We start from the raw sequence: 144,179 nt of genomic DNA, 5'->3' as shown, positions 1-144,179 counted from the left end.
TAAAGCGCAATACCCGATCTCACAAATATATAAGAATAAAATAGTTATAATTGTAGTAGAGCTATGTATGATACGTCATTTTAAAGAGGAAACATGGCAGAATATAATACGCCAATAAAAAAAAATTCGATTTTTTAACCCAAAATCCGATTCCGTATCCCCTTAAGTACAAGAAGACTGACTCTTCCTACTGTCTACGTTTTGAACTATTCCTGTGACCCTAGTTATAGATTCCGATGCATCACTTCAGGTTTACTGTATACCTTGGACCTTCTTATTGACGATGAAACACAGAAATTGCATCGGAAGTAAATACAAAAGGCACAATGCCGACTTAAGTACAAGAAGACTCACACTTCATGCTGTGTATGTTTTTAACCAATCCTGTGACACTAGTTATGGATTCCGATGCTTCACTTCAGGTTTACTGTATCCCTCTGACCTTCTTATTGATGACGAAACACAGAAATTGCATTGGAAGTAAATAGAAAAGGCACAATGCCGACTTAATTACATGAAGTCTCACTCTTCCTACTGTCTATGTTTTGAACCATCCCTGTGACACTAGTTAGAGATTCCGATGCTTCACCTCAGGTTTACTGTACCCCTCTGACCTTCATATTGACGATGAAACACAGAAATTGCATCGGACTTAAATAGAATAGGCACACTGCCGACTTAAGTACAAGAAGACTGACTCTTCTTACTAACTATGCTTTGAACCGCTCCTGTGACACTAGTTATAGATTCAGATGCTTCACTTCAGGTTTACTGTATCCCTCTGACATTCTTATTGATGATGAAACACAAAAATTGCATCTGCATTAAATACAAAATACACAATGCCGACTTAAGTACAAGAAGACTGACTCTTCTTACTGACTATGTTGTGAACATTTCCTGTGAGACCAGTTTTAGATTCCGATGCTTCACTATATGATTACAGTATCCCTTGGACCTTCTTATTGACGATGAAACACAGAAATTGCATCGGAATTAAATAGAAAAGGCACAATGCCGACTTAAGTACAAGAAGACAGACTCCTCCCACTAACTATGTTTTAACCATTCCGGTTACACTAGTTATAGATTCCGATGCTTCACTTCAGGTTTACTGATTCCCTCTGTCCTTCTTATTGACGATGAAACACAGAAACTGCATCGGAATTAAATACAAAAGGCACAATGCCGACTCAAATACAAGATGACTGGCCCTTCTTACTCTCTATATTTTGAACCATTCCTGAGAGACCGGTTTTAGATTCCGGTGCTTCACTTCAGGTTTTTCTGTAACACTTGGACCGTCTTATTGCAGACGAAACACTGAAATTGCATCGGAATTAAATAGAAAAGGCACAATGGCGACTAAAGTACAGGAAGACTGACTCTTCTTACTGACTATGATTTGAACACTTCCTGTGAGACCAGTTTTAGATTGCGATGCTTTACTATGTGTTTACTGTATCCCTTAGACCTTCTTATTGACGATGAAACACAGAAATTGCTTCGAAATTAAATACGAAAGACACAATGCCGACTTAAGTACAGGAAGAGTGACTCTTCTCACTGTCTATGTTTTGCACCATTCCTGTGACACTAGTTTTAGATTCCGATGCCTCACTTCAGGTTTACTGTATCCCTTGGACCTTCTTATTGACGATGAAACACAGAAATTGCATCGGAATTAAATACATAAGGCACAATGCCGACTTAAGTACAAGAAGACTGACTCTTCCTACGGTCTATGTTTTGAACCATTCCTGTGGCACTAGTTATAGATTCCGATGCGTCACTTCAGGTTCACTGAATCCCTTGGACCTTCTTATTGACGATGAAGCACACAAATTGCATCGGAAATAAATACAAAAGGCACAATGCCGACATAAGTACAGGAAGACTGACTCTTCTTGCTGTGTATGTTTCGAACCATTCCTGTGACACTAGTTATAGATTCTGATGCTTCACTTAAGGTTTACTGTATCCCTCTGACCTTCGTATTGACGACGAAACAAAGAAACTGCATCGGTATTAAATAGAAAAGGCACAATGCCGACTGAAGTACAAGAAGACTGACTCTTCCTACTGTCTATGCATTGCACCATTCCTGTGACACTAGTTATAGATTCCGATGCTTCACTTCAGGTTTACTGTATCCCTCAGAACTTCTTATTGACGATGAAACACAGAAATTGCATCGGAATTAAATACAAAAGGCACAATGTCGACTTAAGTACAAAACGACAGACTCTTCTTACTGTCTATGTTTTGAACCTTTTCTGTGACACTAGTTATAGATTCCGATGCTTCACTTCAGGTTTACTGCATCCCTCTGACCTTCTTCTTGATGATGAATCACAGAAATAGCATCGGAATTAAATAGAAAAGGCACAATGCCGACTTAAGTAAAAGACCACTGACTCTTCTTACTGTCTATCATTTGAACCATTCCTGTGACACTAGTTATAGATTCCGATGCCTCACTTCAGGTGTACTGTATTCCGTGGACCTTCTTATTGACGATGAAACACAGAAATTGCATCGGGATTATTTACAAAAGGCACAATGCCGACATAAGTACAAGTAGACTGACTCTTCTTACTGTCTATGTTTTGAACCATTCATGTGACACTAGTTATAGATTCTGATGCTTGACTTCAGTTTTAATGTATCCCTCTGACCTTCTTATTGACGATGAAACACAGAAATTGCATCGGAATTAAATACAAAAGGCACAATGCCGACTGAAGTACAAGAAGACTGACTCTTCCTACTGTCTATGTTTTGAACCATCCCTGTGACACTAGTTAGAGATTCCGATGTTTCACTTAAGGTTTACTGTATCCCTCTGACCTTCGTATTGACGATGAAACACAGAAATTGTATCGGAATTAAATAGAATAGGCACAATGCCGACTTAAGTACAAGAAGACTGACTCATCTTACTGACTATGTTGTGAACATTTCCTGCGAGACCAGTTTTAGATTCCGATGCTTCACTATATGATTACTGTATCCCTTGGACCTTCTTGTTGACGATGAAACACAGAAATTGCATCGTAATTAAATAGAAAAGGCACAATGCCGACTTAAGTACAAGAAGACAGACTCCTCCCACTGTCTATGTTTTAACCATTCTGGTGACACTAGTTATAGATTCCGATGCTTCACTTTAGGTTTACTGATTCCCTCTGACCTTCTTATTGACGATGAAAAACAGAAACTGCATCGGAATTAATTACAAAAGGCACAATGCCAACTCAAATACAAGATGACTGGCCCTTGTTACTCTCTATATTTTGAACCATTCCTGAGAGTCCGGTTTTAGAATCCGGTGCTTCACTTCAGGTTTTTCTGTATCACTTGGACCGTCTTATTGACGACGAAACACTGAAACTGCATCGGAATTAAATAGAAAAGGCACAATGCCGACTTAAGTACAGGAAGACTCACTCTTCTTACTGTCTATGTTTTGAACCATTCCTGTGACACTAGTTATAGATTCCGATGCCTCACTTCAGGTTTACTATATCCCTTGGACATTCTTATTGACGATGAAACGCAGAAATTGCATCGGAATTAAATACAAAAGGCACAATGTCGACTGAAGTACAAGAAGACTGATTCTTCCTACTGTCTATGTTTTGAACCATTCCTGTGACCCTAGTTATAGATTCCGATGCATCACTTCAGGTTACCTGTAGCCCTTGGACCTTCTTATTGACGTAAAACACAGAAATTGCATCGGAATTAAATACAAAAGGCACAATGCCGACTTAAGTACAAGAAGACTGACTCTTCTTGCTGTGTATGTTTTGAACCATTCCTGTGACACTAGTTATAGATTCCGATGCTTCACTTCAGGTTTACTGTATCCCTCTGACATTCTCATTGATGATGAAACACAGAAATTGCATCTGAATTAAATACAAAATGCACAATGCCGACTTAAGTACAAGAAGACTGACTCATCTTACTGACTATGTTGTGAACATTTCCTGTGAGCCCGGTTTTAGATTCCGGTGCTTCACTTCAGGTTTTTCTGTATCACTTGGACCGTCTTATTGACGACGAAACACTGAAATTGCATGGGATTTAAATACATAAGGCACAATGCCGACTTAAGTACAAGAAGACTGATCTTCCTACTGTCTATGTTTTGAACCATTCCTGTGACCCTAGTTATAGATTCCGATGCATCACTTCAGGTTTACTGTATACCTTGGACTTTCTTATTGACGATGAAACACACAAATTGCATCGGAAGTAAATACAAAAGGCACAATGCCGACTTAAGTACAAGAAGACTGACACTTCATGCTGCGTGTGTTTTGAACCATTCCTGTGACACTAGTTATGGATTCCGGTGCTTCACTTCAGGTTTACTGTATCCCTCTGACCTTCTTATTGATGACGAAACACAGAAATTGCATTGGATGTAAATAGAAAAGGCACAATGCCGACGTAAGTACAAGAAGACTGACTCTTCCTACTGTCTATGCTTTGAACCATTCCTGTGACCCTAGTTATAGATTCCGATGCTTCACTTCAGGTTTAGTGTATCCCTCTGACCTTCTTATTGACGATGAAACACAGAAATTGCATCGGAATTAATTACAAAAGACACAATGCCGACATAAGTCCAACAAGACTGACTCTTCCTACTGTCTATGTTTTGAACCATCCCTGTGACACTAGTTAGAGATTCCGATGCTTCACTTCAGGTTTACTGTATCCCTCTGACCTTCTTATTGACGATGAAACACAGAAATTGCATCGGAATTAAATAGAATAGGCACAATGCCGACTTAAGTACAAGAAGACTGACTCTTCTTACTAACTATGTTTTGAACCATTCCTGTGACACTAGTTATAGATTCCGATGCTTCACTTCAGGTTTACTGTATCCCTCTGACATTCCTGTTGATGATGAAACACAGAAAGTGCGTCTGAATTAAATACAAAATGCACAATGCCGACTTAAGTGCAAGAAGACTGACTCATCTTACTGACTATGTTGTGAACATTTCCTGTGAGACAAGTTTTAGATTCCGATACTTCACTATATGATTACTGTATCCCTTGGACCTTCTTATTGACGATGAAACACAGAAATTGCATCGTAATTAAATAGAAAAGGCACAATGCCGACTTAAGTACAAGAAGACAGACTCCTCCCACTGTCTATGTTTTAACCATTCCTGTGACACTAGTTATGGATTCCGATGCTTCACTTCAGGTTTATTGATTCCCTCTGACCTTCGTATTGACGATGAAAAACAGAAACTGCATCGGAATTAATTACAAAAGGCACAGTGCCAACACAAATACAAGATGATTGGTCCTTCTTACGCTCTATACTTTGAACCATTCCTGAGAGACCGGTTTTAGATTCCGGTGCTTCACTTCAGGTTTTTCTGTATCACTTGGACCGTCTTATTGACGACAAAACACTGAAACTGCATCAGAATTAAATAGAAAAGGCACAATGGCGACTTAAGTACAAGAAGACTGACTCTTCTTACTGACTATGATTTGAACACTTCCTGTGAGACCAGTTTAAGATTGCGATGCTTCACTATGTGTTTACTGTATCCCTTGGACCTTCTTATTGACGATGAATTACAGAAATTGCATCGAAATTAAATGCTAAAGAAACAATGCCGACTTAAGTACAGGAAGACTGACTCTTCTTACTGTCTATGTTTTGAACCACTCCTGTGACACTAGTTATAGATTCCGATGCCTCACTTCAGGTTTTCTATATCCCTTGGACCTTCTTATTGACGACGAAACACAGAAATTGCATCGGAATTAAATACAAAAGGCACAATGTCGACTGAAGTACAAGAAGACTGATTCTTCCTACTGTCTATGTTTTGAACCATTCCTGTGACCCTAGTTATAGATTTCGATGCATCACTTCAGGTTACTTGTATCCCTTGGACCTTCTCATTGACGTGAAACACAGAAATTGCATCGGAATTAAATACAAAAGGCACAATGCCGACTTAAGTACAAGAAGACTGACTCTTCTTGCTGTGTATGTTTTGAACCATTCCTGTGACACTAGTTATGGATTCCGATGCTTCACTTCAGGCTTACTGTATCCCTCTGACCTTCTTATTGATGACGAAACACAGAAATTGCATCGGAATTAAATTGAAAATGCACAATGCCGAGAAAAGTACAAGAAGACTGACTCTTCCTACTGTCTATGCTTTGAACCATTCCTGTGACACTAGTTATAGATTCCGATGCTTCACTTCAGGTTTACTGTATCCCTCTGACCTTCTTATTGACGATGAAACACAGAAATAGCATCGGAATTAATTACAAAAGGCACAATGCCGACTTAAGTCCAACAAGACTGACTCTTCCTACTGTCTATGTTTTGAACCATCCCTGTGACACTAGTTAGAGATTCCGATGCTTCACTTCAGGTTTACTGTATCCCTCTGACCTTCTTATTGACGATGAAACACAGAAATTGCATCGGAATTAAATAGAATAGGCACAATGCCGACTTAAGTACAAGAAGACTTACTCTTCTTACTAACTATGTTTTGAACCATTCCTGCGACACTAGTTATAGATTCCGATGCTTTACTTCAGGTTTACTGTTTCCCTGGGACCTTCTTATTGACGATGAAACACAGAAATTGCTTTGAAATTAAATACATAAGGCACAATGCCGACTTAAGTACAAGAAGACTGACTCTTCCTACTGTCTATGTTTTGAACCATTCCTGTGACACTAGTTATACATTCTGATGCTTCACTTCAGGTTTACTGTATCTCTCTGACCTTCTTGTTGACGATGAAACACAGAAATTGCATCGGAATTAAATAGAATAGGCACAATGGCGACTTAAGTACAAGAAGACTGACTCTTCTTACTAACTATGTTTTGAACCGCTCCTGTGACACTAGTTATAGATTCCGATGCTTCACTTCAGGTTTACTGTATCCCTCTGACATTCTTATTGATGATGAAACACAGAAATTGCTACTGAATTAAATACAAAATGCACAATGCCGACTTAAGTACAAGAAGACTGACTCATCTTACTGACTATGTTGTGAACATTTCCTGTGAGACCACTTTTAGATTCCGATGCTTCACTATATGATTACTGTATCCCTTGGACCTCCTTATTGACGATGAAACACTGAAACTGCATCGGAATTAAATAGAAAAGGCACAATGGCGACTTAAGTACAAGAAGACTGACTCTTCTTACTGACTATGATTTGAACACTTCTTGTGATACCAGTTTAAGATTGCGATGCTTCACTATGTGTTTACTGTATCCCTTGGACCTTCTTATTGACGATGAATTACAGAAATTGCATCGTAATTAAATACTAAAGACACAATGCCGACTTAAGTACAGGAAGACTGACTCCTCCTACTGTCTATGCTTTGAACCATTCCTGTGACACTAGTTATAGATTCCGATGCTTCACTTCAGGTTTACTGTATCCCTCTGACCTTCTTATTGACGATGAAACACAGAAATAGCATCGGAATTAATTACAAAAGGCACAATGCCGACTTAAGTCCAACAAGACTGACTCTTCCTACTGTCTATGATTTGAACCATCCCTGTGACACTAGTTAGAAATTCCGATGCTTCACTTCAGGTTTACTGTATCCCTCTGACTTTCTTATTGACGATGAAACACAGAAATTGCATCGGAATTAAATAGAATAGGCACAATGCCGACTTAAGTACAAGAAGACTGACTCTTCTTACTAACTAGGTTTTGAACCATTCCTGTGACACTAGTTATAGATTCCGATGCTTTACTTCAGGTTTACTGATTGCCTTGGACCTTCTTATTGACGATGAAACACAGAAATTGCTTTCAAATTAAATACATCAGGCACAATGCCGACTTAAGTACAAGAAGACTGACTCTTCCTACTGTCTATGTTTTGAACCATTCCTGTGACACTAGTTATACATTCTGATGCTTCAATTCAGGTTTAATTTATCTCTCTGACCTTCTTATTGACGATGAAACACAGAAATTGCATCGGAATTAAATAGAATAGGCACAATGCCGACTTAAGTACAAGTAGACTGACTCTTCTTACTAACTATGTTTTGAACCGCTCCTGTGACACTAGTTATAGATTCCGATGCTTCACTTCAGGTTTACTGTAGCCCTCTGACATTCTTATTGATGATGAAACACAGAAATTGCATCTGAATTAAATACAAAATGCACAATGCCGACTTAAGTACAAGAAGACTGACTCATCTTACTGACTATGTTGTGAACATTTCCTGTGAGATTACTTTTAGATTCCGATGCTTCACTATATGATTACTGTATCCCTTGGACCTTCTTATTGACGATGAAACACTGAAACTGCATCGGAATTAAATAGAAAAGGCACAATGGCGACTTAAGTACAAGAAGACTGACTCTTCTTACTGACTATGATTTGGACACTTCCTGTGATACCAGTTTAAGATTGCGATGCTTCACTACGTGTTTACTGTATCCCTTGGACCTTCTTATTGACGATGAATTACAGAAATTGCATCGAAATTAAATACTAAAGACACAATGCTGTCTTAAGTACAGGAAGACTGACTCTTCTTACTGCCTACGTTTTGAACCATTCCTGTGACCCTAGTTATAGATTCCGATGCATCACTTCAGGTTTACTGTATCCCTTGGACCTTCTTATTGACGATGAAACACAGAAATTGCATCGGAATTAAATAGAATAGGCACAATGTCGACTTAAGTACAAGACGACAGACTCTTCTTACTGCCTATGTTTTAACCTTTTCTGGGACACTAGTTACAGATTCCGATGTTTCACTTCAGGTTTACTGCATCCCTCTGACCTTCTTCTTGATGATGAAACACAGAAATTGCATCGGAACTAAATAGGAAAGGCACAATGCCGACTTAAGTACAAGAAGACTGACACTTCTTACTGTCTATGATTTGAACCATTCCTGTGACACTTGTTGCAGATTCCAATGCTTCACTTCAGGTGTACTGTATCCCTTTGACCTTCTTATTGACGATGAAACACAGAAATTGCATCGGGATTAAATACAAAAGGCACAATGACGACTTAAGTACAAGAAGACTGACTCTTCCTACTGTCTATGTTTTGAACCATCCCTGTGACACTAGTTAGAGATTCCGATGCTTCACTTCAGGTTTACTGTATCCCTCAGACCTTCTTATTGACGAAGAAACATAGAAATTGCATCGGAATTAAATAGAATAGGCACAATGCCTACTTAAGTACAAGAATACTGACTCTTCTTACTAACTATGTTTTGAACCATTCCTGTGACACTAGTTATAGATTCCGATGCTTTACTTCAGGTTTACTGTTTCCCTTGGACCTTCTTATTGACGATGAAAAACAGAAATTGCTTTGGAATTAAATACATAAGGCACAATGCCGACTTAAGTACAAAAAGAGTGACTCTTCCTACTGTCTATGTTTTGAACCATTCCTGTGCCACTAGTTATACATTCTGATGCTTCACTTCAGGTTTACTGTATCCCTCTGACCTTCTTATTGAGGATGAAACACTGAAATTGCATCGGAATTAAATAGAAAAGGCACAATGACGACTTAAGTACTAGAAGAATGACTCTTCCTACTGTCTATGTTTTGAACCATTATTCTGACACTAGTTATAGATTCCGATGCTTCACTTCAGGTTTACTGTATCCTTCTGACCTTCTTATTGACGATGAAACACAGAAATTGCATCTGAAATAAATACAAAAGGCACAATGCCGACTCAAATACAAGAAGTCTGACTCTTCCAACTGTCTATGTTTCGAACCTTTCCTGTGACCCTAGTTATACATTCCGATGCCTCACCTCAGGTTTACTGTATCCCTCTGACCTTCTTATTGACGATGAAACACAGATATTGCATCGGAATTAAATACAAAAGGCACAATGCCGACTTAAGTACAAGAGGACTGACTCTTCTTACTGTCTATGTTTTGAACCATTCCTGTGACACTAGTTATAGATTCCGATGCTTCATTTCAGGTTTACTGTTTCCCTTGGACTTTCGTATTGACGATGAAACACAGAAATTGCTTTGTAATTAAATACATAAGGCACAATGCCGACTTAAGTACAAGAAGACTGACTCTTCCTACTGTCTATGTTTTGAACCATTCCGGTGACACTAGTTAGAGTTTCCGATGCTTCACTTAGGTTTACTGTATCTGTTGGACCTTCTTATTGACGATGAAACACTAAAATTGCATCGGAATTAAATACAAAAGGCACAATGCCGACTTAAGTACAAGAATACTGACTCTTCCTATTGTCAATGTTTTGAACCATTCTTGTGACACTAGTTATAATTTCCGATGCTTCACTTCAGGTTTACTGTATCCCTCTTACCTTCTTATTGACGATGAAACACTAAAATTGCATCGGAATTAAATACAAAAGGCACAAGGCCGACTTAAGTACAAGAAGATTGACTCTTCTTGCTGTGTGTGTTTTGAACCACTCCTGTGACACTAGTTATAGATTCCGATGCTTCACTTCAGGTTTACTGTATCCCTTGGACCGTCTTATTGACGACGAAACACAGAAATTGCATCGGAATTAAATACAAAAAGCACAATGCCGACTTAAGTACAAGAAGACTGACTCTTCCGTGTCTATGTTTTCAACCATTCCTGTGACACTAGATATAAATTCCGATGCTTCACTTCTGGTTTACTGTATCCCTTGGACGTTCGTATGGACGACGAAACACAGAAATTGCATCGGAATTAAATAGAAAAGGCACAATGCCGACATAAGTACAAGAAGACTGACTCTTCCAACTGTCTATGTTTTGAACCATTCCTGTGATACTACTTATAGATTCCGATGCTTCACTTCAGGTTTACTGTATCCCTCTGAACTTCTTATTGACGATGGAACACAGAAATTGCATCTCAATTAAATACAATACGCACAATGCCGACTCAAATACAAGATGACTGGCTCTACTTACACTCTATGCTTTGAACAATTCCTATGAGACCGGTTTTAGATTCCGATGATTCACTTCAGGTTTACTGTATCCCGTGGTCCTTGTTATTGACGACGAAACACAGAAATTGCAGCGGAATTAAGTAGAAAAGGCACAATGTCGACTTAAGTATAAGAAGACTGACTCTTCTTACTGACTATGTTATGAACATTTCCTGTGAGACCAGTTTTAGATTCCGATGCTTCACTATATGTTTACTGTATCCCTTGGACCTTCTTATTGACGGTGAAACACAGAACTAGCATCGGAATTAAATACAAAAGGCACAATGCAGACTTAAGTACAAGAAGACTGACTCTTCTTACAGTCTATGTTTTGAACCATTCCTGTGACACTAGTTATAGATTCCGATGCTTCACTTCAGGTTTACTGTATCCCTTGGATCATCTTATCGACGACGAAACACAGAACTAGCACCGGAATTAAATACAAAAGGCACAATGCCGACTTAAGTACAAGAAGACTGACTCTTCTTACTGTCTATGTATGGAACCATTCCTGTGACACTAGTTATAGGTTCCGATGCTTCACTCCAGGTTTACTGTATCCCTCTGACCATCTTATTGACGATGAAACACAGAAATTGCATCGGAATTAAATCCAAATGCACAATGCCGAGTCTATTACAAGATGGCTCTCTCTTCTTACTCTCTATGTTTTGAACCTTTCCTGTGAGACCGGTTTTAGATTCCGATGCTTCACTTCAGGTTTACTGCATCCCTTTTACCCTCTTATTGACGACGAAACACAGAAATAGCATAGGAATTAAATACAAAAGGCCCAATGCCGACTTAAGTACAAGAAGACTGACTCTTCTTACTGACTATGTTATGAACATTTCCTGTGAGACCAGTTTTAGATTCCGATGCTTCACTTCAGGTTTACTGTATACCTCTGACCTTATTGTTGACGATGAAACACAGAATTTGATCGAAATTAAATACAAAAGGCACAATGCCGACTCAAATACAAGATGGCTGGCTCTTCTTACTCTCTATGTTTTGAACCCTTCCTGTGAGATCGGTTTTAGATTCCGATGCTTCACTTCAGGTTTACTGTATCCCGTGGACCTTCTTATTAACGACGAAACACAGAAATTGCGTCGGAATTAAGTGGAAAAGGCACAATGCCGACTTAAGTACAAGAAGACTGACTCTTCCTACTGTCTGTGTTTTAACCATTCCTGTGACACTAGTTATAGGTTCCGATGCTTCACTTCAGTTTTACTATATCCCTCTGAACTTCTTATTGACGATGAAACACAGAAATTGCATCGGAATTAAATACAAAAGGCACAATGCCGACTCAAATACAAGATGACAGACTCTTCTTACTCTCTATGTTTTGAACCTTTACTGTGAGACCGGTTTTAGATTCCGATGCTTCACTTCAGGTTTACGGTATCCCTTGGACCTTCTTAATGACGACGAAACTCAGAAATTGCATCGGAATTAAATAGAAAAGGCACAATGCCGACTTAAGTACAAGAAGACTGACTCATCCAACTGTCTATGTTTTGAAAAATTCCTGTGACCCTAGTTATAGATTCCGATGCATCACTTCAGGTTTACTGTATCCCTTGGACCTTCTTATTGACGATGAAACACAGAAATTGCATCGGAATTAAATAGAATAGGCACAATGTCGACTTAAGTACAAGACGACAGACTCTTCTTACTGCCTATGTTTTAACCTTTTCTGGGACACTAGTTACAGATTCCGATGTTTCACTTCAGGTTTACTGCATCCCTCCGACCTTCTTCTTGATGATGAAACACAGAAATTGCATCGGAACTAAATAGAAAAGGCACAATGCCGACTTAAGTACAAGAAGACTGACACTTCTTACTGTCTATGATTTGAAACATTCCTGTGACACTTGTTGCAGATTCCGATGCTTCACTTCAGGTTTACTGTACCCCCCTGACCTTCTTATTGAGGATGAAACACTGAAATTGCTTCGGAATTAAATAGAAAAGGCACAATGCCGACTTAAGTACTAGAAGAATGACTCTTCCTACTGTCTATGTTTTGAACCATTCTTCTGACACTAGTTATAGATTCCGATGCTTCACTTCAGGTTTACTGTATCCTTCTGACCTTCTTATTGACGATGAAACACAGAAATTGCATCTGAAATAAATACAAAAGGCTTAATGCCGACTCAAATACAAGAAGTCTGACTCTTCCAACTGTCTATGTTTCGAACCTTTCCTGTGACCCTAGTTATACATTCCGATGCCTCACCTCAGGTTTACTGTATCCCTCTGACCTTCTTATTGACGATGAAACACAGATATTGCATCGGAATTAAATACAAAAGGCACAATGCCGACTTAAGTACAAGAGGACTGACTCTTCTTACTGTCTATGTTTTGAACCATTCCTGTGACACTAGTTATGGATTCCGATGCTTCACTTCAGCTTTACTGCATCCCATGACCCTTCTTATTGACGACGAAACACAGAAATTGCATCGGAATTAAATAGGAAAGGCACAATGCCGACTTAAGTACAAGAAGACTGACTCTTCCAATTGTCTAACTTTTGAACCATTCCTGTGACACTAGTTATAGTTTCCGATGCTTCACTTCAGTTTTACTGTATCCCTCTGACCTTCTTATTGACGATGAAACACAGAAATTGCATCGGAATTAAAGAGAAAAGGCACAATGCCGACTTAAGTACAAGAAGACTGACTCTTCTTACTGACTATGTTTTGAACCATTCCTGTGACACTAGTTATAGATTCCGATGCTTCATTTCAGGTTTACTGTTTCCCTTGGACTTTCGTATTGACGATGAAACACAGAAATTGCTTTGGAATTAAATACGTAAGGCACAATGCCGACTTAAGTACAAGAAGACTGACTCTTCCTACTGTCTATGTTTTGAACCATTCCGGTGACACTAGTTATAGTTTCCGATGCTTCACTTAGGTTTACTGTATCTGTTGGACCTTCTTATTGACGATGAAACACTAAAATTGCATCGGAATTAAATACAAAAGGCACAATGCCGACTTAAGTACAAGAAGACTGACTCTTCCTATTGTCTATGTTTTGAACCATTCTTGTGACACTAGTTATAAATTCCGATGCTTCACTTCAGGTTTACTGTATCCTTCTTACCTTCTTATTGACGATGGAACACAGAAATTGCATCGGAATTAAATACAAATGGCACCATGCCGACTCAAATATAAGGTGACTGGCCCTTCTTACTCCCTATGTTTTGAACCTATCCTGTGAGACCGGTTTTAGATTCCGATGCTTCACTTCAGGATTACTGTATCCCGTGGACCTTCTTATTGACGACGAAACACAGATATTGCATCGGAATTAAGTAGAAAAGGCACAATGCCGACTTAAGTATAAGAAGACTGACTCTTCTTACTGACTATGATTTGAACATTTCCTGTGAGACCAGTTTTAGATTCCGATGCTTCACTATATGTTTACTGTATCCCTTGGACTCTCTTATTGACGATGAAACACAGAAATTGCATCGGAATTAAATACAAAAGGCACAAGGCCGACTTAAGTACAAGAAGATTGACTCTTCTTGCTGAGTGTGTTTTGAACCACTCCTGTGACACTAGTTATAGATTCCGATGCTTCACTTCAGGTTTATTGTATCCCTTGGACCGTCTTATTGACGACGAAACACAGAAATTGCATCATAATTAAATACAAAAAGCACAATGCCGACTTAAGTACAAGAAGACTGACTCTTCCGTGTCTATGTTTTCAACCATTCCTGTGACACTAGATATAAATTCCGATGCTTCACTTCTGGTTTACTGTATCCCTTGGACCTTCTTATGGACGACGAAACACAGAAATTGCATCGGAATTAAATAGAAAAATTCACAATGCCGACATAAGTACAAGAAGACTGACTCTTCCAACTGTCTATGTTTTGAACCATTCCTGTGATACTACTTATAGATTCCGATGCTTCACTTCAGGTTTACTGTATCCCTCTGAACTTCTTGTTGACGATGAAACACAGAAATTGCATCGGAATTAAATACAATACGCACAATGCCGACTCAAATACAAGATGACTGGCTCTACTTACACTCTATGCTTTGAACCTTTCCTATGAGACCGGTTTTAGATTCCGATGATTCACTTCAGGTTTACTGTATCCCGTGGTCCTTGTTATTGACGACGAAACACAGAAATTGCAGCGGAATTAAGTAGAAAAGGCACAATGTCGACTTAAGTATAAGAAGACTGACTCTTCTTACTGACTATGATTTGAACATTTCCTGTGAGACCAGTTTTAGAATCCGATGCTTCACTATATGTTTACTGTATCCCTTGGACCTTCTTATTGACGGTGAAACACAGAAATTGCATCGGAATTAAATACAAAAGGCACAAGGCCGACATAAGTACAAGAAGACTGACTCTTCTTACTGACTATGTTTTGAGCAATTCCTGTGACACTAGTTATAGATTCCGATGCTTCACTTCAGGTTTACTGTATCCCTTGGACCATCTTATCGACGACGAAACACAGAATTAGCATCGGAATTAAATACAAAAGGCACAATGCAGACTTAAGTACAAGAAGACTGACTCTTCTTACTGTCTATGTCTTGAACCGTTCCTGTGACACTAGTTATAGATTCCGATGCTTCACTTCAGGTTTACTGTATCCCTTGGATCATCTTATCGACGACGAAACACAGAACTAGCATCGGAATTAAATACAAAAGGCACAATGCCGACTTAAGTACAAGAAGACTGACTCTTCTCACTGTCTATGTATGGAACCATTCCTGTGACACTAGTTATAGGTTCCGATGCTTCACTCCAGGTTTACTGTATCCCTCTGACCATCTTATTGACGATGAAACACAGAATTTGCATCGGAATTAAATACAAAATGCACAATGCCGAGTCTATTACAAGATGGCTCTCTCTTCTTACTCTCTATGTTTTGAACCTTTCCTGTGAGACCGGTTTTAGATTCCGATGCTTCACTTCAGGTTTACTGCATCCCTTTTACCCTCTTATTGACGACGAAACACAGAAATTGCATCGGAATTAAATACAAAAGGCCCAATGCCGACTTAAGTACAAGAAGACTGACTCTTCTTACTGACTATGTTATGAACATTTCCTGTGAGACCAGTTTTAGATTCCGATGCTTCACTATATGTTTACTGTATCCCTTGGACCTTCTTATTAACGATGAAACACAGAAATTGCATCGGAATTAAATACAAAAGGCACAATGCCGATTTAAGTACAAGAAGACTTACTCTTCCTACTGTCTATGTTTTAACCATTCCTGTGACACTAGTTATAGATTCCGATGCTTCACTTCAGGTTTACTGTATACCTCTGACCTTATTGTTGACGATGAAACACAGAATTTGATCGAAATTAAATACAAAAGGCACAATGCCGACTCAAATACAAGATGGCTGGCTCTTCTTACTCTCTATGTTTTGAACCCTTCCTGTGAGATCGGTTTTAGATTCCGATGCTTCACTTCAGGTTTACTGTATCCCGTGGACCTTCTTATTAACGACGAAACACAGAAATTGCGTCGGAATTAAGTGGAAAAGGCACAATGCCGACTTAAGTACAAGAAGACTGACTCTTCCTACTGTCTGTGTTTTAACCATTCCTGTGACACTAGTTATAGGTTCCGATGCTTCACTTCAGTTTTACTATATCCCTCTGAACTTCTTATTGACGATGAAACACAGAAATTGCATCGGAATTAAATACAAAAGGCACAATGCCGACTCAAATACAAGATGACACACTCTTCTTACTCTCTATGTTTTGAACCTTTACTGTGAGACCGGTTTTAGATTCCGATGCTTCACTTCAGGTTTGCGGTATCCCTTGGACCTTCTTAATGACGACGAAACTCAGAAATTGCATCGGAATTAAATAGAAAAGGCACAATGCCGACTTAAGTACAAGAAGACTGACTCATCCTACTGTCTATGTTTTGAAAAAGTCCTGTGACCCTAGTTATAGACTCCGATGCATCACGTCAGGTTTACTGTATCCCTTGGACATTCTTATTGACGATGAAACACAGAAATTGCATCGGAATTAAATAGAATAGGCACAATGTCGACTTAAGTACAAGACGACAGACTCTTCTTACTGCCTATGTTTTAACCTTTTCTGGGACACTAGTTACAGATTCCGATGTTTCACTTCAGGTTTACTGCATCCCTCCGACCTTCTTCTTGATGATGAAACACAGAAATTGCATCGGAACTAAATAGAAAAGGCACAATGCCGACTTAAGTACAAGAAGACTGACACTTCTTACTGTCTATGATTTGAACCATTCCTGTGACACTTGTTGCAGATTCCGATGCTTCACTTCAGGTGTACTGTATCCCTTGGACCTTCTTATTGACGATGAAACACAGAAATTGCATCGGGATTAAATACAAAAGGCACAATGACGACTTAAGTACAAGAAGACTGACTCTTCCTACTGTCTATGTTTTGAACCATCCCTGTGACACTAGTTAGAGATTCCGATGCTTCACTTCAGGTTTACTGTATCCCTCAGACCTTCTTATTGACGATGAAACATAGAAATTGCATCGGAATTAAATAGAATAGGCACAATGCCGACTTAAGTACAAGAATACTGACTCTTCTTACTAACTAGGTTTTGAACCATTCCGGTGACACTAGTTATAGATTCCGATGCTTTACTTCAGGTTTACTGTTTCCCTTGGTCCTTCTTATTGACGATGAAAAACAGAAATTGCTTTGGAATTAAATACATAAGGTAGAATGCCGACTTAAGTACAAAAAGAGTGACTCTTCCTACTGTCTATGTTTTGAACCATTCCTGTGACACTAGTTATACATTCTGATGCTTCACTTCAGGTTTACTGTATCCCTCTGACCTTCTTATTGAGGATGAAACACTGAAATTGCATCGGAATTAAATAGAAAAGGCACAATGCCGACTTAAGTACTAGAAGAATGACTCTTCCTACTGTCTATGTTTTGAACCATTCTTCTGACACTAGTTATAGATTCCGATGCTTCACTTCAGGTTTACTGTATCCTTCTGACCTTCTTATTGACGATGAAACACAGAAATTGCATCTGAAATAAATACAAAAGGCACAATGCCGACTCAAATACAAGAAGTCTGACTCTTCCAACTGTCTATGTTTCGAACCATTCCTGTGACACTAGTTATACATTCTGATGCTTCACTTCAGTTTTACTGTATCCCTCTGACCTTCTTATTGACGATGAAACACAGAAATTGCATCGGAATTAAAGAGAAAAGGCACAATGCCGACTTAAGTACAAGAAGACTGACTCTTCTTACTGACTATGTTTTGAACCATTCCTGTGACACTAGTTATAGATTCCGATGCTTCATTTCAGGTTTACTGTTTCCCTTGGACTTTCGTATTGACGATGAAACACAGAAATTGCTTTGGAATTAAATACATAAGGCACAATGCCGACTTAAGTACAAGAAGACTGACTCTTCCTACTGTCTATGTTTTGAACCATTCCGGTGACACTAGTTATTGTTTCCGATGCTTCACTTAGGTTTACTGTATCTGTTGGACCTTCTTATTGACGATGAAACACTAAAATTGCATCGGAATTAAATACAAAAGGCACAATGCCGACTTAAGTACAAGAAGACTGACTCTTCCTATTGTCTATGTTTTGAACCATTCTTGTGACACTAGTTATAAATTCCGATGCTTCACTTCAGGTTTACTGTATCCCTCTTACCTTCTTATTGACGATGAAACACAGAAATTGCATCGGAATTAAATACAAATGGCACCATGCCGACTCAAATATAAGGTGACTGGCCCTTCTTACTCCCTATGTTTTGAACCTATCCTGTGAGACCGGTTTTAGATTCCGATGCTTCACTTCAGGATTACTGTATCCCGTGGACGTTCGTATTGACGACGAAACACAGATATTGCATCGGAATTAAGTAGAAAAGGCACAATGCCGACTTAAGTATAAGAAGACTGACTCTTCTTACTGACTATGATTTGAACATTTCCTGTGAGACCAGTTTTAGATTCCGATGCTTCACTATATGTTTACTGTATCACTTGGACTCTCTTATTGACGATGAAACACAGAAATTGCATCGGAATTAAATACAAAAGGCACAAGGCCGACTTAAGTACAAGAAGATTGACTCTTCTTGCTGTGTGTGTTTTGAACCACTCCTGTGACACTAGTTATAGATTCCGATGCTTCACTTCAGGTTTACTGTATCCCTTGGACCGTCTTATTGACGACGAAACACAGAAATTGCATCGGAATTAAATACAAAAAGCACAATGCAGACTTAAGTACAAGAAGACTGACTCTTCCGTGTCTATGTTTTCAACCATTCCTGTGACACTAGATATAAATTCCGATGCTTCACTTCTGGTTTACTGTATCCCTTGGACCTTCTTATGGACGACGAAACACAGAAATTGCATCGGAATTAAATACAAAACGCACAATGCCGACTCAAATACAAGATGACTGGCTCTACTTACTCTCTATGCTTTGAACCTTTCCTATGAGACCGGTTTTAGATTCCGATGATTCACTTCAGGTTTACTGTATCCCGTGGTCCTTGTTATTGACGACGAAACACAGAAATTGCAGCGGAATTAAGTAGAAAAGGCACAATGTCGACTTAAGTATAAGAAGACTGACTCTTCTTACTGACTATGATTTGAACACTTCCTGTGAGACCAGTTTTAGAATCCGATGCTTCACTATATGTTTACTGTATCCCTTGGACCTTCTTATTGACGGTGAAACACAGAAATTGTATCGGAATTAAATACAAAAGGCAAATGCCGACTTAAGTACAAGAAGAATGACTCTTCTTGCTGTGTATGTTTTGAACCATTCCTGTGACACTAGTTATAGATTCCGATGCTTCACTTCAGGTTTACTGTATCCCTCTGACCCTCTTACTTTCGACGAAACACAGAAACTGCATCGGTATTAAATAGAAAAGGCACAATGCCGACTTAAGTACAAGAAGGGTGACTCTTCCTACTGTCTATGTTTTGAACCATTCCTGAGACTCTAGTTATAGATTCCGATGCTTCACTTCACGTTTACTGTATCCCTCTGACCTTCTTGCTGTGTATGGTTTGAACCATTCCTGTGACACTAGTTATAGATTCCGATGCTTCACATCATGTTTACTGTATCCCTCTGACCTTCTTACTTTCGACGAAACACAGAAACTGCATCGGAATTAAATAGAAAAGGCACAATGCCGACTTAAGTACAAGAAGAGTGACTCTTCCTACTGTCTATGTTTTGAACCATTCCTGAGACTCTAGTTATAGATTCCGATGCTTCACTTCACGTTTACTGTATCCCTCTGACCTTCTTATTGACGATGAAACACAGAAATTGCATCGGAATTAAATACAAAGGGCACAATGCCGACTTAAGTACAAGAAGAGTGACTCTACTTACTGTCTATGTTTTGAACCTTTTCTGTGACACTAGTTATAGATTCCGATGCTTCACTTCAGGTTTAGTGTATCTCTTGGACCTTCATATTGACGCCGAAACACAGAAATTGCATCGGAATTAAATACAAATGCACAATGCCGACTTAAGCACAAGAAGACTAACTCTTCCGTGTCTATGTTTTCAACCATTCCTGTGACACTAGTTATAAATTCCGATGCATCACTTCAGGTATTTCTGTATCCCTTGGACCATCGTATTGACGACGAAACACAGAAATTGCATCGGAATTAAATAGAAAAGGCACAATGCCGACTTAAGTACAAGAAGACTGACTCTTCCAACTGTCTATGTTTTGAACCATTCCTGTGATACTAGTTATAGATTCCGATGCTTCACTTCAGGTTTAGGGTATCCCTCTGACACTCTTTTTGACGATGAAACACAGAAATTGCATCGGAATTAAATACAAAATGCACAATGCCGACTTAAGTACAAGGAGACTGACTCTTCTTACTGTCTATGTTTTGAACCATTTCTGTGACACTAGTTATAGATTCCGAAGCTTCACTTCAGGTTTACTGTATCCATTGCACCTTCTTATTGACGATGAAGCACAGAATTTGCATCGGAATTCAAAACAAAAGGAACAATGCCGACTTAAAAACAAGAAGTCTGACTCTTCTTACTCTCTATGGTTTGAACGATTCCTGTGACACTAGTTATAGATTCCGCTGCTTCACATCAGGTTTACTGTATCCCTTGGATCTTCTTATCGACGATGAAAAACAGAAATAGCATCGGAATTAAATACAAAAGGCACAATGCCGACTTAAGTACAAGAAGACTGACTCATCTTACTCTCTATGTTTTGATCCATTCCTGTGACACTAGTTAAAGATTCCGATGCTTCACTTCAGGTTTACTGTATCCCTTGGACCTTCTTATCGACGATGAAAAACAGAAATAACATCGGAATTAAATACAAAAGGCACAATGCCGACATAAGTACGAGAAGACTGACACTTCCTAGTTTCTATGTTTTGAGCCGTTCCTGTGACACTAGTTGTAGATTCCGATGCTTCACTTCAGGTTTACTGTATCCCTCTGACATTCTTATTGTCGATGAAATACAGAAATTGCATCGGAATTAGATAGAAAAGGCACAATGCCGTATTAAGTACAAGAAGACTGACTCGTCTTACAGTGTATGCTTTGAAAAATTCCTGTAACAATAGTTATAGATTCCGATGCTTCACCTCAATTTTACTGTATCCCTCTGACCATCATATTGACGATGAAACACAGTAATTGCATCGGAATTAAATACAAAAGTCACAATGCCGACATAAGTACAAGAAGACTGACTCTTCTTATTGTCTATGTTTTGATCCATTCCTGTGGCACTAGTTATAGATTCCGGTGCTTCAGTTCAGGTTTACTGTATCCCTCTGACCTTCTTATTGACGACGAAACACAGAAATTGCATCGGAATCCAATAGAAAAGGCACAATGCCGACTTAAGTACAAGAAGACTGACTCTTCCTACTGTCTATGTTTTGAACCACTCCTATGACTCTAGTTATAGATTCCGATGCTTCACTTCACGTTTACTGCATCCCTCTGACACACATATTGACGATGAAACACAGAAATTACATCGGAATTAAAAACAAAAGGCACAATGCCGACTTAAGTACAAGAAGAAAGACTCTTCTTACTGTCTATGTTTTGAGCAATTCCTGTGACACTAGTTATAGATTACGTTGCTTCACTTCAGGTTTACTGTATCCCTTGGACCTTCTAATCGACGATGAAACAGAAATAGCATCGGAATTAAATAGAAAAGGCAAAATGCCGACTTAAGTACAGGAAGACTGACTCTTCCAACTGTCTATGTTTTGAAATATTCCTGTGACACTAGTTATAGATTCCGATGCTCCACTTCAGGTTTACTGTATCCCTTGGACCTTCTTATCGACGATGAAACACAGAAATAGCATCGGAACTAAATACAAAAGGCACAATGCCGACTTAAGTACAAGAAGACTGACTCTTCTTACTGTCTATGTTTTAAACCATTCCTATGACACTAGTTATAGATACCGATGCTTCACTTCTGGTTTACTGTAACCCTCTGACATTCTTACTGACGATGAAACACAGAAATTGCATCGGAATTAAATGCAAACGGCACAGTGAAGACTTAAGAACAAGAAGACTGACTCTTCTTACTGACTATGTTTTGAACATTTCCTGTGAGACCAGTTTTAGATTCCGATGCTTCACTATACGTTTACTGTATCCCTTGGACCTTCTTATTGACGATGAAACTCAGAAATTGCATCGGAATTAAATACAAAAGGTACCATGCCGACTCACAAACTAGATGACTGGCTCTTCTTACTCTCTATGTTTTGAACGTTTCCTGTGAGACCGCTCTAAGTTTCCGATGCTTCACTTCAGGTTTACTGTATCCCTTGGACCTTCTTATTGACGACGAAACACAGAAATTGTATCGGCATTAAATAGAAAAGGCACAATGCCGACTTAAGTACAGGAAGAATGACTCATCCAACTGTCTATGCTTTGAAAAATTCCTGTGACACTAGTTATAGATTCCGATGCTTCACTTCAGGTTTACTGTATTCCTCTGACACTCTTACTGACGATGAAACACAGAAATTGCATCGGAATTAGATAGAAAAGGCACAATGCCCTTTTAAGTACAAGAAGACTGACTCTTCTTAAGGTCTATGTTTTGAAAAATTCCTGTAGCAATAGTTATAGTTTCCGATGCTTCACTTCAAATTTACTGTATCCCTCTGACCTTCATATTGACGATGAAACACAGTAATTGCGTCGGAATTAAATACAAAAGGCACAATGCCGACTTAAGTACAAGAAGACTGACTCTTCCGTCAGTCTATGTTTTGAACCATTCCTGTGACACTAGTTATAGATTCCGATGCATCACTTCAGGTTTACTGTATCCCCTGGACCTTCGTACTGACGATGAAACACAGATATTGCATCGGAATTAAATACAAAAGGCACAATGCCGACTTAAGTACAAGACGACTGACTCTTCTTGCTGTGTATGCTTTGAACCATTCCTGTGACACTAGTTTTAGATTCCGATGCTTCACTTCGGGTTTACTGTATCCCTCTGACCTTCTTATTGACGACGAAACACAGAAATTGCATCGGAATTAAATAGGAAAGGCACAATGCCGACTTAAGTACAAGAAGACTGACTCTTCCAATTGTCTAACTTTTGAACCATTCCTGTGACACTAGTTATAGATTCCGATGCTTCACTTCAGTTTTACTGTATCCCTCTGACCTTCTTATTGACGATGAAACACAGAAATTGCATCGGAATTAAAGAGAAAAGGCACAATGCCGACTTAAGTACAAGAAGACTGACTCTTCTTACTGACTATGTTTTGAACCATTCCTGTGACACTAGTTATAGATTCCGATGCTTCACTTAGGTTTACTGTATCTGTTGGACCTTCTTATTGACGATGAAACACTAAAATTGCATCGGAATTAAATACAAATGGCACCATGCCGACTCAAATATATGGTGACTGGCCCTTCTTACTCCCTATGTTTTGAACCTATCCTGTGAGACCGGTTTTAGATTCCGATGCTTCACTTCAGGATTACCGTATCCCGTGGACCTTCTTATTGACGACGAAACACAGATATTGCATCGGAATTAAGTAGAAAAGGCACAATGCCGACTTAAGTATAAGAAGACTGACTCTTCTTACTGACTATGATTTGAACATTTCCTGTGAGACCAGTTTTAGATTCCGATGCTTCACTATATGTTTACTGTATCCCTTGGACTCTCTTATTGACGATGAAACACAGAAATTGCATCGGAATTAAATACAAAAGGCACAAGGCCGACTTAAGTACAAGAAGATTGACTCTTCTTGCTGTGTGTGTTTTGAACCACTCCTGTGACACTAGTTATAGATTCCGATGCTTCACTTCAGGTTTACTGTATCCCTTGGACCGTCTTATTGACGACGAAACACAGAAATTGCATCGGAATTAAATACAAAAAGCACAATGCCGACTTAAGTACAAGAAGACTGACTCTTCCGTGTCTATGTTTTCAACCATTCCTGTGACACTAGATATAAATTCCGATGCTTCACTTCTGATTTACTGTATCCCTTGGACCTTCTTATGGACGACGAAACACAGAAATTGCATCGGAATTAAATAGAAAAGGCACAATGCCGACATAAGTACAAGAAGACTGACCCTTCCAACTGTCTATGTTTTGAACCATTCCTGTGATACTACTTATAGATTCCGATGCTTCACTTCAGGTTTACTGTATCCCTCTGAACTTCTTATTGACGATGAAACACAGAAATTGCATCGGAATTAAATACAATACGCACAATGCCGACTCAAATACAAGATGACTGGCTCTACTTACTCTCTATGCTTTGAACATTTCCTATGAGACCGGTTTTAGATTCCGATGATTCACTTCAGGTTTACTGTATCCCGTGGTCCTTGTTATTGACGACGAAACACAGAAATTGCAGCGGAATTAAGTAGAAAAGGCACAATGTCGACTTAAGTATAAGAAGACTGACTCTTCTTACTGACTATGATTTGAACATTTCCTGTGAGACCAGTTTTAGAATCCGATGCTTCACTATATGTTTACTGTATCCCTTGGACCTTCATATTGACGGTGAAACACAGACATTGCATCGGAATTAAATACAAAAGGCAAAATGCCGACTTAAGTACAAGAAGAATGACAATTCTTGCTGTGTATGGTTTGAACCATTCCTGTGACACTAGTTATAGATTCCGATGCTTCACTTCTCGTTTACTGTATCCCTCTGACCTTCTTGCTGTGTATGGTTTGAACCTTTCCTGTGACACTAGTTATAGATTCCGATGCTTCACATCATGTTTACTGTATCCCTCTGACCTTCTTACTTTCGACGAAACACAGAAACTGCATCGGAATTAAATAGAAAAGGCACAATGCCGACTTAAGTACAAGAAGACTGTTTCTTCTTACTGTCTATGTTTTGAACCATTCCTGTGATACTACTTATAGATTCCGATGCTTCACTTCAGGTTTACTGTATCCCTTGGACCTTCTTATCGACGATGAAAAACAGAAATAGCATCGGAATTAAATACAAAAGGCACAATGCCGACATTAGTACGAGAAGACTGGCACTTCCTAGTTTCTATGTTTTGAGCCGTTCCTGTGACACTAGTTGTAGATTCCGATGCTTCACTTCAGGTTTACTGTATCCCTCTGACATTCTTATTGTCGATGAAATACAGAAATTGCATCGGAATTAGATAGAAAAGGCACAATGCCGTGTTAAGTACAAGAAGACTGACTCGTCTTACAGTCTATGCTTTGAAAAATTCCTGTAACAATAGTTATAGATTCCGATGCTTCACCTCAATTTTACTGTATCACTCTGACCATCATATTGACGATGAAACACAGTAATTGCATCGGAATTAAATTCAAAAGTCACAATGCCGACATAAGTACAAGAAGACTGACTCTTCTTATTGTCTATGTTTTGATCCATTCCTGTGGCACTAGTTATAGATTCCGGTGCTTCAGTTCAGGTTTACTGTATCCCTCTGACCTTCTTATTGACGACGAAACACAGAAATTGCATCGGAATCCAATAGAAAAGGCACAATGCCGACTTAAGTACAAGAAGACTGACTCTTCCTACTGTCTATGTTTTGAACCATTCCTGTGACTCTAGTTATAGATTCCGATGCTTCACTTCACGTTTACTGTATCCCTCTGACACACATATTGACGATGAAACACAGAAATTACATCGGAATTAAAAACAAAAGGCACAATGCCGACTTAAGTACAAGAAGAAAGACTCTTCTTACTGTCTATGTTTTGAGCAATTCCTGTGACACTAGTTATAGATTACGTTGCTTCACTTCAGGTTTACTGTATCCCTTGGACCTTCTAATCGACGATGAAACAGAAATAGCATCGGAATTAAATAGAAAAGGCAAAATGCCGACTTAAGTACAGGAAGACTGACTCTTCCAACTGTCTATGTTTTGAATATTCCTGTGACACTAGATATAGATTCCGATGCTCCACTTCAGGTTTACTGTATCCCTTGGACCTTCTTATCGACGATGAAACACAGAAATAGCATCGGAACTAAATACAAAAGGCACAATGCCGACTTAAGTACAAGAAGACTGACTCTTCTTACTGTCTATGATTTAAACCATTCCTATGACACTAGTTATAGATACCGGTGCTTCACTTCTGGTTTACTGTAACCCTCTGATATTCTTACTGACGATGAAACACAGAAATTGCATCGGAATTAAATGCAAACGACACAGTGAAGACTTAAGTACAAGAAGACTGACTCTTCTTACTGACTATGTTTTGAACATTTCCTGTGAGACCAGTTTTAGATTCCGATGCTTCACTATACGTTTACTGTATCCCTTGGACCTTCTCATTGACGATGAAACTCAGAAATTGCATCGGAATTAAATACAAAAGGCACCATGCCGACTCACATACAAGATGACTGGCTCTTCTTACTCTCTATGTTTTGAACCTTTCCTGTGAGACCGCTTTAAGATTCCAATGCTTCACTTCAGGTTTACTGTATCCCTTGGACCTTCTTATTGACGACGAAACACAGAAATTGTATCGGCATTAAATAGAAAAGGCACAATGCCGACTTAAGTACAGGAAGAATGACTCATCCAACTGTCTATGCTTTGAAAAATTCCTGTGACACTAGTTATAGATTCCGATGCTTCACTTCAGGTTTACTGTATTCCTCTGACACTCTTACTGACGATGAAACACAGAAATTGCATCGGAATTAGATAGAAAAGGCACAATGCCCTATTAAGTACAAGAAGACTGACTCTTCTTAAGGTCTATGTTTTGAAAAATTCCTGTAACAATAGTTACAGATTCCGATGCTTCACTTCAAATTTACTGTATCCCTCTGACCTTCATATTGACGATGAAACACAGTAATTGCATCGGAATTAAATACAAAAGGCACAATGCCGACTTAAGTACAAGAAGACTGACTCTTCTTATTGTCTATGTTTTGAACCATTCCTGTGGCACTAGTTATAGATTCCGATGCTTCAGTTCAGGTTTCCTGTATCCTTGGACCTTCTTATCGACGATGAAACACAGAAATTGCATCGGAATTAAATGCAAAAGGCACAATGCCGACTTATGTACAAGAAGACAGACTCTTCTTACTGTCAATGTTTTGAACCATTCCTATGACACTAGTTATAGATTCCGATGCTTCACTTCAGGTTTACTGTATGCCTCGTGCCTTGTTATTGACGATGAAACACAGAAATTGCATCGGACTTAAATACAAAATGCACAATGCCGACTTAAGTATAAGAAGTCTGACTCTTCTTACTGACTATGATTTGAACATTTCCTGTGAGACCAGTTTTAGATTCCGATGCTTCACTATAAGTGTACCGTATACCTTCTACCTTCCTATTGACGATGAAACACACAAATTTCATCGGAATTAAATACAAAAGGCACAAGCCCGACTAAAGTACAAGAAGACTGACTCTTCTTACTGTCTAGGATTTGAAACATTCCTGTGACACTAGTTATAGATTACGATGCTTCACTTCAGATTTACTGTATCCCTTGGACCTTGTTATTGACCATGAAACACAGAAATTGCATCGGAATTAAATACAAAAGGCACAATGCCGACTTAAGTACAAGAAGACTGACTCTTCCGTCAGTCTATGTTTTGAACCATTCCTGTGACACTAGTTATAGATTCCGATGCATCACTTCAGGTTTACTGTATCCCTTGGACCTTCAAACTGACGATGAAACACAGAAATTGCATCGGAATTAAATACAAAAGGCACAATGCCGACTTAAGTACAAGACGACTGACTCTTCTTGCTGTGTATGTTTTGAACCATTCCTGTGACACTAGTTATAGATTCCGATGCTTCACTTCAGGTTTACTGTATCCCTCTGACCTTCTTATTGACGACGAAACACTGAAATTGCATCGGAATTAAATAGAAAAGGTACAATGCCGACTTAAGTACAAGATGGCTGACTCTTCCTACTGTCTATGTTTTGAACCATTCCTGTGACTCTAGTTATAGATTCCGATGCTTCACTTCACGTTTACTGTATCCCTCTGACCTTCTTATTGAGGATGAAACACAGAAATTGCATCGGAATTAAATACAAAAGGCACAATGCCGACTTAAGTACAAGAAGACTGACTCTTCTTACTGTCTATGTTTTGAACCATTCCTGTGACACTAGTTATAGATTCCGAGGCATCACTTCAGGTTTGCCGTATCCTTTGGACCTTCTTATTGACGATGAAACACAGAATTTGCATCTGAATTATACAAAAAAGGCACAATGCCGACTTAAGTACAAGAAGAATGACTCTTCTTACTGTCTATGTTTTGAGCAATTCCTGTGACACTACTTATAGATTCCGATGCTCCACTTCAGGTTTACTGTATCCCTTGGACCTTCTTATCGACGATGAAACACAGAAATAGCATCGGAATTAAATACAAAAGGCACAATGCCGATTTAAGTACAAGACGACTGACTCTTCTTACTGACTATGATTTGAACCATTCCTGTGACACTAGTTATAGATTCCGATGCTTCACTTAAGGTTTACTGTATCCCTTGGACCTTGTTATTGACGATGAAACACAGAAATTGCATCGGAATTAAATACAAAAGGCACAATGCCGACTTATGTACAAGAAGACTTACTCTTCCGACTGTCTATGTTTTGAACCATTCCTGAGACTCTAGTTATAGATTCCGATGCTTCACTTCACGTTTACTGTATCCCTCTGACCTTCTTATTGACGATGAAACACAGAAATTGCATCGGAATTAAATACGAAGGGCTCAATGCCGACTTAAGTACAAGAAGACTGACTCTTCTTACTGTCTATGTTTTGAACCTTCTCTGTGACACTAGTTATAGATTCCGATGCTTCACTTTAGGTTTACTGTATCCCTTGGACCTTCGTATCGACGATGAAACACAGAAATAGCATCGGAATTAAATACAAAAGGCACAATGCCGACATAAGTACAAGAAGACTGACTCTTCTTACTCTCTATGTTTTGAACCATTCCAGTGACACTAGTTATAGATTCCGATGCTTCAGTTCAGGTTTCTGTATCCCTTGGACCTTCTTATTGACGACGAAACACTGAAATTGCATCGGGATTAAATACAAAAGGCACAATGCGGACTTAAGTACAAGAAGACTGACTCTTCCTACTGTCTATATTTTAACCATTCCTGTGACACTAGTTATACATTCCGATTCTTCACTTTAGGTTTACTGTATCCCTCTGACCTTCTTATTGACGATCAAACACAGAAATTGCATCGGAAACAAAAAGAAAAGGCACAATGCCGACATAAGTACAAGAAGACTGACTCTTCCTAGTGTCTATGTTTTGAACCGTTCCTGTGACACTAGTTATAGATTCCGATGCTTCACTTCGGGTTTACTGTATCCCTCTGACATTCTTAATGTTGTTGAAACACAGAAATTGCATCGGAATTAGATAGAAAAGGCACAAAGCCGTATTAAGTGCAAGAAGACTGACTCTTCTTACAGTGTATGTTTTGAAAAATTCCTGTATCAATAGTTATAGATTCCGATGCTTCACTTCAAATTTACTGTATCCCTCTGACCTTCATATTGACGATGAAACACAGTAATTGCATCGGAATTAAATACAAAAGGCACAATGCCGACTTAAGTACAAGAATACTGACTCTTCTTATTGTCTATGATTTGAACCATTCCTGTGACACTAGTTATAGATTCCGATGCTTCACTTCATGTTTACTGTATCGCTGTGACCTTCTTATTTACGACGAAACACAGAAATTGCATTGGAATTTAATAGAAAAGGCAAAATGCCGACTTAAGTACAAGAAGAATGACTCTTCCAACTGTCTATGTTTTGAAAAATTCCTGTGACACTAGTTATAGATTCCGATGCTCCACTTCAGGTTTACTGTATCCCTTGGACCTTCTTATCGACGATGAAACACAGAAATAGCATCGGAATTAAATACAAAAGGCACAATGCCGACTTAAGCACAAGAAGACTGAGTCTTCTTACTGTCTATGTTTTGAACCATTCCTGTGACACTAGTTACAGATTCCGAAGCTTTACTTCAGGTTTACTGTATCCTTTGGACCTTCTTATCGACGATGAAACAGAAATAGCATCGGAATTTAATACAAAAGGCACAATGCCGACTTAAGTACAAGAAGAATGAATCACTGTCTATGTTTTGAGCAATTCCTGTGACACTAGTTATAGATTACGTTGCTTCACTTCAGGTTTACTGTATCCCTTGGACCTTCTTATCGACGATGAAACAGAAATAGCATCGGGATTTAATACAAAAGGAAAAATGCCGACTTAAGTACAAGAAGACTGACTCTTCCAACTGTCTATATTTTGAAAAATTCCTGAGACACTAGTTATAGATTCCGATGCTCCACTTCAGGTTTACTGTATCCCTCTGACATTCTTATTGACGATGAAACACAGAAATTGCATCGGAATTAAATGCAAACGGCACAGTGCCGACTTAAGTACAAGAAGACTGACTCATCTTACTGACTATGTTGTGAACATTTCCAGTGAGGCCAGTTTTAGATTCCAATGCTTCACTATACGTTTACTGTATCCCTTGGACCTTCTTATTGACGATGAAACACAGAAATTGCTTCGGAATTGAATACAAAAGGCACAATGCCGACTTAAGTACAAGAAGACTGACTCTTATAGCTGTGTATGTTTTGAACCATTCCTGTGAAACTAGTTATAGAGTCCGATGCTTCACTTCAGGATTACTGTATCCCTCTGACCTTCTTATTGACGAAGAAACACAGAAATTGCATCGGAATTAAATACAAAGGGCACAATGCCGACTTAAGTACAAGAAGACTGACTCTTATTACTGTCTATGTTTTGAACCTTTTCTGTGACACTAGTTATTGATTCCGATGCTCCACTTCAAGTTTACTTTATCCCTCTGTCACTCTTATTGACGATGAAACACAGAAATTGCATCGGAATTAAACACAAAAGGCACAAAGCCGACTTAAGTACAAGAAGACTGACTCTTCTTACTGTCTAAGTTTTGAACCATTCCTGTGACACTAGTTATAGATTCCGAAGCTTCACTTCAGGTTTACTGTATCCCTTGGACCTTCATATCGACGATGAAACACAGAAATAGCATCGGAATTAAATACAAAAGGCACAATCCCCATTAAGTACAAGAAGTCTGACTCTTCTTACTCTCTATGTTTTGAACCATTCCTGTGACACTAGCTATAGATTCCGATGCTTCAGTTCAGGTTTTCTGTATCCCTTGGACCTTCTTATTGTTGACGAAACACAGAAATTACATCGGGATCAAATACAGAAGGCACAATTCGGACTTAAGTACAAGAGGACTGACTCTTCCTACTGTCTATGTTTTAACCATTCCTGTGACAATAGTTACAGATTCCGATTCTTCACTTCAGGTTTACTGTATCCCTCTGACCTTCTTATTGACGATGAAACACAGAAATTGCATCGAAATTAAATGCAAAAGGCACAATGCCGACTCACATGCAAGAAGACTGGCTATTCTAACTCTCTATGTTTTGAACCTTTCCTGTGAGACGGGTTTTAGATTCCGATGCTTCTCTTCAGGTTTAATGTATACCTCTGACATTCTTATTGTCGATGAAACCCAGAAATTGCATCGGAATTAGATAGAAAAGGCACAATGCCGACTTACGTACAAGAAGAGTGAGTCTTCCAACTGTCTATGTTTTGATCCATTCCTGTGATACTAGTTATAGATTATGATGCTTCACTTCAGGTTTACTGTATCCCTCTGACCCTCTTATTGACGACGAAACACAGAAATTGCATCGGAATTAAATAGAAAAGGCACAATGCCGACTTAAGTACAAGAAGACTGACTCTTCCTATTGTCTATGTTTGAACCATTCCTGTGACTCTAGTTATAGATTCCGATGCTTCACTTTACGTTTACTGTCTCCCTCTGACCTTCTTATTGAGGATGAAACACAGAAATAGCATCGGAGTTAAATACAAAAGGCACAATGCCGACTTATGTACAAGAAGACTGACTCTTCTTACTCTCTATGTTTTGAACCATTCCTGTGACACTAGTTATAGATTCCGATGCTTCGCTTGAGGTTTACTGTATCCTTTGGACCTTCTTATTGACGATGAAACACAGAAATTGCTTCAGAATTAAATACCAAAGGCACAAAGCCGACTTAAGTATAACAAGACTGACTCTTCTTACTGACTATGATTTGAACATTTCCTGTGAGACCAGTTTTAGATGCCGATGCTTCACTATATGTTTACTGTATCCCCTGGACCTTCTTATTGTCGATGAAACACAGAAATTGCATCGGAATTAAATACAAAAGGCACAAGGCCGACTTAGGTACAAGAAGACTGACTCTTCCTACTGTCTATGTTTTGAACCATTCCTGTGACACTAGTTATAGATTCCGATGCTCCACTTCGGGTTTACTGTATCCCTGGGACCTTGTTATTGACGATGAAACACAGAAATTGCATCGGAATTAATTACAAAAGGCACAATGCCGACATAAGTACAAGAAGACTGACTCTTCCGACTGTCTATGTTTTGAATCATTCCTGTGACACTAGTTACAGATTCCGATGCATCACTTCAGGTTTACTGTATCCCTTGGACCTTCTTATTGACGATGAAACACAGAAATTGCATCGGAATTAAATACAAAATGCACAATGCCGACTTCAGTACAAGAAGACTGACTCTTCTAGCCGTGTATGTTTTGAACCATTCCTGTGAAACTAGTTATAGATTCCGATGCTTCACTTCAGGTTTACTGTATGCCTCTGACCTTCTTACTGACGACGAAATACAGAAACTGCATCTGAATTAAATAGAAAGGGCACAATGCCAACGTAAGTACAAGAAGACTGACTCTTCCTACTGTCTATGTTTTGAACCATTCCTGTGACACTAGTTATAGATTCCAATGCTTCACATCTGGTTTACTGTATCCCTTGGACCATCTTACTGACGACTAAACTCAGAAATTGAATCTGGATTAGATACAAAAGGCACAATGCCGACTTAAGTACAAGAAGACTGACCCTTCCTACTGTCTATGTTTTAACCATTCCTGTGACAGTAGTTATAGATTCCGATGCTTCACTACAGGTTTACTGTATCCCTCTGACCTTCTTATTGACGATGAAACACAGAAATTGCATCGGAATTAAATACAAAATGCACAATGCCGACTTAAGTACTAGAAGACTGACTCATCTTGCTCTGTATGCTTTGAACCATTCCTGTTAAACTAGTTATAGATTCCGATGGTTCACTTCAGGTTTACTGTATCCCTCTGACCTTCTTATTGACGACGAAACACGGAAATTGCATCGAAATTAAATAGAAAAATCACAATACCGTCTTAAGTACAAGAAGACTGACTCTTTCTACTGTCTATGTTTTGAACCATTCCTGTGACACTAGTTATAGATTCCGATGCTACACTTCACGTTTACTGTATCCCTCTGACCTTTTTATTGTCGATGAAACACAGAAATTGCATCGGAATTAAATACAAAAGGCACTATGCCGACTTAAGTACAAGAAGACTGACTCTTCCTACTGTCTATGTTTTAACCATTCCTGTGACACTAGTTATAGATTCCGATGCTTTACTTCAGGTTTACTGTATCCCTTGGACCTTCTTATTGACGACGAAACACAGAAATTGCATCTGAATTAAATACAAAATATACAATGCCGACATAAGTACAAGAAGACTGACTCTTCCGTGTTTATGTTTTCAACCATTCCTGTGACACTAGATATTGATTACGATGCTCCACTTCAGGTTTACTGTATCCCTTGGACCTTCTTATTGACGACGAAACACAGAAATTGCATCGGAATTAAATAGAAAAGGCACAATGCCGACTCAAATACAAGATGACTGGCTCTTCTTACTCTCTATGCTTTGAACTTTTCCTGTGAGACGGGTTTTAGATTCCGATGCTTCACTTCAGGTTTACTGTATCCCTCTGACCTTCTTATTGACGACGAAACACAGAAATTGCATCGGAATTAAATACAAAAGTCACAATGCCGATTCAAATACAAGATGACTGGCTCTTCTTACACTCTATGTTTTGAAACTTTCCTGTGAGACCGGTTTGAGATTCCGATGCTTCACTTCAGGTTCACTGTATCCCTTGGACCTTCGTATTGACGACGAAACACAGAAATTGCATCGGAATTAAATAGAAATGGCACAATGCTGACTCAAGTACAAGAAGACTGACTCTTCCAACTGTCTATGTTTTGAACCATTCCTGTGACACTAGTTATAGATTCCGATGCTTCACTTCAGGTTTACTGTATCCCTCTGACCTTCTTATTGACGATGAAACACAGAAATTGCATCGGAATTAAATACAAAAAGCGCAATGCCGACTCAAATACAAGATGACTGGCTCTTCTTACTCTCTATGCTTTGAACTTTTCCTGTGAGACGGGTTTTAGATTCCGATGCTTCACTTCAGGTTTACTGTATCCCTCTGACCTTCTTATTGACGATGAAACACAGAAATTGCATCGGAATTAAATACAAAAGGCACAATGCCGACTCAAATATAAGATGACTGGCTCTTCTTACTCTCTATGCTTTGAACTTTTCCTGTGAGACGGGTTTTAGATTACGATGCTTCACTTCAGGTTTACTGTATCCCTTGGACCTTCCTATTGACGACGAAACACAGAAATTGCCTTGGAATAAAATAGAAAAGGCACAATGCAGACATAATTACAAGATGACTGACTCTTCTTACTGACTATGATTTGAACATTTCCTGTGAGACCAGTTTTAGATTCCGATGCTTCACTATATGTTTACTGTATCCCTTGGACCTTCTTATTGACGATGAAAAACAGAAATTGCATCGGAATTTAATACCAAACGCACAATGCCGTCTTAAGTACAAGAAGACTGACTCTTCTTACCGTCTATGTTATGAACCATTCCTGTGACATTAGATATAGATTCCGATGCTTCACTTCAGGTTTACTGTATCCCTTGGACCTTGATATTGACGATGAAAACAGAAATTGCATCGGATTTAAATACAAAAGGCACAATGCCGACTCAAATACATGATGACTGACCCTCCCTACTCTCTATGTTTTAACCATTCCTGTGACACTAGTTATGGATTCCGATGCTTCACTTCACGTTTACTGTATCCCTCTGTCCATCTTATTGACGATGAAGTACAGAAATTGCATCGGAATTAAATAGAAAAGGCACAATGCCGACTCAAATACAAGATGACTGGCTCTTCTTACTCTCTATGTTTTGAAACTTTCCTGTGAGACCGGTTTTAGATTCCGATGCTTTACTTCAGGTTTACTGTATCCCTTGGACCTTCTTATTGACGACGAAACACAGAAATTGCATCGGAATTAAATAGAAAAGGCACAACGCTGACTTAAGTACAAGAACACTGACTCTTCCAACTGTCTATGTTTTGAACAATTCCTGTGACACTAGTTATAGATTCCGATGCTTCACTTCACGTTTACTGTATCCCTCTGACACTCTTATTGACGATGAAACACAGAAATTGCATCGGATTTAAATACAAAAGGCACAATGTCGACTTAAGTACAAGAAGACTGACTCTTCTTACTGTCTATGTTTTGAACCATTTCTGTGACACTAGTTATAGATTCCGAAGCTTCACTTCAGGTTTACTGTATCCTTTGGACCTTCTTATTGACAATGAAACAAAGAATTTGCATCGGAATTAAATACAAAAGGCACAATGTCGTCTTAAGTACAAGAAGACTGACTCTTCTTCCTGTCTATGTTTTGAGCAATTCCTGTGACACTAGTTGTAGATTCCGATGCTTCACTTCACGTTTACTGTATCCCTTGGACCATCTTATTGACGACGAAACACAGAAATTGAATCAGGATTAAATACAAAAGGCACAATTCCGACTTAGGTACAAGAAGACTGACCCTTCCTTCTGTCTATGCTTTAACCCTTCCTGTGACACTAGTTATAGATTCCGATGCTTCACTACAGGTTTACTGTATCCCTCTGACCTTCTTGTTGACGATGAAACACAGAAATTGCATCGGAATTAAATACAAAAGGAACAATGCCGACTCAAATACAAGATGACTGTCCCTTCTTACTCTCTATGTTTTGAACTTTTCCTGTGAGACGGGTATTAGATTCCGATGCTTCACATCAGGTTTACTGTATCCCATGGACCTGCTTATTGACAACGAAAGACAGAAATTGCATCGGAATTAAATAGAAAAGGCACAATGCCGACATAAGTACAAGAAGACTGACTCTTCTTACTGACTATGATTTGAACATCTCCTGTGAGACCAGTTTTAGATTCCGATGATTCACTATATGTTTACTGTATCCCTTGGACCTTCTTATTGACGATGAAACACAGAAATTGCATCGGAATTAAATACAAAAGGCACAATGCCGACTTAAGTACAAGAAAACTGACTCTTTTTACTGTCTATGTTTTGAACCATTCCTGTGACACTTGTTATAGATTCCGGTGCTTCACTTCAGGTTTACTGTACCCCTTGGACCTTGTTATTGACGATGAAACACAGAAATAGCATCGGAATGAAATACAAAAAGCACAATGCCGACTCATATACATGATGACTGGCTCTTCTTACTCTCTATGTTTTGAACCTTTCCTGTGAGACCGGTTTTAGATTCCGATGCTTCACTTCAGGTTTACTGCATCCCGTGGACCTTCTTATTGTCGACGAAACACAGAAATTGCATCGGAATTAAGTAGAAAAGGCACATTGCCGACTTAAGTATAAGAAGACTGACTCTTCTTACTGAGTATGATTTGAACATTTCCTGTGAGACCAGTTTTAGATTCCGATGCTTCACTATATGTTTACTGTATCCCTTGGACCTTCTTATTGACGATGAGACACAGAATTTGCATCGGAATTAAATACAAAAGGCACAATGCCGACGTAAGTACAAGAAGAATGACTCTTCCGACTGTCTATGTTTTGAACCATTCCTGTGACACTAGTTATAGATTCCGATGCTTCACTTAAGGTTTACTGTATCCCTTGGACCTTCTTATTGACGATGAAACACAGAGATTGCATCGGAATTAAATACAAAATGCACAATGCCGACTTAAGTACAGGAAGACTGACTCTTCTTGCTGTGTATGTTTTGAACCATTCCTGTGAAACTAGTTATTGATTCCGATGCTTCACTTCAGGTTTACTGTATCCCTCTGACCTTCTTATTGACGACGTAACACAGAAAATGCATCGGAATTAAATAGAAAAAGCACAATGCCGACTTAAGTACAAGAAGACTGACTCTTCCTACTGTCTATGTTTTGAACCATTCCTGTGACTCTAGTTATAGATTCCGATGCTTCACTTCACGTTTACTGTATCCCTCTGACCTTCTTATCGACGATGAAACACAGAGATTGCATCGGAATTAAATACAAAATGCACAATGCCGACTGAAGTACAAGAAGACTCACTCTTCTTACTGTCTATGTTTTGAACCCTTTCTGTGACACTAGTTATAGATTCCGATGCTTCACTTCAGGTTTACTGTATCCCTTGGACCTTCTTACTGACGACGAAACACAGAAATTGCATCGGAATTAAATACAAAAGTCACAATGCCGACATAAGTACAAGAAGACTGACTCTTCCGTGTTTATGTTTTCAACCATTCTTGTGACACTAGATATAGATTCCGATGCTCCACTTCAGGTTTACTGTATCCCTTGGACCTTTTTATTGTCGACGAAACTCAGAAATTGCATCGGAATTAAATAGAAAAGGCACAATTCCGACTTAAGTACAAGAAGACTGACTCTTCCAACTGTCTATGTTTTGAACCGTTCCTGTGATACTAGTTATAGTTTCCGATGCTTCACTTCAGGTTTACTGTATCCCTCTGACACTCTTATTGACGATGAAACACAGAAATTGCATCGGAATTAAATACAAAAGCCACAATGCCGACTTAAGTACAAGAAGACTGACTCTTCTTACTGTCTAATTTTTCAACCATTAATGTGACACTAGTTATAGATTCCGAAGATTCACTTCAGGTTTACTGTATCCTTTATACCTTCTCATTGACGATGAAACACAGAATTTGCAACGGAATGAAATACAAAACTTACAATGCCGTCTTAAGTACAAGAAGACTGACTCTTCTTACTGTCTAATTTTTGAACCATTCCTGTGACTCTAGTTATAGATTCCGATGCTTCACTTCAGGTTTACTGTATACCTTGGACCTTCTTATCGACGATGAAAAACAGAAATAGCATCAGAGTTAAATACAAAAGGCACAATGCCGACTTAAGTACAAGTAGACTGACTCTTCTTACTGTCTATGTTATGAACCATTCCTGTGACACTAGTTATAGATTCCGATGCTTCACTTCTGGTTTACTGTATTCCTTGGACCTTCATATTGACGACGAAACACAGAAATTGAATTAGGATTAAATACAAAAGGCACAATACCGACTAAAGTACAAGAAGACTGACCCTTCCTACTGTGTATGTTTTAACCATTCCTGTGACACTAGTTATAGATTCCGATGCTTCACTTCCGGTTTACTGTATCCCTCTGACCTTCTTATTGACGATGAAACACAGAAATTGCATCGGAATTAAATACAAAAGGCACAATGCCGACTCAAATACAAAATGACAGGCTCTTCTTACTCTCTATGTTTAGAACCTTTCCTGTGAGACCGGTTTTTGATTCCGATGCTTCACTACAGGTTAACTGTATCCCTTGGTCATTATTATTGACGACGAAACACAGAAATTGCATCGGAATTAAATAGAAAAGGCACAATGCCGACATAAGTACAAGAAGACTGACTCTTCCTACCGACTATGATTTGAACATTTCCTGTGAGACCAGTTTTAGATTCCGATGCTTCACTATATGTTTACTGTATCCCTTGGACCTTCTTGTTTACGATGAAACACAGAAATTGCATCGGAATTAAATACAAAAGGCACAATGCCGACTTAAGTAGAAGAAGACTGACTCTTCCTACTGTCTCTGTTTTGAACCATTTCTGTGACACTAGTTACAGATTCCGATGCTTTACTTCAGGTTTAGTGTATCTCTCTGACATTCTTATTGACGATGAAACACAGAAATTGCATCGGAATTAAATACAAACGGCACAGTGCCGACTTAAGAACAAGAAGACTGACTCTTCTTACTGACTATGTTGTGAACATTTCCTGTGAGACCAGTTTTATTTTCCGATGCTTCACTATATGTTTACAGTATCCCTCTGACCTTCTTGTTGACGATGAAACACAGAAATTGCATCGGAATTAAATACAAAAGGCACAAAGCCAACTTAAGTATAAGAAGACTGTCTCTTCTTACTGACTATGATTTTAACATTTCCTGTGAGACCAGTTTTAGATTCCGATGCTTCACTATATGTTTACTGTATCTCTTGGACCTTCCTAATGACGATGAAACACAGAAATTGTACCGGAATTAAATACAAAAGGCACAATGCCGACTTGAGTACAAGAAGACTGACTGTTCCTGCTGTGTATGTTTTGAACCATTCCTGTGACACTAGTTATAGATTCCGATACTTCACTGCAGGTTTACTGTATCCCTCTGACCTTCGTATTGACGACGAAACACAGATATTACATCGGAATTAAATAGAAAAGGCACAATGCCGACTTAAGTACAAGAAGACTGACTCTTCCTACTGTCTATGTTTTGAACCATTCCTGTGACTCTAGTTATAGATTCCGATGCTTCACTTCAGGTTTACTGTATCCCTTGGACCATCTTATTGACGACGAAACACAGAAATTGCATCGGAATTAAGTAGAAGAGGCACAATGCCGACTTAAGTACAAGAAGACTGACTCGTCCGTGTCTATGTTTTGTACCATTAACGTGACACTAGTTATAGATTCCGATGCTTCACTTCAGGTTTGCTGCATCCCTCTGACACTCTTATTAACGATGAAACACAAAATTGCATCGGAATTAAATACAACAGGCACAATGCCGACTTAAGTACAAGAAGACTGACTCTTCCAAATGTCTATGTATTGAACCATTCCTGTGACACTAGTTATAGATTCCGATGCTTGATTTCAGGCTTACTGTATCCCTCTGACAGTCTTATTGACGATGAAACACAGAAATTGCATCGCAATTAAATAGAAAAGGCACAATGCCGACTTAAGTACAAGAAGACTGACTCTTCCTACTGTCTATATTTTGAACCATTCCTGTGACACTAGTTATAGATTCCGAGGCTTCACTTCAGGTTTACTGTATCCCTCTGACACTCTTATTGACGATGAAACACAGAAATTGCATCGGAATTAAATACAAAAGGCACAATGCCAACTTAAGTACAAGAAGACTGACTCTTCCAAACGTCTATGTTTTGAACCATTCCTGTGACACTAGTCATAGATTCCGATGCTTCACTTCAGGTTTACTGTATCCCTTTGACACTCTTATTGACGATGAAACACAGAAATTGCATCGGAAATAAATACAAAAGGCACAATGCCGACATAAGTACAAGAAGACTGACACTTATTACCGTCTATGCCTTGAACCATTCCTGTGACACTAGTTATAGATTCCGATGCTTCACTTCAGGTTTACTGTATCCCTCTGACACTCTTATTGACGATGAAACACAGAAATTGCATCGGAATTAAATACAAAAGGCACAATGCCGACTTAAGTACAAGAAGTCTGACTCTTCCTACTGTATATGTTTTGAACCATTCCTGTCACTCTAGTTATAGATTCCGATGCTTCACTTCAGGTTTACTGTATCCCTTGGACCATCTTATTGACGACGAAACACAGAAATTGCATCGGAATTAAATAGAAGAGTTACAATGCCGACTTAAGTACAAGAAGACTGACTCGTCCGTGTCTATGTTTTGAACCATTCCCGTGACACTAGTTATAGATTCCGATGCTTCACTTCAGGTTTACTGTATCCCTCTGACACTCTTATTGACGATGAAACACAGAAATTGCATCGGAATTAAATACAAAAGGCACAATGCCGACTTAAGTACAAGTAGACTGACTCTTATTACTGTCTATGCTTTGAACCATTCCTGTGACACTAGTTATAGATTCCGAAGCTTCACTTCAGGTTTACTGTATCCTTTGGACCTTCTTATTGACGATGAAACACAGAATTTGCATCGGAATTAAATACAAAAGGTACAATGCCGGCTTATGTACAAGAAGACTGACTCTTCTTACTGTCTATGTTTTGAGCAATTCCATTGACACTAGTGATAGATTCCGATGCTTCACTTCAGGTATACTGTATCCCTTGGACCTTCTTATCGACGATGAAAAACAGAAATAGCATCGGAATTAAATACAAAAGGCACAATGCCGACTTAAGTACAAGAAGACTGACTCTTCCAAATGTCTATGCATTGAACCATTCCTGTGACACTAGTTATAGATTCCGATGCTTCACTTCATGTTTACTGTATCCCTCTTACACTCTTATTGACGATGAAGCACAGAAATTGCATCGGAATTAAATACAAAAGGCACAATGCCAACTTAAGTACAAGAAGACTGACTCTTCCTACTGTCTATGTTTTGAACCATTCCTGTGACACTAGTTATAGATTCCGATGCTTCACTTCAGGTTTACTGTATCCCTCTGACACTCTTATTGTCGATGAAACACAGAAATTGCATCGGAATTAAATACAAATGGCACAATGCCGACTTAAGTACAAGAAGACTGACTCTTCCAAATGTCTATGTTTTGTACCATTCCTGTGACACTAGTTATAGATTCCGATGCTTCACTTCAGGTTTACTGTATCCCTCTGACACACTTATTGACGATGAAACACAGAAATTGCATCGGAATTAAATACAAAAGGCACAATGCCGACTTAAGTACAAGTAGACTGACTCTTATTACTGTCTATGCTTTGAACCATTCCTGTGACACTAGTTATAGATTCCGAAGCTTCACTTCAGGTTTACTGTATCCTTTGGACCTTCTTATTGACGATGAAACACAGAATTTGCATCGGAATTAAATACAAAAGGTACAATGCCGGCTTATGTACAAGAAGACTGACTCTTCTTACTGTCTATGTTTTGAGCAATTCCATTGACACTAGTTATAGATTCCGATGCTTCACTTCAGGTATACTGTATCCCTTGGACCTTCTTATCGACGATGAAAAACAGAAATAGCATCGGAATTAAATACAAAAGGCACAATGCCGACTTAAGTACAAGAAGACTGACTCTTCTTACTGTCTATGTTTTGAACCATTCCTGTGTCACTAGTTATAGATTCCGATGCTTCACTTCAGGTTTACTGTATCCCTTGGACCTGCTTATTGACGACGAAACACAGAAATTGCATCGGAATTAGATAGAATAGGCACAATGCCGACATAAGTACAAGAAGACTGACTCTTCTTACTGACTATGATTTGAACATTTCCTGTGAGACCAGTTTTAGATTCCGATGTTTCACTATATGTTTACTGTATCCCTTGGACCTTCTTACTGACGACGAAACAAAGAAATAGCATCGGAATGAAATAGAAAAGGCACAATGCCGACTTAAGTACAAGAAGACTGACTCTTCTTACTGTCTATGCTTTGAACCTTTTCGCTGATACTAGTTACAGATTCCGATGCTTCACTTCAGGTTTACTGAGTCCCTTGGACCTTCTTACTGACGACGAAACAAAGAAATAGCATCGGAATTAAATAGAAAAGGCACAATGCCGTCTTCAGTACCATAAGACTGACTCTTCCGTGTCTATCTTTAGAACCATCCCTGTGACACTTGATACAGATTCCGATGCTTCACTTCAGGTTTACTATATCTCTTGGACCTTCTTATTGACGAAGATACACAGAAATTGCATCGGACTTAAATACAAAAGGCACAATGCAGACTTAAGTACAAGAAGACTGACTCTTCCTACTGTCATGTTTTGAACCATTCCTGTGACTCTAGTTATAGATTCCGATGCTTCACTTCAGGTTTACTGTATCCCTTGGACCGTCTTATTGACGACGAAAAAAAGAAATAGCATCGGAATTAAATAGAAAAGGCACAATGGTGACCTAAGTACACGAAGACTGACTCTTCCATGTTTATGTTTAGAACCTTTCCTGTGACACTTGATATAGATTCCGATGCTTCACTTCACGTTTACTGTATCCCTTGGACCTTCGTATTGACGACGAAACACAGAAATTGCATCGGAATTAAATTGAAAAGGCACAATGCCGATATGTACAAGAAGACTGACTCTTCTTACTGACTATTATTTGAACTTATCCTGTGAGACCAGTTTTAGATTCCGATGCTTCACTATATGTTTACTGTATCCCTTGGACCATCTTTTTGACGATGAAACACAGAAATTACATCGGAATTAAATACAAAAGGCACAATGCCGACTTAAGTACAAGAAGACTGACTCTTCCAACTGTCTATGTTTTGAAACTTTCCTGTGGCACTAGTTAGAGATTCCGATGCTTCACTTCAGGTTTACTGTATCCCTCTGACCTTCTTGTTGACGATGAAACACAGAAATTGCAACTGAATTAAATACAAACGGCACAGTGCCGTTTTAAGTACAAGAAGACTGACTCTTCTTACTGACTATGTTGTAAACATTTCCTGTGAGACCAGTTTTAGATTCTGATGCTTCACTAAACGTTTATTGTATCCCTTGCACCTTCTTATCGATGATGAAACACAGAAAGTGAATCGGAATATAATACAAAAGGCACAATGCCGACTTAAGTATAAGAAGACTGACACTTCTTACTGACTATGATTTGAACATTTCCTGTGAGACCAGTTTTAGATTCCGATGTTTCACTATATGTTTACTGTATCCCTTGGACCCTCTTATTGACGTTGAAACACAGAAATTGCATCGGAATTAGATACAAAAGGCACAATGCCGACTTAAGTACAACAAGACTGACTCTTCTTGCTGTGTATGATTTGAATCATTCCTGGGACACTAGTTATAGATTCCGATGCTTCACTTCTGGTTTACTGTATCCCTTCGACCTTCTTATTGACGACGAAACACAGAAATTGCATCGGAATAAAATAGAAAACGCACAATGCCGACTTAAATACAGGAAGACTGACTCTTCCTACTGTCATGTTTTGAACCATTCCTGTGACTCTATTTACAGATTCCGATGCTTCACTTCAGGTTTACTGTATTCCTTGGACCTTCTTATTGACGATGAAACACAGAAATTGCATCGGAATTAAATACAAAAGGCACAATGCCGATTTAAGTACAAGAATACTGACTCTTCCAACTGTCTATGTTTTGAACCATTCCTATGACACTAGTTATAGATTCCGATGCTTCACTTCAGGTTTACTGTATCCCTGTGACACTCTTATAGACGATGAAACACAGAAATTGCATCGGAATTAAATACAAAAGGCACAATGCCGACTTAAGTACAAGAAGACTCACTCTTCTTACTCTCTATGTTTTGAACCATTCCTGTGACACTAGTTATAGATTCCGAAGCTTCACTTTAGGTTTACTGTATCCTTTGGACCTTCTTATTGACGATGAAACACAGAATTTTCATCGGAATTAAATACAAAAGGTACAAAGCCGCCTTAAGTACAAGAAGACTGACTCTTCCTACTGTCTATGTTTTGAGCAATTCCAATGACACTAGTTATAGATTCCGATGCTTCACTTCAAGTTTACTGTATCCTTTGGACCTTCTTATTGACGATGAAACACAGAAATAGCATCGCAATTAAATACAAAAGGCACAATGCCGACTTAAGTACGAGAAGACTGACTCTTCTCACTGTCTATGATTTGAACCATTCCTGTGACACTAGTTATAGATTCCGATGCTTCACTTTAGGTTTACTGTATCGCTTGGACCTACTTATTGACGACGAAACACAGAAATTGATTCGGGATTAAATACAAAAGGCACAATGCCGACTTAAGTACAAGAACGCTGACTCTTACTACTGTCTATGATTTAACCATTCCTGTGACACTAGTTATAGATTCCGATGCTTCACTTCAGGTTTACTGTATCCCTCTGACCTTCTTATTGACGATGAAACACAGAAATTGCATCGGAATTAAATACAAAAACCACAATGCCGACTCATATACAAGATGATTGGCTCTTCTTACTCTCTATGTTTTGAACCTTTCCTGTGAGACCGGTTTTAGATTCCGATTTTTCACTTCAGGATTACTGTATCCCTTGGACCACCTTATTGGCGACGAAACACAGAAACTGCATCGGAATTAAATAGAAAAGGCACAATGCCGACATAAGTACAAGAAGACTGACTCTTCTTACTGACTGTGATTTGAACATTTCCAGTGAGACCAGTTTTAGATTCCGATGCTTCACTATATGTTTACTGTATCCCTTCGACCTTCTTGTTGACGATGAAACACAGAAATTGCATCGGAATTACATAAAAAGGCACAATGAAACCTTAAGTACAAGAAGACTGACTCTTCTTGCTGTGTATGTTTTGAACTATTCCTGTGACACTAGTTATAGATTCCGATGCTTCACTTCAGGTTTACTGTATGCCTCTGACCTTCTTATTGACGATGAAACACAGTAATGGCATCGGAATTAAATACAAAATGCACAATGCGGACTCATGTACAAGAAGACTGACTCTTCTTACTGTCTATGTTTTGAACCTTTCCTGTGACACTAGATACAGATTCCGATGCTTCACTTCAGGTTTACTGTATCCCTTGGACCTTCTTTTTGACGATGAAACACAGAAATTGCATCGGAATTAAATACAAAAGGCACAATGCCGACTTAAGTACAAGAAGACTGACTCTTCTTGCTGTGTATGTTGTGAACCATTCCTGTGACACTATTTATAGATTCCGATGCTTCATATCAGGTTTACTGTATCCCTCTGACCTTCTTATTGACGATGAAACACAGTAATTACATCGGAATTAAATACAAATGGCACAATGCCGACTCATGTACAAGAAGACTGACTCTTCTTACTGTCTATGTTTTGAACCTTTCCTGAGACACTAGATATAGATTCCGTTGCTTCATTTCAGGTTTATTGTATCCCTCTTACCTTCTTATTGACGTCGAAACACTGAAATAGCATCGGAATTAAATAGAAAAGGCACAATGCCGACTTAAGTACAAGAAGACTGACTCTTCCAACTGTCTATCTTTAGAACAATTCCTGTGGCACTAGTTAGAGATTCCGATGCTTCACTTCAGGTTTACTGTATCCCTCTGACACTCTTATTGTCGATGAAACACAGAAATTGCATCGGAATTAAATAGAAAAGGCACAATGCCGACTTAAGTACAAGAAGACTCACTCTTCTTACTGTCTATGTTTTGAACCATTCCTGTGACACTAGTTATAGATTCCGAAGCTTCACTTCAGGTTAACTGTATCATTTGGACCTTCATATTGGAGATAAAACAGAGAATTTGCATCGGAATTAAATTCAAAAGGTACAAAGCCGACTAAAGTACAAGAAGACTGACTCTTCCTACTGTCTATGTTATGAGCAATTCCATTGACACTAGTTATAGATTCCGGTGCTTCACTTTAGGTTTACTGTATACTTTGGACCTTCTTATCGACGATGAAACACGGATATAGCATCGCAATTAAATACAAAAGGCACAATGCCGAGTTAAGTACAAGAAGACTGACTCGTCCTACTGGCTATGATTTAACCATTCCTGTGACACTAGTTATAAATTCCGATGCTTCACTTCAGGTTTACTGTATCCCTCTGACCTTCTTATTGACGATGAAACACAGAAATTACATCGGAATTAAATACAAAAGGCACAATGCCGACTCAAATACAAGATGACTGGCTCTTCTTACTCTCTATGATTTGAACCTTTCCTGTGAGACCGGTTTTAGATTCCGATGCTTATCTTCAGGATTACTGTATCCCTTGGCCTCCTTATTGGCGACGAAACACAGAAAATGTATCGGAATTAAATAGAAAAGGCACAATGCCGACATAAGTACAAGAAGACTGACTCTTCTTACTGACTATGATTTGAACATTTCCTGTGAGACCAGTTTTAGATTCCGATGCTTCACTATATGTTTACTGTATCCCTTCGACCTTCTTGTTGACGATGAACCACGGAAATTGCATCGGAATTACATAAAAAGGCACAATGAAACCTTAAGTACTAGAAGACTGACTCTTCCAACTGTCTATCTTTAGAACAATTCCTGCGGCAATAGTTAGAGATTCCGATGCTTTACTTCAGGTTTACTGTATCCCTCTGACACTCTTATTGACGATGAAACACAGAAATTGCATCGGAATTAAATACAAAAGGTACAAAGCCGACTAAAGTACAAGAAGACTGACTCTTCCTACTGTCTATGTTTTGAGCAATTCCATTGAGTCTAGTTATAGATTCCGATGCTTCACTTCAGGTTTACTGTATACTTTGGACGTTTTATTGACGATGAAACACAGATATAGCATCGCAATTAAATACAAAAGGCACAATGCCGACTTAAGTACCAGAAGACTGACTCTTCCTACTGGCTATGATTTAACCATTCCTGTGACACTAGTGATAGATTCCGAAGCTTCACTTCAGGTTTACTGTATCCCTCTGACCTTCTTACTGACGATGAAACACAGTAATGGCATCGGAATTAAATACAAAATGCACAATGCGGACTCATGTACAAGAAGACTGACTCTTCTTACTGTCTATGTTTTGAACCTTTCCTGTGACACTAGATACAGATTCCGATGCTTCACTTCAGGTTTACTGTATCCCTTGGACCTTCTTATTGACGATGAAACACAAAAATTGCATCGGAATTAAATACAAACGCCACAGTGCCGACTTCAGTACAAGAAGACTGACTCTTCTTACTGACTATGTTGTGAACATTTCCTATGAGACCAGTTTTAGAATCCGATTCTTCACTATATGTTTACTATATCCCTTGGACCTTCTTATTGATGATGAAACACAGAAAGTGCATCGGAATAAAATACAAAAGGCACAATGCCGACTTAAGTATAAGAAGACTGACTCTTCTTACAGACTATGATTTGAACATTTCCTGTGAGACCAGTTTTAGATTCCGATGCTTCACCATATGTTTACTGTATCCCTTGGACCTTCTTTTTGACGATGAAACACAGAAATTGCATCGGAATTAAATACTAAAGGCACAATGCCGACTTAAGTACAAGAAGACTGACTCTTCTTGCTGTGTATGTTTTGAACCATTCCTGTGACACTATTTATAGTTTCCGATGCTTCATATCAGGTTTAGTGTATCCCTCTGACCTTCTTATTGACGATGAAACACAGTAATTGCATCGGAATTAAATACAAACGGCACAATGCTGACTCAAATACAAGATGACTGGCTCTTCTTACTTGCTAAGTTTTGAACCTTTCCTGTGAGACCGGTTTTAGATTCCGATGCTTCACTTCAGGTTTACTGCATCCCTTGGACCTTCGTATTGACGACGAAACACAGAAATTGCATCGGAATTAAATTGAAAAGGCACAATGCCGATATTTACAAGAAGACTGACTCTTCTTACTGACTATGATTTGAACTTATCCTGTGAGACCAGTTTTAGATTCCGATGCTTCACCATATGTTTACTGTATCCCTTGGACCTTCTTTTTGACGATGAAACACAGAAATTGCATCGGAATTAAATACAAAAGGCACAATGCCGACTTAAGTACAAGAAGACTGGCTCTTCTTACTGTCTATGTTTTTGAACCTTTCCTGTGACACTAGTTATTGATTCCGATGCTTCACTTCAGGTTGACTGTATCCCTCTGACCTTCTTATTGCCGATGAAACACAGAAATAGCATCTTAATTAAATACAAAAGGCACAATGCCGACTTAAGTGCAACAAGACTGACTCTTCTTGCTGTGTATGTTTTGAACCATTCCTGTGACACTAGTTTTAGATTCCGATGCTTCACTTCAGGTTTACTGTATCCCTTGGACCTTCTTTTTGACAATGAGACACAGAAATTGCATCGGAATTAAATACAAAAGGCACAATGCCGACATAAGTACAAGAAGACTGACTCTTTTTGCTGTGTATGTTTTGAACCATTCCTGTGACACTATTTATAGTTTCCGATGCTTCATATCAGGTTTACTGTATCCCTCTGACCTTCTTATTGACGATGAAACACAGTAATTGCATCGGAATTAAATACAAAATTCACAATGCCGACTCATGTACAAGAAGACTGACTCTTCTAACTGTCTATGTTTTGAACCTTTCCTGAGACACTAGATATAGATTCCGTTGCTTCATTTCAGGTTTATTGTATCCCTCTTACCTTCTTATTGACGACGAAACACTGAAATAGCATCGGATTAAATAGAAAAGGCACAATGCCGACTTAAGTACAAGAAGACTGAGACTTCCAACTGTCTATGTTTTGAACCATTCCTGTGGCACGTGTTAGAGATTCCGATGCTTCACTTCTGGTTTACTGTATCCCTCTGACACTCTTATTGACGATGAATCACAGAAATTGCATCGGAAGTAAATACAAAAGGCACAATGCCGACTTAAGTACAAGAAGACTCACTCTTCTTACTGTCTATGTTTTGAACCATGCCTGTGACACTAGTTATAGATTCCGAAGCTTCACTTCAGGTTTACTGTATCCTTTGGACCTTCTTATTGGTGGTAAAACACAGAATTTGCATCGGAATTAAATGCAAAAGGTACAAAGCCGACTTAAGTACAAGAAGACTGACTCTTCCTACTGGCTATGATTTAACCATTCCTGTGACACTAGATATAGATTCCGATGCTTCACTTCAGGTTTATTGTATCCTTCGTACCTTCTTATTGACGTCGAAACACTGAAATAGCATCGGATATAAATAGAAAAGGCACAATGCCGACTTATGTACAAGAAGACTTACTCTTCAAACTGTCTATGTTTTGAACCATTCCTGTGACACTAGTCATAGATTCCGATGCTTCACTTCAGGTTTACTGTATCCCTCTGACACTCTTATTGACGATGAAACACAGAAATTGCATCGGAATTAAATACAAAAGGCACAATGCCGACTTAAGAACAAGAAGACTCACTCTTCTTACTGTCTATGTTTTGAACCATTCCTGTGACACTAGTTATAGATTACGAAGCTTCACTTCTGGTTTACTGTATCCTCTGGACCTTATTATTGACGATGAAACACAGAATTTGCAACGGAATTAAATACAAAAAAGTACAATGCCGACTTAAGTACAAGAAGACTGACTCTTCTACTGTCTATGTTTTGAGCAATTCCATTGGCACTAGTTATAGAATCCAATGCTTCACTTCAGGTTTACTGTATCCTTCGGACCTTCTTATCGACGATGAAACACAGAAATAGCATCGCAATTAAATACAAAATGCACAATGCGGACTTAAGTACAAGAAGACTAACTCTTCTTACTGTCTATGTTTTGAACCTGTCCTGTGAGACCGGTTTTAGATTCCGATGCTTCACTTCAGTATTATTGTATCCCTTGGACCTCCTTATTGACGACGAAACACAGAAATTGCATCGGAAGTAAATAGAATAGGCACAATGCCGACATTAGTACAAGAAGACTGACTCTTCTTACTGACTATGCTTTGAACATTTCCTGTGAGACCAGTTATAGATTCCGATGCTTCACTATATGTTTACTGTATCCCTTGGACCTTCTTGTTGACGATGAAACACAGAAATTGCATCTTAATTAAATAGAAATGGCACAATGCCGACTGAAGTACAAGAAGACTGACTCTTCTTGCTGTCTATATCTTGAACCATTCCTGTGACACTAGTTATAGATTCCGATGCTTCACTTCAAGTTTACTGTAAACCTCTGACCCTCTTATTGACGATAAAACACAGAAATTGCACCGGAATTAAATACAAACGGCACAGTGCCGACTTAAGTACTAGAAGACTGACTCTTCTTACTGACTATGTTGTAAACACTTCCTGTGAGACCAGTTTTAGACTCCGATGCTTCACTAAATGTTTACTGTATCCCTTGGACCTTCTTATTGATGATGAAACACAGAAAGTGCATCGGAATTAAATACAAAAGGCACAATGCCGACTTAAGTACAAGTAGACTGACTCTTCCTACTGTCTATGTTTTGAACCATTCCTGTGACACTAGTTATGGATTCCGATGCATCACCTCAGGTTTACTGTATCCCTTGGACCTTCTTATTGACGATGAAACACAGAAAATGCATCGGAATTAAATACAAAAGGCACAATGCCGACTTAAGTACAACAAGACTGACTCTTCTTGCTGTGAATGTTTTGAACCATTCCTGTGACACTAGTTATAGATTCCGATGCTTCACTTCAGGTTTACTGTATCCCTCTGACCTTCTTATTGACGACGAATTAAAGAAATAGCATCGGAATTAAATAGAGAAGGCACAATGCCGACTTAAGTACAGGAAGACTGACTCTTCCTACTGTCATGTTTTGAACAATTCCTGTGAATGTAGTTATAGATTCCGATGCCTCACTTCAGGTTTACTGTATCCCTTGGACCTTCTTATTGACGATGAAACACAGAAATTGCATCGGAATTAAATACAAAAGGCACAATGCCGACTTAAGTACAAGGAGACTGACTCTTCTACTGTCTATGTTTTGAACCTTTTCTCTGATACTAGTTACAGATTCCGGATCTTCACTTCAGGTTTACTGTATCCCTCGGACCTTCTTATTGACGACGAAACAAAGAAATAGCATCGGAATTAAATAGAAAAGGCACAATGCCAACTTAAGTACAAGAAGACTGACTCTTCCGTGTCTATGTTTACAACCATTCCTGTGACACTTGATATAGATTCCGATGCTTCACTTCAGGTTTACTGTATCCCTTGGACCTTCTTATTGACGACGAAACACAGAAATTGCATCGGGATTAAATACAAAAGGCACAATGCCGACTTAAGTAGAAGAAGACTGACTCTTCCTACTTTCTATGTTATAACCATTCCTGTGATACAAGTTATAGATTCCGATGCTTCACTTCAGATTTACTATATCCCTCTGACCTTCTTATTGACGATGAAACACAGAAATTGCATCGGAATTAAATATAAAAGGCACAATACTGACTCAAATACAAGATGACAGGCTCTTCTTACTCGCTATGTTTTGAACCTTTCCTGTGAGACCGGTCTTAGATTCCGATGCTTCACTTCAGGTTTACTGTATCCCGTGGACCTTCGTATTGACGACGAAACACAGAAATTGCATCGGAATTAAATAGAAAAGGCACAATGCCGACATAAGTACAAGAATACTGACTCTTCTTACTGACTATGATTTGAACATTTCCTGTGAGACCAGTTTTAAATTCCGATGCTTCACTATATGTTTACTGTATCCCTTGGACCTTCTTTTTGACGATGAAACACAGAAATTGCATCGGAATTAAATACAAAAGGCACAACGCCGACTTAAGTACAAGAAGACTGACTCTTCTTGCTGTGTATGTTTTGAACAATTCCTGTGACACTAATTATAGATTCCGATGCTTCACTTCAGGTTTACTGTATCTCTCTGACCTTCTTATTGACGATGAAACGCAGTAATTGCATCGGAATTAAATACAAAAGGCACAATGCCGACTCATGTACAAGAAGACTGACTCTTCTTACTGTCTATGTTTTGAACCTTTCCTGTGCCACTAGATATAGTTTCCGATGCTTCACTTCAGGTTTATTGTATCCCTCTTACCTTCTTATTGACGACGAAACACTGAAATAGCATCCGAATTAAATAGAAAAGGCACAATGCCGACTTAAGTACAAGAAGACTGACTCTTCCAACTGTCTATGTTTTGAACCATTCCTGTGACACTAGTTATAAATTCCGATGCTTCACTTCAGATTTACTGTATCCCTCTGACGTTCTTATAGACGATGAAACACAGAAATTGCATCGGAATTAAATACAAAAGGCACAATGCCGACTTAAGTACAAGAAGACTCACTCTTGTTACTGCCTATGTTTTGAATAATTCCTGTGACACTAGTTATAGATTCCGAAGCTTCACTTCAGGTTTACTGTATCCTTTATACCTTCTCATTGACGATGAAACACAGAATTTGCAACGGAATGAAATACAAAACTTACAATGCCGTCTTAAGTACAAGAAGACTGACTCCTCCTACTGTTTATGTTTTGAGCAATTCCATTGACACTAGTTATAGATTCCGATGCTTCACTTCAGGTTTACTGTATCCTTTGGACCTTCTTTTCAGAGATGAAACACAGAAATAGCATCGCAATTACATACAAAAGGCACAATGCCGACTTAAGTACAAGAAGACTGACTCTTCTCACTGTCTGTGTTTTGAACCATTCCTGTGACACTAGTTATAGATTCCGATGCTTCACTTCAGGTTTACTGTATCGCTTGGACCTTCTTATTGACGACGGAACACAGAAATTGAATCGGGATTAAATACAAAAGGCACAATGCCGACTTAAGTACAAGAAGACTGACTCTTCCTACTGTCTACGTTTAAACCATTCCTGTGACACTAGTTATAGATTCCGATGCTTCATTTCAGGTTTACTGTATCCCTCTGAACTTCTTATTGACGATGAAACACAGAAATTGCATCGGAATTAAATACAAAAGGAACAATGCCGACTCAAATACAAGATGACTGGCTCTTCTAACACTCTATGTTTTGAACCTTTCCTGTGAGACCGGTTTTAGATTCCGATGCTTCACTTCAGGATTACTGTATCCCTTGGACCTCCTTGTTGACGACGAAACACAGAAATTGCATCGAAATTAAATAGAAAAGGGACAATGCCGACATAAGTACAAGAAGACTGACTCTTCTTACTGACTATGATTTGAACATTTCCTGTGAGACCAGTTTTAGATTCCGATGCTTCACTATATGTTTACTGTATCCCTTGGACCTTTTTGTTGACGATGAAACACAGAAATTGCATCGGAATTACATACAAAAGCACAATGAGGCCTTAAGTACAAGAAGACTGACTCTTCTTGCTGTGTATGTTTTGAACCATTCCTGTGACACTAGTTATAGATTCCGATGCTTCACTTCAGGTTTACTGCATTCCTCTGACCTTCTTATTGACGATGATACACAGTAATGGCATCGGAATTAAATACAAATTGCACAATGCGGACTCATGTACAAGATGATTGACTCTTCTTACTGTCTATGTTTTGAACCTTTCCTGTGACACTAGATACAGATTCCGATGCTTCACTTCAGGTTTACTGTATCCCTTGGACCTTCTTATTGACGACGAAACACAGAAATTGCATCGGAAATAAATAGAAAAGGCACAATGCCGACTTAAGTACAAGAAGACTAACTCTTCCTACTGTCTATGTTTTGAACCATTCCTGTGACACTAGTTATAGATTCCGATGCTTCCCTTCAGGTTTACTGCATCCCTCTGACATTCTTATTGACGATGAAACACAGAAATTGCATCGGAATGAAATACAAACGGCACAGTGCCGACTTCAGTACACGAAGACTGACTCTTCTTACTGACTATGTTGTGAACATTTCCTATGAGACCAGTTTTAGATTACGATGCTTCACTATATGTTTACTATATCCCTTGGACCTTCTTATTGATGATGAAACACAGAAAGTGCATCGGAATCAAATACAAAGGGCACAATGCCGACTTAAGTATAAGAAGACTGACTCTTCTTACTGACTATAATTTGAACATTTCCTGTGAGACCAGTTTTAGATTCCGATGCTTCACTATATGTTTACTGTATCCCTTGGACCTTCTTATTGACGAAGAAACACAGAAATTGCATCGGAATTAAATACAAAAGGCACAATGCCGACTTAAGTTCAAGATGACTGACTCTTCTTACTGTCTATGTTTTGAACCATTACTGTGACACTAGTTATAGATTCCGATGCTTCACATCAAGTTTACTGTATCCCTTGGACCTTGTTATTGACGATGAAACACAGAAATTGCATCGGAATTAAATATAAAAGGCACAATGCCGACTTAAGTACAGCAAGACTGACTCTTCTTGCTGTGTATGTATTGATCCATTCCTGTGACACTAGTTTTAGATTCCGATGCTTAACTTCAGGTTTACTGTATCCCTCTGAGCTTCTTATTGACGACGAAACACAGAAATTGCATCGTAATTAAATAGAAAAGGCACAATGCCGACTTAAGTACAGGAAAACTGACTCTTCCTACTGTCTATGTTTTGAGCCTTTTCTCTGATACTAGTTACAGATTTCAATGCTTCACCTCAGGTTTACTGTATCCCTTGGACCTTCTTACTGACGACGAAACAAAGAAATAGCATCGGAATTAAATAGAAAAGGCACAATGGTGACTTAAGTACAAGAAGACTGACTCTTCCGTGTTTATGTTTAGAACCATTCCTGTGACACTTGATATAGATTCCGATGCTTCACTTCAGGTTTACTGTATCCCTTGGACCTTCTTATTGACGACGAAACACAGAAATTGCATCGGGATTAAATACAAAAGGCACAATACCGACATAAGTACAAGAAGACTGACTCTTCCTACTGTCTATGTGTTAACCATTCCTGTGATACAAGTTATAGATTCCGATGCTTCACTTCAGGTTTAATATATCCCTCTGACCTTCTTATTGACGAAGAAACAAAGACATTGCATCGGAATTAAATACAAAAGGCACAATGCTGACTCAAATACAAGATGACTGGCTCTTCTTACTTGCTATGTTTTGAACCTTTCCTGTGTGACCGGTTTTAGATTCCGATGCTTCACTTCAGGTTTACTGTATCCCTTGGACCTTCTTTTTGACGATGAAACACAGAAATTGCATCGGAATTAAATACAAAAGGCACAATGCTGACTTAAGTACAAGAAGACTGACTCTTCTTGCTGTGTATGTTTTGAACCATTCCTGTGACACTATTTATAGATTCCGATGCTTCACATCAGGTTTACTGTATCCCTCTGACCTTCTTATTGACGATGAAACACAGTAATTGCATCGGAATTAAATACAAAAGGCACAATGCCGACTCATGTACAAGAAGACTGACTCTTCTTACTGTCTATGTTTTGAACCTTTCCTGTGACACTATATATAGATTCCGTTGCTTCACTTCAGGTTTATTGTATAACTCTTACCTTCTTATTGACGACGAAACACTGAAATTGCATCGGAATTAAATAGAAAAGGCACAATGCCGACTTAAGTACAAGAAGACTGACTCTTCCAACTGTCTATGTTTTGAACCATTCCTGTGGCACTAGTTAAAGATTCCGATGCTTCACTTCAGGTTTACTGTATTCCTCTGACACTCTTATTGACTATGAAACACAGAAATTGCATCGGAATTAAATACAAAAGGCACAATGCCGACTTAAGTACAAGATGACTCACTCTTCTTACTGTCTATGTTTTGAACCAATTCTGTGACACTAGTTATAGATTCCGAAGCTTCACTTCAGGTTTACTGTATCCTTTGGACCTTCTTCTTGACGCTGTAACACAGAATTTGCATCGGAATTAAATACAAAAGGTACAATGCCGACTAAAGTGAAAGAAGACTGATTCTTCGTAGTGTCTATGCTTTGAGCAATTCCATTGACACTAGTTATAGATTCCGATGCTTCACTTCATGTTTACTGTATCCTTTGGACGTTCTTATGGACGATGAAACACAGATATAGCATCGCAATTAAATACAAAAGGCACAATGCCGACTAAAGTACAAGAAGACTGACTCTCCCTACTGTCTATGTTTTAACCATTCCTGTGACACTAGTTATAGATTCCGATGCTTCACTTAAGGGTTTATTGTATCCCTCTGACCTTCTTGTTAACGATGAAACACTGAAATTGCATCGGAATTAAATACAAAAGGCACAATGCCGACTCAAATACAAGATGACTGGCTCTTCTTACTCTCTATGTTTTGAACCTTTCCTGTGAGACCGGTTTTAGATTCCGATGCTTCACTTCAGGATTACTGTATCCCTTGGACCTCCTTATTGACGACGAAACACAGAAATTGCATCGGAATTAAATATAAAAGGCACAATGCCGACATAAGTACAAGAAGACTGACTCTTCTTACTGACTATGATTTGAACATTTCCTGTTAGACCAGTTTTAGATTCCGATGCTACACTATATGTTTACTGTATCCCTTGGACCTTCTTGTTGAAGATGAAACACAGAAATTGCATCGGAATTACATACAAAAGGCACAATGCCGACTTAAGTACAAGAAGACTGACTCTTCTTGCTGTGTATGATTTGAACCATTCCTGTGACACTAGTAATAGATTCCGATGCTTCTCTTCAGGTTTACTGTATTTCTCTGACCTTCTTCTTGACGATGAAACACAGTAATTGCATCGGAATTAAATACAAAATGCACAATGCCGACTCACGTACAAGAAGACTGACTCTTCTTACTGTCTATGTTTTGAACCTTTCCTGTGACACTAGATACAGATTCCAATGCTTCACTTCAGGTTTACTGTATCCCTTGGACCTTCTTATTGACGATGAAACACAGAAATTGCATCGGAATTAAATAGAAAAGGCACAATGCCGACTTATGTACAAGAAGACTGACTCTTCCTACTGTCTATGCTTTGAACCATTCCTGTGACACTAGGTATAGATTCCAATGCTTCCCTTCAGGTGTACTGTATCCCTCTGACATTCTTATTGACGATAAAACACAGAAATTGCATCGGAACTAAAAACAAACGGCACAGTGCCGACTTAGGTACAAGAAGACTGACTCTTCTTACTGACTATTATGTGAACATTTCCTATGAGACCAGTTTTAGATTCCGATGTTTCACTATACGTTTACTATATCCCTTGGACCTTCTAATTGATGATGAAACTCAAAAAGTGCATCGGAATTGAATACAAAACTCACAATGCCAACTTAAGTCAAGAACACTTACTCTTCTTATTGTCTATGTTTTGAACCATAACTGTGACACTAGTTATAGATTCCGATGCTTCACTGCAGGTTTACTGTATCCCTTGGACCTTGTTATTGACGATGAAACACAGATATTGCATCGGAATTAAATACAAAAGGCACAATGCCGACTTAAGTACAACAAGACTGACTCTTCTTGCTGTGTATGCTTTGAAATCTTCCTGTGACACTAGTTTTAGATTCCGATGCTTCACTTCAGGTTTACTGTATCCCTCTGACCTTCTTATTGACGACGAAACACAGAAATTGCATCGTAATTAAATAGAAAAAGCACAATGCCGACTTAAGTACAGGAAGACTGACTCTTCCTACTGTCTATGTTTTGAACCATTCGTGTGACTCTAGTTATAGATTCCGATGCTACACTTCAGGTTTACTGTATCCCTTGGACCTTCTTATTGACGATGAAACACAGAAATTGAATCGGAATTAAATATGAAAGGCACAATGCCGACTTAAGTACAAGAAGACTGACAGTTCTTACTGTCTATGTTTTGAACCTTTTCTCTGACACTAGTTGCAGATTCCAATGCTTCACTTCAGGTTTACTGTATCCCTTGGACCTTCTTAAAGACGTCGAAACACAGAAATTGCATCGAAATTATATGGAAAAGGCACAATGCCGACTTAAGTACAAGAAGACTGACTCTTCCGTGTCTATGTTGAGAACCATTCCTGTGACACTTGATATAGATTCCGATGCTTCACATCAGGTTTGCTGTATCGCTTGGACCTTCTTATTGACGACGAAACACAGAAATTGAATCGGGATTAAATACAAAAGGCACAATGCCGACTTAAGTACAAGCAGACTCACTCTTCTCACTGTTTATGATTTAAACCATTCCTGTGACACTAGTTATAGATTCCGAAGCTTCATTTCAGGTTTACTGTATCCCTCTGACCTTCTTATTGACGATGAAACACAGAAATTGCATCGGAATTAAATACAAAAAGCACAACGCCGACTTAAGTACAAGAAGACTGACTCTTCTTACTGTCTATGTTTTGAACCGTTTCTGTGACACTTGTTATAGATTCCGATGCTTCACTTCAGGTTTACTGTATCCCTTGGACCATTTTATTGACGACGAAACACAGAAATTACATCGGAATTAAATAGAAGAGGCACAATGCCGACTTAAGTACAAGAAGACTGACTCGTCCGTGTCTATGTTTTGAACCATTCCTGTGAGACTAGTTATAGATTCCGATGCTTCTATGAAGGTTTACTGTATCCCTCTGACACTCTTATTGACGATGAAACTCAGAAATTGCATCGGAATTAAATACAAAAGGCACAATGCCGACTTAAGTACAAGAAGACTGACTTTTCCAAATGTCTATATTTTGAACCATTCCTGTGACACTAGTTATAGATTCCGATGCTTCACTTCAGGTATACTGTATCCCTCTGACACTCGTATTGACGATAAAACACAGAAATTGCATCGGAATTAAATACAAAAGGCTTAATGCCGACTTAAGTACAAAAAGACTGACTCTTCCTACTGTCTATGTTTTGAACCATTCCTGTGACACTAGTTATAAATTCCGATGCTTCGCTTCAGGTTTACTGTATCCCTCTGACACTCTTATTGACGTCGAAACACAGAGAGTGCATCGGAATTAAATACAAAAGGCACAATGCGGACTTAAGTACAAGAAGACTGACTCTTCCAAATGTCTATGTTTTGATCCATTCTTGTGACACTAGTTATAGATTCCGATGCTTCACTTCAGGTTTACTGTATCCCTCTGATACTCTTATTAACGATGAAACACAGAAATTGCATCGGAATTAAATACAAAAGGCACAATGCCGACTTAAGTACAAGAAAACTGACTCCTCTTAGTGCCTACGTTTTGAATCTTTCCTGTGACACTAGTTATAGATTCCGATGCTTCACTTCAGGTTTACTGTATACCTCTGACCTTATTGTTGACGATGAAACACAGAATTTGATCGAAATTAAATACAAAAGGCACAATGCCGACTCAAATACAAGATGGCTGGCTCTTCTTACTCTCTATGTTTTGAACCCTTCCTGTGAGATCGGTTTTAGATTCCGATGCTTCACTTCAGGTTTACTGTATCCCGTGGACCTTCTTATTAACGACGAAACACAGAAATTGCGTCGGAATTAAGTGGAAAAGGCACAATGCCGACTTAAGTACAAGAAGACTGACTCTTCCTACTGTCTGTGTTTTAACCATTCCTGTGACACTAGTTATAGGTTCCGATGCTTCACTTCAGTTTTACTATATCCCTCTGAACTTCTTATTCACGATGAAACACAGAAATTGCATCGGAATTAAATACAAAAGGCACAATGCCGACTCAAATACAAGATGACACACTCTTCTTACTCTCTATGTTTTGAACCTTTACTGTGAGACCGGTTTTAGATTCCGATGCTTCAATTCAGGTTTGCGGTATCCCTTGGACCTTCTTAATGACGACGAAACTCAGAAATTGCATCGGAATTAAATAGAAAAGGCACAATGCCGACTTAAGTACAAGAAGACTGACTCATCCTACTGTCTATGTTTTGAAAAATTCCTGTGACCCTAGTTATAGATTCCGATGCATCACGTCAGGTTTACTGTTTCCCTTGGACATTCTTATTGACGATGAAACACAGAAATTGCATCGGAATTAAATAGAATAGGCACAATGTCGACTTAAGTACAAGACGACAGACTCTTCTTACTGCCTATGTTTTAACCTTTTCTGGGACACTAGTTACAGATTCCGATGTTTCACTTCAGGTTTACTGCATCCCTCCGACCTTCTTCTTGATGATGAAACACAGAAATTGCATCGGAACTAAATAGAAAAGGCACAATGCCGACTTAAGTACAAGAAGACTGACACTTCTTACTGTCTATGATTTGAACCATTCCTGTGACACTTGTTGCAGATTCCGATGCTTCACTTCAGGTGTACTGTATCCCTTGGACCTTCTTATTGACGATGAAACACAGAAATTGCATCGGGATTAAATACAAAAGGCACAATGACGACTTAAGTACAAGAAGACTGACTCTTCCTACTGTCTATGTTTTGAACCATCCCTGTGACACTAGTTAGAGATTCCGATGCTTCACTTCAGGTTTACTGTATCCCTCAGACCTTCTTATTGACGATGAAACATAGAAATTGCATCGGAATTAAATAGAATAGGCACAATGCCGACTTAAGTACAAGAATACTGACTCTTCTTACTAACTAGGTTTTGAACCATTCCGGTGACACTAGTTATAGATTCCGATGCTTTACTTCAGGTTTACTGTTTCCCTTGGTCCTTCTTATTGACGATGAAAAACAGAAATTGCTTTGGAATTAAATACATAAGGCAGAATGCCGACTTAAGTACAAAAAGAGTGACTCTTCCTACTGTCTATGTTTTGAACCATTCCTGTGACACTAGTTATACATTCTGATGCTTCACTTCAGGTTTACTGTATCCCTCTGACCTTCTTATTGAGGATGAAACACTGAAATTGCATCGGAATTAAATAGAAAAGGCACAATGCCGACTTAAGTACTAGAAAAATGACTCTTCCTACTGTCTATGTTTTGAACCATTCTTCTGACACTAGTTATAGATTCCGATGCTTCACTTCAGGTTTACTGTATCCTTCTGACCTTCTTATTGACGATGAAACACAGAAATTGCATCTGAAATAAATACAAAAGGCACAATGCCGACTCAAATACAAGAAGTCTGACTCTTCCAACTGTCTATGTTTCGAACCATTCCTGTGACACTAGTTATACATTCTGATGCTTCACTTCAGTTTTACTGTATCCCTCTGACCTTCTTATTGACGATGAAACACAGAAATTGCATCGGAATTAAAGAGAAAAGGCACAATGCCGACTTAAGTACAAGAAGACTGACTCTTCTTACTGACTATGTTTTGAACCATTCCTGTGACACTAGTTATAGATTCCGATGCTTCATTTCAGGTTTACTGTTTCCCTTGGACTTTCGTATTGACGATGAAACACAGAAATTGCTTTGGAATTAAATACATAAGGCACAATGCCGACTTAAGTACAAGAAGACTGACTCTTCTTACTCTCTATGGTTGGTTGGTTGGTTTGGGGGATTAAAGGGACCAGACTACTCTCTATGTTTTGAACCATTCCAGTGACACTAGTTAAAGATTCCGATGCTTCACTTCAGGTTTACTGTATCCCTTGGACCTTCTTATCGACGATGAAAAACAGAAATAACGTCGGAATTAAATACAAAAGGCACAATGCCGACATAAGTACGAGGAGACTGACACTTCCTAGTTTCTATGTTTTGAGCCGTTCCTGTGACACTAGTTGTAGATTCCGATGCTTCACTTCAGGTTTACTGTATCCCTCTGACATTCTTATTGTCGATGAAATACAGAAATTGCATCGGAATTAGATAGAAAAGGCACAATGCCGTATTAAGTACAAGAAGACTGACTCGTCTTACAGTGTATGCTTTGAAAAATTCCTGTAACAATAGTTATAGATTCCGATGCTTCACCTCAATTTTACTGTATCCCTCTGACCATCATATTGACGATGAAACACAGTAATTGCATCGGAATTAAATACAAAAGTCACAATGCCGACATAAGTACAAGAAGACTGACTCTTCTTATTGTCTATGTTTTGATACATTCCTGTGGCACTAGTTATAGATTCCGGTGCTTCAGTTCAGGTTTACTGTATCCCTCTGTTCTTCTTATTGACGACGAAACACAGAAATTGCATCGGAATCCAATAGAAAAGGCACAATGCCGACTTAAGTACAAGAAGACTGACTCTTCCTAGTGTCTATGTTTTGAACCATTCCTATGTGTCTAGTTATAGATTCCGATGCTTCACTTCACGTTTACTGCATCCCTCTGACACACATATTGACGATGAAACACAGAAATTACATCGGAATTAAAAACAAAAGGCACAATGCCGACTTAAGTACAAGAAGAAAGACTCTTCTTACTGTCTATGTTTTGAGCAATTCCTGTGACACTAGTTATAGATTACGTTGCTTCACTTCAGGTTTACTGTATCCCTTGGACCTTCTAATCGACGATGAAACAGAAATAGCATCGGAATTAAATAGAAAAGGCAAAATGCCGACTTAAGTACAGGAAGACTGACTCTTCCAACTGTCTATGTTTTGAAATATTCCTGTGACACTAGTTATAGATTCCGATGCTCCACTTAAGGTTTACTGTATCCCTTGGACCTTCTTATCGACGATGAAACACAGAAATAGCATCGGAACTAAATACAAAAGGCACAATGCCGACTTAAGTACAAGAAGACTGACTCTTCTTACTGTCTATGTTTTAAACCATTCCTATGACACTAGTTATAGATACCGATGCTTCACTTCTGGTTTACTGTAACCCTCTGACATTCTTACTGACGATGAAACACAGAAATTGCATCGGAATTAAATGCAAACGGCACAGTGAAGACTTAAGTACAAGAAGACTGACTCTTCTTACTGACTATGTTTTGAACATTTCCTGTGAGACCAGTTTTAGATTCCGATGCTTCACTATACGTTTACTGTATCCCTTGGACCTTCTTATTGACGATGAAACTCAGAAATTGCATCGGAATTAAATACAAAAGGCACCATGCCGACTCACATACTAGATGACTGGCTCTTCTTACTCTCTATGTTTTGAACGTTTCCTGTGAGACCGCTCTAAGTTTCCGATGCTTCACTTCAGGTTTACTGTATCCCTTGGACCTTCTTATTGACGACGAAACACAGAAATTGTATCGGCATTAAATAGAAAAGGCACAATGCCGACTTAAGTACAGGAAGAATGACTCATCCAACTGTCTATGATTTGAAAAATTCCTGTGACACTAGTTATAGATTCCGATGCTTCACTTCAGGTTTACTGTATTCCTCTGACACTCTTACTGACGATGAAACACAGAAATTGCATCGGAATTAGATAGAAAAGGCACAATGCCCTATTAAGTACAAGAAGACTGACTCTTCTTAAGGTCTATGTTTTGAAAAATTCCTGTAGCAATAGTTATAGTTTCCGATGCTTCACTTCAAATTTACTGTATCCCTCTGACCTTCATATTGACGATGAAACACAGTAATTGCGTCGGAATTAAATACAAAAGGCACAATGCCGACTTAAGTACAAGAAGACTGACTCTTCCGTCAGTCTATGTTTTGAACCATTCCTGTGACACTAGTTATAGATTCCGATGCATCACTTCAGGTTTACTGTATCCCCTGGACCTTCGTACTGACGATGAAACACAGATATTGCATCGGAATTAAATACAAAAGGCACAATGCCGACTTAAGTACAAGACGACTGACTCTTCTTGCTGTGTATGCTTTGAACCATTCCTGTGACACTAGTTTTAGATTCCGATGCTTCACTTCAGGTTTACTGTATCCCTCTGACCTTCTTATTGACGACGAAACACAGAAATTGCATCGGAATTAAATAGGAAAGGCACAATGCCGACTTAAGTACAAGAAGACTGACTCTTCCAATTGTCTAACTTTTGAACCATTCCTGTGACACTAGTTATAGATTCCGATGCTTCACTTCAGTTTTACTGTATCCCTCTGACCTTCTTATTGACGATGAAACACAGAAATTGCATCGGAATTAAAGAGAAAAGGCACAATGCCGACTTAAGTACAAGAAGACTGACTCATCTTACTCTCTATGTTTTGATCCATTCCTGTGCACAAGTTAAAGATTCCGATGCTTCACTTCAGGTTTACTGTATCCCTTGGACCGTCTTATTGACGATGAAACACTAAAATTGCATCGGAATTAAATACAAATGGCACCATGCCGACTCAAATATATGGTGACTGGCCCTTCTTACTCCCTATGTTTTGAACCTATCTTGTGAGACCGGTTTTAGATTCCGATGCTTCACTTCAGGATTACCGTATCCCGTGGACCTTCTTATTGACGACGAAACACAGATATTGCATCGGAATTAAGTAGAAAAGGCACAATGCCGACTTAAGTATAAGAAGACTGACTCTTCTTACTGACTATGATTTGAACATTTCCTGTGAGACCAGTTTTAGATTCCGATGCTTCACTATATGTTTACTGTATCCCTTGGACTCTCTTATTGACGATGAAACACAGAAATTGCATCGGAATTAAATACAAAAGGCACAAGGCCGACTTAAGTACAAGAAGATTGACTCTTCTTGCTGTGTGTGTTTTGAACCACTCCTGTGACACTAGTTATAGATTCCGATGCTTCACTTCAGGTTTACTGTATCCCTTGGACCGTCTTATTGACGATGAAACACAGAAATTGCATCGGAATTAAATACAAAAAGCACAATGCCGACTTAAGTACAAGAAGACTGACTCTTCCGTGTCTATGTTTTCAACCATTCCTGTGACACTAGATATAAATTCCGATGCTTCACTTCTGATTTACTGTATCCCTTGGACCTTCTTATGGACGACGAAACACAGAAATTGCATCGGAATTAAATAGAAAAGGCACAATGCCGACATAAGTACAAGAAGACTGACCCTTCCAACTGTCTATGTTTTGAACCATTCCTGTGATACTACTTATAGATTCCGATGCTTCACTTCAGGTTTACTGTATCCCTCAGAACTTCTTATTGACGATGAAACACAGAAATTGCATCGGAATTAAATACAATACGCACAATGCCGACTCAAATACAAGATGACTGGCTCTACTTACTCTCTATGCTTTGAACATTTCCTATGAGACCGGTTTTAGATTCCGATGATTCACTTCAGGTTTACTGTATCCCGTGGTCCTTGTTATTGACGACGAAACACAGAAATTGCAGCGGAATTAAGTAGAAAAGGCACAATGTCGACTTAAGTATAAGAAGACTGACTCTTCTTACTGACTATGATTTGAACATTTCCTGTGAGACCAGTTTTAGAATCCGATGCTTCACTATATGTTTACTGTATCCCTTGGACCTTCATATTGACGGTGAAACACAGACATTGCATCGGAATTAAATACAAAAGGCAAAATGCCGACTTAAGTACAAGAAGAATGACCCTTCTTGCTGTGTATGGTTTGAACCATTCCTGTGACACTAGTTATAGATTCCGATGCTTCACTTCTCGTTTACTGTATCCCTCTGACCTTCTTGCTGTGTATGGTTTGAACCATTCCTGTGACACTAGTTATAGATTCCGATGCTTCACATCATGTTTACTGTATCCCTCTGACCTTCTTACTTTCGACGAAACACAGAAACTGCATCGGAATTAAATAGAAAAGGCACAATGCCGACTTAAGTACAAGAAGACTGTTTCTTCTTACTGTCTATGTTTTGAACCATTCCTGTGACACTAGTTATAGGTTCCGAAGCTTCACTTCAGGTTTACTGTATCCATTGCACCTTCTTATTGACGATGAAGCACAGAATTTGCATCGGAATTAAAAACAAACGGAACAATGCCGACTTAAAAACAAGAAGTCTGACTCTTCTTACTCTCTATGGTTTGAACAATTCCTGTGACACTAGTTATAGATTCCGATGCTTCACATCAGGTTTACTGTATCCCTTGGATCTCCTTATCGACGATGAAAAACAGAAATAGCATCGGAATTAAATACAAAAGGCACAATGCCGACTTAAGTACAAGAAGACTGACTCATCTTACTCTCTATGTTTTGATCCATTCCTGTGCACAAGTTAAAGATTCCGATGCTTCACTTCAGGTTTACTGTATCCCTTGGACCTTCTTATTGACGACGAAACACAGAAATTGCATCGGGATTAAATACAAAAGGCACAATGCCGACTTAAGTAGAAGAAGACTGACTCTTCCTACTTTCTATGTTATAACCATTCCTGTGATACAAGTTATAGATTCCGATGCTTCACTTCAGATTTACTATATCCCTCTGACCTTCTTATTGACGATGAAACACAGAAATTGCATCGGAATTAAATATAAAAGGCACAATACTGACTCAAATACAAGATGACAGGCTCTTCTTACTCGCTATGTTTTGAACCTTTCCTGTGAGACCGGTCTTAGATTCCGATGCTTCACTTCAGGTTTACTGTATCCCGTGGACCTTCGTATTGACGACGAAACACAGAAATTGCATCGGAATTAAATAGAAAAGGCACAATGCCGACATAAGTACAAGAATACTGACTCTTCTTACTGACTATGATTTGAACATTTCCTGTGAGACCAGTTTTAAATTCCGATGCTTCACTATATGTTTACTGTATCCCTTGGACCTTCTTTTTGACGATGAAACACAGAAATTGCATCGGAATTAAATACAAAAGGCACAACGCCGACTTAAGTACAAGAAGACTGACTCTTCTTGCTGTGTATGTTTTGAACAATTCCTGTGACACTAATTATAGATTCCGATGCTTCACTTCAGGTTTACTGTATCTCTCTGACCTTCTTATTGACGATGAAACGCAGTAATTGCATCGGAATTAAATACAAAAGGCACAATGCCGACTCATGTACAAGAAGACTGACTCTTCTTACTGTCTATGTTTTGAACCTTTCCTGTGACACTAGATATAGTTTCCGATGCTTCACTTCAGGTTTATTGTATCCCTCTTACCTTCTTATTGACGACGAAACACTGAAATAGCATCCGAATTAAATAGAAAAGGCACAATGCCGACTTAAGTACAAGAAGACTGACTCTTCTTGCTGTGTATGTTTTGAACAATTCCTGTGACACTAATTATAGATTCCGATGCTTCACTTCAGGTTTAGGGTATCCCTCTGACACTCTTTTTGACGATGAAACACAGAAATTGCATCGGAATTAAATACAAAATGCACAATGCCGACTTAAGTACAAAGAGACTGACTCTTCTTACTGTCTATGTTTTGAACCATTTCTGTGACACTAGTTATAGATTCCGAAGCTTCACTTCAGGTTTACTGTATCCATTGCACCTTCTTATTGACGATGAAGCACAGAATTTGCATCGGAATTCAAAACAAAAGGAACAATGCCGACTTAAAAACAAGAAGTCTGACTCTTCTTACTCTCTATGGTTTGAACGATTCCTGTGACACTAGTTATAGATTCCGCTGCTTCACATCAGGTTTACTGTATCCCTTGGATCTTCTTATCGACGATGAAAAACAGAAATAGCATCGGAATTAAATACAAAAGGCACAATGCCGACTTAAGTACAAGAAGACTGACTCATCTTACTCTCTATGTTTTGATCCATTCCTGTGACACTAGTTAAAGATTCCGATGCTTCACTTCAGGTTTACTGTATCCCTTGGACCTTCTTATCGACGATGAAAAACAGAAATAACATCGGAATTAAATACAAAAGGCACAATGCCGACATAAGTACGAGGAGACTGACACTTCCTAGTTTCTATGTTTTGAGCCGTTCCTGTGACACTAGTTGTAGATTCCGATGCTTCACTTCAGGTTTACTGTATCCCTCTGACATTCTTATTGTCGATGAAATACAGAAATTGCATCGGAATTAGATAGAAAAGGCACAATGCCGTATTAAGTACAAGAAGACTGACTCGTCTTACAGTGTATGCTTTGAAAAATTCCTGTAACAATAGTTATAGATTCCGATGCTTCACCTCAATTTTACTGTATCCCTCTGACCATCATATTGACGATGAAACACAGTAATTGCATCGGAATTAAATACAAAAGTCACAATGCCGACATAAGTACAAGAAGACTGACTCTTCTTATTGTCTATGTTTTGATCCATTCCTGTGGCACTAGTTATAGATTCCGGTGCTTCAGTTCAGGTTTACTGTATCCCTCTGTTCTTCTTATTGACGACGAAACACAGAAATTGCATCGGAATCCAATAGAAAAGGCACAATGCCGACTTAAGTACAAGAAGACTGACTCTTCCTAGTGTCTATGTTTTGAACCATTCCTATGACTCTAGTTATAGATTCCGATGCTTCACTTCACGTTTACTGCATCCCTCTGACACACATATTGACGATGAAACACAGAAATTACATCGGAATTAAAAACAAAAGGCACAATGCCGACTTAAGTACAAGAAGAAAGACTCTTCTTACTGTCTATGTTTTGAGCAATTCCTGTGACACTAGTTATAGATTACGTTGCTTCACTTCAGGTTTACTGTATCCCTTGGACCTTCTAATCGACGATGAAACAGAAATAGCATCGGAATTAAATAGAAAAGGCAAAATGCCGACTTAAGTACAGGAAGACTGACTCTTCCAACTGTCTATGTTTTGAAATATTCCTGTGACACTAGTTATAGATTCCGATGCTCCACTTAAGGTTTACTGTATCCCTTGGACCTTCTTATCGACGATGAAACACAGAAATAGCATCGGAACTAAATACAAAAGGCACAATGCCGACTTAAGTACAAGAAGACTGACTCTTCTTACTGTCTATGTTTTAAACCATTCCTATGACACTAGTTATAGATACCGATGCTTCACTTCTGGTTTACTGTAACCCTCTGACATTCTTACTGACGATGAAACACAGAAATTGCATCGGAATTAAATGCAAACGGCACAGTGAAGACTTAAGTACAAGAAGACTGACTCTTCTTACTGACTATGTTTTGAACATTTCCTGTGAGACCAGTTTTAGATTCCGATGCTTCACTATACGTTTACTGTATCCCTTGGACCTTCTTATTGACGATGAAACTCAGAAATTGCATCGGAATTAAATACAAAAGGCACCATGCCGACTCACATACTAGATGACTGGCTCTTCTTACTCTCTATGTTTTGAACGTTTCCTGTGAGACCGCTCTAAGTTTCCGATGCTTCACTTCAGGTTTACTGTATCCCTTGGACCTTCTTATTGACGACGAAACACAGAAATTGTATCGGCATTAAATAGAAAAGGCACAATGCCGACTTAAGTACAGGAAGAATGACTCATCCAACTGTCTATGATTTGAAAAATTCCTGTGACACTAGTTATAGATTCCGATGCTTCACTTCAGGTTTACTGTATTCCTCTGACACTCTTACTGACGATGAAACACAGAAATTGCATCGGAATTAGATAGAAAAGGCACAATGCCCTATTAAGTACAAGAAGACTGACTCTTCTTAAGGTCTATGTTTTGAAAAATTCCTGTAGCAATAGTTATAGTTTCCGATGCTTCACTTCAAATTTACTGTATCCCTCTGACCTTCATATTGACGATGAAACACAGTAATTGCGTCGGAATTAAATACAAAAGGCACAATGCCGACTTAAGTACAAGAAGACTGACTCTTCCGTCAGTCTATGTTTTGAACCATTCCTGTGACACTAGTTATAGATTCCGATGCATCACTTCAGGTTTACTGTATCCCCTGGACCTTCGTACTGACGATGAAACACAGATATTGCATCGGAATTAAATACAAAAGGCACAATGCCGACTTAAGTACAAGACGACTGACTCTTCTTGCTGTGTATGCTTTGAACCATTCCTGTGACACTAGTTTTAGATTCCGATGCTTCACTTCAGGTTTACTGTATCCCTCTGACCTTCTTATTGACGACGAAACACAGAAATTGCATCGGAATTAAATAGGAAAGGCACAATGCCGACTTAAGTACAAGAAGACTGACTCTTCCAATTGTCTAACTTTTGAACCATTCCTGTGACACTAGTTATAGATTCCGATGCTTCACTTCAGTTTTACTGTATCCCTCTGACCTTCTTATTGACGATGAAACACAGAAATTGCATCGGAATTAAAGAGAAAAGGCACAATGCCGACTTAAGTACAAGAAGACTGACTCTTCTTACTGACTATGTTTTGAACCATTCCTGTGACACTAGTTATAGATTCCGATGCTTCACTTAGGTTTACTGTATCCCTTGGACTCTCTTATTGACGATGAAACACAGAAATTGCATCGGAATTAAGTAGAAAAGGCACAATGCCGACTTAAGTACAAGAAGACTGACTCATCTTACTCTCTATGTTTTGATCCATTCCTGTGCACAAGTTAAAGATTCCGATGCTTCACTTCAGGTTTACTGTATCCCTTGGACCGTCTTATTGACGATGAAACACTAAAATTGCATCGGAATTAAATACAAATGGCACCATGCCGACTCAAATATATGGTGACTGGCCCTTCTTACTCCCTATGTTTTGAACCTATCTTGTGAGACCGGTTTTAGATTCCGATGCTTCACTTCAGGATTACCGTATCCCGTGGACCTTCTTATTGACGACGAAACACAGATATTGCATCGGAATTAAGTAGAAAAGGCACAATGCCGACTTAAGTATAAGAAGACTGACTCTTCTTACTGACTATGATTTGAACATTTCCTGTGAGACCAGTTTTAGATTCCGATGCTTCACTATATGTTTACTGTATCCCTTGGACTCTCTTATTGACGATGAAACACAGAAATTGCATCGGAATTAAATACAAAAGGCACAAGGCCGACTTAAGTACAAGAAGATTGACTCTTCTTGCTGTGTGTGTTTTGAACCACTCCTGTGACACTAGTTATAGATTCCGATGCTTCACTTCAGGTTTACTGTATCCCTTGGACCGTCTTATTGACGATGAAACACAGAAATTGCATCGGAATTAAATACAAAAAGCACAATGCCGACTTAAGTACAAGAAGACTGACTCTTCCGTGTCTATGTTTTCAACCATTCCTGTGACACTAGATATAAATTCCGATGCTTCACTTCTGATTTACTGTATCCCTTGGACCTTCTTATGGACGACGAAACACAGAAATTGCATCGGAATTAAATAGAAAAGGCACAATGCCGACATAAGTACAAGAAGACTGACCCTTCCAACTGTCTATGTTTTGAACCATTCCTGTGATACTACTTATAGATTCCGATGCTTCACTTCAGGTTTACTGTATCCCTCTGAACTTCTTATTGACGATGAAACACAGAAATTGCATCGGAATTAAATACAATACGCACAATGCCGACTCAAATACAAGATGACTGGCTCTACTTACTCTCTATGCTTTGAACATTTCCTATGAGACCGGTTTTAGATTCCGATGATTCACTTCAGGTTTACTGTATCCCGTGGTCCTTGTTATTGACGACGAAACACAGAAATTGCAGCGGAATTAAGTAGAAAAGGCACAATGTCGACTTAAGTATAAGAAGACTGACTCTTCTTACTGACTATGATTTGAACATTTCCTGTGAGACCAGTTTTAGAATCCGATGCTTCACTATATGTTTACTGTATCCCTTGGACCTTCATATTGACGGTGAAACACAGACATTGCATCGGAATTAAATACAAAAGGCAAAATGCCGACTTAAGTACAAGAAGAATGACCCTTCTTGCTGTGTATGGTTTGAACCATTCCTGTGACACTAGTTATAGATTCCGATGCTTCACTTCTCGTTTACTGTATCCCTCTGACCTTCTTGCTGTGTATGGTTTGAACCATTCCTGTGACACTAGTTATAGATTCCGATGCTTCACATCATGTTTACTGTATCCCTCTGACCTTCTTACTTTCGACGAAACACAGAAACTGCATCGGAATTAAATAGAAAAGGCACAATGCCGACTTAAGTACAAGAAGACTGTTTCTTCTTACTGTCTATGTTTTGAACCATTCCTGTGACACTAGTTATAGGTTCCGAAGCTTCACTTCAGGTTTACTGTATCCATTGCACCTTCTTATTGACGATGAAGCACAGAATTTGCATCGGAATTAAAAACAAACGGAACAATGCCGACTTAAAAACAAGAAGTCTGACTCTTCTTACTCTCTATGGTTTCAACAATTCCTGTGACACTAGTTACAGATTCCGATGCTTCACATCAGGTTTACTGTATCCCTTGGATCTCCTTATCGACGATGAAAAACAGAAATAGCATCGGAATTAAATAGAAAAGGCAAAATGCCGACTTAAGTACAGGAAGACTGACTCTTCCAACTGTCTATGTTTTGAATATTCCTGTGACACTAGTTATAGATTCCGATGCTCCACTTCAGGTTTACTGTATCCCTTGGACCTTCTTATCGACGATGAAACACAGAAATAGCATCGGAACTAAATACAAAAGGCACAATGCCGACTTAAGTACAAGAAGACTGACTCTTCTTACTGTCTATGATTTAAACCATTCCTATGACACTAGTTATAGATACCGGTGCTTCACTTCTGGTTTACTGTAACCCTCTGACATTCTTACTGACGATGAAACACAGAAATTGCATCGGAATTAAATGCAAACGACACAGTGAAGACTTAAGTACAAGAAGACTGACTCTTCTTACTGACTATGTTTTGAACATTTCCTGTGAGACCAGTTTTAGATTCCGATGCTTCACTATACGTTTACTGTATCCCTTGGACCTTCTCATTGACGATGAAACTCAGAAATTGCATCGGAATTAAATACAAAAGGCACCATGCCGACTCACATACAAGATGACTGGCACTTCTTACTCTCTATGTTTTGAACCTTTCCTGTGAGACCGCTTTAAGATTCCAATGCTTCACTTCAGGTTTACTGTATCCCTTGGACCTTCTTATTGACGACGAAACACAGAAATTGTATCGGCATTAAATAGAAAAGGCACAATGCCGACTTAAGTACAGGAAGAATGACTCATCCAACTGTCTATGCTTTGAAAAATTCCTGTGACACTAGTTATAGATTCCGATGCTTCACTTCAGGTTTACTGTATTCCTCTGACACTCTTACTGACGATGAAACACAGAAATTGCATCGGAATTAGATAGAAAAGGCACAATGCCCTATTAAGTACAAGAAGACTGACTCTTCTTAAGGTCTATGTTTTGAAAAATTCCTGTAACAATAGTTATAGATTCCGATGCTTCACTTCAAATTTACTGTATCCCTCTGACCTTCATATTGACGATGAAACACAGTAATTGCATCGGAATTAAATACAAAAGGCACAATGCCGACTTAAGTACAAGAAGACTTACTCTTCCGACTGTCTATGTTTTGAACCATTCCTGAGACTCTAGTTATAGATTCCGATGCTTCACTTCAGGTTTACTGTATGCCTCGTGCCTTGTTATTGACGATGAAACACAGAAATTGCATCGGACTTAAATACAAAATGCACAATGCCGACTTAAGTATAAGAAGTCTGACTCTTCTTACTGACTATGATTTGAACATTTCCTGTGAGACCAGTTTTAGATTCCGATGCTTCACTATAAGTGTACCGTATACCTTCTACCTTCCTATTGACGATGAAACACACAAATTTCATCGGAATTAAATACAAAAGGCACAAGCCCGACTAAAGTACAAGAAGACTGACTCTTCTTACTGTCTAGGATTTGAAACATTCCTGTGACACTAGTTATAGATTACGATGCTTCACTTCAGATTTACTGTATCCCTTGGACCTTGTTATTGACCATGAAACACAGAAATTGCATCGGAATTAAATACAAAAGGCACAATGCCGACTTAAGTACAAGAAGACTGACTCTTCCGTCAGTCTATGTTTTGAACCGTTCCTGTGACACTAGTTATAGATTCCGATGCATCACTTCAGGTTTACTGTATCCCTTGGACCTTCAAACTGACGATGAAACACAGAAATTGCATCGGAATTAAATACAAAAGGCACAATGCCGACTTAAGTACAAGACGACTGACTCTTCTTGCTGTGTATGTTTTGAACCATTCCTGTGACACTAGTTATAGATTCCGATGCTTCACTTCAGGTTTACTGTATCCCTCTGTCCTTCTTATTGACGACGAAACACTGAAATTGCATCGGAATTAAATAGAAAAGGTACAATGCCGACTTAAGTACAAGATGGCTGACTCTTCCTACTGTCTATGTTTTGAACCATTCCTGTGACTCTAGTTATAGATTCCGATGCTTCACTTCACGTTTACTGTATCCCTCTGACCTTCTTATTGAGGATGAAACACAGAAATTGCATCGGAATTAAATACAAAAGGCACAATGCCGACTTAAGTACAAGAAGACTGACTCTTCTTACTGTCTATGTTTTGAACCATTCCTGTGACACTAGTTATAGATTCCGAGGCATCACTTCAGGTTTGCCGTATCCTTTGGACCTTCTTATTGACGATGAAACACAGAATTTGCATCTGAATTATACAAAAAAGGCACAATGCCGACTTAAGTACAAGAAGAATGACTCTTCTTACTGTCTATGTTTTGAGCAATTCCTGTGACACTACTTATAGATTCCGATGCTCCACTTCAGGTTTACTGTATCCCTTGGACCTTCTTATCGACGATGAAACACAGAAATAGCATCGGAATTAAATACAAAAGGCACAATGCCGATTTAAGTACAAGACGACTGACTCTTCTTACTGACTATGATTTGAACCATTCCTGTGACACTAGTTATAGATTCCGATGCTTCACTTAAGGTTTACTGTATCCCTTGGACCTTGTTATTGACGATGAAACACAGAAATTGCATCGGAATTAAATACAAAAGGCACAATGCCGACTTAAGTACAAGAAGACTTACTCTTCCGACTGTCTATGTTTTGAACCATTCCTGAGACTCTAGTTATAGATTCCGATGCTTCACTTCACGTTTACTGTATCCCTCTGACCTTCTTATTGACGATGAAACACAGAAATTGCATCGGAATTAAATACGAAGGGCTCAATGCCGACTTAAGTACAAGAAGACTGACTCTTCTTACTGTCTATGTTTTGAACCTTCTCTGTGACACTAGTTATAGATTCCGATGCTTCAGTTTAGGTTTACTGTATCCCTTGGACCTTCGTATCGACGATGAAACACAGAAATAGCATCGGAATTAAATACAAAAGGCACAATGCCGACATAAGTACAAGAAGACTGACTCTTCTTACTCTCTATGGTTGGTTGGTTGGTTTGGGGGATTAAAGGGACCAGACTACTCTCTATGTTTTGAACCATTCCAGTGACACTAGTTATAGATTCCGATGCTTCAGTTCAGGTTTCTGTATCCCTTGGACCTTCTTATTGACGACGAAACACTGAAATTGCATCGGGATTAAATACAAAAGGCACAATGCGGACTTAAGTACAAGAAGACTGACTCTTCCTACTGTCTATATTTTAACCATTCCTGTGACACTAGTTATACATTCCGATTCTTCACTTTAGGTTTACTGTATCCCTCTGACCTTCTTATAGACGATCAAACACAGAAATTGCATCGGAAACAAAAAGAAAAGGCACAATGCCGACATAAGTACAAGAAGACTGACTCTTCCTAGTGTCTATGTTTTGAACCGTTCCTGTGACACTAGTTATAGATTCCGATGCTTCACTTCGGGTTTACTGTATCCCTCTGACATTCTTAATGTTGTTGAAACACAGAAATTGCATCGGAATTAGATAGAAAAGGCACAAAGCCGTATTAAGTACAAGAAGACTGACTCTTCTTACAGTGTATGTTTTGAAAAATTCCTGTATCAATAGTTATAGATTCCGATGCTTCACTTCAAATTTACTGTATCCCTCTGACCTTCATATTGACGATGAAACACAGTAATTGCATCGGAATTAAATACAAAAGGCACAATGCCGACTTAAGTACAAGAATACTGACTCTTCTTATTGTCTATGATTTGAACCATTCCTGTGACACTAGTTATAGATTCCGATGCTTCACTTCATGTTTACTGTATCGCTGTGACCTTCTTATTTACGACGAAACACAGAAATTGCATTGGAATTTAATAGAAAAGGCAAAATGCCGACTTAAGTACAAGAAGACTGACTCTTCCAACTGTCTATGTTTTGAAAAATTCCTGTGACACTAGTTATAGATTCCGATGCTCCACTTCAGGTTTACTGTATCCCTCTGACATTCTTATTGACGATGAAACACAGAAATTGCATCGGAATTAAATGCAAACGGCACAGTGCCGACTTAAGTACAAGAAGACTGACTCATCTTACTGACTATGTTGTGAACATTTCCAGTGAGGCCAGTTTTAGATTCCAATGCTTCACTATACGTTTACTGTATCCCTTGGACCTTCTTATTGACGATGAAACACAGAAATTGCTTCGGAATTGAATACAAAAGGCACAATGCCGACTTAAGTACAAGAAGACTGACTCTTATAGCTGTGTATGTTTTGAACCATTCCTGTGAAACTAGTTATAGAGTCCGATGCTTCACTTCAGGATTACTGTATCCCTCTGACCTTCTTATTGCCGAAGAAACACAGAAATTGCATCGGAATTAAATACAAAGGGCACAATGCCGACTTAAGTACAAGAAGACTGACTCTTATTACTGTCTATGTTTTGAACCTTTTCTGTGACACTAGTTATTGATTCCGATGCTTCACTTCAGGTTTACTGTATCCCTTGGACCTTCATATTGACGACGAAACACAGAAATTGCATCGGAATTAAATACAAATGCACAATGCCGACTTAAGCACAAAAAGACTGACTCTTCCGTCTCTATGTTTTCTCCCATTCCTGTGACACTAGATATAGCTTCCAATGCTTAACTTGAGGTTTACTGTATCCCTTGGACCTTCGTATTGACGACGAAACACAGATATTGCATCGGAATTACATAGAAAAGGCACAATGCCAACTTAAGTACAAGAAGACTGACTCTTCCAACTGTCTATGTTTTGAACCATTCCTGTGATACTAGTTATAGATTCCGATGCTCCACTTCAAGTTTACTTTATCCCTCTGTCACTCTTATTGACGATGAAACACAGAAATTGCATCGGAATTAAACACAAAAGGCACAAAGCCGACTTAAGTACAAGAAGACTGACTCTTCTTACTGTCTAAGTTTTGAACCATTCCTGTGACACTAGTTATAGATTCCGAAGCTTCACTTCAGGTTTACTGTATCCCTTGGACCTTCTTATCGACGATGAAACACAGAAATAGCATCGGAATTAAATACAAAAGGCACAATGCCCCATTAAGTACAAGAAGTCTGACTCTTCTTACTCTCTATGTTTTGAACCATTCCTGTGACACTAGCTATAGATTCCGATGCTTCAGTTCAGGTTTTCTGTATCCCTTGGACCTTCTTATTGTTGACGAAACACAGAAATTACATCGGGATCAAATACAGAAGGCACAATTCGGACTTAAGTACAAGAGGACTGACTCTTCCTACTGTCTATGTTTTAACCATTCCTGTGACAATAGTTACAGATTCCGATTCTTCACTTCAGGTTTACTGTATCCCTCTGACCTTCTTATTGACGATGAAACACAGAAATTGCATCGAAATTAAATGCAAAAGGCACAATGCCGACTCACATGCAAGATGACTGGCTATTCTAACTCTCTATGTTTTGAACCTTTCCTGTGAGACGGGTTTTAGATTCCGATGCTTCTCTTCAGGTTTAATGTATACCTCTGACATTCTTATTGTCGATGAAACCCAGAAATTGCATCGGAATTAGATAGAAAAGGCACAATGCCGACTTACGTACAAGAAGAGTGAGTCTTCCAACTGTCTATGTTTTGATCCATTCCTGTGATACTAGTTATAGATTACGATGCTTCACTTCAGGTTTACTGTATCCCTCTGACCCTCTTATTAACGACGAAACACAGAAATTGCATCGGAATTAAATAGAAAAGGCACAATGCCGACTTAAGTACAAGAAGACTGACTCTTCCTATTGTCTATGTTTGAACCATTCCTGTGACTCTAGTTATAGATTCCGATGCTTCACTTTACGTTTACTGTCTCCCTCTGACCTTCTTATTGAGGATGAAACACAGAAATAGCATCGGAGTTAAATACAAAAGGCACAATGCCGACTTATGTACAAGAAGACTGACTCTTCTTACTCTCTATGTTTTGAACCATTCCTGTGACACTAGTTATAGATTCCGATGCTTCGCTTGAGGTTTACTGTATCCTTTGGACCTTCTTATTGACGATGAAACACAGAAATTGCTTCAGAATTAAATACCAAAGGCACAAAGCCGACTTAAGTATAACAAGACTGACTCTTCTTACTGACTATGATTTGAACATTTCCTGTGAGACCAGTTTTAGATGCCGATGCTTCACTATATGTTTACTGTATCCCCTGGACCTTCTTATTGTCGATGAAACACAGAAATTGCATCGGAATTAAATACAAAAGGCACAAGGCCGACTTAGGTACAAGAAGACTGACTCTTCCTACTGTCTATGTTTTGAACCATTCCTGTGACACTAGTTATAGATTCCGATGCTCCACTTCGGGTTTACTGTATCCCTGGGACCTTGTTATTGACGATGAAACACAGAAATTGCATCGGAATTAATTACAAAAGGCACAATGCCGACATAAGTACAAGAAGACTGACTCTTCCGACTGTCTATGTTTTGAATCATTCCTGTGACACTAGTTACAGATTCCGATGCATCACTTCAGGTTTACTGTATCCCATGGACCTTCTTATTGACGATGAAACACAGAAATTGCATCGGAATTAAATACAAAATGCACAATGCCGACTTCAGTACAAGAAGACTGACTCTTCTAGCCGTGTATGTTTTGAACCATTCCTGTGAAACTAGTTATAGATTCCGATGCTTCACTTCAGGTTTACTGTATGCCTCTGACCTTCTTACTGACGACGAAATACAGAAACTGCATCTGAATTAAATAGAAAGGGCACAATGCCAACGTAAGTACAAGAAGACTGACTCTTCCTACTGTCTATGTTTTGAACCATTCCTGTGACACTAGTTATAGATTCCAATGCTTCACATCTGGTTTACTGTATCCCTTGGACCATCTTACTGACGACTAAACTCAGAAATTGAATCTGGATTAGATACAAAAGGCACAATGCCGACTTAAGTACAAGAAGACTGACCCTTCCTACTGTCTATGTTTTAACCATTCCTGTGACAGTAGTTATAGATTCCGATGCTTCACTACAGGTTTACTGTATCCCTCTGACCTTCTTATTGACGATGAAACACAGAAATTGCATCGGAATTAAATACAAAATGCACAATGCCGACTTAAGTACTAGAAGACTGACTCATCTTGCTCTGTATGCTTTGAACCATTCCTGTTAAACTAGTTATAGATTCCGATGGTTCACTTCAGGTTTACTGTATCCCTCTGACCTTCTTATTGACGACGAAACACGGAAATTGCATCGAAATTAAATAGAAAAATCACAATACCGTCTTAAGTACAAGAAGACTGACTCTTTCTACTGTCTATGTTTTGAACCATTCCTGTGACACTAGTTATAGATTCCGATGCTACACTTCACGTTTACTGTATCCCTCTGACCTTTTTATTGTCGATGAAACACAGAAATTGCATCGGAATTAAATACAAAAGGCACTATGCCGACTTAAGTACAAGAAGACTGACTCTTCCTACTGTCTATGTTTTAACCATTCCTGTGACACTAGTTATAGATTCCGATGCTTTACTTCAGGTTTACTGTATCCCTTGGACCTTCTTATTGACGACGAAACACAGAAATTGCATCTGAATTAAATACAAAATATACAATGCCGACATAAGTACAAGAAGACTGACTCTTCCGTGTTTATGTTTTCAACCATTCCTGTGACACTAGATATTGATTACGATGCTCCACTTCAGGTTTACTGTATCCCTTGGACCTTCTTATTGACGACGAAACACAGAAATTGCATCGGAATTAAATAGAAAAGGCACAATGCCGACTTAAGTACAAGAAGACTGACTCTTCCTCTTCTCTATGTTTTAACCACTCCTGTGACACTAGTTATAGATTCCGATGCTTCACTTCACGTTTACTGTATCCCTCTGACCTTCTTATTGACGACGAAACACAGAAATTGCATCGGAATTAAATACAAAAGTCACAATGCCGATTCAAATACAAGATGACTGGCTCTTCTTACACTCTATGTTTTGAAACTTTCCTGTGAGACCGGTTTGAGATTCCGATGCTTCACTTCAGGTTCACTGTATCCCTTGGACCTTCGTATTGACGACGAAACACAGAAATTGCATCGGAATTAAATAGAAATGGCACAATGCTGACTCAAGTACAAGAAGACTGACTCTTCCAACTGTCTATGTTTTGAACCATTCCTGTGACACTAGTTATAGATTCCGATGCTTCACTTCAGGTTTACTGTATCCCTCTGACCTTCTTATTGACGATGAAACACAGAAATTGCATCGGAATTAAATACAAAAGGCGCAATGCCGACTCAAATACAAGATGACTGGCTCTTCTTACTCTCTATGCTTTGAACTTTTCCTGTGAGACGGGTTTTAGATTCCGATGCTTCACTTCAGGTTTACTGTATCCCTCTGACCTTCTTATTGACGATGAAACACAGAAATTGCATCGGAATTAAATACAAAAGGCACAATGCCGACTCAAATATAAGATGACTGGCTCTTCTTACTCTCTATGCTTTGAACTTTTCCTGTGAGACGGGTTTTAGATTACGATGCTTCACTTCAGGTTTACTGTATCCCTTGGACCTTCCTATTGACGACGAAACACAGAAATTGCCTTGGAATAAAATAGAAAAGGCACAATGCAGACATAATTACAAGATGACTGACTCTTCTTACTGACTATGATTTGAACATTTCCTGTGAGACCAGTTTTAGATTCCGATGCTTCACTATATGTTTACTGTATCCCTTGGACCTTCTTATTGACGATGAAAAACAGAAATTGCATCGGAATTAAATACCAAACGCACAATGCCGTCTTAAGTACAAGAAGACTGACTCTTCTTACCGTCTATGTTATGAACCATTCCTGTGACATTAGATATAGATTCCGATGCTTCACTTCAGGTTTACTGTATCCCTTGGACCTTGATATTGACGATGAAAACAGAAATTGCATCGGATTTAAATACAAAAGGCACAATGCCGACTCAAATACATGATGACTGACCCTCCCTACTCTCTATGTTTTAACCATTCCTGTGACACTAGTTATGGATTCCGATGCTTCACTTCACGTTTACTGTATCCCTCTGTCCATCTTATTGACGATGAAGTAGGGAAATTGCATCGGAATTAAATACAAAAGGCACAATGCCGACTCAAATACAAGATGACTGGCTCTTCTTACTCTCTATGTTTTGAAACTTTCCTGTGAGACCGGTTTTAGATTCCGATGCTTTACTTCAGGTTTACTGTATCCCTTGGACCTTCTTATTGACGACGAAACACAGAAATTGCATCGGAATTAAATAGAAAAGGCACAACGCTGACTTAAGTACAAGAACACTGACTCTTCCAACTGTCTATGTTTTGAACAATTCCTGTGACACTAGTTATAGATTCCGATGCTTCACTTCACGTTTACTGTATCCCTCTGACACTCTTATTGACGATGAAACACAGAAATTGCATCGGATTTAAATACAAAAGGCACAATGTCGACTTATGTACAAGAAGACTGACTCTTCTTACTGTCTATGTTTTGAACCATTTCTGTGACACTAGTTATAGATTCCGAAGCTTCACTTCAGGTTTACTGTATCCTTTGGACCTTCTTATTGACAATGAAACAAAGAATTTGCATCGGAATGAAATACAAAAGGCACAATGTCGTCTTAAGTACAAGAAGACTGACTCTTCTTCCTGTCTATGTTTTGAGCAATTCCTGTGACACTAGTTGTAGATTCCGATGCTTCACTTCACGTTTACTGTATCCCTTGGACCATCTTATTGACGACGAAACACAGAAATTGAATCAGGATTAAATACAAAAGGCACAATTCCTACTTAGGTACAAGAAGACTGACCCTTCCTTCTGTCTATGCTTTAACCCTTCCTGTGACACTAGTTATAGATTCCGATGCTTCACTACAGGTTTACTGTATCCCTCTGACCTTCTTGTTGACGATGAAACACAGAAATTGCATCGGAATTAAATACAAAAGGAACAATGCCGACTCAAATACAAGATGACTGTCCCTTCTTACTCTCTATGTTTTGAACTTTTCCTGTGAGACGGGTATTAGATTCCGATGCTTCACATCAGGTTTACTGTATCCCATGGACCTGCTTATTGACAACGAAAGACAGAAATTGCATCGGAATTAAATAGAAAAGGCACAATGCCGACATAAGTACAAGAAGACTGACTCTTCTTACTGACTATGATTTGAACATCTCCTGTGAGACCAGTTTTAGATTCCGATGATTCACTATATGTTTACTGTATCCCTTGGACCTTCTTATTGACGATGAAACACAGAAATTGGATCGGAATTAAATACAAAAGGCACAATGCCGACTTAAGTACAAGAAAACTGACTCTTCTTACTGTCTATGTTTTGAACCATTCCTGTGACACTTGTTATAGATTCCGATGCTTCACTTCAGGTTTACTGTACCCCTTGGACCTTGTTATTGACGATGAAACATAGAAATAGCATCGGAATGAAATACAAAAAGCACAATGCCGACTCATATACATGATGACTGGCTCTTCTTACTCTCTATGTTTTGAACCTTTCCTGTGAGACCGGTTTTAGATTCCGATGCTTCACTTCAGGTTTACTGCATCCCGTGGACCTTCTTATTGTCGACGAAACACAGAAATTGCATCGGAATTAAGTAGAAAAGGCACATTGCCGACTTAAGTATAAGAAGACTGACTCTTCTTACTGAGTATGATTTGAACATTTCCTGTGAGACCAGTTTTTGATTCCGATGCTTCACTATATGTTTACTGTATCCCTTGGACCTTCTTATTGACGATGAGACACAGAATTTGCATCGGAATTAAATACAAAAGGCACAATGCCGACGTAAGTACAAGAAGAATGACTCTTCCGACTGTCTATGTTTTGAACCATTCCTGTGACACTAGTTATAGATTCCGATGCTTCACTTAAGGTTTACTGTATCCCTTGGACCTTCTTATTGACGATGAAACACAGAGATTGCATCGGAATTAAATACAAAATGCACAATGCCGACTTAAGTACAGGAAGACTGACTCTTCTTGCTGTGTATGTTTTGAACCATTCCTGTGAAACTAGTTATTGATTCCGATGCTTCACTTCAGGTTTACTGTATCCCTCTGACCTTCTTATTGACGACGTAACACAGAAAATGCATCGGAATTAAATAGAAAAAGCACAATGCCGACTTAAGTACAAGAAGACTGACTCTTCCTACTGTCTATGTTTTGAACCATTCCTGTGACTCTAGTTATAGATTCCGATGCTTCACTTCACGTTTACTGTATCCCTCTGACCTTCTTATCGACGATGAAACACAGAGATTGCATCGGAATTAAATACAAAATGCACAATGCCGACTGAAGTACAAGAAGACTCACTCTTCTTACTGTCTATGTTTTGAACCCTTTCTGTGACACTAGTTATAGATTCCGATGCTTCACTTCAGGTTTACTGTATCCCTTGGACCTTCTTATTGACGACGAAACACAGAAATTGCATCGGAATTAAATACAAAAGTCACAATGCCGACATAAGTACAAGAAGACTGACTCTTCCGTGTTTATGTTTTCAACCATTCTTGTGACACTAGATATAGATTCCGATGCTCCACTTCAGGTTTACTGTATCCCTTGGACCTTTTTATTGTCGACGAAACTCAGAAATTGCATCGGAATTAAATAGAAAAGGCACAATTCTGACTTAAGTACAAGAAGACTGACTCTTCCAACTGTCTATGTTTTGAACCATTCCTGTGATACTAGTTATAGTTTCCGATGCTTCACTTCAGGTTTACTGTATCCCTCTGACACTCTTATTGACGATGAAACACAGAAATTGCATCGGAATTAAATACAAAAGCCACAATGCCGACTTAAGTACAAGAAGACTGACTCTTCTTACTGTCTAATTTTTGAACCATTAATGTGACACTAGTTATAGATTCCGAAGATTCACTTCAGGTTTACTGTATCCTTTATACCTTCTCATTGACGATGAAACACAGAATTTGCAACGGAATGAAATACAAAACTTACAATGCCGTCTTAAGTACAAGAAGACTGACTCTTCTTACTGTCTAATTTTTGAACCATTCCTGTGACTCTAGTTATAGATTCCGATGCTTCTCTTCAGGTTTACTGTATACCTTGGACCTTCTTATCGACGATGAAAAACAGAAATAGCATCAGAGTTAAATACAAAAGGCACAATGCCGACTTAAGTACAAGTAGACTGACTCTTCTTACTGTCTATGTTATGAACCATTCCTGTGACACTAGTTATAGATTCCGATGCTTCACTTCTGGTTTACTGTATTCCTTGGACCTTCATATTGACGACGAAACACAGAAATTGAATTAGGATTAAATACAAAAGGCACAATACCGACTAAAGTACAAGAAGACTGACCCTTCCTACTGTGTATGTTTTAACCATTCCTGTGACACTAGTTATAGATTCCGATGCTTCACTTCCGGTTTACTGTATCCCTCTGACCTTCTTATTGACGATGAAACACAGAAATTGCATCGGAATTAAATACAAAAGGCACAATGCCGACTCAAATACAAAATGACAGGCTCTTCTTACTCTCTATGTTTAGAACCTTTCCTGTGAGACCGGTTTTTGATTCCGATGCTTCACTACAGGTTAACTGTATCCCTTGGTCATTATTATTGACGACGAAACACAGAAATTGCATCGGAATTAAATAGAAAAGGCACAATGCCGACATAAGTACAAGAAGACTGACTCTTCCTACTGACTATGATTTGAACATTTCCTGTGAGACCAGTTTTAGATTCCGATGCTTCACTATATGTTTACTGTATCCCTTGGACCTTCTTGTTTACGATGAAACACAGAAATTGCATCGGAATTAAATACAAAAATCACAATGCCGACTTAAGTAGAAGAAGACTGACTCTTCCTACTGTCTCTGTTTTGAACCATTTCTGTGACACTAGTTACAGATTCCGATGCTTTACTTCAGGTTTAGTGTATCTCTCTGACATTCTTATTGACGATGAAACACAGAAATTGCATCGGAATTAAATACAAACGGCACAGTGCCGACTTAAGTACAAGAAGACTGACTCTTCTTACTGACTATGTTGTGAACATTTCCTGTGAGACCAGTTTTATTTTCCGATGCTTCACTATATGTTTACAGTATCCCTCTGACCTTCTTGTTGACGATGAAACACAGAAATTGCATCGGAATTAAATACAAAAGGCACAAAGCCAACTTAAGTATAAGAAGACTGTCTCTTCTTACTGACTATGATTTTAACATTTCCTGTGAGACCAGTTTTATATTCCGATGCCTCACTATATGTTTACTGTATCCCTTGGACCTTCCTATTGACGATGAAACACAGAAATTGTACCGGAATTAAATACAAAAGGCACAATGCCGACTTGAGTACAAGAAGACTGACTCATCTTACAGTCTATGTTGTGAACCATTCCTGTGACACTAGTTATAGATTCCGATGCTTCACTTCAGGTTTACTGTATCCCTTGGACCTTGTAATTGACGATGAAACACAGAAATTGCATCGGAATTAAATACAAAAGGCGCAATGCCGACTTAAGTACAAGAAGACTGACTGTTCCTGCTGTGTATGTTTTGAACCATTCCTGTGACACTAGTTATAGATTCCGATACTTCACTGCAGGTTTACTGTATCCCTCTGACCTTCGTATTGACGACGAAACACAGATATTACATCGGAATTAAATAGAAAAGGCACAATGCCGACTTAAGTACAAGAAGACTGACTCTTCCTACTGTCTATGTTTTGAACCATTCCTGTGACTCTAGTTATAGATTCCGATGCTTCACTTCAGGTTTACTGTATCCCTTGGACCATCTTATTGACGACGAAACACAGAAATTGCATCGGAATTAAGTAGAAGAGGCACAATGCCGACTTAAGTACAAGAAGACTGACTCGTCCGTGTCTATGTTTTGTACCATTAACGTGACACTAGTTATAGATTCCGATGCTTCACTTCAGGTTTGCTGCATCCCTCTGACACTCTTATTAACGATGAAACACAAAATTGCATCGTAATTAAATACAACAGGCACAATGCCGACTTAAGTACAAGAAGACTGACTCTTCCAAATGTCTATGTATTGAACCATTCCTGTGACACTAGTTATAGATTCCGATGCTTCATTTCAGGCTTACTGTATCCCTCTGACACTCTTATTGACGATGAAACACAGAAATTGCATCGCAATTAAATAGAAAAGGCACAATGCCGACTTAAGTACAAGAAGACTGACTCTTCCTACTGTCTATATTTTGAACCATTCCTGTGACACTAGTTATAGATTCCGAGGCTTCTCTTCAGGTTTACTGTATCCCTCTGACACTCTTATTGACGATGAAACACAGAATTTGCATCGGAATTAAATACAAAAGGCACAATGCCAACTTAAGTACAAGAAGACTGACTCTTCCAAACGTCTATGTTTTGAACCATTCCTGTGACACTAGTCATAGATTCCGATGCTTCACTTCAGGTTTACTGTATCCCTTTGACACTCTTATTGACGATGAAACACAGAAATTGCATCGGAAATAAATACAAAAGGCACAATGCCGACATAAGTACAAGAAGACTGACACTTATTACCGTCTATGCCTTGAACCATTCCTGTGACACTAGTTATAGATTCCGATGCTTCACTTCAGGTTTACTGTATCCCTCTGACACTCTTATTGACGATGAAACACAGAAATTGCATCGGAATTAAATACAAAAGGCACAATGCCGACTTAAGTACAAGAAGTCTGACTCTTCCTACTGTATATGTTTTGAACCATTCCTGTCACTCTAGTTATAGATTCCGATGCTTCACTTCAGGTTTACTGTATCCCTTGGACCATCTTATTGACGACGAAACACAGAAATTGCATCGGAATTAAATAGAAGAGTTACAATGCCGACTTAAGTACAAGAAGACTGACTCGTCCGTGTCTATGTTTTGAACCATTCCCGTGACACTAGTTATAGATTCCGATGCTTCACTTCAGGTTTACTGTATCCCTCTGACACTCTTATTGACGATGAAACACAGAAATTGCATCGGAATTAAATAGAAAAGGCAAAATGCCGACTCAAGTACAAGAAGACTGACTCTTCCTATTGTCTATGTTTGAACCATTCCTGTGACTCTAGTTATAGATTCCGATGCTTCACTTTACGTTTACTGTCTCCCTCTGACCTTCTTATTGAGGATGAAACACAGAAATAGTATCGGAGTTAAATACAAAAGGCACAATGCCGACTTATGTACAAGAAGACTGACTCTTCTTACTCTCTATGTTTTGAACCATTCCTGTGACACTAGTTATAGATTCCGATGCTTCGCTTGAGGTTTACTGTATCCTTTGGACCTTCTTATTGACGATGAAACACAGAAATTGCTTCAGAATTAAATACCAAAGGCACAAAGCCGACTTAAGTATAACAAGACTGACTCTTCTTACTGACTATGATTTGAACATTTCCTGTGAGACCAGTTTTAGATGCCGATGCTTCACTATATGTTTACTGTATCCCCTGGACCTTCTTATTGTCGATGAAACACAGAAATTGCATCGGAATTAAATACAAAAGGCACAAGGCCGACTTAGGTACAAGAAGACTGACTCTTCCTACTGTCTATGTTTTGAACCATTCCTGTGACACTAGTTATAGATTCCGATGCTCCACTTCGGGTTTACTGTATCCCTGGGACCTTGTTATTGACGATGAAACACAGAAATTGCATCGGAATTAATTACAAAAGGCACAATGCCGACATAAGTACAAGAAGACTGACTCTTCCGACTGTCTATGTTTTGAATCATTCCTGTGACACTAGTTACAGATTCCGATGCATCACTTCAGGTTTACTGTATCCCTTGGACCTTCTTATTGACGATGAAACACAGAAATTGCATCGGAATTAAATACAAAATGCACAATGCCGACTTCAGTACAAGAAGACTGACTCTTCTAGCCGTGTATGTTTTGAACCATTCCTGTGAAACTAGTTATAGATTCCGATGCTTCACTTCAGGTTTACTGTATGCCTCTGACCTTCTTACTGACGACGAAATACAGAAACTGCATCTGAATTAAATAGAAAGGGCACAATGCCAACGTAAGTACAAGAAGACTGACTCTTCCTACTGTCTATGTTTTGAACCATTCCTGTGACACTAGTTATAGATTCCAATGCTTCACATCTGGTTTACTGTATCCCTTGGACCATCTTACTGACGACTAAACTCAGAAATTGAATCTGGATTAGATACAAAAGGCACAATGCCGACTTAAGTACAAGAAGACTGACCCTTCCTACTGTCTATGTTTTAACCATTCCTGTGACAGTAGTTATAGATTCCGATGCTTCACTACAGGTTTACTGTATCCCTCTGACCTTCTTATTGACGATGAAACACAGAAATTGCATCGGAATTAAATACAAAATGCACAATGCCGACTTAAGTACTAGAAGACTGACTCATCTTGCTCTGTATGCTTTGAACCATTCCTGTTAAACTAGTTATAGATTCCGATGGTTCACTTCAGGTTTACTGTATCCCTCTGACCTTCTTATTGACGACGAAACACGGAAATTGCATCGAAATTAAATAGAAAAATCACAATACCGTCTTAAGTACAAGAAGACTGACTCTTTCTACTGTCTATGTTTTGAACCATTCCTGTGACACTAGTTATAGATTCCGATGCTACACTTCACGTTTACTGTATCCCTCTGACCTTTTTATTGTCGATGAAACACAGAAATTGCATCGGAATTAAATACAAAAGGCACTATGCCGACTTAAGTACAAGAAGACTGACTCTTCCTACTGTCTATGTTTTAACCATTCCTGTGACACTAGTTATAGATTCCGATGCTTTACTTCAGGTTTACTGTATCCCTTGGACCTTCTTATTGACGACGAAACACAGAAATTGCATCTGAATTAAATACAAAATATACAATGCCGACATAAGTACAAGAAGTCTGACTCTTCCGTGTTTATGTTTTCAACCATTCCTGTGACACTAGATATTGATTACGATGCTCCACTTCAGGTTTACTGTATCCCTTGGACCTTCTTATTGACGACGAAACACAGAAATTGCATCGGAATTAAATAGAAAAGGCACAATGCCGACTTAAGTACAAGAAGACTGACTCTTCCTCTTCTCTATGTTTTAACCACTCCTGTGACACTAGTTATAGATTCCGATGCTTCACTTCACGTTTACTGTATCCCTCTGACCTTCTTATTGACGACGAAACACAGAAATTGCATCGGAATTAAATACAAAAGTCACAATGCCGATTCAAATACAAGATGACTGGCTCTTCTTACACTCTATGTTTTGAAACTTTCCTGTGAGACCGGTTTGAGATTCCGATGCTTCACTTCAGGTTCACTGTATCCCTTGGACCTTCGTATTGACGACGAAACACAGAAATTGCATCGGAATTAAATAGAAATGGCACAATGCTGACTCAAGTACAAGAAGACTGACTCTTCCAACTGTCTATGTTTTGAACCATTCCTGTGACACTAGTTATAGATTCCGATGCTTCACTTCAGGTTTACTGTATCCCTCTGACCTTCTTATTGACGATGAAACACAGAAATTGCATCGGAATTAAATACAAAAGGCGCAATGCCGACTCAAATACAAGATGACTGGCTCTTCTTACTCTCTATGCTTTGAACTTTTCCTGTGAGACGGGTTTTAGATTCCGATGCTTCACTTCAGGTTTACTGTATCCCTCTGACCTTCTTATTGACGATGAAACACAGAAATTGCATCGGAATTAAATACAAAAGGCACAATGCCGACTCAAATATAAGATGACTGGCTCTTCTTACTCTCTATGCTTTGAACTTTTCCTGTGAGACGGGTTTTAGATTCCGATGCTTTACTTTAGGTTTACTGTAAACCCTTGGACCTTCTTATTGACGACGAAACACAGAAATTGCATCGGAATTAAATAGAAAAGGCACAACGCTGACTTAAGTACAAGAACACTGACTCTTCCAACTGTCTATGTTTTGAACAATTCCTGTGACACTAGTTATAGATTCCGATGCTTCACTTCACGTTTACTGTATCCCTCTGACACTCTTATTGACGATGAAACACAGAAATTGCATCGGATTTAAATACAAAAGGCACAATGTCGACTTAAGTACAAGAAGACTGACTCTTCTTACTGTCTATGTTTTGAACCATTACTGTGACACTAGTTATAGATTCCGAAGCTTCACTTCAGGTTTACTGTATCCTTTGGACCTTCTTATTGACAATGAAACAAAGAATTTGCATCGGAATTAAATACAAAAGGCACAATGTCGTCTTAAGTACAAGAAGACTGACTCTTCTTCCTGTCTATGTTTTGAGCGATTCCTGTGACACTAGTTGTAGATTCCGATGCTTCACTTCACGTTTACTGTATCCCTTGGACCATCTTATTGACGACGAAACACAGAAATTGAATCAGGATTAAATACAAAAGGCACAATTCCGACTTAGGTACAAGAAGACTGACCCTTCCTTCTGTCTATGCTTTAACCCTTCCTGTGACACTAGTTATAGATTCCGATGCTTCACTACAGGTTTACTGTATCCCTCTGACCTTCTTGTTGACGATGAAACACAGAAATTGCATCGGAATTAAATACAAAAGGAACAATGCCGACTCAAATACAAGATGACTGTCCCTTCTTACTCTCTATGTTTTGAACTTTTCCTGTGAGACGGGTATTAGATTCCGATGCTTCACATCAGGTTTACTGTATCCCATGGACCTGCTTATTGACAACGAAAGACAGAAATTGCATCGGAATTAAATAGAAAAGGCACAATGCCGACATAAGTACAAGAAGACTGACTCTTCTTACTGACTATGATTTGAACATCTCCTGTGAGACCAGTTTTAGATTCCGATGATTCACTATATGTTTACTGTATCCCTTGGACCTTCTTATTGACGATGAAACACAGAAATTGCATCGGAATTAAATACAAAAGGCACAATGCCGACTTAAGTACAAGAAAACTGACTCTTCTTACTGTCTATGTTTTGAACCATTCCTGTGACACTTGTTATAGATTCCGATGCTTCACTTCAGGTTTACTGTACCCCTTGGACCTTGTTATTGACGATGAAACACAGAAATAGCATCGGAATGAAATACAAAAAGCACAATGCCGACTCATATACATGATGACTGGCTCTTCTTACTCTCTATGTTTTGAACCTTTCCTGTGAGACCGGTTTTAGATTCCGATGCTTCACTTCAGGTTTACTGCATCCCGTGGACCTTCTTATTGTCGACGAAACACAGAAATTGCATCGGAATTAAGTAGAAAAGGCACATTGCCGACTTAAGTATAAGAAGACTGACTCTTCTTACTGAGTATGATTTGAACATTTCCTGTGAGACCAGTTTTAGATTCCGATGCTTCACTATATGTTTACTGTATCCCTTGGACCTTCTTATTGACGATGAGACACAGAATTTGCATCGGAATTAAATACAAAAGGCACAATGCCGACGTAAGTACAAGAAGAATGACTCTTCCGACTGTCTATGTTTTGAACCATTCCTGTGACACTAGTTATAGATTCCGATGCTTCACTTAAGGTTTACTGTATCCCTTGGACCTTCTTATTGACGATGAAACACAGAGATTGCATCGGAATTAAATACAAAATGCACAATGCCGACTTAAGTACAGGAAGACTGACTCTTCTTGCTGTGTATGTTTTGAACCATTCCTGTGAAACTAGTTATTGATTCCGATGCTTCACTTCAGGTTTACTGTATCCCTCTGACCTTCTTATTGACGACGTAACACAGGAAATGCATCGGAATTAAATAGAAAAAGCACAATGCCGACTTAAGTACAAGAAGACTGACTCTTCCTACTGTCTATGTTTTGAACCATTCCTGTGACTCTAGTTATAGATTCCGATGCTTCACTTCACGTTTACTGTATCCCTCTGACCTTCTTATCGACGATGAAACACAGAGATTGCATCGGAATTAAATACAAAATGCACAATGCCGACTGAAGTACAAGAAGACTCACTCTTCTTACTGTCTATGTTTTGGACCCTTTCTGTGACACTAGTTATAGATTCCGATGCTTCACTTCAGGTTTACTGTATCCCTTGGACCTTCTTATTGACGACGAAACACAGAAATTGCATCGGAATTAAATACAAAAGTCACAATGCCGACATAAGTACAAGAAGACTGACTCTTCCGTGTTTATGTTTTCAACCATTCTTGTGACACTAGATATAGATTCCGATGCTCCACTTCAGGTTTACTGTATCCCTTGGACCTTTTTATTGTCGACGAAACTCAGAAATTGCATCGGAATTAAATAGAAAAGGCACAATTCCGACTTAAGTACAAGGAGACTGACTCTTCCAACTGTCTATGTTTTGAACCATTCCTGTGATACTAGTTATAGTTTCCGATGCTTCACTTCAGGTTTACTGTATCCCTCTGACACTCTTATTGACGATGAAACACAGAAATTGCATCGGAATTAAATACAAAAGCCACAATGCCGACTTAAGTACAAGAAGACTGACTCTTCTTACTGTCTAATTTTTGAACCATTAATGTGACACTAGTTATAGATTCCGAAGATTCACTTCAGGTTTACTGTATCCTTTATACCTTCTCATTGACGATGAAACACAGAATTTGCAACGGAATGAAATACAAAACTTACAATGCCGTCTTAAGTACAAGAAGACTGACTCTTCTTAGTGTCTAATTTTTGAACCATTCCTGTGACTCTAGTTATAGATTCCGATGCTTCACTTCAGGTTTACTGTATACCTTGGACCTTCTTATCGACGATGAAAAACAGAAATAGCATCAGAGTTAAATACAAAAGGCACAATGCCGACTTAAGTACAAGTAGACTGACTCTTCTTACTGTCTATGTTATGAACCATTCCTGTGACACTAGTTATAGATTCCGATGCTTCACTTCTGGTTTACTGTATTCCTTGGACCTTCATATTGACGACGAAACACGGAAATTGAATTAGGATTAAATACAAAAGGCACAATACCGACTAAAGTACAAGAAGACTGACCCTTCCTACTGTGTATGTTTTAACCATTCCTGTGACACTAGTTATAGATTCCGATGCTTCACTTCCGGTTTACTGTATCCCTCTGACCTTCTTATTGACGATGAAACACAGAAATTGCATCGGAATTAAATACAAAAGGCACAATGCCGACTCAAATACAAAATGACAGGCTCTTCTTACTCTCTATGTTTAGAACCTTTCCTGTGAGACCGGTTTTTGATTCCGATGCTTCACTACAGGTTAACTGTATCCCTTGGTCATTATTATTGACGACGAAACACAGAAATTGCATCGGAATTAAATAGAAAAGGCACAATGCCGACATAAGTACAAGAAGACTGACTCTTCCTACTGACTATGATTTGAACATTTCCTGTGAGACCAGTTTTAGATTCCGATGCTTCACTATATGTTTACTGTATCCCTTGGACCTTCTTGTTTACGATGAAACACAGAAATTGCATCGGAATTAAATACAAAAGGCACAATGCCGACTTAAGTAGAAGAAGACTGACTCTTCCTACTGTCTCTGTTTTGAACCATTTCTGTGACACTAGTTACAGATTCCGATGCTTTACTTCAGGTTTAGTGTATCTCTCTGACATTCTTATTGACGATGAAACACAGAAATTGCATCGGAATTAAATACAAACGGCACAGTGCCGACTTAAGTACAAGAAGACTGACTCTTCTTACTGACTATGTTGTGAACATTTCCTGTGAGACCAGTTTTATTTTCCGATGCTTCACTATATGTTTACAGTATCCCTCTGACCTTCTTGTTGACGATGAAACACAGAAATTGCATCGGAATTAAATACAAAAGGCACAAAGCCAACTTAAGTATAAGAAGACTGTCTCTTCTTACTGACTATGATTTTAACATTTCCTGTGAGACCAGTTTTAGATTCCGATGCTTCACTATATGTTTACTGTATCCCTTGGACCTTCCTATTGACGATGAAACACAGAAATTGTACCGGAATTAAATACAAAAGGCACAATGCCGACTTGAGTACAAGAAGACTGACTCATCTTACAGTCTATGTTGTGAACCATTCCTGTGACACTAGTTATAGATTCCGATGCTTCACTTCAGGTTTACTGTATCCCTTGGACCTTGTAATTGACGATGAAACACAGAAATTGCATCGGAATTAAATACAAAAGGCGCAATGCCGACTTAAGTACAAGAAGACTGACTGTTCCTGCTGTGTATGTTTTGAACCATTCCTGTGACACTAGTTATAGATTCCGATACTTCACTGCAGGTTTACTGTATCCCTCTGACCTTCGTATTGACGACGAAACACAGATATTACATCGGAATTAAATAGAAAAGGCACAATGCCGACTTAAGTACAAGAAGATTGACTCTTCCTACTGTCTATGTTTTGAACCATTCCTGTGACTCTAGTTATAGATTCCGATGCTTCACTTCAGGTTTACTGTATCCCTTGGACCATCTTATTGACGACGAAACACAGAAATTGCATCGGAATTAAGTAGAAGAGGCACAATGCCGACTTAAGTACAAGAAGACTGACTCGTCCGTGTCTATGTTTTGTACCATTAACGTGACACTAGTTATAGATTCCGATGCTTCACTTCAGGTTTGCTGCATCCCTCTGACACTCTTATTAACGATGAAACACAAAATTGCATCGGAATTAAATACAACAGGCACAATGCCGACTTAAGTACAAGAAGACTGACTCTTCCAAATGTCTATGTATTGAACCATTCCTGTGACACTAGTTATAGATTCCGATGCTTCATTTCAGGCTTACTGTATCCCTCTGACACTCTTATTGACGATGAAACACAGAAATTGCATCGCAATTAAATAGAAAAGGCACAATGCCGACTTAAGTACAAGAAGACTGACTCTTCCTACTGTCTATATTTTGAACCATTCCTGTGACACTAGTTATAGATTCCGAGGCTTCACTTCAGGTTTACTGTATCCCTCTGACACTCTTATTGACGATGAAACACAGAAATTGCATCGGAATTAAATACAAAAGGCACAATGCCAACTTAAGTACAAGAAGACTGACTCTTCCAAACGTCTATGTTTTGAACCATTCCTGTGACACTAGTCATAGATTCCGATGCTTCACTTCAGGTTTACTGTATCCCTTTGACACTCTTATTGACGATGAAACACAGAAATTGCATCGGAAATAAATACAAAAGGCACAATGCCGACATAAGTACAAGAAGACTGACACTTATTACCGTCTATGCCTTGAACCATTCCTGTGACACTAGTTATAGATTCCGATGCTTCACTTCAGGTTTACTGTATCCCTCTGACACTCTTATTGACGATGAAACACAGAAATTGCATCGGAATTAAATACAAAAGGCACAATGCCGACTTAAGTACAAGAAGTCTGACTCTTCCTACTGTATATGTTTTGAACCATTCCTGTCACCCTAGTTATAGATTCCGATGCTTCACTTCAGGTTTACTGTATCCCTTGGACCATCTTATTGACGACGAAACACAGAAATTGCATCGGAATTAAATAGAAGAGTTACAATGCCGACTTAAGTACAAGAAGACTGACTCGTCCGTGTCTATGTTTTGAACCATTCCCGTGACACTAGTTATAGATTCCGATGCTTCACTTCAGGTTTACTGTATCCCTCTGACACTCTTATTGACGATGAAACACAGAAATTGCATCGGAATTAAATACAAAAGGCACAATGCCGACTTAAGTACAAGTAGACTGACTCTTATTACTGTCTATGCTTTGAACCATTCCTGTGACACTAGTTATAGATTCCGAAGCTTCACTTCAGGTTTACTGTATCCTATGGACCTTCTTATTGACGATGAAACACAGAATTTGCATCGGAATTAAATACAAAAGGTACAATGCCGGCTTATGTACAAGAAGACTGACTCTTCTTACTGTCTATGTTTTGAGCAATTCCATTGACACTAGTTATAGATTCCGATGCTTCACTTCAGGTATACTGTATCCCTTGGACCTTCTTATCGACGATGAAAAACAGAAATAGCATCGGAATTAAATACAAAAGGCACAATGCCGACTTAAGTACAAGAAGACTGACTCTTCCAAATGTCTATGCATTGAACCATTCCTGTGACACTAGTTATAGATTCCGATGCTTCACTTCATGTTTACTGTATCCCTCTTACACTCTTATTGACGATGAAGCACAGAAATTGCATCGGAATTAAATACAAAAGGCACAATGCCAACTTAAGTACAAGAAGACTGACTCTTCCTACTGTCATGTTTTGAACCATTCCTGTGACTCTAGTTATAGATTCCGATGCTTCACTTCAGGTTTACTGTATCCCTTGGACCGTCTTATTGACGACGAAAAAAAGAAATAGCATCGGAATTAAATAGAAAAGGCACAATGGTGACCTAAGTACACGAAGACTGACTCTTCCATGTTTATGTTTAGAACCTTTCCTGTGACACTTGATATAGATTCCGATGCTTCACTTCACGTTTACTGTATCCCTTGGACCTTCGTATTGACGACGAAACACAGAAATTGCATCGGAATTAAATTGAAAAGGCACAATGCCGATATGTACAAGAAGACTGACTCTTCTTACTGACTATTATTTGAACTTATCCTGTGAGACCAGTTTTAGATTCCGATGCTTCACTATATGTTTACTGTATCCCTTGGACCATCTTTTTGACGATGAAACACAGAAATTACATCGGAATTAAATACAAAAGGCACAATGCCGACTTAAGTACAGGAAGACTGACTCTTCTTGCTGTGTATGTTTTGAACCATTCCTGTGACACTATTTATGGATTCCGATCCTTTACATCAGGTTTACTGTATCCCTCTGACCTTTTCTATTTGACGATGAAACATAGTAATTGCATCGGAATTAAATACAAAAGGCACAATGCCGACTCATGGACAAGAAGACTGACTCTTCTAACTGTCTATAGTTTGAACCTTTCCTGTGACACTAGATATAGATTCCGTTGCTTCACTTCAGGTTTATTGTATCCCGCTTAGCTTCTTATTGACGACGAAACATTGAAATAGCGTCGGAATTAAATAGAAAAGGCACAATGCCGACTTAAGTACAAGAAGACTGACTCTTCCAACTGTCTATGTTTTGAAACTTTCCTGTGGCACTAGTTAGAGATTCCGATGCTTCACTTCAGGTTTACTGTATCCCTCTGACCTTCTTGTTGACGATGAAACACAGAAATTGCAACTGAATTAAATACAAACGGCACAGTGCCGTTTTAAGTACAAGAAGACTGACTCTTCTTACTGACTATGTTGTAAACATTTCCTGTGAGACCAGTTTTAGATTCTGATGCTTCACTAAACGTTTATTGTATCCCTTGCACCTTCTTATCGATGATGAAACACAGAAAGTGAATCGGAATATAATACAAAAGGCACAATGCCGACTTAAGTATAAGAAGACTGACACTTCTTACTGACTATGATTTGAACATTTCCTGTGAGACCAGTTTTAGATTCCGATGTTTCACTATATGTTTACTGTATCCCTTGGACCCTCTTATTGACGTTGAAACACAGAAATTGCATCGGAATTAGATACAAAAGGCACAATGCCGACTTAAGTACAACAAGACTGACTCTTCTTGCTGTGTATGATTTGAATCATTCCTGGGACACTAGTTATAGATTCCGATGCTTCACTTCTGGTTTACTGTATCCCTTCGACCTTCTTATTGACGACGAAACACAGAAATTGCATCGGAATAAAATAGAAAACGCACAATGCCGACTTAAATACAGGAAGACTGACTCTTCCTACTGTCATGTTTTGAACCATTCCTGTGACTCTATTTACAGATTCCGATGCTTCACTTCAGGTTTACTGTATCCCTTGGACCTTCTTATTGACGATGAAACACAGAAATTGCATCGGAATTAAATACAAAAGGCACAATGCCGATTTAAGTACAAGAATACTGACTCTTCCAACTGTCTATGTTTTGAACCATTCCTATGACACTAGTTATAGATTCCGATGCTTCACTTCAGGTTTACTGTATCCCTCTGACACTCTTATAGACGATGAAACACAGAAATTGCATCGGAATTAAATACAAAAGGCACAATGCCGACTTAAGTACAAGAAGACTCACTCTTCTTACTCTCTATGTTTTGAACCATTCCTGTGACACTAGTTATAGATTCCGAAGCTTCACTTTAGGTTTACTGTATCCTTTGGACCTTCTTATTGACGATGAAACACAGAATTTTCATCGGAATTAAATACAAAAGGTACAAAGCCGCCTTAAGTACAAGAAGACTGACTCTTCCTACTGTCTATGTTTTGAGCAATTCCAATGACACTAGTTATAGATTCCGATGCTTCACTTCAAGTTTACTGTATCCTTTGGACCTTCTTATCGACGATGAAACACAGAAATAGCATCGCAATTAAATACAAAAGGCACAATGCCGACTTAAGTACGAGAAGACTGACTCTTCTCACTGTCTATGATTTGAACCATTCCTGTGACACTAGTTATAGATTCCGATGCTTCACTTTAGGTTTACTGTATCGCTTGGACCTACTTATTGACGACGAAACACAGAAATTGATTCGGGATTAAATACAAAAGGCACAATGCCGACTTAAGTACAAGAACGCTGACTCTTACTACTGTCTATGATTTAACCATTCCTGTGACACTAGTTATAGATTCCGATGCTTCACTTCAGGTTTACTGTATCCCTCTGACCTTCTTATTGACGATGAAACACAGAAATTGCATCGGAATTAAATACAAAAACCACAATGCCGACTCATATACAAGATGATTGGCTCTTCTTACTCTCTATGTTTTGAACCTTTCCTGTGAGACCGGTTTTAGATTCCGATTTTTCACTTCAGGATTACTGTATCCCTTGGACCACCTTATTGGCGACGAAACACAGAAACTGCATCGGAATTAAATAGAAAAGGCACAATGCCGACATAAGTACAAGAAGACTGACTCTTCTTACTGACTATGATTTGAACATTTCCAGTGAGACCAGTTTTAGATTCCGATGCTTCACTATATGTTTACTGTATCCCTTCGACCTTCTTGTTGACGATGAAACACAGAAATTGCATCGGAATTACATAAAAAGGCACAATGAAACCTTAAGTACAAGAAGACTGACTCTTCTTGCTGTGTATGTTTTGAACTATTCCTGTGACACTAGTTATAGATTCCGATGCTTCACTTCAGGTTTACTGTATGCCTCTGACCTTCTTATTGACGATGAAACACAGTAATGGCATCGGAATTAAATACAAAATGCACAATGCGGACTCATGTACAAGAAGACTGACTCTTCTTACTGTCTATGTTTTGAACCTTTCCTGTGACACTAGATACAGATTCCGATGCTTCACTTCAGGTTTACTGTATCCCTTGGACCTTCTTTTTGACGATGAAACACAGAAATTGCATCGGAATTAAATACAAAAGGCACAATGCCGACTTAAGTACAAGAAGACTGACTCTTCTTGCTGTGTATGTTGTGAACCATTCCTGTGACACTATTTATAGATTCCGATGCTTCATATCAAGTTTACTGTATCCCTCTGACCTTCTTATTGACGATGAAACACAGTAATTACATCGGAATTAATTACAAATGGCACAATGCCGACTCATGTACAAGAAGACTGACTCTTCTTACTGTCTATGTTTTGAACCTTTCCTGAGACACTAGATATAGATTCCGTTGCTTCATTTCAGGTTTATTGTATCCCTCTTACCTTCTTATTGACGTCGAAACACTGAAATAGCATCGGAATTAAATAGAAAAGGCACAATGCCGACTTAAGTACAAGAAGACTGACTCTTCCAACTGTCTATCTTTAGAACAATTCCTGTGGCACTAGTTAGAGATTCCGATGCTTCACTTCAGGTTTACTGTATCCCTCTGACACTCTTATTGTCGATGAAACCCAGAAATTGCATCGGAATTAAATACAAAAGGCACAATGCCGACTTAAGTACAAGAAGACTCACTCTTCTTACTGTCTATGTTTTGAACCATTCCTGTGACACTAGTTATAGATTCCGAAGCTTCACTTCAGGTTAACTGTATCATTTGGACCTTCATATTGGAGATAAAACAGAGAATTTGCATCGGAATTAAATGCAAAAGGTACAAAGCCGACTAAAGTACAAGAAGACTGACTCTTCCTACTGTCTATGTTATGAGCAATTCCATTGACACTAGTTATAGATTCCGGTGCTTCACTTTAGGTTTACTGTATACTTTGGACCTTCTTATCGACGATGAAACACGGATATAGCATCGCAATTAAATACAAAAGGCACAATGCCGAGTTAAGTACAAGAAGACTGACTCGTCCTACTGGCTATGATTTAACCATTCCTGTGACACTAGTTATAAATTCCGATGCTTCACTTCAGGTTTACTGTATCCCTCTGACCTTCTTATTGACGATGAAACACAGAAATTACATCGGAATTAAATACAAAAGGCACAATGCCGACTCAAATACAAGATGACTGGCTCTTCTTACTCTCTATGATTTGAACCTTTCCTGTGAGACCGGTTTTAGATTCCGATGCTTATCTTCAGGATTACTGTATCCCTTGGCCTCCTTATTGGCGACGAAACACAGAAAATGTATCGGAATTAAATAGAAAAGGCACAATGCCGACATAAGTACAAGAAGACTGACTATTCTTACTGACTATGATTTGAACATTTCCTGTGAGACCAGTTTTAGATTCCGATGCTTCACTATATGTTTACTGTATCCCTTCGACCTTCTTGTTGACGATGAACCACGGAAATTGCATCGGAATTACATAAAAAGGCACAATGAAACCTTAAGTACTAGAAGACTGACTCTTCCAACTGTCTATCTTTAGAACAATTCCTGCGGCAATAGTTAGAGATTCCGATGCTTTACTTCAGGTTTACTGTATCCCTCTGACACTCTTATTGACGATGAAACACAGAAATTGCATCGGAATTAAATACAAAAGGTACAAAGCCGACTAAAGTACAAGAAGACTGACTCTTCCTACTGTCTATGTTTTGAGCAATTCCATTGAGTCTAGTTATAGATTCCGATGCTTCACTTCAGGTTTACTGTATACTTTGGACCTTTTATTGACGATGAAACACAGATATAGCATCGCAATTAAATACAAAAGGCACAATGCCGACTTAAGTACCAGAAGACTGACTCTTCCTACTGGCTATGATTTAACCATTCCTGTGACACTAGTGATAGATTCCGAAGCTTCACTTCAGGTTTACTGTATCCCTCTGACCTTCTTACTGACGATGAAACACAGTAATGGCATCGGAATTAAATACAAAATGCACAATGCGGACTCATGTACAAGAAGACTGACTCTTCTTACTGTCTATGTTTTGAACCTTTCCTGTGACACTAGATACAGATTCCGATGCTTCACTTCAGGTTTACTGTATCCCTTGGACCTTCTTATTGACGATGAAACACAAAAATTGCATCGGAATTAAATACAAACGCCACAGTGCCGACTTCAGTACAAGAAGACTGACTCTTCTTACTGACTATGTTGTGAACATTTCCTATGAGACCAGTTTTAGAATCCGATTCTTCACTATATGTTTACTATATCCCTTGGACCTTCTTATTGATGATGAAACACAGAAAGTGCATCGGAATAAAATACAAAAGGCACAATGCCGACTTAAGTATAAGAAGACTGACTCTTCTTACAGACTATGATTTGAACATTTCCTGTGAGACCAGTTTTAGATTCCGATGCTTCACCATATGTTTACTGTATCCCTTGGACCTTCTTTTTGACGATGAAACACAGAAATTGCATCGGAATTAAATACTAAAGGCACAATGCCGACTTAAGTACAAGAAGACTGACTCTTCTTGCTGTGTATGTTTTGAACCATTCCTGTGACACTATTTATAGTTACCGATGCTTCATATCAGGTTTAGTGTATCCCTCTGACCTTCTTATTGACGATGAAACACAGTAATTGCATCGGAATTAAATACAAACGGCACAATGCTGACTCAAATACAAGATGACTGGCTCTTCTTACTTGCTAAGTTTTGAACCTTTCCTGTGAGACCGGTTTTAGATTCCGATGCTTCACTTCAGGTTTACTGCATCCCTTGGACCTTCGTATTGACGACGAAACACAGAAATTGCATCGGAATTAAATTGAAAAGGCACAATGCCGATATTTACAAGAAGACTGACTCTTCTTACTGACTATGATTTGAACTTATCCTGTGAGACCAGTTTTAGATTCCGATGCTTCACCATATGTTTACTGTATCCCTTGGACCTTCTTTTTGACGATGAAACACAGAAATTGCATCGGAATTAAATACAAAAGGCACAATGCCGACTTAAGTACAAGAAGACTGGCTCTTCTTACTGTCTATGTTTTTGAACCTTTCCTGTGACACTAGTTATTGATTCCGATGCTTCACTTCAGGTTGACTGTATCCCTCTGACCTTCTTATTGCCGATGAAACACAGAAATAGCATCTTAAATTAATACAAAAGGCACAATGCCGACTTAAGTGCAACAAGACTGACTCTTCTTGCTGTGTATGTTTTGAACCATTCCTGTGACACTAGTTTTAGATTCCGATGCTTCACTTCAGGTTTACTGTATCCCTTGGACCTTCTTTTTGACAATGAGACACAGAAATTGCATCGGAATTAAATACAAAAGGCACAATGCCGACATAAGTACAAGAAGACTGACTCTTTTTGCTGTGTATGTTTTGAACCATTCCTGTGACACTATTTATAGTTTCCGATGCTTCATATCAGGTTTACTGTATCCCTCTGACCTTCTTATTGACGATGAAACACAGTAATTGCATCGGAATTAAATACAAAAGGCACAATGCCGACTCATGTACAAGAAGACTGACTCTTCTAACTGTCTATGTTTTGAACCTTTCCTGAGACACTAGATATAGATTCCGTTGCTTCATTTCAGGTTTATTGTATCCCTCTTACCTTCTTATTGACGACGAAACACTGAAATAGCATCGGATTAAATAGAAAAGGCACAATGCCGACTTAAGTACAAGAAGACTGAGACTTCCAACTGTCTATGTTTTGAACCATTCCTGTGGCACGTGTTAGAGATTCCGATGCTTCACTTCTGGTTTACTGTATCCCTCTGACACTCTTATTGACGATGAATCACAGAAATTGCATCGGAAGTAAATACAAAAGGCACAATGCCGACTTAAGTACAAGAAGACTCACTCTTCTTACTGTCTATGTTTTGAACCATGCCTGTGACACTAGTTATAGATTCCGAAGCTTCACTTCAGGTTTACTGTATCCTTTGGACCTTCTTATTGGTGGTAAAACACAGAATTTGCATCGGAATTAAATGCAAAAGGTACAAAGCCGACTTAAGTACAAGAAGACTGACTCTTCCTACTGGCTATGATTTAACCATTCCTGTGACACTAGATATAGATTCCGATGCTTCACTTCAGGGTTATTGTATCCTTCGTACCTTCTTATTGACGTCGAAACACTGAAATAGCATCGGATATAAATAGAAAAGGCACAATGCCGACTTATGTACAAGAAGACTTACTCTTCAAACTGTCTATGTTTTGAACCATTCCTGTGACACTAGTCATAGATTCCGATGCTTCACTTCAGGTTTACTGTATCCCTCTGACACTCTTATTGACGATGAAACACAGAAATTGCATCGGAATTAAATACAAAAGGCACAATGCCGACTTAAGAACAAGAAGACTCACTCTTCTTACTGTCTATGTTTTGAACCATTCCTGTGACACTAGTTATAGATTACGAAGCTTCACTTCTGGTTTACTGTATCCTCTGGACCTTATTATTGACGATGAAACACAGAATTTGCAACGGAATTAAATACAAAAAAGTACAATGCCGACTTAAGTACAAGAAGACTGACTCTTCTACTGTCTATGTTTTGAGCAATTCCATTGGCACTAGTTATAGAATCCAATGCTTCACTTCAGGTTTACTGTATCCTTCGGACCTTCTTATCGACGATGAAACACAGAAATAGCATCGCAATTAAATACAAAAGGCACAATGCGGACTTAAGTACAAGAAGACTAACTCTTCTTACTGTCTATGTTTTGAACCTGTCCTGTGAGACCGGTTTTAGATTCCGATGCTTCACTTCAGTATTATTGTATCCCTTGGACCTCCTTATTGACGACGAAACACAGAAATTGCATCGGAAGTAAATAGAATAGGCACAATGCCGACATTAGTACAAGAAGACTGACTCTTCTTACTGACTATGCTTTGAACATTTCCTGTGAGACCAGTTATAGATTCCGATGCTTCACTATATGTTTACTGTATCCCTTGGACCTTCTTGTTGACGATGAAACACAGAAATTGCATCGGAATTAAATAGAAATGGCACAATGCCGACTGAAGTACAAGAAGACTGACTCTTCTTGCTGTCTATATCTTGAACCATTCCTGTGACACTAGTTATAGATTCCGATGCTTCACTTCAAGTTTACTGTAAACCTCTGACCCTCTTATTGACGATAAAACACAGAAATTGCACCGGAATTAAATACAAACGGCACAGTGCCGACTTAAGTACTAGAAGACTGACTCTTCTTACTGACTATGTTGTAAACACTTCCTGTGAGACCAGTTTTAGACTCCGATGCTTCACTAAATGTTTACTGTATCCCTTGGACCTTCTTATTGATGATGAAACACAGAAAGTGCATCGGAATTAAATACAAAAGGCACAATGCCGACTTAAGTACAAGTAGACTGACTCTTCCTACTGTCTATGTTTTGAACCATTCCTGTGACACTAGTTATGGATTCCGATGCATCACCTCAGGTTTACTGTATCCCTTGGACCTTCTTATTGACGATGAAACACAGAAAATGCATCGGAATTAAATACAAAAGGCACAATGCCGACTTAAGTACAACAAGACTGACTCTTCTTGCTGTGAATGTTTTGAACCATTCCTGTGACACTAGTTATAGATTCCGATGCTTCACTTCAGGTTTACTGTATCCCTCTGACCTTCTTATTGACGACGAATTAAAGAAATAGCATCGGAATTAAATAGAGAAGGCACAATGCCGACTTAAGTACAGGAAGACTGACTCTTCCTACTGTCATGCTTTGAACAATTCCTGTGAATGTAGTTATAGATTCCGATGCCTCACTTCAGGTTTACTGTATCCCTTGGACCTTCTTATTGACGATGAAACACAGAAATTGCATCGGAATTAAATACAAAAGGCACAATGCCGACTTAAGTACAAGGAGACTGACTCTTCTACTGTCTATGTTTTGAACCTTTTCTCTGATACTAGTTACAGATTCCGGATCTTCACTTCAGGTTTACTGTATCCCTCGGACCTTCTTATTGACGACGAAACAAAGAAATAGCATCGGAATTAAATAGAAAAGGCACAATGCCAACTTAAGTACAAGAAGACTGACTCTTCCGTGTCTATGTTTACAACCATTCCTGTGACACTTGATATAGATTCCGATGCTTCACTTCAGGTTTACTGTATCCCTTGGACCTTCTTATTGACGACGAAACACAGAAATTGCATCGGGATTAAATACAAAACTTACAATGCCGTCTTAAGTACAAGAAGACTGACTCCTCCTACTGTTTATGTTTTGAGCAATTCCATTGACACTAGTTATAGATTCCGATGCTTCACTTCAGGTTTACTGTATCCTTTGGACCTTCTTTTCAGAGATGAAACACAGAAATAGCATCGCAATTACATACAAAAGGCACAATGCCGACTTAAGTACAAGAAGACTGACTCTTCTCACTGTCTGTGTTTTGAACCATTCCTGTGACACTAGTTATAGATTCCGATGCTTCACTTCAGATTTACTATATCCCTCTGACCTTCTTATTGACGATGAAACACAGAAATTGCATCGGAATTAAATATAAAAGGCACAATACTGACTCAAATACAAGATGACAGGCTCTTCTTACTCGCTATGTTTTGAACCTTTCCTGTGAGACCGGTCTTAGATTCCGATGCTTCACTTCAGGTTTACTGTATCCCGTGGACCTTCGTATTGACGACGAAACACAGAAATTGCATCGGAATTAAATAGAAAAGGCACAATGCCGACATAAGTACAAGAATACTGACTCTTCTTACTGACTATGATTTGAACATTTCCTGTGAGACCAGTTTTAAATTCCGATGCTTCACTATATGTTTACTGTATCCCTTGGACCTTCTTTTTGACGATGAAACACAGATATTGCATCGGAATTAAATACAAAAGGCACAACGCCGTTTTAAGTACAAGAAGACTGACTCTTCTTGCTGTGTATGTTTTGAACAATTCCTGTGACACTAATTATAGATTCCGATGCTTCACTTCAGGTTTACTGTATCTCTCTGACCTTCTTATTGACGATGAAACGCAGTAATTGCATCGGAATTAAATACAAAAGGCACAATGCCGACTCATGTACAAGAAGACTGACTCTTCTTACTGTCTATGTTTTGAACCTTTCCTGTGACACTAGATATAGTTTCCGATGCTTCACTTCAGGTTTATTGTATCCCTCTTACCTTCTTATTGACGACGAAACACTGAAATAGCATCGGAATTAAATAGAAAAGGCACAATGCCGACTTAAGTACAAGAAGACTGACTCTTCCAACTGTCTATGTTTTGAACCATTCCTGTGACACTAGTTATAAATTCCGATGCTTCACTTCAGATTTACTGTATCCCTCTGACATTCTTATAGACGATGAAACACAGAAATTGCATCGGAATTAAATACAAAAGGCACAATGCCGACTTAAGTACAAGAAGACTCACTCTTGTTACTGCCTATGTTTTGAATAATTCCTGTGACACTAGTTATAGATTCCGAAGCTTCACTTCAGGTTTACTGTATCCTTTATACCTTCTCATTGACGATGAAACACAGAATTTGCAACGGAATGAAATACAAAACTTACAATGCCGTCTTAAGTACAAGAAGACTGACTCCTCCTACTGTTTATGTTTTGAGCAATTCCATTGACACTAGTTATAGATTCCGATGCTTCACTTCAGGTTTACTGTATCCTTTGGACCTTCTTTTCAGAGATGAAACACAGAAATAGCATCGCAATTACATACAAAAGGCACAATGCCGACTTAAGTACAAGAAGACTGACTCTTCTCACTGTCTGTGTTTTGAACCATTCCTGTGACACTAGTTATAGATTCCGATGCTTCACTTCAGGTTTACTGTATCGCTTGGACCTTCTTATTGACGACGGAACACAGAAATTGAATCGGGATTAAATACAAAAGGCACAATGCCGACTTAAGTACAAGAAGACTGACTCTTCCTACTGTCTACGTTTAAACCATTCCTGTGACACTAGTTATAGATTCCGATGCTTCATTTCAGGTTTACTGTATCCCTCTGAACTTCTTATTGACGATGAAACACAGAAATTGCATCGGAATTAAATACAAAAGGAACAATGCCGACTCAAATACAAGATGACTTGCTCTTCTAACACTCTATGTTTTGTACCTTTCCTGTGAGACCGGTTTTAGATTCCGATGCTTCACTTCAGGATTACTGTATCCCTTGGACCTCCTTGTTGACGACGAAACACAGAAATTGCATCGAAATTAAATAGAAAAGGGACAATGCCGACATAAGTACAAGAAGACTGACTCTTCTTACTGACTATGATTTGAACATTTCCTGTGAGACCAGTTTTAGATTCCGATGCTTCACTATATGTTTACTGTATCCCTTGGACCTTCTTGTTGACGATGAAACACAGAAATTGCATCGGAATTACATACAAAAGCACAATGAGGCCTTAAGTACAAGAAGACTGACTCTTCTTGCTGTGTATGTTTTGAACCATTCCTGTGACACTAGTTATAGATTCCGATGCTTCACTTCAGGTTTACTGCATTCCTCTGACCTTCTTATTGACGATGATACACAGTAATGGCATCGGAATTAAATACAAATTGCACAATGCGGACTCATGTACAAGATGATTGACTCTTCTTACTGTCTATGTTTTGAACCTTTCCTGTGACACTAGATACAGATTCCGATGCTTCACTTCAGGTTTACTGTATCCCTTGGACCTTCTTATTGACGACGAAACACAGAAATTGCATCGGAAATAAATAGAAAAGGCACAATGCCGACTTAAGTACAAGAAGACTAACTCTTCCTACTGTCTATGTTTTGAACCATTCCTGTGACACTAGTTATAGATTCCGATGCTTCCCTTCAGGTTTACTGCATCCCTCTGACATTCTTATTGACGATGAAACACAGAAATTGCATCGGAATGAAATACAAACGGCACAGTGCCGACTTCAGTACACGAAGACTGACTCTTCTTACTGACTATGTTGTGAACATTTCCTATGAGACCAGTTTTAGATTACGATGCTTCACTATATGTTTACTATATCCCTTGGACCTTCTTATTGATGATGAAACACAGAAAGTGCATCGGAATCAAATACAAAGGGCACAATGCCGACTTAAGTATAAGAAGACTGACTCTTCTTACTGACTATAATTTGAACATTTCCTGTGAGACCAGTTTTAGATTCCGATGCTTCACTATATGTTTACTGTATCCCTTGGACCTTCTTATTGACGAAGAAACACAGAAATTGCATCGGAATTAAATACAAAAGGCACAATGCCGACTTAAGTTCAAGATGACTGACTCTTCTTACTGTCTATGTTTTGAACCATTACTGTGACACTAGTTATAGATTCCGATGCTTCACATCAAGTTTACTGTATCCCTTGGACCTTGTTATTGACGATGAAACACAGAAATTGCATCGTAATTAAATAGAAAAGGCACAATGCCGACTTAAGTACAGGAAGACTGACTCTTCCTACTGTCTATGTTTTGAGCCTTTTCTCTGATACTAGTTACAGATTTCAATGCTTCACCTCAGGTTTACTGTATCCCTTGGACCTTCTTACTGACGACGAAACAAAGAAATAGCATCGGAATTAAATAGAAAAGGCACAATGGTGACTTAAGTACAAGAAGACTGACTCTTCCGTGTTTATGTTTAGAACCATTCCTGTGACACTTGATATAGATTCCGATGCTTCACTTCAGGTTTACTGTATCCCTTGGACCTTCTTATTGACGACGAAACACAGAAATTGCATCGGGAATAAATACAAAAGGCACAATACCGACATAAGTACAAGAAGACTGACTCTTCCTACTGTCTATGTGTTAACCATTCCTGTGATACAAGTTATAGATTCCGATGCTTCACTTCAGGTTTAATATATCCCTCTGACCTTCTTATTGACGAAGAAACAAAGACATTGCATCGGAATTAAATACAAAAGGCACAATGCTGACTCAAATACAAGATGACTGGCTCTTCTTACTTGCTATGTTTTGAACCTTTCCTGTGTGACCGGTTTTAGATTCCGATGCTTCACTTCAGGTTTACTGTATCCCTTGGACCTTCTTTTTGACGATGAAACACAGAAATTGCATCGGAATTAAATACAAAAGGCACAATGCTGACTTAAGTACAAGAAGACTGACTCTTCTTGCTGTGTATGTTTTGAACCATTCCTGTGACACTATTTATAGATTCCGATGCTTCACATCAGGTTTACTGTATCCCTCTGACCTTCTTATTGACGATGAAACACAGTAATTGCATCGGAATTAAATACAAAATGCACAATGCTGACTCATGTACAAGAAGACTGACTCTTCTTACTGTCTATGTTTTGAACCTTTCCTGTGACACTATATATAGATTCCGTTGCTTCACTTCAGGTTTATTGTATAACTCTTACCTTCTTATTGACGACGAAACACTGAAATTGCATCGGAATTAAATAGAAAAGGCACAATGCCGACTTAAGTACAAGAAGACTGACTCTTCCAACTGTCTATGTTTTGAACCATTCCTGTGGCACTAGTTAAAGATTCCGATGCTTCACTTCAGGTTTACTGTATTCCTCTGACACTCTTATTGACTATGAAACACAGAAATTGCATCGGAATTAAATACAAAAGGCACAATGCCGACTTAAGTACAAGATGACTCACTCTTCTTACTGTCTATGTTTTGAACCAATTCTGTGACACTAGTTATAGATTCCGAAGCTTCACTTCAGGTTTACTGTATCCTTTGGACCTTCTTCTTGACGCTGTAACACAGAATTTGCATCGGAATTAAATACAAAAGGTACAATGCCGACTAAAGTGAAAGAAGACTGATTCTTCGTAGTGTCTATGCTTTGAGCAATTCCATTGACACTAGTTATAGATTCCGATGCTTCACTTCATGTTTACTGTATCCTTTGGACGTTCTTATGGACGATGAAACACAGATATAGCATCGCAATTAAATACAAAAGGCACAATGCCGACTAAAGTACAAGAAGACTGACTCTCCCTACTGTCTATGTTTTAACCATTCCTGTGACACTAGTTATAGATTCCGATGCTTCACTTAAGGGTTTATTGTATCCCTCTGACCTTCTTGTTGACGATGAAACACTGAAATTGCATCGGAATTAAATACAAAAGGCACAATGCCGACTCAAATACAAGATGACTGGCTCTTCTTACTCTCTATGTTTTGAACCTTTCCTGTGAGACCGGTTTTAGATTCCGATGCTTCACTTCAGGATTACTGTATCCCTTGGACCTCCTTATTGACGACGAAACACAGAAATTGCATCGGAATTAAATATAAAAGGCACAATGCCGACATAAGTACAAGAAGACTGACTCTTCTTACTGACTATGATTTGAACATTTCCTGTGAGACCAGTTTTAGATTCCGATGCTTCACTATATGTTTACTGTATCCCTTGGACCTTCTTGTTGAAGATGAAACACAGAAATTGCATCGGAATTACATACAAAAGGCACAATGCCGACTTAATTACAAGAAGACTGACTCTTCTTGCTGTGTATGATTTGAACCATTCCTGTGACACTAGTAATAGATTCCGATGCTTCTCTTCAGGTTTACTGTATTTCTCTGACCTTCTTCTTGACGATGAAACACAGTAATTGCATCGGAATTAAATACAAAATGCACAATGCCGACTCACGTACAAGAAGACTGACTCTTCTTACTGTCTATGTTTTGAACCTTTCCTGTGACACTAGATACAGATTCCAATGCTTCACTTCAGGTTTACTGTATCCCTTGGACCTTCTTATTGACGATGAAACACAGAAATTGCATCGGAATTAAATAGAAAAGGCACAATGCCGACTTATGTACAAGAAGACTGACTCTTCCTACTGTCTATGCTTTGAACCATTCCTGTGACACTAGGTATAGATTCCAATGCTTCCCTTCAGGTGTACTGTATCCCTCTGACATTCTTATTGACGATAAAACACAGAAATTGCATCGGAACTAAAAACAAACGGCACAGTGCCGACTTAGGTACAAGAAGACTGACTCTTCTTACTGACTATTATGTGAACATTTCCTATGAGACCAGTTTTAGATTCCGATGCTTCACTATACGTTTACTATATCCCTTGGACCTTCTAATTGATGATGAAACTCAAAAAGTGCATCGGAATTGAATACAAAACTCACAATGCCAACTTAAGTCAAGAACACTTACTCTTCTTATTGTCTATGTTTTGAACCATAACTGTGACACTAGTTATAGATTCCGATGCTTCACTGCAGGTTTACTGTATCCCTTGGACCTTGTTATTGACGATGAAACACAGATATTGCATCGGAATTAAATACAAAAGGCACAATGCCGACTTAAGTACAACAAGACTGACTCTTCTTGCTGTGTATGCTTTGAAATCTTCCTGTGACACTAGTTTTAGATTCCGATGCTTCACCTCAGGTTTACTGTATCCCTCTGACCTTCTTATTGACGACGAAACACAGAAATTGCATCGTAATTAAATAGAAAAAGCACAATGCCGACTTAAGTACAGGAAGACTGACTCTTCCTACTGTCTATGTTTTGAACCATTCCTGTGACTCTAGTTATAGATTCCGATGCTACACTTCAGGTTTACTGTATCCCTTGGACCTTCTTATTGACGATGAAACACAGAAATTGAATCGGAATTAAATACAAAAGGCACAATGCCGACTTAAGTACAAGAAGACTGACAGTTCTTACTGTCTATGTTTTGAACCTTTTCTGTGACACTAGTTGCAGATTCCAATGCTTCACTTCAGGTTTACTGTATCCCTTGGACCTTCTTAAAGACGTCGAAACACAGAAATTGCATCGGAATTATATGGAAAAGGCACAATGCCGACTTAAGTACAAGAAGACTGACTCTTCCGTGTCTATGTTGAGAACCATTCCTGTGACACTTGATATAGATTCCGATGCTTCACATCAGGTTTGCTGTATCGCTTGGACCTTCTTATTGACGACGAAACACAGAAATTGAATCGGGATTAAATACAAAAGGCACAATGCCGACTTAAGTACAAGCAAACTCACTCTTCTCACTGTTTATGATTTAAACCATTCCTGTGACACTAGTTATAGATTCCGAAGCTTCATTTCAGGTTTACTGTATCCCTCTGACCTTCTTATTGACGATGAAACACAGAAATTGCATCGGAATTAAATACAAAAAGCACAACGCCGACTTAAGTACAAGAAGACTGACTCTTCTTACTGTCTATGTTTTGAACCGTTTCTGTGACACTTGTTATAGATTCCGATGCTTCACTTCAGGTTTACTGTATCCCTTGGACCATTTTATTGACGACGAAACACAGAAATTACATCGGAATTAAATAGAAGAGGCACAATGCCGACTTAAGTACAAGAAGACTGACTCGTCCGTGTCTATGTTTTGAACCATTCCTGTGAGACTAGTTATAGATTCCGATGCTTCTATGCAGGTTTACTGTATCCCTCTGACACTCTTATTGACGATGAAACTCAGAAATTGCATCGGAATTAAATACAAAAGGCACAATGCCGACTTAAGTACAAAAAGACTGACTCTTCCTACTGTCTATGTTTTGAACCATTCCTGTGACACTAGTTATAAATTCCGATGCTTCGCTTCAGGTTTACTGTATCCCTCTGACACTCTTATTGACGTCGAAACACAGAAAGTGCATCGGAATTAAATACAAAAGGCACAATGCGGACTTAAGTACAAGAAGACTGACTCTTCCAAATGTCTATGTTTTGATCCATTCTTGTGACACTAGTTATAGATTCCGATGCTTCACTTCAGGTTTACTGTATCCCTCTGACACTCTTATTAACGATGAAACACAGAAATTGCATCGGAATTAAATACAAAAGGCACAATGCCGACTTAAGTACAAGAAAACTGACTCCTCTTAGTGCCTACGTTTTGAATCTTTCCTGTGACACTAGTTATAGATTCCGAAGCTTCACATCAGGTTTACTGTATCCTTTGGACCTTCTTATTGACGATGAAACACAGAATTTGCATCGGAATTAAATACAAAAGGTACAATGCCGACTTAAGTACAAGAAGACTGACTCTTCTTACTGTCTATGTTTTGAGCAATTCCATTGACACTAGTTATAGATTCCGATGCTTCACGTCCGGTATACTGTATCCCTAGGACCTTCTTATCGACGATGAAATTCAAAATAGTATCGGAATTAATTACAAAACGCACAATGCCGACTTAAGTACAAGAAGACTGACTCATCCTACTGTCTATGTATTAACCATTCCTGTGACACTAGTTATAGATTCCGATGCTTCACTTCAGGTTTACTGTATCCCTTTGACCTTCTTATTGACGATGAAACACATAAATTGCATCGGAATTAAGTACAAAAGGTACAATGCATACTCAAATACAAGATGACTGGCTCTTCTTACACTCTATGTTTTGAACCTTTCCTGTGAGACCGGTTTTAGATTCCGATGTTTCACTTCAGGATTACTGTATCCCTTGGACCTCATTATTGAAGACGAAACACAGAAATTGCATCGGAATTAAATACAAAATTCACAATGCCGACTTCAGTACAAGAAGACTGACTCTTCTTGCTGTGTATGTTTTGAACCATTCCTGTGACACTAGTTATAGATTCCGATGCTTCACTTCAGGTTTGCTGTATCCCTCTGACCTTCTTATTGACGATGAAACACAGAAATTGCATCGGAATTAAATACAAAAGGCACAATGCCGACATAAGTACAAGAAGATTGACTCTTTTTACTGACTAAGATTTGAACATTTCTTGTGAGACCAGTTTTAGATTCCGATGCTTCACTATATGTTTACTGAATCCCTTTGCCCTTCTTATTGATGATGAAACACAGAAAGTGCATCGGAATTAAATACAAAAGGCACAATGCCGACTTAAGTTTAAGAAGACTGACTCTTCTTACTGGCTATGTTTTGAACATTTCCTGTGAGACCAGTTTTAGATTCCGATGCTTCACTATATGTATACTGTATCCCTTGGACCTTCTTATTGATGATGAAACACAGAAAGTGCATCGGAATTAAATACAAAAGGCACAATGCCGACTTAAGTATAAGAAGACTGACTCTTCTTACTGACTATGATTTGAACAATTCCAGTGAGACCAGTTTTAGATTCCAATGCTTCACTATATGTTTAGTGTATCCCTTGGACCTTCTTATTGACGACGAAACACAGAAATTGAATCGGGATTAATTACAAAATGCACAATGCCGACTCATGTACAAGAAGACTGACTCTTCCTACTGTCTATGTTCAAACCATTCCAGTGACACTAGTTATAGATTCCGATGCTTCACTTCAGTTTTACTGTATCCCTCTGACATTCTTGTTGACGATGAAACACAGAAATTGCATCGGAACTAAATACAAAAGGCACAATGCCGACATAAGTACAAGAAGATTGACTCTTCTTACTGACTATGATTTGAACACTTCCTGTGAGACCAGTTTTAGATACCGATGCTTCACTATATGTTTACAGTATCCCTTGGACCTTCTTTTTGACGATGAATCACAGAAATTGCATCGGAATTAAATAGAAAAGGCACAATGCCGACTTAAGTACAAGAAGACTGACTCTTCTTGCTGTGTATGTTTTGAACCATTCCTGTGACACTAGTTATAGATTCCGATGCTTTACTTCAGGTGTACTGTATCCCTCTGACCTTCTTATTGACGATGAAACACAGCAATTGCATCGGAATTAAATACAAAAGGCATAATGCCGACTCATGTACAAGAAGACTGACTCTTCTTACTGTCTATGTTTTGAACCTTTCCTGTGACACTAGATATTGACTCCGATGCTTCACTTTAGGTTTAGTGTATCTCTTGGACCTCCTTTTTGACGACGAAACACAGAAATTGCATCGGAATTAAATAGAAAAGGCACAATGCCGACATAAGTACAAGAAGACTGACTCTTCTTACTGACTATGATTTGAACATTTCCTCTGAGACCAGTTTTAGATTCCGATGTTTCACTATATGTTTACTGTATCCCTCGGACCTACTTGTTGACGATGAAACACAGAAATTGCATCGGAATTACATACAAAAGGCACAATACCGACTTAAGTACAAGAAGACTGACTCTTCTTGCTGTGTATGTTTTGAACCATTCCTGTGACACTAGTTATAGATTCCGTTGCTACACTTCAGGTTTGCTGTATTCCTCTGACCTTCTTATTGACGATGAAACACAGTAATTGCATCGGAATTAAATACAAAATGCACAATGCCGACTCATGTACGCGAAGACTGACTCTTCTTACTGTCTATGTTTAGAACCTTTCCTGTGACACTAGATATAGATTCCGATGCTTCACTTCAGGTTTACTATATCCCTCTGACATTCTTATTGACGACGAAACACAGAGATAGCATCGGAATTAAATACAAACGGCACAGTGCCGTCTTAAGTACAAGAAGACTGACGCTTCTTACTGACTATGTTGTGAACATTTCCTATGAGACCTGTTTTAGATTCTGATGCTTCACTATATGTTTACTGTATCCCTTGGACCTTCTTATTGATGATGAATCACAGAAAGTGCATCGGAGTTAAATAGAGAAGGCACAATGCCGACGTAAGTACAAGAAGATAGACTCATCCGTGTCTATGTATAGAACCATTCCTGTGACACTTGATATAGATTCCGATGCTTCACTTCAGGTTTACTGTATCCCTTGGACCATCTTATTGACGACGAAACACAGAAATTGAATCGGGATTAAATACAAGAAGCACAATGCCGACTTAAGTACAAGAAGACTCACTCTTCTTACTGTCTATGTTTTAAACCATTCCTGTGACACTAGTTATAGATTCCGGTGCTTCTATTCAGGTTTACTGCATCCCTCTGACACTCTTATTGACGACGAAACTCAGAAATTGCATCGGAATTAAATACAAAAGGCACAATGCCGACTTAAGTACAAGAAGACTGACCCTTCCAAATGTCTATGTTTTGAACTATTCCTGTGACACTAGTTATAGATTCCGATGCTTCACTTCAGGTATACTGTATCCCTCTGACACTCTTATTGACGATAAAACAAAGAAATTGCATCGGAATTAAATACAAAAGGCACAATAGCGACTTAACTACAAAAAGACTGACTCTTCCAAATGTCTATGCTTTGAACCATTCTTGTGACACTAGTTATAGATTCCGATGCTTCACTTCAGGTTTACTGTATTCCTCTGACACTCTTATTGACGATGAAACACAGAAATTGCATCGGAATTAAATACAAAAGGGACAATGCCGACTTAAGTACAAGAAGACTGACTCTTCTTACTGTCTATGCTTTGAGCAATTCCATTGACACTAGTTATAGATTCCAATGCTTCACGTCCGGTATACTGTATCCCTTGGACCTTCTTATCGACGATGAAACACAGAAATAGTATCGAAATTAAATACAAAAGGCACAATGCCGGCTTAAGTACAAGAAGACTGACTCATCCTACTGTCTATGTATTAACCATTCCTGTGACACTAGTTATAGATTCAGATGCTTCACTTCAGGTTTACTGTATCCCTTGGACCTCCTTATTGACGATGAAACACAGAAATTGCATCGGAATTAAATACAAAAGGCACAATGCCTACTTCAGTACAAGAAGACTGACTCTTCTTACTGACTATGTTGTGAATATTTCCTGTGAGACCAGTTCTAGATTCCGATGCTTCACTTCAGGTTTACTGTATCCCTCTGACCTTCTTGTTGACGATGAAACGCAGTAATTGCATCGGAATTAAATACAAATTGCACAATGCCGACTCATGTAAAAGGAGACTGACTCCTCTTACTGTCTTTGTCTTGAACCTTTCCTGTGACACTAGATATAGATTCCGATGCTTCATTCACGTTTACTGTATCCCTTGGACATTCTTAATGACGACGAAACACAGTAATTGCATCGGAATTAAATAGAAATGGCACAATGCCGACTTAAGTACAAGAAGACTGACTCTTCCTACTGTCTATGTTTTGAACCATTCCTGTGACACTAGTTATAGATTCCGATGCTTCACGTCAGGTTTACTGTATCCCTCTGACCTTCTTATTGACGATGAAACACAGAAATTGCATCGGAATTAAATACAAAAGGCACAATGCCGACATAAGTACAAGAAGATTGACTCTTCTTACTGACTATGATTTGAACATTTCCTGTGAGACCAGTTTTAGATTCGATGCTTCACTATATGTTTACTGTATCCCTTGGACCTTCTTATTGATGATGAAACACAGAAAGTGCATCGGAATTAAATACAAAAGGCACAATGCCGACTTAAGTATAAGAAGACTGACTCTTCTTACTGACTATGATTTGAACATTTCCTGTGAGACCAGTTTTAGATTCCGATGTTTCACTATATGTTTACTTTATCCCTTGGACCTTCGTATCGACGATGAAACACAGAAATAGCATAGCAATTAAATACAAAAAGCACAATGCCGACTTAAGAACAAGAAGTCTGACTCTTCTTACTGTCTATGTTTTGAACCATTCCTGTGACACTAGTTATAGATTCCGATGCTTCACTTGAGGTTTACTGTATCCCTCTGACCTTCTTATTGACGATGAAACACAGTAATTGCATCGGAAATAAATACAAAAGGCACAATGCCGACTCATGTGCAAGAAGACTGACTCTTCTTACTGTCTATGTTTGAACCATTCCTGTGACACTAGATATTGATTCCGATGCTTCACTTTAGGTTTAGTGTATCCCTTGGACCTCCTTATTGACGACAAAACACAGAAATTGCATCGGAATTAAATAGAAAAGGCACAATGCCGACATAAGTACAAGAAGACTGACTCTTCTTACTGACTGTGATTTGAACATTTCCTGTGAGACCAGTTTTAGATTCCGATGCTTCACTATATGTTTACTGTATCCCTTTGACGTACTTGTTGACGATGAAACACAGAAATTGCATCGGAATTACATACAAAAGGCACAATGCCGACTTAAGTACAAGAAGACTGACTCTTCTTGCTGTGTATGTTTTGAACCATTCCTGTGACACTAGTTATAGATTCCGTTGCTATACTTCAGGTTTACTGTATTCCTCTGATCTTCTTTTTGACGATGAAACACAGTAATTGCATCGGAATTAAATACAAAATGCACAATGCCGACTCATGTACAAGAAGACTGACTCTTCTTACTGTCTATGTTTAGAACCTTTCCTGTGACACTAGATATAGATTCCGATGCTTCACTTGAGGTTTACTGTATCCCATGGACCTTCTTATTGACGACGAAACGCAGAAATTGCATCGGAATTAAATAGATAAGGCACAATGCCGACTTAAGTATAAGAAGACTGACTCTTCTTACTGTCTGTGTTTTGAGCAATTCCACTGACACTAGTTATGGATTCCGATGCTTCACTTCAGGTTTACTGTATCCCTTGGACCTGCTTATCGACGATGAAACACAGAAATAGCATCGCAATTAAATACAAAAGGCACAATGCCGACTTAAGTACAAGAAGACTGACTCTTCCTACTGTCTATGTTTTGAACCATTCCTGTGACACTAGTTATAGATTCCGATGCTTCACTTCAGGTTTACTGTAACCATCTGACATCCTTATTGACGATCAAACACAGAAATTTCATCGGAATTAAATAGAAACGGCACAGTGCCGACTTAAGTACAAGAAGACTGACTCTTCTTACTGACTATGTTTTAACCATTCCAGTGACACTAGTTATAGATTCCGATGCCTTACTTCAGGTTTACTGTTTCCCTCTGACCTTCTTATTGACGATGAAACACAGAAATTGCATCGGAATTAAATACAAAAGGCACAATGCCGACATAAGTACAAGAAGATTGACTCTTCTTACTGACTATGATTTGAACATTTCCTGTGAGACCAGTTTTAGATTCCGATGCTTCACTATATGTTTACTGTATCCCTTGGACCTTCTTATTGATGATGAAACACAGAAAGTGCATCGGAATTAAATACAAAAGGCACAATGCCGACTTAAGTATAAGAAGACTGACTCATCTTACAGACTATGATTTGAACATTTCCTGTGAGACCAGTTTTAGATTCCGATGTTTCACTATATGTTTACTGTATCCCTTGGACCTTCTTATCGACGATGAAACACAGAAATAGCATCGCAATTAAATAAAAAAAGCAAAATGCCGACTTAAGTACAAGAAGACTGACTCTTCTTACTGTCTTTGTTTTGAACCATTCCTGTGACACTAGTTATAGATTCCGATGCTTCACTTCAGGTTTACTGTATCCCTTGGACATTCTTATTGACGACGAAACACAGAAATTGAATCGGGATTAAATACAAAATGCACAATGCCGACTTAAGTACAAGAAGACTGACACTTCCTACTGTCTAAGTTTTAACCATTCCAGTGACACTAGTTATAGATTCCGATGCTTCACTTCAGGTTTACTGTATCCCTCTGACCTTCTTGTTGACGATGAAACACAGAAATTGCATCGGAATTAAATACAAAAGGCACAATGCCGACATAAGTAGAAGAAGATTGACTCTTCTTACTGACTATGATTTGAACACTTCCTGTGAGACCAGTTTTAGATTCCGATGCTTCACTATATGTTTACAGTATCCCTTGGACCTTCTTTTTGACGATGAAACTCAGAAATTGAATCGGAATTAAATACAAAAGGCACAATGCCGACTCAAGTACAAGAAGACTGACTCTTCTTGCTGTGTATGTTTTGAACCATTCCTGTGACACTAGTTATAGATTCCGATGCTTCACTTCAGGTGTACTGTATCCCTCTGACCTTCTTATTGACGATGAAACACAGTAATTGCATCGGAATTAAATACAAAAGGCACAATGCCGGCTCATGTACAAGAAGACTGACTCTTCTTACTGTCTATGTTTTGAACCTTTCCTGTGACACTAGATATTGATTCCGATGCTTCACTTTAGGTTTAGTGTATCCCTTGGACCTCCTTATTGACGACGAAACACAGAAATTGCATCGGAATTAAGTAGAAAAGGCAAAATGCCGACATAAGTACAAGAAGACTGACTGTTCTTACTGACTATGATTTGAACATTTCCTGTGAGACCAGTTTTAGATTCCGATGCTTCACTATATGTTTACTGTATCCCTTTGACGTACTTGTTGACGATGAAACACAGAAATTGCATCGGAATTACATACAAAAGGCACAATGCCGACTTAAGTACAAGAATACTGACTCTTCTTGTTGTGTATGTTTTGAACCATTCCTGTGACACTAGTTATAGATTCCGTTGCTACACATCAGGTTTACTGTATTCCTCTGACCTTCTTATTGACGATGAAACACAGTAATTGCATCGGAATTAAATACAAAAGGCACAATGCCGACTTAAGTATAAGAAGACTGACTCATCTTACAGACTATGATTTGAACATTTCCTGTGTGACCAGTTTTAGATTCCGATGTTTCACTATATGTTTACTGTTTCCCTTGGACCTTCTTATCGACGATGAAACACAGAAATAGCATCGCAATTAAATAAAAAAAGCAAAATGCCGACTTAAGTACAAGAAGACTGACTCTTCTTACTGTCTATGTTTTGAACCATTCCTGTGACACTAGTTATAGATTCCGATGCTTCACTTCAGGTTTACTGTATCCCTTGGACATTCTTATTGACGACGAAACACAGAAATTGAATCGGGATTAAATACAAAATGCACAATGCCGACTTAAGTACAAGAAGACTGACACTTCCTACTGTCTAAGTTTTAACCATTCCAGTGACACTAGTTATAGATTCCGATGCTTCACTTCAGGTTTACTGTATCCCTCTGACCTTCTTGTTGACGATGAAACACAGAAATTGCATCGGAATTAAATACAAAAGGCACAATGCCGACATAAGTAGAAGAAGATTGACTCTTCTTACTGACTATGATTTGAACACTTCCTGTGAGACCAGTTTTAGATTCCGATGCTTCACTATATGTTTACAGTATCCCTTGGACCTTCTTTTTGACGATGAAACTCAGAAATTGAATCGGAATTAAATACAAAAGGCACAATGCCGACTTATGTACAAGAAGACTGACTCTTCTTGCTGAGTATGTTTTGAACCATTCCTGTGACACTAGTTATAGATTCCGATGCTTCACTTCAGGTGTACTGTATCCCTCTGACCTTCTTATTGACGATGAAACACACTAATTGCATCGGAATTAAATACAAAAGGCACAATGCCGGCTCATGTACAAGAAGACTGACTCTTCTTACTGTCTATGTTTTGAACCTTTCCTGTGACACTAGATATTGATTCCGATGCTTCACTTTAGGTTTAGTGTATCCCTTGGACCTCCTTATTGACGACGAAACACAGAAATTGCATCGGAATTAAGTAGAAAAGGCAAAATGCCGACATAAGTACAAGAAGACTGACTGTTCTTACTGACTATGATTTGAACATTTCCTGTGAGACCAGTTTTAGATTCCGATGCTTCACTATATGTTTACTGTATCCCTTGGACGTACTTGTTGACGATGAAACACAGAAATTGCATCGGAATTACATACAAAAGGCACAATGCCGACTTAAGTACAAGAATACTGACTCTTCTTGTTGTGTATGTTTTGAACCATTCCTGTGACACTAGTTATAGATTCCGTTGCTACACATCAGGTTTACTGTATTCCTCTGACCTTCTTATTGACGATGAAACACAGTAATTGCATCGGAATTAAATACAAAATGCACAATGCCGACTCATGTACGCGAAGACTGACTCTTCTTACTGTCTATGTTTAGAACCTTTCCTGTGACACTAGATTTAGATTCCGATGCTTCACTTCAGGTTTACTGTATCCCTCTGACATTCATATTGACGACGAAACACAGAGATTGCATCGGAATTAAATACAAACGGCACAGTGCCGACTTAAGTACAAGAAGACTGACTCTTCTTACTGACTATGTTGTGAACATTTCCAATGAGACCAGTTTTAGATTCCGATGCTTCACTATATGTTTACTGTATCCCTTGGACCTTCTTATTGATGATGAATCACAGAAAGTGCATCGGGGTTAAATAGAGAAGGCACAATGCCGACATAAGTACAAGAAGACTGACTCTTCCGTGTCTATGTATAGAACCATTCCTGTGACACTTGATATAGATTCCGATGCTTCACTTCAGGTTTACTGTATCCCTCTGACCTTATTATAGACGATGAAACACAGTAATTGCATCGGAATTAAATACAAAATGCACAATGGGGACTCATGTACAAGAAGACTGACTCGTCTTACTGTCTATGATTTGAACTTTTCCTGTGACACTAGATATACATTCCGATGCTTCACTTCAGGTTTACTGTATCCCTTGGACATTCTTATTGACGACGAAACACAGAAATTGCATCGGAATTGAATAGAAAATGCACAATGCCGACTTAAGTACAAGAAGACTGACTCTTCCTAATGTCTATGCTTTGAACCATTCCTGTGACACTAGTTATGGATTCCGATGCATCACTTCAGGTTTACTGTATCCCTTGGACCTTCTTATTGACGATGAAACTTAGAAATTGCATCGGAATTAAATACAAAAGGCACAATGCCGACTTAAGTACAACAAGACTAACTCGTCTTGCTGTGTATGTTTTGAACCATTCCTGTGACACTAGTTATAGATTCCGATGCTTCACTTCAGGTTTACTGTATCCCTCTGACCTTCTTATTGACGACGAAACACAGAAATTGTATCGGAATTAAATAGAAAAGGCATAATGCCGACTTAAGTACAGGAAGACTGACTCTTCCTACTGTCTATGTTTTGAACCATTCCTGTGACTCTAGTTATAGATTCCGATGCTTCACTTCAGGTTTACTGTATCCCTTGGACCTTCTTATTAACGATGAAACACAGATATTGCATCGGAATTAAATACAAAAGGCATAATGCCGACTTAAGTACAAGATGACTGACTCTTCTTACTGTCTATCTATTGAACCTTTTATCTGATACTAGTTACAGATTCCGATGCTTAACTTCAGGTATGCTGTATCCCTTGGACCTTCTTATTGACGACGAAACACAGAAATTGCATCGGAATTAAATGGAAATGCACAATGCCGACTTAAGTTCAAGAAGATTGACTCTTCCGTGTCTATGTTTAGGACCATTCCTGTGACGCTTGATATAGATTCCGATGCTTCACTTCAGGTTTACTGTATCCCTTGGACCTTCTTATTGACGACGAAACACAGAAATTGCATCGGGATTAAATACAAAAGGCACAATGCCGACTTAAGTACAAAAAGACTGACTCTTCCAACTGTCTATGTTTTAACCATTCCTGTGACACTAGTTATGGATTCCGATGCTTCACTTCAGGTTTACTGTATCCCTCTGACCTTCTTATTGACGATGAAACACAGAAATTGAATCGGAATTAAATACAAAAGGCACAATGCTGACTCGAATACAAGATGACCGGCTCTTCTTACTCTCTATGTTTTGAACCTTTCCTGTGAGACCGGTTTTAGATTCCGATGCTTCGCTTTAGGTTTACTGTATCCCTTGGACCTTCTTATTCACGACGAATCACAGAAATTGCATCGGAATTAAATAGAAAAGGCACAATGCCGACATAAGTACAAGAAGACTGACTCTTTTTACTGACTATGATTTGAACATTTCCAGTGAGACCAGTTTGAGATTACGATGCTTCACTATATGTTTACTCTATCCCTTGGACCTACTTCTTGACGATGAAACACAGAAATTGCATCGGAATTAAATACAAAAGGCACAATGCCGACTTAAGTACAAGAAGACTGTCTCTTCTAGCTGTGTATGTTTTGAACCATTCTTGTGACACTAGTTATAGATTCCGATGCTTCACTTCAGGTTTACTGTATCCCTCTGACCTTCTTATTGACGATAAAACACAGTAATTGCATCGGAATTAAATACAAAATGCACAATGCCGACTCATGTACAAGAAGACTGACTCTTCTTACTGACTATGTTTTGAACCTTTCGTGTGATACTAGATATAGATTCCGATGCTTCACTTCAGGTTTACTGTATCCCTTGGACATTCTTAATGACGACGAAACACAGTAATTGCATCGGAATTAAATAGAAAAGGCACAATGCCGACTTAAGTACAAGAAGACTGACTCTTCCTACTGTCTATGCATTGAACCATTCCTGTGACACTAGTTATAGATTCCGATGCTTCACTTCAGGTTTAGTGTAACCCTCTGACATTCTTATTGACGATGAAACATAGAAAATGCATCGGAATTAAATATAAACGTCACAGTGCCGACTTAAGTACGAGAAGACTGACTCTTCTTACTGACTATGTTGTAAACATTTCCTGTGAGACCGGTTTTAGATTCCGATGCTTCACTATATGTTTACTGTATCCCTTGGACCTTCTTATTGATGATGAAACACAGAAAGTGCATCGGAATTAAATACAAAAGGCACAATGCCGACTTAAGTATAAGAAGACTGACTCTTCTTACTGACTATGATTTGAACATTTCCTGTGAGACCAGTTTTAGATTCCGATGTTTCACTATAAGTTTACTGTATCCCTTGGACCTTCTTATTGACGATGAAACACAGAAATTGCATCGGAGTTAAATACAATAGGCACAATACCGACTTAAGTACAAGAAGACTGACTCTTCTTACTGTCTATGTTTGAACCAATTCTGTGACACTAGTTATAGATTCCGATGCTGCACTTCAGGTTTACCGTATCCCTTGGACCTTGTTATTGGCGACGAAACACAGAAATTGAATCGGAATTAAATACAAAAATCACAATGCCGACTTAAGTACAAGATGACTGACTCTTCCAACTGTCTATGTTTTGAACCTTTCCTGTGACACTAGTTATGGATACCGATGCTTCACTTCAGGTTTACTGTATCCCTTGGACCTTCTTATTGACGATGAAACACAGAAATTGCATCGGAATTAAATACAAAAGGCACAATGCCGACTTAAGTACAAGAAGACTGACTCTTCTTGCTGTGTATGTTTTGAACCAATCCTTGGACGCTAGTTAAAGATTCCGATGCTTCACTTCAGGTTTACTGTATCCCTTGGATCTTCTTATTGACGATGAAACACAGAAATTGCATCGGAATTAAATACAAAAGGCACAATGCCGACTTAAGTACGAGAAGACTGACTCTTCTTACTCTCTATGTTTTGAGCCTTTTCTCTGATACTAGTTACAGATTCCGATGCTTAACCTCAGGTTTACTGTATTCCTTGGACCTTCTTATTGACGACGAAACACAGTAATTGCATCGGAATTAAATAGAAAAGGCACAATGCCGACTTAAGTACAAGAAGACTGACTCTTCCGTGTCTATGTTTAGAACCTGTCCTGTGACACTTGATATTGATTCCGATGCTTCACTTCAGGTTTACTGTATCCCTTGGACCTTCTCATTATCGACGAGACACAGAAATTGCATCGGGATGAAATACAAAAGGCACATACCGACTTACTTACAAGAAGACTGACTCTTCCTTCTGTCAATGGTTTAACCATTCCTGTGACACTAGTTATAGATTCCGATGCTTCACTTCAGGTTTACTGTATCCCTCTGACCTTCTTATAGACGATGAAACACAGTAATTGCATCGGAATTAAATACAAAATGCACAATGCCGACTCATGTACAAGAAGACTGACTCTTCTTGCTGTGTATGTTTTGAACCATTCCTGTGACACTATTTATAGATTCCGATGCTTCACTTCAGATTTACTGTATCCCTCTGACATATTTATTGACGATGAAACACAGAATTTGCATCGGAATTATTTCAAAAAGTACAATGCCGACTTAAGTATAAGAAGACTGACTCTTCTTACTGTCTGTGCTTTGAGCAATTCCACTGACACTAGTTATGGATTTCGATGCTTCACTTCAGGTTTACTGTATCCCTTGGACCTGCTTATCGACGATGAAACATAGAAATAGCATCGCAATTAAATACAAAAGGCACAATGCCGACTTAAGTACAAGAAGACTGACTCTTCTTACTGTCTACGTTTTGAACCACTCCTGTGACACTAGTTATAGATTCCGATGCTTCAGGTTTACTGTATCACTTGGACCTTCTTATTGACGACGAAACACAGAAACTGAATCAAGATTTAATACTAAAGGCACAATGCCGACTTAAGTACAAGAAGACAGACTCTTCCTACTGTCTATGTTTTAACCATTCCTGTGACACTAGTTATAGATTCCGATGTTTCACTCCAGGTTTACTGTATCCCTCTGACCTTCTTATTGACGATGAAACACAGAAATTACATCGGATTAAATACTAAAGGCACAGTGCCGACTCAAATACAAGATGACTGGCCCTTCTTACTCTCTATGTTTTGAACCTTTCCTGTGAGACCGGTTTTAGATTCCGATGCTTCACTTCAGGATTACTGTATCCCTTGGACCTCCTTATTGACGACGAAACACAGAAATTGCATCGGAATTAAATAGAAAAGGCACAATGCCGACATAAGTACAAGAAGTCTGACTCTTCTTACTGACTATGATTTGAACATTTCCTGTGAGACCAGTTTTAGATTCCGTTGCTTCACTATATGTTTACTGTATCCCTTGGACCCTCTTGTTGACGATGAAACATAGAAACTGCATCGGAAATACATACAAAAGGCACAATGCCGACTTAAGTACAAGAAGACTGACTCTTCTTGCTGTGTATGTTTTGAACCATTCCTGTGACACTAGTTATAGATTCCGATGCTTCACTTCAGGTTTACTGTATCCCTCTGACATTCGTATTGACGATGAAACACAGAAATTGCATCGGAATTAAATACAAACGGCACAGTGCCGACTTAAGTACAAGAAGACTGACGCTTCTTACGGACTATGTTGTGAACACTTCCTGTGAGACCAGTTATGATTCCGATGCTTCACTATATGTTTACTGCATCCCTTGCACCTTCTTATTGACGAAGAAACACAGAAAATGCATCGGAATTAAATACAAAAGGCACAATGCCGACTTAAGTACAAGAAGACTGACTCTTCTTACTGTCTGTGATTTGAACCATTACTGTGACACTAGTTATAGATTCCGATGCTTCACTTCAGGTTTACTGTATCGCTTGGACCATCTTATTGACGACGAAACACAGAAATTGCATCGGAATTAAATAGAAAAGGCACAATGCCGACTTAAGTACAAGAAGACTCAATCTTCCGTGTCTATGTTTAGAGCCACTCCTGTGACACTTGATATAGATTCCGATGCTTCACTTTAGGTTTACTGTATCCCTTGGACCTTGTTATGGACGATGAAACACAGTAATTGCATCGGAATTAAATACAAAAGGCACAATGCCGACTCATGTACAAGAAGACTGACTCTTCTTACAGTCTATGTTTTGAACCTTTCCTGTGACACTAGATATAGATTCCGATGCTTCACTTCAGGTTAATTGTATCCCTCTTACCTTCTTATTGACGACGAAACACAGAAATAGCATCGGAATTAAGTAGAAAAGGCACAATGCCGACTTAAGTACAAGAAGACTGAATGTACTTACTGTCTATGTTTTGAGGAATTCCTGTGACACTAGTTATAGATTCCGATGCTTCACTTCAGGTTTACTGTATCCCTCTGACACTCTTATTGACGATTAAACACAGAAATTGCATCGGAATTAAATACATAAGGCACAATGCCGACTTAAGTACAAGAAGACTCACTCTTTTTACTGTCTATGTTTTAAACCATTCCTGTGACACTAGTTATATATTCCGAAGCTTTACTTCAGGTTTACTGTATCCTTTGGACCTTCTTATTGACGATGAAACACAGAATTTGCATCGGAAATAAATACAAAAGGCACAATGCCCACTTAAGTACAAGAAGACTGACTCTACTTACTGTCTATGTTTTGAGCAATTCCTGTGACACTAGTTATAGATTCCGATGCTTTACTTCAGGTTTACTGTATCCCTTGGACCTTCTTATCGACGATGAAACACAGAAATAGCATCGGGATTAAATACAAAAGGCACAAGGCCGTCTTAAGTACAAGAAGACTGACTCTTCTTACTGTCTATGTTTTGAACCATTCCTGTGACAGTACTTATAGATTCCGATGCTTCACTTCAGGTTTACTGTATGGTTTGGACCTTCTTATTGACGAGGAAACACAGAATTTGAATCGGGATTAAATACAAAAGGCACAATGCCGACTTAAGTACAAGAAGACTGACTCTTCCTACTGTCTATGTTTTAACCATTCCTGTGACACTAGTTATAGATTCCGATGCTTCACTTCAGGTTAACTGTATCCCTCTGACCTTCTTATTGACGATGAACCACATAAATAGCATCGGAATTAAATACAAAAGGCACAATGCCGACTCAAATACAAGATGACTGGCTCTTCTTACTCACTATGTTTTGAACCTTTCCTGTGATACCGGTTTTAGATTCCGATGCTTCACTTCAGGATTACTGTATCCCTTGGACCTTCTTATTGTCGACGAAACACAGAAATTGCATCGGAATTAAATAGAAAAGTCACAATGCCGACATAAGTACAAGAAGATTGACTCATCTTACTGACTATGATTTGTACATTTGCTGTGAGACCAGTTTTTGATTTGGATGCTTCACTATTTGTTTACTGTATCCCTCTGACCTTCTTGTTGACGATGAAACACAGAAATTGCATCGGAATTAAATACAAAAGGCACAATGCCGACTTAAGTACAAGAAGACTGACTCTTCTTGCTCTGTAAGTTTTGAACCATTCCTGTGACACTAGTTATAGATTCCGATGCTTCACTTCAGGTTTACTGTATCCCTCTGACATTCTTATTGACGATCAAACACAGTAATTGCATCAGAATTAAATAAAAAATGCACAATGCCGACTCATGTACAAGAAGACTGACTCTTCTTACTGTCTATGTTTTGAACCTTTCCTGTGACACTAGATATAGATTCCGATGCTTCACTTCAGGTTTATTGTATCCCTCTTACCTTCTTATTGACGACGAACCACACAAATAGCATCGGAATTAAATAGAAAAGGCATAATGCCGGCTTAAGTACAAGAAAACTGACTCTTCCAAATGTCTACGATTTAAACCATTCCTGTGACACTAGTTATAGATTCCGATGCTTCACTTCAGGTTTGCTGTATCCCTCTGACACTCTTATTGACGATGAAACACAGAAATTGCATCGGAATTAAATACATAAGGCACAATGCCGACTTAAGTACAAGAAGGCTCTCTCTTCTTACTGTCTATGTTTTAAACCATTCCTGTGACACTAGTTTCAGATTCCGAAGCTTCACTTCAGGTTTACTGTATCCTTTGGACCATCTTATTGACGATGAAACACAGAATTTGCATCGGAAATAAATATAAAAGGCACAATGCCGAATTAAGTACAAGAAAATTAACTCTACTTACTGTCTATGTTTTGAGCAATACCTGTGATACTAGTTATAGATTCCGATGCTTCACTTCAGGTTCACTGTATCCCCTGGACCCTCTTATTGACGTCGAAACACAGAAATTGCATCGGAATTCAATAGAAAAGGCACAATGCCGGCTTAAGTACAAGAAGACTGACTCTTCTTACTGACTATGTTTTGAACATTTCCTGTGAGACCCGTTTTAGGTTCCGATGCTTCACTATATGTTTACTGTATCCCTTGGACATTCATATTGCCGACGAAACACAGAAATTGCATCGGAATTAAATAGAAAAGGCACAATGCCGACATAAGTTCAAGAAGACTAACTCTTCCTACTCTCTATGTTTTGAACCATTCCTGTGTCACTAGTTATAGATTCCGATGCGTCACTTCAGGTTTACTGTATCCCTTGGTCCTTCTTATTGACGACGAAACACAGAATTTGCAACGGAATTAAATAGAAAAGACACAATGCCAACTTAAGTGCAAGAAGACTGACTCTTCTTACTGACTTTGTTTTGAACATTTCCTGTGAGACCAGTTTTAGATTCCGATGCTTGACTGTATGTTTACTGTATCCCTGGGACCTTCTTATTGACGACGAAACACAGAAATTGCATCGGATTTAAATAGAAGAGGCACAATGCTGACTTAAGGTCAAGAAGACTGATTCTTCCTTCTGCTATGGTTTGAAAGATTCCTTTGACACTAGTTATAGATTCCGATGCTTCACTTCAGGTTTACAGTATCCCTTGGACCTTCTTAATGACGATGAAACACAGAAATTGCATCGGAATTAAATAGAAAAGACACAATGCGGACTTAAGTACAAGAAGACTGACTCTTCCTACTGTCTATGTTTTGAACCATTCCTGTGACACTAGTTAAAGATTACGATGCATCACTTCAGGTTTACTGTATCCCTTGGACCTTCTCAAGACGATGAAACACAGAAATTGCATCGGAATTAAATACAAAAGGCAAAATGCCGACTTAAGTACAAGAAGACTGACTCTTCTTGCTGTGTATGGTTTGAACCATTCCTGTGACACTAATTATAGATTCCGATGCTTCACATCAGGTTTACTGTACCCCGCTGACCTTCGTATTGACGACGAAACACAGAAATTGCATCGGAATTAAATAGAAAATGCACAATGCCGACTTAAGTACAAGAAGACTGACTCTTCCTACTGTCTATGTTTTGAATCATTCCTCTGACTTTAGTTATAGATTCCGATGCTTCACTTCAGGTTTACTGTATCCCTTGGACCTTCTCATTGACGACGAAACACAGATATTGCATCGGAATTAAATACAGACGGCACAATGCCGACTTAAGTACAAGAAGACTGACTCTTCCTACTGTCTATATTTTAACCATTCCTGTGACACTAGTTATAGACTCCGATGCTTTACTTCAGGATTACTCTATCCCTGTGACCTTCTTATTGACGTTGAAACACAGATATTGCATCGGAATTAAATACAAAAGGCACAATGCCGACTCAAATACAAGATGACTGGCTCTTCTTACTCTCTATGATTTGAGCCTTTCCTGTGAGACCGGTATAGATTCCGTTGCTTCACTTCAGGTTTACTGTATCCCATGGACCTTGTTATTGACAACGAAACACAGAAATTGCATCGGAATTTAATAGAAAAGGCACCTTGCCGACCTAAGTACAAGAAGACTGACTCTTCTTACTGACTATGTTTTTAACACTCCCTGTGAGACCAGTTTTAGATTCCGATGCTTCACTATATGTTTACTGTTTCCCTTGGACCTTCTTATTGACGATGAAACACAGAAATTGCATCGGTATTAAATAGAAAATGCACAATGCCGACTCAAGTACAAGAAGACTGACTCTTCCTACTGTCTATGTTTTGAACCATTCCTGTGGCACTAGTTAAAGATTCCGATGCATCACTTCAGGTTTACTGTATCCCTTGGACCTTCTTATTGACGACGAAACACAGAAATTGCATCGGATTTAAATAGAAGAGGCACAATGCCGACATAAGGTCAAGAAGACTCACTCTTGCTTCTGATATGGTTTGAAAGATTCCTTTGACACTAGTTATAGTTTCCGATGCTTCACTTCAGGATTACAGTATCCCTTGGACCTTCTTAATGACGATGAAACACAGCAATTGCATCGGAATTAAATAGAAAAGGCACAATGCCGACTTAATTACAAGAAGACTGACTCTTCCTACTGTCGATGTTTTGAACCATTCCTGTGGCACTAGTTAAAGTTTCCGATGCATCACTTCAGGTTTACTGTATCCCGGTGACCTTCGTATTGACGACGAAACACAGAAATTGCATCGGTATTAAATAGAAAATGCACAATGCCGACTTAAGTACAAGAAGACTGACTCTTCCTACTGTCTATGTTTGAATCATTCCTGTGACTTTAGTTATAGATTCCGATGCTTCACTTCAGGTTTACTGTAACCCTTGGACCTTGTTATTGACGATGAATCACAGAAATTGCATCGGAATGAAATACAAAAGGCACAATGCCGTTTTTATGTACAAGAAGACTGACTCTTCCGTGTCTACGTTTTGAACCATTCCTGTGACACTAGATATAGATTCCGATGCTTCACTACAGGTTTACTGTATCCCTTGGACCTTCTTATTGACGACGAAACACAGAAATTGCATCGGGATTAAATACAAAAGGCACAATGCCGACATAAGTACAAGAAGACTGACTCTTCCTACTGTCTATGTTTTATCCATTCCTGTGACACTAGTTATAGATTCCGATGCTTCACTTCAGGTTTACTGTATCCCTCTGACCTTCTTATTGACGATGAAACACAGTAATTGCATCGGAATTAAATACAAAATGCACAATGCCGACTCATGTACAAGAAGACTGACTCTTCTTGCTGTGTATGTTTTGAACCATTCCTGTGACACTAGTTATAGATTCCGATGCTTCACTTCAGGTTTAGTGTATCCGTCTGACCTTCTTATTGACGATTAAGCACAGTAATTGCATCGGAATTAGATGCAAATGGCAGAATGCCGACTCATGTCCAAGAAGACTGACTCTTCTTACTGTCTATGTTTTGAACCTTTCCTGTGACACTAGATATAGATTCAGATTCTTCACTTCAGGTTTTTCTGTATCACTCTGACATTCTTATTGACGACGAAACACAGAAATTGCATTAAAATTAAATAGAAAAAGCACAATGCCGACTTAAGTACAAGAAGACTGAATCTTCCTACTGTCTATGTTTTGAACCATTCCTGAGACACTAGCTATAGATTCCGATGCTTCACTTCAGGTTTACTGTGTCCGTCTGACATTCTTATTGACGATGAAACACAGAAATTGCATCGGAATTAAATACAAACGGCACAATGCCGTCTAAAGTACAAGAAGACCGACTCTTCTTACTGACTACGTTTTGAACACTCCCTGTGAGACCAGTTTTAGATTCCGATGCTTCACTATTTGTTTACTGTTTCCCTTGGACTTTCTTATTGACGATGAAACACAGAAATAGCATCGGAATTAAATACAAAAGGCACAATGCCGACTTAAGTACAAGAAGACTGACTCTTCTTACTGCCTATGTTTTGAACCAATTCTGTGACAATAGTTATAGATTTCGATGCTTCACTTCAGGTTTACTGTATCCCTCTGACCTTCTTATTGGCGACGAAACACAGAAATTGTAACGGAATGAAATAGAAAAGGCACAATGCCGAATGAAGTACAATAAAACTGACTCTTCCTACTGTCTATGTTTTGAACCATTCCTGTGACACTAGTTATAAATTCCAATGCTACACTTCAGGTTCACTATATCCCTCTGACCTACTTATTGACGATGAAACACAGAAATTGCATCCGAATTAAATACAAAAGGCACAATGCCGACTTAAGTGCAAGAAGACTGACTCTTCCTACTCTCTATGTTTTGAACCATTCCTGTGACACTAGTTATAGATTCAAATGCTTCACTTCAGGTTTACTGTATCCCTTGGTCCTTCTTATTGACGACGAAACACAGAAATTGCATCGGAATTAAGTAGAAAAGGCACAATGCCAACTTAAGTACAAGAAGACTGACTCTTCTTACTGATTATGTTTTGAACATTTCCTGTGAGACCACTTTTAGATTCCGATGCTTCACTGTATGTTTACTGTATCCCTTGGACCTTCTTATTGACGGCGAAACGCAGAAATTGCATCGGATTTAAATAGAAGAGGCACAATGCCGACTTAAGTTCAAGAAGCCTGACTCTTCTGTCTGCTATGTTTTGAGAGATTCCTTTGACACTAGTTATAGATTCCGAAGCTTCACTTCAGGTTTACAGTATCCCTTGGACCTTCTTAATGACGATGAAACACAGAAATTGCATCGGAATTAAGTAGAAAAGGCACAATGCCGACTTAAGTACAAGAAGACTGACTCTCCTTACTGTCTATGTTTTGAACCTTTCCTGTGACACTAGTTATAGATTCCGATGCTTCACTTCAGGTTTAATGTATCCCTAGGACCTTCTTATTGACGATGAATCACAGAAATTACATCGGAATTGAATAGAAAAGGCCCAATGCCGACTTAAGTACAAGTAGACTAAATCTTCTTACTGTCTATATTTTGAACCATTCCTGTGACACTAGTTATGGATTCCGATGCTTCACTTCAGGTTCACTGTATCCCCTGGACCATCTTATTGACGTCGAAACACAGAAACTGCATCAGAATCACATAGAAAAGGCACAATGCCGACTTAAGTACAAGAAGATTGACTCTTCTTATGGACTATGTTTTGATCATTTCCTGTGAGACCCGTTTTAGGTTCCGATGCTTCACTATATTTTTACTGTACCCCATGGACCTTCTTATTGACGACGAAACACAGACGTTGCATCGGAATTAAATAGAAAAGTCACAATGCCGACTTAAGTTCAAGAAGACTAACTCTTCCTACTCCCTATGTTTTGTACCATTCCTGTGACACTAGTTATAGATTGCGATGCTTCACTTCAGGTTTACTGTATCCCTTGGTCCTTCTTATTGACGACGAAACACAGAAATTGCATCGGAATTAAATAGAAAAGGCACAATGCCAACATAAGCACAAGACGACTGACTCCTCTTACTGACTATGTTTTTAACCTTTCCTGTGAGACCGGTTTCAGATTCCGATGCATCACTTCAGGTTTACTGTATCCCATGGACCTTCTTACTGACGTCGAAACAAAGAAATTGCATCGGAATTAAATAGAAAATTCACAATGCCGACTTAAGTACAAGAAGACTGACTCTTCTTACTCTCTATGTTTTGAACCATTCCTGTGACACTAGTTATAGATTCCGGTGCTTCACTTCAGGTTTTCTGTATCCCTCTGAACTGCTTATTGACGAAGAAAGACAGAAATTGCATCGGAAATAAATAGAAAAGGCACAATGCCTACTCAAGTACAAGTATACTGTCTCTTCTTACTGTCTATGTAATAAAGCTTTCTTGTGAGACCGCTTTCAGATTCCGATGCTTCACTTTAGGTTTACTGTATCCCTTGGACCTTCTTACTGACGACGAAACACAGAAATTGAATCAGAATTAAATAGAAAATACACAATGCTGACTTAAGTACAAGAAACCTAACTCTTCTTACTGTCTATGTTTTGAACCTTTCCTCTGAGTCCAGTTTTAGATTCCTGTGTTTCACTTCAGTTTTACTGTATTCCTTGGACCTTCCATATTGACGATGAAACACAGAAATTGCATCGGAATTAAATACAAAAGGCACAATGCCGACTTAAGTACAAGAAGACTGACTCTTCTTACTGACTATCTTTTGAACACTTCCTGTGAGACCAGTTTTAGATTCCGATGCTTCACTATATGTTTACTGTATCCCTTGGACCTTCTTATTGACGATGAAACACAGAAATTGCATCGGAATTAAATACAAAAGGCACAATGCCGACTTATGCACAACAAGACTGACTCTTCTTACTGATTATCTTTTAAACACTTCCTGTGAGACCAGTTTTAGATTCCGATGCTTCACTATATGTTTATTGTATCCCTTGGAGCTTCTTATTGACGATGAAACACAGAAATTGCATCGGAATTAAATACAAAACGCACAATAGCGACTTAAGTACAAGAAGACTGAGACTTCTTACTGATTATGTTTTGAACATTTTCTGTGAGACCAGTTTTAGATTCCGATGCTTCACTATATGTTTACTGTATCCCTTGGACCTTCTTATCGACGATGAAACACAGAAATTGCATCTGAATTAAATAGAAAAGGCACAATGCTGACTTAAGTACAAGAAAACTGACTCTTCTTACTGTCTATGTTTTGAACCATTCTTGAGATACTAGTTACACATTCCGATGCTTCACTTCAGGTGTACTGTATCCCTCTGACCTTCTTATTGACGAAGAAACACAGAAATTGCAACGGAATTAAATACAAAAGGCAAAATGCCGACTTAAGTACAAGAAAACTGACTCTTCTCACTGTCTTTGTTTTGAACCATTCCTGTGACAATAGTTACGGATTTCGATGCTTCACTTAAGCTTTATTGTATCCCTCTGACCATCTTATTGACGATGAAACACAGAAATTGCATCAAAATTAAATACAAAAGGCACAATGTCGACTTAAGAACAAGAAATCGAACTCTTCTTATAGTCTGTGTTTTGAACCATTCCTGTGACACTAGTTATAGATTCCGATGCTTCACTTCAGGTTTACTTTATCTCTCTGACCTTCTTATTGACGATGAAACACAGAAATTGCTTCGGAATTAAATACAAAATGCACAATGCCGACTTAAGTACAAGAAGACTGACTCTTCTTACTGTCTATGTTTTGAACCATTCCTGTGACACTAATTATAGATTCCGATGCCTCACTTCAGGTGCACTGTATCCCTCTGACGTTCTTATTGACGATGAAACACAGAAATTGCATCGGAATTAAATACAAAGGGCACAATGCCGACTCAAATACATGATGACTGACTCGTCTTACTCTCTATGTTTTGAACCTTTCCTGTGAGACAGGTTTTAGATTCCGATGCTCCACTTCAGGTTTACTGTATCCCTTGGACCTTCTTATTGACGATGAAACACAGAAATTGCATCGGAATTAAATACAAAACGCACAATGGCGACTTAAGTACAAGAAGACTGAGACTTCTTACTGATTATGTTTTGAACATTTCCTGTGAGACCAGTTTTAGATTCCGATGCTTCACTATATGTTTACTGTATCCCTTGGGCCTTCTTGTTGACGATGAAACACAGAAATTGCATCGGAATTAAATACAAAAGGCACAATGCCGACTGAAGTACAAAAAGACTGACTCTTCTTGCTGTGTGTGTTTTGAACCATTCCTGTGACACTAGTTATAGATTCCGATGCTTCACTTCAGGTTTACTGTATCCCTCTGACCTTCTTATTGACGATGAAGCACAGTAATTGCATCGGAATTAAATACAAATGGCACAATATCAACTCATGTCCAAGAAGACTGACTCTTCTTAGTGTCTATGTTATGAACCTTTCCTGTGACACTAGATATAGATTCCGATGCTTCACTTCAGGTCTTACTGTATCCCTCTGACCTTCTTATTGACGATGAAACACAGAGATTGCATTGGAATTAAATACAAAAGGCACAATGCCGACTCAAATACAAGATGACTGACTCTTCTTATTCTCTATGTTTTGAACCTTTCCTGTGAGACCGGTTTTACATTCCGATGCTTCACTTCAGGTTTACTCTCTCCTTTGTACCTTCTTATTGGCGACGAAACACAGAAATTGCATCGGAATTAAATAGAAGAGGCACAATGCCGACATAAGTACAAGAAGACTGACTCTTCTTACTGACTATAATTTGAACATTTCCTGTGAGACAAGTTTTAGATTCCGATGCTTCACTATATGTTTTCTGTATCCCTTGGACCTTCTTGTTGACGATGAAACACAGAAATTGCATCGGAATTAAATACAAAAGGCACAATGCCGACTTAAGTACAAGAAGACTGCCTCTTCTTGCTGTGTATGATTTGATCCATTCCTGTGACACTAGTTGTAGATTCCGATGCTTCACTTCAGGGTTACTGTATCCCTCTGACCTTCTTATTGACGATGAAGCACAGTAATTGCATCGGAATTAAATACAAATGGCACAATGCCGACTCATGTCCAAGAAGACTGACTCTTCTTGCTGTCTATGTTTTGTACCTTTCCTGTGACACTAGATATAGATTCCGATGCTTCACTTCAGGTTTACTGTATCCCTCTGACCTTCTTATTGACGACGAAACACAGAAATTGCATTTGAAGTAAATAGAAAAGGCACAATGCCGACTTAAGTACAAGACGACTAAATCTTCCTACTGTCTATGTTTTTAACCATTCCTGTGACACTAGTTATAGATTCCGATCCTTCACTACAGGTTTACTGTATCCCTCTGACTTTCTTATTGACGATGAAACACAGAAATTGCATCCGAATTAAATACAAACGGCACAATGCCGAATTAAGTACAAGAAGACTGACTCTTCTTACTGACTATGTTGTGAATATTTCCTGTGAGACCAGTACTAGATTCCGATGCTTCACTATATGTTTTCCTGTATCCCTTGGAGCTTCGTATTGACGATGAAACACAGAAATTGCATCGGAATTAAATACAAAAGGCACAATGCCGACTTAAGTACAAGAATACTGACTCTTCCTACTGTCTATGTTTTAACCATTCCTGTGACACTAGTTATATACTCCGATGCTTCACTTCAGGTTTACTGTATCCCTGTGACCTTCTTATTGACGATGAAACACATAAATTGCATCGGATTTAAATACAAAAGGCACAATGCCGGCTCAAATACAAGATGACTCTCTCTTCTTACTCTCTATGTTTGGAGCCTTACCTGTGAGACCGGTTTTAGGTTCCGTTGCTTCACTTCAGGTTTACTGTATCCCTTGGACCTTCTTGTTGACGACGAAACACAGAAATAGCATCGGAATTAAATAGAAAAGGCACATTGCCGACTTAAGTACAAGATGACTGACTCTTCTTACTGACTATGTTTCGAACATTTCCTGTGAGACCAGTTTTAGATTCCGATGCTTCACTATATGTTTACTGCATCCCTTAGACCTTCTTATTGACGATGAAACACAGAAATTGCATCGGAATTAAATACAAAAGGCACAATGCCGACTTAAGTAAAAGAAATCGAACTCTTCTTACAGTCTGTGTTTTGAACCATTCCTGTGACATTAGTTATCGTTTCCGATGCTTCACTTCAGGTTTACTGTATCGCTCTGACCTTCTTATTGACGATGAAGCACAGAAATTGCATCGGAATTTAATACAAATGGCACAATGCCGAATTAAGTACAAGAAATCTGATACTGCTTACTGTCTATGTTTTGAACCATTCCTGTGACACTAGTTATAGATTCCGATGCTTCACTTCATGTTTACTGAATCTCTCTGACCTTCATATTGACGATGAATCACAGAAATTGCTACGGAATTAAATTCAAAGAGCACAATGCCGACTTAAGTACAAGAAGACTGACTCTTCTTACTGTCTATGTTTTGAACCATTCCTGTGACTCTAATTATAGATTCCGATGCTTCACTTCAGGTTTACTGTATCCCTCTGACCTTCTTATTGACGACTAGACACAGAAATAGCATCGGAATTAAATAGAAAAGGAACAATGCCGACATAAGTACAAGAAGACTGACTCTTCCTACTGTCTATGTTTTGAACCATTCCTGTGACTCTAGTTATAGATTCCGATGCTTCACTTCAGGTTTACTGTATCACTTGGACCTTCTTATTGACGATGAAACACAGAAAGTGGATCGGAATTAAATACAAAATGCACAATGCCGACCTAAGTACAGTAAGACTGACTCTTCTTACTGTCTATGTTTTGAACCTTTTCTGTGACACTAGTTGTAGATTCCGAGGCTTCACTTGACGATTTCTGTATCCCTTGGACCTTCTTATTGACGACGAAACACAGAAATTGCATCGGAATTAAATAGAAAAGGCAAAATGCCGACTTAAGTACAAGAAGACTGACTCTTCCGTGTCTATGTTTTATACCATTCCTGTGACACTAGATATAGATTCCGATACTTCACTCCAGGTTTACTGTATCCCTTGGACCTTCTTATTGACGATGAAACACAGATATTGCATCGGGATTAAATACAAAAGGCACTATGCCGACTTAAGTACAAAACGACTGACTCTTCCTACTCTCTATGTTTTAGCCGTTCCTGTGACACTAGTTATAGATTCCGATGCCTCACTTCAGGTTTACTGTATCCCTTGGACCTTCTTATTGACGACGAAACACAGAAATTGCATCGGAATTAAATAGAAAAGGCACAATGCCGACATTAGTACAAGAAGACTGACTCTTCTTACTGACTATGATTTGAACATTTCCTGTGAGACCAGGTTTAGATTCCGATGCTTCACTATATGTTTACTGTATCCCTTGGGCCTTCTTGTTGACGATGAAACACAGAAATTGCATCGGAATTAAATACAAATTGCACAATATCGACTCATGTCCAAGAAGACTGACTCTTCTAAGTGTCTATGTTATGAACCTTTCCTGTGACACTAGATATAGATTCCGATTCTTCACTTCAGGTCTTACTGTATCCCTCTGACCATCTTATTGACGATGAATCACAGAGATTGCATCGGAATTAAATACAAAAGGCACAATGCCGACTCAAATACAAGATGACTGACTCTACTTTTTCTCTATGATTTGAACCTTTCCTGTGAGACCGGTTTTAGATTCCGATGCTTCACTTCAGGTTTACTCTCTCCCTTGTACCTTCTTATTGACGACGAAACACAGAAATTGCATCGGAATTAAATAGAAAAGGCACAATGCCGACATAAGTACAAGAAGACTGACTCTTCTTACTGACTATGATTTGAACATTTCCTGTGAGACAAGTTTTAGATTCCGATGCTTCACTATATGTTTACTGTATACCTTGGACCTTCTTGTTGACGATGAAACACAGAAATTGCATCGGAATTAAATACAAAAGGCACAATGCCGACTTAAGTACAAGAAGACTGACTCTTCTTGCTGTGTATGATTTGAACAATTCCTGTGACACTAGTTATAGATTCCGATGCTTCACTTCAGGTTTACTGTATCCCTCTGACCTTCTTATTGACGATGAAGCACAGTAATTGCATCGGAATTAAATACAAATGGCACAATGCCGACTCATGTCCAAGAAGACTGACTCTTATTGCTGTCTATGTTTTGAACCTTTCCTGTGACACTAGATATAGATTAAGATGCTTCACTTCAGGTTTACTGTATCCCTCTAACCTTCTTATTGACGACGAAACACAGAAATTGCATTTGAATTAAATGGAAAAGGCACAATGCCGACTTAAGTACAAGAAGACTGAATCTTCCTACTGTCTATGTTTTGAACCATTCCTGTGACACTAGTTATAGATTCCGATGCTTCACTACAGGTTTACTGTATCCCTCTGACTTTCTTATTGACGATGAAACACAGAAATTGCATCGGAATTAAATACAAACCGCACAATGCCGACTTAAGTACAAGAAGACTGACTCTTCTCACTGACTGTGTTGTGAACATTTCCTGTGAGACCAGTTCTAGATTCCGATGCTTCACTATATGTTTACTGTATCCCTTGGACCTTCTTATTGACAATGAAACACAGAAATTGCATTTGAATTAAATGGAAAAGGCACAATGCCGACTTAAGTACAAGAAGACTGAATCTTCCTACTGTCTATGTTTTGAACCTTTCCTGTGAGACCGGTTTTAGATTCCGATGCTTCACTTCAGGTTTACTTTATCCCTTGGACCTTCATATTGAGGACGATACCCAGAAATTGCATCGGAATTAAATAGAAAAGGCACAATAACGA

The sequence above is a fragment of the Schistocerca americana genome, chromosome 6, assembly GCF_021461395.2.
Source record: "Schistocerca americana isolate TAMUIC-IGC-003095 chromosome 6, iqSchAmer2.1, whole genome shotgun sequence".
In the NCBI taxonomy this organism is placed as follows: domain Eukaryota; kingdom Metazoa; phylum Arthropoda; class Insecta; order Orthoptera; family Acrididae; genus Schistocerca; species Schistocerca americana.
Note: the sequence above shows the minus strand (reverse complement) of the source record.